The sequence below is a fragment of the Pinus tabuliformis genome, chromosome 3_2 (assembly GCF_031772625.1).
Source record: "Pinus tabuliformis cultivar Carrire ecotype Pingquan chromosome 3_2, CPIR1, whole genome shotgun sequence".
In the NCBI taxonomy this organism is placed as follows: domain Eukaryota; kingdom Viridiplantae; phylum Streptophyta; class Pinopsida; order Pinales; family Pinaceae; genus Pinus; species Pinus tabuliformis.
The window spans coordinates 197,558,218-197,702,396 of NC_142302.1; the positions used below are offsets into that span (position 1 = coordinate 197,558,218).

General features: G+C 40.0%; 1 protein-coding gene across 1 annotated transcript; it reads right to left on the reverse strand.

Annotated features, from left to right (window-relative positions):
• Positions 1-2,529: 2,529 nt before the first annotated feature.
• LOC149180443 (L-gulonolactone oxidase 5-like) lies at positions 2,530-5,487 on the reverse strand. The gene is made up of 2 exons (XM_089416125.1): positions 4,429-5,487; positions 2,530-4,328 (listed from the first exon to the last, which is right to left on the reverse strand). The coding sequence occupies exons 1-2, from the start codon at positions 5,378-5,380 to the stop codon at positions 3,469-3,471; spliced, it is 1,812 nt and encodes a 603-aa protein (XP_089272251.1). The 5' UTR covers positions 5,381-5,487; the 3' UTR covers positions 2,530-3,468.
• Positions 5,488-144,179: the final 138,692 nt, after the last annotated feature.

Below are 144,179 nucleotides of genomic sequence, written 5' to 3' on the forward strand. Positions count from 1 at the left end.
TGCAGCTCGCTGCGAGCACACCGCCCATTCGGGTCGCATTTTCCAGATCGTCGTGCTATAGTTCACCCATTGCATAGTCGTGTCGTGCCAAGTCGCCCGCCCGTTGCCTTGGCTCGTTCGCCCGCCCATCAGTCCTCCCGCGGTTCGTCTGCCCACCTGCCTTTCGCCTACGGCTCATTTGCTTGCCTGCCTGCCTGCGGCTCGTCTGCTTACTCGTCGACCTATGACTTGTCCACTTACCTGCCAACCTGCGGTGTGACTGTCAACTCGCCCTCGCTGCACTGTTCTACTCGACCAACGGGCGCATTCCTGCACCTTCGCTCGGGTAGTCCGCCCCTTGACTTAGGACTCCCTTACTCGATGTGTGGAATGACTTTTTTGCTTTCCAACACAAATCTGCCCTGCTTTTATATACTAGCTCGTCCATGGGTGGGGGCTTGCTTGCCACCAAGTCGACCCCTCCATTCGACACTTAGCCACTTTTTATGTGTCGGGCCAAGTGTAGGGCGCCCACCCATATGGTCGCCCGCCCATATAAACTCACCTACACTGCCCATCCATACTTGGTCGATTTTTCATCTCAACTCATAGGAGCACCCTTGACTTGCTCGGTTGGCCCAACTCATCGGTCGGGTGCGCCCTCCAACTCGTTGGTTTTGTGCGACTGACTCGTCTCGCTCACCGCGCATCCATGACAATTAGTGCCCAACTCGTTGGTTAAACACACCTGCCTGGCGTGCTTGACTCGCTAATGTGTGATGATGACCAAGGGGCCTTACACTTGTTCTCCCATACATACCCCATCTTCTACACATCTTTCATTCCGCACAGATTCATGAATCCATGCACATGTTCTCCAACACAATTGAATCTGTAAAGTTTAAAATGAGATAAAAAGTAAACACACTAGCGATCTCTATATTAGTGTTAATGTCAGAGAACTCACCAATGGAACCCCCCCTCCCCCTTAGAGAAATGTGTCAATGTCAATGTCAGAGTGGTCTCTAGTCTCTATATTAGTGTTAATGTCAGAAAACTTACCAATGGAACACACCACCCTCCCACACCTCCTCACCCCCTCAAAGCATTGTGTCAATGTTAATGCATGCGAGAGCACTCATTGACGAAACAAGCACTTACAAAATTAGCCTTTTATTTTATTTTAAAATGATTTGTCAAGCATTGTCAAATACCAAAAATAAATTTCCTTCCAGAAGGGAAATTATGTCACACCAAAGTTCAATCAGTCAGTGGAAAATTATAAATAAGATTTCCATAAATTAGAAATTTATTTTTGAATTACGAGAAAATAGATATATTCAACATAATATAAAGTCAAAAAACTTTGACCATGAGGTGAGTAATATAGTCCCTAAAAAACAGAGAGTAACAATTATAAATCTTCACTCATAACTACACCAATTGTTATATCTCAAATATAAATGGTGATAAATATCTAAATAAATAATTAGGTGCCTTACACTTGTTGTCTCGTACATACCCCATCTTCTGCACATCTTTCATTCCGCACAGGTTCACGAATCCATGCACATGTTCTCCAACACAATTGAATCTGTAAAAGTTTAAAATGAGATAAAGAGTAAACACACTAGCGATCTCTATATTAGTGTTTATGTCAGAGCACTCACCAATGGAACCGCCCGTCCCCCTTAGAGAAATGTGTCAATGTCAATGTCAGAGTGGTCTCTAGTCTCTATATTAGTGTTAATGTCAAAACACTTACCAAGGGAACACCCCACCCTCCAACCCCTCCTCACCCCCTCAGACATTGTGTCAATGTCAATTCATGCGAGAGCACTCATTGACGAAACAACCACTTACAAAATTAACCTTTTATTTTATTTTAAAATAATTTGTCAAACATTATCAAATACCAAGAATAAATTTCCTTCTAATAAGGAAATTATTTCACACCAAAGTTCAATCAGTAAATGAAAAATTATAAATAAGATTCCCATAAATTAGGAAATAGAAATATTGAACATAATATAAAGTCAAAAAACTTTGACCACAAAAAGAGTAATATAGTCCCAAAAAAACAAAGAGTAACCATTATAAATCTCCACTCATAACTACACCAATTGCGATATCTCAAATATAAATAATGATAAATATCTAATTAAATAATTAGATACCTATGAATTGTAACTTTCTCAAAAATATGTTAAAATACTATAATTTTCAAATTAAAATATACATATATGAATTACAACACAATATAAAAATTTAAAGTAAAACATATACATGTGAATTGCGATACAATGAATGATTTAGATACATAAATCCATTCAAAAGCATAAATTTTCGTGTGGGACATTTATATTTTTTCAATTTGAACCCATCAAATCATTTCCTGGTTTGACCAACGTAAAATCTAAATCTACCATATTCTCAAAAAACAATTTTTGAACATTTCATAGTATTTCTTTTCGTTAAATTATTAAAAAAACTTTTCATTTGATCAGACAAATCTTTTGATGATAAAATATTTTTTCCCTTCGCCCTCTTTCTAAATGAATGGTTTTTTTTGGCATAGACTGTCATTTTAAGTGAATATTTCCTATTTGGATCCCACTTTCATAACAATAACAATAATATAATGTTGTCATTCCTACTAGATCTCCACTTTCATAACAATAATGCAAACTTTCGAAGAAGGCGAAACGTCATCCTTCCACGAGTCATTTATTCTGCAAAGAAATTTGTTAGGGCCCCGCCCCCCACTTATTCACGATAAACATAGTCCTGTCACAAAAAGCAAGAGCAGTGAACATGTTCATTTAGTTTTTGACTAAACGCCAAAGTTCACATTTTCACAAAATGGACTCGACTCGCAGTGTGTTTGATTTGACAAAATCAATACATATTCCAGAAAGGCTATAAGCAAGAAGCAAAAAGCAGACGGTGTGGGATACCACTAAATCGGAGCGTTGGTGATGGACTTCAAAAAGGTTGAGAGATTTGAATGTATGCACGAAATTGTACAAGGCTCAGTCGAGAAACCCTATACAAGTAATCGGCCAGGTATACAATATTTTAGGGGCACTAATAACGTAAGTTGAACCTCCTGTGTTGGAACCTGAGAGATTGAACAAATATCACTGAGCAATGTTGAGATGATCAGCGAGATACAAATGACTCTAGCCTCTGTTGAGCCCTCTGATAGGATCAATTGTTGTAAACTCTAGTGAATACAGATCCCAACCAGTGGAAAGATTCAATCATGTATTTAAATAGTGGTTTGGAAGATGGAGGCAATGGGAAGAAAATTGAAGGGGCGTTTGTCAGATTTACTTCTACCAGTGAAAAGAATTAAGGAGTAGGTACTGCACTAAAGCTTATTAGCACACTGCTATACCTCCGCAACACGACAAACGACCTCATCAACAACATTATTGTCATTTTGAAAGCGACCTAAACGATGCCGGTCGCCACGGCGTGATGAATTTAGTAATTGCCTTTTCTGCAGACACGAGCGTTCTTCCATACTCTGCCTGGCCTGCACAAGTAACCCACCTGTGGAGCGCAATGGACATCCTCTCTACACTTGCACAGTTTCTCGATCGCACACCCATCTTTCAGGACCTCAACCTTTTGGCCCCCAATTCCGAGAAGGCCATCAGTCCATTCGTTAGAGAAGAGGCCATCGGGATCGAGCCTCTTTTTCACCGTCAAAAACTGCTGCAAATTCACGGTTTTCTCAGCCAATCCTTGGAACAAATGACCCCCAGACTTCCCCCAGTGCAGAGTCCCTCCATGATTTTCTATCAGCATCTGCTCTATCTCTTGATAGACGTCCATGTCCCATGTCGGAAGGTAGGCCTGCCGAGACCGAGAGTAAATTATCTCAAATGTCACAACGTCTTCCGCAGGGCCCAAATAGGCCGCCTCCGATTTCTTAATCGTTCGCATAATGATTCCCGACCCTTCGAGCCCACACACAGCCTTGAGATTCGATGCTCTGATCTTCTTCAGGTCCAGGATGGCCTCTCGAACTCGTGAAAGGGGGACTCTGATTTCCAGATCGAACGTCAATCTTCCAAGCGCACGCCTATCCCAAAAGCAGATGGACTGGTTTTTATCTAGGATCACAGTGGGCGTGCAGCTTGACTGCGTCTCGTGCTTCTGATGGTAGTCTTCGCATCCGCCCGAGGCGACCATTAAATGGTTGAATCCGAGCACGGGATAACCTGTGAAACGAATCCCGTCGTTCAGAAACCCACCACCACTGCTGACTCGGTTGTACATCGATGTCCCCGTCATGTTACACAACTTGTCTGCATTCTCGGTCGCTTCGATCTTCTCGTCTGCACTCTCAAACAATCAATATAAGAATATGAAGATTTACAATATTTAATCCATAATCTAACAACTCTCCAGATCTATACATATACACAGGGTACTCACAGTTCGCAGCGCTTTTCTCGACCTTGGACATTGGGGTGGGCTGGTAGGAGGCCCGGTTGAGCCCGTCGCCAGGCATATCTACTGGAGCTCTATCAATTTTTCCCATGATGGCCTTTCCTTGGGCAACATACCAGTAAACATCTGCAAACTCATGTCCCCTGAGGAAGCTCTCGACACGATCCTCTAATCCAGCGTCATCCTCCAAGCTTAGGGAAACAGAACGCTTGAACATGGGCTGCACGGCGAAGGTAATCTTGGAGATGGCCCCCACAGTTCCAAGGGCGAATCTGGCAGCCTTGAGATCTTCATCCTTCTCCGTCAATTCGATGACCTTAGCGTAACCCTCAGACGCAGGAGCAGGGACGACCAAGCGCATGGCCACCACGTATTCATTGATGGCGGAACCCTTGCCTACAAGGCCGCTGCCATGGGCACCGGTGCTCACAGATCCGGCTGCCGACACTCCCTCCCACGAGGTAGAGGTGGCGAATGTCAAGCCCGCCTTAGCGGCCTCGTCCAGCAGATCTCGCATAACGACGCCCGCCTCCACCGTGATGGTTTGCGCTGTTCTGTTAACGAGTGGAGTCGAAGCGTAGTCTCTGGTGCTGATGATGAACCCTCCCTCCCCGACGCAGACGAGCCTGGTGTGGCTGTGAGCGAGGCCGCTGACCACTTTAATCTTCTGCTTTCCCTTTACGGCCTGTGCGATGGCGGCCACGAGCTCTGCCTCGGTGGTGGGAAATACAGAAGCGGCGGCCCTGCAAGGACCCCGGTCTTCCCATAGGCCTTGGTTGTTGAAGATGTCGCATCCCCGTCCTCCTCCTCCTGAGCATACTACAGTTGGAGGAGAAACGCTGCAACACTCCACGCCCACTCTCCTCAAATAAACGACAGCTATAATGGAAACCAACAAGGCAATATGAGTGACTGGACTTTCAAGAGCATACGCCATTACTGTGTTTGATTGCTTTGCAGATGATCAGAGTATGCATATATATATAATAAAACGCCCATAGTTTTCGATGGAACAGAGTGGTTGGCTGACATGGTCCATCTGCTCATTGGAAATTTAAACATGATTTTTTCAGGTTTCCAAGAAAGGCAATATAAGATTTGACTGTACGCTGGTGGAAGTTCATTTCGCATGAATGGCCGTGTGAGAATGTTACAATAATAAATTATTATACCTGCGTTACTATCTAGTCAATTCGTTTTGACTTTTAATGGAGTGAGGGTAAATAAAAGAACTTATAAGTCATTGTTGAGATAGATTATTTTCATTACTTTGATCATTTTCATCACTATAGGTCTAAGGAAGTTATAGAGATTGAAAAGAGAAAATGTAATTTTTAAGGGGTGTGGTGTGAGAATGTTACAATAATTAATTATTATACTATAGAGATTGAAAAGAGACTATTTATTATTGATTTCTTTATTTAATTAATTATTATTTTTATTTTTATTGAAAAGTGTTTTTGCCAAAATCACGTCAAAATTTATTTGTCTACGAGTTCATTGTCAGGACCGGATGAAGAACCAGATCATGGCTACTAGTTAAATAGACAGAGCGGATCATTCAACGACTAAAAAGGAAAAACTACTTTTGACCAAGAAAACAACTACAATAGACTAGGCAACACTTATACATGACTTGACCAAGAAATAAGAAAAGAAAATTTAATAAATTAATTAATTAGTTATTTAGTTTGTTAAATCTATTTATTTCCATAAACTTAAACTAAGACTCAAACCTAATAAATTAATATACTCTTTATTCTTTTAAAAATATATAAACTATATAAAGATTTGTATTATTATAGGAATTATTTAAGATATATTAAGAAAATAAATGTTTATTAATTAAGTTATTTGTATTATTATACTCTTTATTCTTTTAAAAATATATAAACTATATAAAGATTTGTATTATTATAGGAATTATTTAAGATATATTAAGAAAATAAATGTTTATTAATTAAGTTATTTGTATTATTATAGGAATTATTTAAGATATATTAAGAAAATAAATGTTTATTAATTAGATAACTTAATTAGTTTGTTAGATATTTGCCCTATTTAATAAGTTTATATATTTAACTATATACGGAACTAAATATATAATATTTTCTTTTAACTTATAATTAAATAAAAATAAAATTATGTTAATTCTATTATATTATATGAAGAGTTATGCGAAAATCAAGGATAAAAATATAATTATTTATAATTAATTAGTTAATTCCATTATGAAATTTATTTATTATAATTTACTAAAGGCATAATGAGATAAATAGAGATTAAACATAAATGTTTATTAATCAATCAATTAATTAATTAGTTTATATGTTTATAATTTTTTTCCAGTTATGTTTATGTATAAAATTTATTTATTTATATATTATGTTTAATAAATCCAAGTAAAGCCTAAATTTTTAGAACTTAAACTAAGAAATATAACGTAATAACTAAAAACATCTTACTTTCAATAAAATATAAGAGAACTAATATGAATAAAATATTAATAATATATTGAATAAAAAATTAATCAAAAGCAAAGGGGAAAACAAATAATCCAGAAGACCAGGGGTAAAAAACCAGAGAAGAAAATAATAAAAAGAGTGAAACAAGGGGGAGCTAGGAGGAAACGACAGGGATCCAACAACTGCTAATCTTCCAGCCGTGATCTCTATTGAAATCGCTTGGCCTCCTTTCAATTTCTATGGCCTCCCTAAACTTCCGGTGATGAAAATGCGCAATCTTGGCAATCACCCGAGCCTCCTCAATACATATATGATGCTTCATCTTCTTCGTGTGTTATGCTAGCGCGAAGATCGGGTCCTCCCATGTTTGATGTCGATTGAGTGCTCATGAATCCTCTGATTAATAGAGCGCTCAGTTTCCCCCACATAGGGTGTAATGCCCTGCAGTTGACAAGCAACCGGGTGCACCCTTCATCCACCGTGCGAAGCGAATAAGTCATGAAGAACCGTGAGGAGTGACCAAGGGCGCGACATATATTATGTGGATGAGTTGGCATTCCGAACTTATAGGGCGAGTTGGGGAGCTCGTCACACCATAAGTCGATCGAAGGGCGTAAGGCAAACAGAGGGCGAGTTGGGGGGCGGTCCCGCGCCATGGGCAAGCTGACCCACATAAGGCGCTATAACGTTTGATGGACGCGGCGGTTGGAAGAAGTATGGAGGGTCGGCCAAGGGTGCGACCTCCCTGTTAGGAAGCATATATACAAGCGGACGGAGGATGCCATTTGAGCATCACACCATCGATCAACAAGCGTAGAGAAAGGTGCGAAGAAGGGAGGAAAGCCGCAGCGGAGGTGCAGGTCATGCGCCTGCCTGCTGGGCAAGCCTACACGAGAGTTCACACGGAAGACAGCGCTCGGTTGAGGTGTGGGTGGAGGGCGTTCTGAGGCGCCTGCCCACCGAACGACTTAACAGGTTTTGGTTGTATTTTGGGTGAGGGCTGTGCACGGGTGCGCCCGCCCATCTTGGCAAAGAAACTTGTGTTGTGTTTTGTTGTTGGGTTGTGGTGTGACCACCGTGCGGTCTTGCACGGGTGGGCGCCCAACTCGGGTGTAACACCGGTCGAGTTATACTCCCGGTGATTTGTAAAAATTCTCTCTCATATAATAAAAGATTATTTTACATGTGATGTTGTTCTCCTGTTGTTCTATGATGTTTTAATATTAATGGATTCCGCACATTAATATGTTAGTCATGTATACTGATGAATGTTAAGGCGTAGTTCGTAAAGTAAGCTAACAATGGAAGATGTTAATTACTTAGGCAGTGCCGCACCCAGCCAATTTAACGAAAAAAGAATTGGGGGCGTGACAGGTGGTATCGGAGCAGGTTCACGACGAGTGAAGCCGATGTATGATGAAGATGATACACACCTGCACTTCGTGACAGGTGGTATCAGAGCAGGTTCACAGGTGGTGAAGCCGTTGCTTGATGAACGCAGAGAACAAACATGTATGCAGGGAAAAGTTATGGAGAAATCATGGATTAATAGTCTGGGTTTCGTAGACTTGATGGTTCATGGCAAGACCATTCAAGCTCTGGTGGACACGGGGGCCACTCATAACTTCATGACAACACATTAGCAAAAGAGGTTGGACTGATGATCTTCCCATCGAATGTGGAAGTCAAGGCAGTGACCTCTAGAGCTAAAGCGGTGGGTTTGGCACACGAAGTGCCTGTGTGGATAAAAGACTGGAAGGGTCAGTTGGACTTCACTGTGATGGAGATGAACGACTTCGATATGATACTCGGACAAGATTTCTTGAAGGGAAACAAGGCAATTGTTGTACCCTTCTGTGATGAGGTGGTGCTGGTTGGACAGTCACAAACTTGGACTTTGCCCACTCATAGGCAAAGGAGGGAAGTCAAGGTGCAGCATGTTTCGACGCTGAGTTTGGAGAAGGCTATGAAGGAGTCAAATATGGAGACATAGGCAGTGATGTTCAAGGGAGTCGAAGGTGATGGAGTGGGGACACCTGTTCCAGCCGAGATTTCTGAGGTACTGGCCAAATATGCAGATTTGACGCCTGATGAGCTACCAAAGAAGCTTCCACCAAGGCGTGTAGTGGACCATAACATTGAGCTTGAGCCAGGAAAGCAACCCCTGGCTAAAGCACCTTATCGGTTGTCAGGACCTGAGTTGGAGGAATTGAAATGACAGCTAAAGGAGTTAGCTGATGCAGGTTTCATCAGACCTTCAAGGTCCCCCTATGGAGCTCCGGTATTGTTCCAGTGGAAGAAGGATTCGAATGAGCTACGGATGTGCTGTGATTATTGTGCATTGAACAAGTAGACGGTAAGGAACATGTATCCTTTGCCATTAGCTGCTGATTGCTTTGACAAGCTTGTGAAAGCTCGAGTGTTTTCCAAGCTGGACTTGAGGCATGGGTATTATCAGGTGCGGATAGCTGAAGGAGACGAGAAGAAGACCGCGATAGTAATAAGGTATGGCAGTTTTGAATTCCTTGTTATGCCATTCGGGTTGTGTAATGCTCCTGCTACGTTTTTCACTTTGATGAATGATGTCCTACGATCATACTTGGATTCGTTGGTAGTAGTATACTTGGATGATATAGTGGTGTTCAGTGACAACATGGAGGATCATAAGAAGCACTTGGCGATTGTGTTCGAGGCACTAAGGGAAAATCAGTTGTTCTTGAAGAAGTCTAAGTGTATGTTCACTCATACCGAGATTCCGTTCCTTGGACATATAGTGGGTCAAGGGTACATACGGATGGAGCTGAGCAGAGTGAAGGTGATCGAGGACTGGGTTGAACCGAAGAATGTCCATGAGATGAGGGTGTTTTTGGGCATGACCAACTACCAACGGAAGTTTGTAGAGGGGTACTCCAAGGTAACATCATCACTGACAGACCTATTGAAGAAAGACAAGAGATGGAGTTGGACGGATAAATGTCAGAAGGCATTTAATGACTTGAAGAAGAGGATGGTTACAACACCAATACTGAAGTTGCCGGACTTCGAGCGACCGTTTGAGGTACACACAGATGCTTCAGATTTTGCCATAGGAGGGGTTCTTATGCAGGATGGGCATCTGGTGGCGTACGAGAGTCAGAAGTTGCAGGATAGAGAATGGAGGTATCCGGTCCATGAGAAGGAGATGACTGCAATCATTCACTGTCTTCATGTATGGAGGCATTACCTGATTTGGAAGCCGTTTGTTGTAAAGACGGACAAAGTTGCAGCAAGTTATTTTGCATCACAACCGAAGATTTCTCCGAAGCAAGCTCATTGGTAGGACTTCTTGGCAGAGTTCGACATGACTATCAAGTATAGACCGGGAAGACACAATGTGGTAGCAGATGCCCTTCGTAGGAAGGGATAACTTGCAGCATTGGAAGGAGAAGACCGGGCAGCTAGGAGTAGGAGTCGAGTTTAGATGTCAGAAGAGATGCAGATTAAGATCAAGGAAAGTGTTGAAACCGATACTTTGGCGCAGAATATAGTGAAGCAGATAAAGGAGGGGAAGACATGAAATTTCTTTCTACGGGATGGATTCTTGTTCTTTGGAAACCGACTCTATGTTCCAAAGTCATCTAGGCTCAAGAGGCACCTTTTGAAAGAGTGCCATGACTCGCCATGGGCTGGGCACCCAGGGATGCATTGTTCTTTGGCATTGTTGGAGAGAGGATTATTTTGGGAGAAGATGCGAGAGGATGTAGAGAAGTATGTACATACGTGCATCATTTGTCAGCAGGACAAATCGGATAATTAGAGGCAAGGAGGACTGTTGTAGCCTTTACCGATTTCTGAGAGACCATGGATGAGTGTCTCGATGGACTTCATCACTCAGTTGCCACAGGTTCAGGGGTATAATGGGATAATGGTCGTGGTTGATCGTTTTTCCAAGTATGCTGTCTTTGTTCCAACAAAGATGCCTTGTGGAGCCGAGTGGACTGCGGAGTTGTTCTTTAAGAACATAGTAAAGTATTGGGGGATGCCATTAAGCATCGTGTCGGATAGAGATCCGCGTTTTACAGGCAGATTTTGGACCACATTGTTCAAGTTAGTTGGGACAGAGTTGTTGATGAGTTCGAGTTACCATCCGCGGATAGATGGACAGACCGACAGGATCAACGCATTGTTGGAGGATTACTTGAGACATTATGTGACGACTGATCAAAAGAATTAGCCTGAACTCTTGGATGTTGCTCAGTTCAGCTACAACATTCAAAAGAGTTTTGCGTCGGGGTACAATCCATTTGAGTTGGTGAATGGACAGATGCCAGTCACATCGCATACCGTAGTGACAGGAGGTTTCTTGAGGAGCCCTAATGCGAAGAAGTTCATGAAGGCTTGGGATGAGACCTTGGAGCTGGCACGGTTGCACTTGCACGAAGCTGCAAGGAGAATGAAGAAATGGGATTATCGAGGAAGATGGGATGTGCACTTCAGTGTGGGAGATATGGTGTTTCTCAGGATAACCGGAGAGCAGTTTCAGGTACCTAAGGGGACTACGAACAAGCTGACACAGAAGTATGAGGGACCATTCTGAGTAAAGAAGAGAGTGGGGGAAGTTGCTTATGAGCTGGAGCTTCCACACCATATGCACATGAAGCATCCGGTTTTTCACATGAGTCAGTTGAAGAGATGCAGACTTGATGATGATCATCCAGAGAGGGTTGAACCGCCAAGAGGACCAACCGGGATTGTGGACAAGCTAGGACTGGAGTTGGATAAGATTTTGAGCTACAGAACTACAAGGATTGGTTTCCACATGAAACGGGAGTATCTTGTCAGATGGAAGAATGCACCGGAGGAGGAAAGCTGGGAATCAGAGGACTCACTTTGGAGATGGAAGAAGAAGATTGAGAAGTATGATAGGAAGCTACTGAGACAGTCAGGATTGTCGAGGGCGACAATGATTTCCAGTGGGGGAGGATGTAACGCCCTGCGGTTGACAGGCAACCGGGCGTGCCCTCCATCCACCGTGCTAAGCGAATAAGCCATGAAGAACCGCGAGGAGCGACCAAGGGCGCGACATATATTATGTGGATGAGTTGGCGTTCTGAACTTATAAGGCGAGTTGGGGAGCTCGTCACACCATAAGCCGACCGAAGGGCATAAGGCAAATGGAGGGCAAGTTGGGGGGCGGTCCCGTGCCATGGGCGGGCCGACCCACATAAGGCGCTATAACGTTTGATGGATGCGGCGGTTGGAAGAAGTATGGAGGGTCGGCCAAGGGTGCGACCTCCATGTTAGGAAGCGTATATACAAGCGGACAGAGGATGCCATTTGAGCATCACCATCGATCAACGAGCGTAGAGAAAGGTGCGAAGAAGGGAGGAAAGCTGCAGCGGAGGCACAGGTCATGCGCCTGCCCGCCGGGCAAGGCTACACGAGAGTTCGCACGGAAGATAGCGCTCGGTTGAGGTGTGGGTGGAGGGCGTTCTAAGGTGCCCGCCCACCGAACGACTTAACAAGTTTTGGTTGCATTTTGGGTGAGGGCTGTGCACAAGTGCACCCGCCCATCTTGGCAAAGAAACTTGTGTTGTGTTTTGTTGTTGGGTTGTGGTGTGACCATCGTGTGGTCTTGCACGGGTGGGCTCCCAACTTGGGTGTAACACCGGTCGAGTTATACTCCCGGTCATTTGTAAAAATTATCTCTGATATAATAAAAGATTATTTTACATGTGATGTTGTTCTCCTGCTGTTCTATGATGTTTTAATATTAATGGATTCCGCACATTAATACGTTAGTCATGTATAATGATGAATGTTAAGGCGTAGTTCCCAAAGTAAGTTAACAATGGAAGATGTTAATTACTTAGGCGGTGTCGCACCTGGCCAATTTAACGAAAAAAGAATTGGGGGTGTGACATAGGGGGTCCCACATGAACAAGGAATAACATAAACACTGTTCATGTCCTTGGGGTCAACAGGGTCTTTTACAAATCTTAGGGAGCTACGAATGGTGTTAAGGGGTTGGTTGAATGATATGCTCTCTCTATTTAACTTGTAGCCATGATTTGGTTCTTCATCCTGTCTTGACGATACACTCGCTGATTCGAAACGCGTCGACAAGTGAATTTTGATGTGACGATACACTTGCTGGTTCGTGTAGACAAATGAATTTTGATGTGATTTTGGCCGAAAACACTTCTCAATAAACTTGATATGGATCACAGAAGCCTAAATTCAATAATTATTATTATTATTGTTATGTTTTAATTAAAAGTTTCACTATTTATTGTTTTTAAGGTTTTAGAATTAATTGTTTGGATTATTTAAGTTTAAACTAAATATTATTTTTATTTTAGTGTTTTGATTATTTAAGGTTGACCCAAATATTATTTTTATTTTATTATATTATTATATTAATTTTACTAATTATTTTATTGCTTTGATTATTTAGGTTTGATTTAAATATTATTTTTATTTTTATTTTTAAATATTCATTTCACTAATTTTTTTTGTTTAATTATTTTGCTTAATTCAATATTAACAATTATATTCTAACAATTATTTTTTTATATTAAAATATTATTTATTTAGTCAAATTAGAATCAATGGTTGGATTATTTAAGTTTGACCTTAATATTATTTTTATTTTAGTGATTTGATTATTTAAGTTTGACCTTGCGATTGACCCTGAATGGGTGCACTGTTAAGGCACTCCTTGCTATAGGTCACTGACACTCCTTGCTATAGGTCACTGGTTCAAATCCCCCTCCTTGCTATAGGTTACTGGTTCAAATCCCCCGTGGGTGCTTACCTACCAAAAAAAAAAATTATTTTAGTTTGACCCAGATATTATTTTTATTTTATTATATTAATGTTACTAATTATTTTATTGCTTTGATTTAAATATTATTTTTATTTTTAGATATTCATTTCCTTAAAATTTTCTTTTTGCTTAATTATTTTCTTTAATTCAATATTAACAATTATATTCTAACAATTATGTTTTTATATTAAAATATTAGTTATTTAGTCAAATCTAACTATTTTCTTTATATGAAAATATTAATTATTTAGTTATATTTTCTCTTCATTGGTTTAACTTGATGCCAATATCTTGTTCTTCATCTTGTCCTTCAACAAAGTGATAATATGATTTTTACTAAAAATTTTCTTACTTTTCAAAACCCTAAATTTACACCAGCCTAATTTACAGAAACCTAAATTCAATGATTTTCAAATATTTTTCAAATATAATTTGATTTGATTATTTTTATTTAATTATATTTTAAAAATAATTTCATAACTTTTAACTATATAAAATTTAAAACTAATTTCATAAAATTTCTAAATAAATATATTTATTATATATATATATATATATATATAAATTCATATTGTTTTTTGAGTTTTTTTTTTAATGATAGACGCTTCGAACGTTATGACCAAACAATTAAATATAGGATTAAACCCAAAAACGCTTTAAAAAATAAGTATTAATTATTTATAAAATTTATATTTATTATTATGTGCAACGGAGGCACATAATTCCATAGTGTTGAAACGGTTCATCTTAAGCTTCTATAGGTGTCGCATTTTCTGAATACCAACATGAGAATCACATCGTAGAATTCACACTCATATATATATATATATACCTTCTTTGCCACAGAAGTGGAAGGCAGTGTCGCTGGAAAACCTGATAACATACGTTCCTCTGACCATAATTTAATTACATAACACGAGGATACTTAATTTCATTACAACAGCATCGATACACTTGATTTTAGGACATTAATTTTGAGGAACTATGTACATTAATATCTTTATTTAATACAACTCCATTGGATAGAAACTTATTTACAATGTGATTTAGTCGAAAATTTTTCCACGCAAAACAAGTTATCATAACAAGGGCTTTTCTTTAGAGCTAAGACTTTGTGGATTTTTTTTTGCTTTATTCACTTAAGTAATATTTGGTTTATATATTTTTTTAAATATATAATGTTTTTGATTTATATATATAATTTAAATATTATATATATTTTAAATGTAAATATGGTATTTTTATAATTAATTATATTGTATTTGTTTATTCATCTTTACCATATTTTTAAATATTATATATGTTTTAAATGTAAATATATTTTCTTAATAAAAGTTTTTATAGTTAATATTTTTTAGATATAAATTATGTAAAAGATTGAAAAAGTCTTGCACAAGTTTTTACAGTTCAAAGTGTTTTTTAATTTTTAACTCGATTCATTTCCCGAGGTTGAAGCACATTGTGATTCACCATGAAAGCTTACACAAGAGGTTTTTAATCTTTTACATAATTCACATCTGAAAAACTCATACATTATAATGTGGCAATGGGTTTAATGAAAGACATTATTTGGAATTTCTCATCAATTTCCATCCATTAATTAGCAATAGGTGATCATGATAATTTAAGGTTTCAAATTCAATTTAATCCAAGTTTGGTTAATCAAAGGAGCCCATGCACAAAGATTTTGTACAACATTTAAATTGGCATATCATTGTTAATAAATAGATCTAGTTATAGAGTTGCGGTTAATTGAAAAGGATTGTGTGGAACAATGTCATTACTTGAATTTACTCCAACACATAGTGATGATTGATCTATACCACTAATCATACTAATAGACAATTATTAATACTCTACAATCCACATTGATAAATCTACATCGAACAAAAAAGAAGACATGCTCTTTCGTAAAATATTGTATATAATGTAATATAATCCTCCTAATGACACATCTTTGAATTACCTAGACTTAATGAATAGTGAGAAACAATTAAGGATGGGTTCAATTACTAGTGGAGGGAATATGTTTTAAGCTCAATACCCCTTTCCAGAACTTTAACCTCGCCACCATTGCTTGGTCATGCCCCTTTTCAAAGCTCCCTCTAGCTTTTCTCAATCTTGTATCTCTTTTGTAGTGCCATGGCTTGAGATTTTTGTACGATTTGTATAAGTGGGATTTAAAAACAATTATCTGTCTCATTTCCTCATTTATGCTTTTCTTAACAATTGCACTCAATAAATTCACCTTATATGTTGTATGGATTGATCCTTAAATTGGCTATGAATATGGCCTCATTGTGAGTTGGAAAGAAGCATACTTGGGAAACAATTGTTGGGATAGGGTCCCCTAGGGTAAATTTTGTAGAAGTTTTGTTAATATTGTAAAGTCTCCGCATTTTGAGGAGCGGAGTGCGTAGGTCGATAGGAGTCAAAGGGGCTTTAGGAAGGTCAAAACCCCTTAGTTTGTTAGGAGTTAAGTTGTTTTGTGACCCACCCATGGTTCATAGACCATGGTATTGTAACAAAGAAAGATATAACATGAGTCATAGAGAGTCATAGAAAAGTCAGCCAAGATAGCGAAGAGCATAGATAGGCAATTTTTGGGTCTGTATTGTCTATTCTGTGCTTACGTGAAGGGGAAGGCTCCTGCAGTTGTGTGTGCGGAGACCTTGGTAAGTCTGCAACTGAGTGTGCGGGCCCCTGCAACTGTGTGCACAGGGTTGGAAGAGTCTGTAATTGAAGATATAAGAATAATAAAGGATGTTTTAGAACATTATCTGTGTATTTGTGTGTTATTGTTTACTTCTGAAATTATTGTTTATTTGCTTTGTTACTGCAACTTATCACGAAAGTACTTAATAGATGCGTAAAAGGGATAGATCTGTTATTTTACATGATGTTATGAATGTTTAGCGCAATAGGCGTAGGGTTTGAATTAGTTAACTATTAGTTACTCTAATTTATGAGTTTTAAGGGTTAAGGTTCATGAAGTTCGGAATAAAGCCCTAAATCTAACAAAAAAACATCACATAGTCCTTTGGATATAGAAACCTGGTTCTAGCATCCCCCAATACTGCCTCGGGTGAGACAGCATCCTGCACTGCACGGGTTGTTGTCGAAAGGGTCAGTAGTATAAGGTTTTTTTGGTTAGCATAGCTAACCCTGAACCTAGGTCCAAGCCCCCTCAAGTCAACAAATGGTTTTGTTGTCGAGACTCAAATCTATCTGAGGAATGTGTGATGTGGCATAAGTGGATACTGACTAAGAAAGAGATTGAGAAGTGGATAGATCGGAAGCTGCATGAGTTTGCAGGCCAGGAAAACAGGAATCCGCATCTGTCGAAAGAAGAGTGGTTGGATAGATACATGCATATAGAAGAACACGATATTTTCTTCTGTTCTTTTCCGTGCGAGTTATACGAATGGTTGGCTAAATTGGCGGATGGTCAAGGTACATGGAAGTTGGATAACCCTATTGCGTGGACTCCAAAGTTAGTGAGGTACCTGGAAGGTTCAAAAAACAAGATCGTGATGGCTGTCAATTATTGGAATGATAGTATTTTGGGTGGATTCATTACTGATTTCACGATTGACACATCTGTCAGTTATAGAGAAGTTGAATGACGGTTTTTAAAAGGACTAAGAGGTAAGTATCTGAAGTCCTTGAAAACTTGGATTAAAATGCTATTGTGTGAGAAACGGGTTATGCCGTTGAATTGATGTTTAGACGAGACTTGACGGGAGCTACGCAAAGTGGGAAACCATTCAAAAAATATCTAGATTCAAGTGCTGAGTATAGTCCTTTGTAGGAAGCATTTGATAGTGATGAAGAAAGTAGTAGTTTTAAAACGCGTTAAGGTACACCACAGATGGTAAATCCGGGTATTGCAGGAATACCACATCCATCCACTCCACCTCACACACCTACACCTACACCATCCACTTCACTTCCACCTCCACTATTCAATATGGCGAATGTTATGAAGATGCTCTTAGGTTCTATAATACTAGTGATTCCCCCATTACTATTGTCATTGTAGCCCTTATTGTTATTGTTGTGCCCCTGTTGTCCATATTGCTATTATTGTGTCCCATAGAAGCCCACTATTGTTATTGTTGTGCCCTTATATTATTATTGTTATGTCAGCTTTGATTATATTGTGACCACTTAGACTCCTATATATAGAAAGAAGGTTTTTTCATTTGTATCATCCAAGAATTGTTCATTTGTGTAATGCAAAGGAGGTTTCCCCCTCGAAGAGGCTGATTTTAAAGGCATTGATCTATCTTTTATTCTATTTTGTGAGCTGGTTGCATAACATTTGGTATCATAGGTTTGGATTCTAGGGTTTCGCTGCTCCAAACAGGTCATCGTGGCATTTTCGCTATAATTTTTTTTGCGATGTTTCAGAAGCTCAAAAAAACCCATTTGAGCCGAAATCGCTATGAATCTTGGGTCCTAATTTCAGATATTCTCTCACTATCTTTTCGGAGATATGATCCAAGGAAGTTAGGGTTTTGGCAAGATCCCGAATTATATCTCAAACATGTGACATGGGGAAATCGTCATAACATTCTTTCTGAGCATCATATTGAAATTTCGTAAAATGTTACAGAAAGAGGACGGCCTGCAGTTTTTTGTGTATCAATTTCAGGTCCTAAGGTTTAAAAAATGACATGTGGCACTTCGTACAAGTTCTCTCTACTAAACTAGTCTATAATCAGGTCATCGTGGGAGATTTGGCATAACTTTCCCTTGGAGAATCCAATCTTGATCAAACTTACAGGGTTGGAAAGAGGACTCAAAGGACTATCAAAGGATGCAATTTCATATCTTGAAGATTCGAAATTACAGAGTGTTGGCTTGTTGGGGCCTGACCCAGGTTCGGAGATGATTTAGCCAAACAAATCCCGGTACTACTGGCCCTTTCGGCAACATTTCGCGGAGCGAAGTAGTATGGGAGGGTGCTAGAACCAGGCTTCCACACCCTGGGGATGTCTGATGGGTTCCAGTGGTTTGTGGTTTGACCCTGCGTGCACGTCGCTACGTGCACTTATCAGTACCTCGCAACTTGTGATGTTGTCTTCGCACAGTCCTACTCTGGGGCCGAACAATGTTATTACCCAAGGACTTATTAGTAACTTGATATTAGTTGATTAACTTAGCTTATCTGTATGCTTTCAGTTATATTTAAAAATATTCACCATTCATACAAATGCGCGCAGTAAATAAACAATATAATTGCAAATGATATCAAATAGGAATAACACAAGAACCGATACACGAAATTCAGATAAAACTTCTCTTTATTATTCTTCTTCTTGGTTACAGACTCGACTCCATCCTGTGCACTTAGCTATAGACTCTACTAGGCCTCTGCGCATTCAGCTGCAGAGCCTCTTCCTACTATTACGACCCAAGATACTTAGACTCTTGCTCTATGCTCACTATCTTATTCTATCTATCAGATTCCATCCCTTTCATTCCTTACTTTACAACTTAGATCCTCGCTCTATTTATAAAATCCCATGGTTCACAGACCATGGGTAGGCCGACAGTACATTCAAACTTAGGGCAGACATCCCTATGAATCTAACATACAATTCGTGCTTCGCGCCCACAATTTGCAGAGTCTTTACGACAATATTACTCAAAACTTGGGCTTTGAGCCACAAACCATGCTGTGGGGGGATTCCATGCCCAACAAGCCCCTAACACAAACATTGTGACTCACCCTCAAGTCACTCTGTCGGCGCAACGATTTTGGCGCAGAGTCACTCCAACTGTTCCCATACGGTGATGATGTCTGCAGCGCACTGAGCTGCTGCTTGCTGAACCTTCTGCATTCTCTCTCCTGAGACCTATGTTTCCAGCATGCTACCCTGTATCTCTGCATGCATCCCCTGAATCTATGTGAGCTTTCCTTCAATATCTATCATGATTGTAAAGGCTTCGTCAATCCATGGTTGGACGTGCGCTTTGAGAAATGCTTCCTTGTGGTGCGTCGTGTCCACCTACTCCTTTAACGCCTTGGCTTGCTGCATCCTTGCAAGCCTCTAACTGAGGAATACTATATGCACAGTCCCTCTGATATTGTCATACTGCTGTTGGAGTTAGCGAGGCTCTGTCTCCAACCATTGGATGTTGGGATCCTCTTGCAAAGTTGTGAGGACCTCCAGTGCCTGTTCCAACACATTCGTACAGTCGCGCACTGCACCTTCAATATCTTCCAACCTTGCTGTAATAGCACTGGCGCGCTGTTCTCTGATTTCCGGTGGAGTGGAAGGCTGCGCCTTCAACCGTAGCTCGGTGATCTGGAGATTCAGCTCCAGTTGCACCCTTGTTGTCTCTTCTCTCGTGTCACAGACTCCACTTGCCAAATTGTGGATCCGAACTTCTACCGTAGATTTGCCGCGATGGCTAGCTCCGGGATGCATCAGCAAGTGTCGTCTATCGTATTCACCAACTGTTGATTCTGCGACACCAACTCGTTTCGTTGCAAGCTGAGTTGTTCTATGTTAATTTTCTACTCACAGAGAACCTGGATCACGTGGCTCTCCCTGGCCCGCAACTCTGCTGTTATCCCATCCTGTAATTGATATAACGTTTCCCGGGGAAGGGCATCTAGGTTAAGGCCAATGTCTTTCATCAAGTTAAGCAACATTTGATCCATCACATTTAGCGACACGAGAGCTCCCTCTGGTAACACTATTGTGTTTTCCATCCTTGCATGCAACATCTGTTCTGCTGCTAAAGTGCCTACTGCGACGTGGGTAGATAAGGCACCTTCCTGAGGGGGCCGCACCTGTAACTCCTACAGCTGCGCCTTGAGGGCTCCCAACACAGTCTGGTGCTCTGTCATAAACTCTTGAAGTGCTTCACTGGTGACATTGCGAACCATCTCGCTGATGCCATGGAGATCACCTTTGGTTAAGGTGATCAGGTCAATGGCCAACTTCGAGGCCTTGACCTTCTTCCTTAGGCCCGATCTCTCAATGATGCACGACCGTTTAAGTAATGTGGATGTGGTCCCTGGGTTCACGCTCCCTTCTGCTATTTCTGTATCCTTTGCCTCCTGCCCCGAGGATGTTTCTTGGCCATCCTCTGCTTGTACCATTGCTACCTCTGCTGTCTGCGTTGCTGTTGCTGCTTCTGCGGCCTTCTTCTGCTCCACGACTTCCTGTGCCGCTTTGCGTACTACCCTTACCTCAGCTGTTGCTTTTTCATTTCGCCTTCTCATGGCTTGTTCGGTGACGCACACTTTAGCATCATCCTTCTTTTTCTGTGCTACTGATTTCTCCAGTTTCGCCAAATCTGGGGTGCACCACTTGGGAGGCCATGTCTCTAATAAAGTGAAGATTGCATCATCAGTGGCTACAAATGGTAGCTTTGTCCATTGCTTCGTTGGGCCCTTTCGCGCCTTGATATAAATGTTGTGCATATCTGCCTTGAAGTTTGCAAAACTCTGAAGACTATTATGCACCGTAGGTGACAGGCACGACCTCCTGTTGATCCACATTTAGATGCTTGCCTCCATGAGCACCCATAAAAATTTTGTATCGCGAATCCGTCTCGCGTCCTTGGTAGCCCAGAGCGAAGCATACTTCGCGACCTCTGGTAAGTCTCGGTTTGTATTGGGGAACTGACTGTCCTTCGACAGTTCTCCCGCTACCAGCAATATGGATAAGAGAAACCACACGTAGTGGAAGGTCTTACCCTGAGCTAGGTTTTGCAACAGTCTAACAAAAATTCCTCGTAGAGTAATTTGGCCCAGTTAAACTGGACCCCCTCCGCGCACTGCTCAGCCAACTCGACCACTGGCACTGGTACCTCATCGGCGCGACATTTTCTCATCACTTTACTGACCAGGAGTTGAGTTTCTACGTGCACCCCCTTGTCCTTGATGTTGGAGATGGCGTAGCCCCTCTTCTTTTTCTCCAGCTTATATTTCGCTTTCATGGCTTCTGCAAGAGCCAAATCGCTACTTTTTCCGGCTATAGTCGCGGGGTCCTTTCCCTTACAAGGAAGCCGAGAAATATAGTGGATGAGGTTTTCCGTGATGGGAATAGGCTCTTCCAGCCATAGAAACTCATCATGCACCAGGCAGAGCAACTGCTTGATGACGAAAATGGTGATGGGAGCGCGGTGGAAATGTGGAATCCATAACAAGTGCAACAACCCGACCTTTTCCACATCGCACAGCCATTTTCGTGGATCTAGCATTATTATCGCCCCCTCGGTGTTCTACTTCATCAGATTCGTTGTCTCTAGGTGTGGGAAATTTTCGCTGTCAGTGAGGTCCTAGTCTTCAAATTTCATGGTGGGCATGCGGCCCAGGTGCGTGCCCTCAAATACAATGCCATCGGGGAGGAGCGGGGTCTGGAGTGAACTCTTCATTGCATCCAAATCCTTTGGTACTTTGGTCTTCCCTTTCCGCGGAGGGACATATACGGGTCGTTTCGCTGTAGAGCGCAACAGTTGGATATCCTCCTCCACGTCTTCTTCTTCTTATGCGGCAGCAATCAGGGTTTGCAAGTCTTCTTCTTCCTCATCTGTTTCAATTGTGACTGCTTTCACCTTTTCTTCCATTGATAATTTTTTGTGCCATAGATTCCTCGGGGACATGCGTATTGGACCCATTGCTTGTTTATCCTTCTTTGTCCACGACGTGCGTGGTGATTTTGGGATTTTTGTGACCACCCCAGCGCCCTCGGGAGCATCCTGAACCATGGGGGTTTGTGTGGCTTCGCCGGTGGTTCCCTCTTCAATTCCAAACCCATCCTTAGTGGCCATCATCATCTCTACACTTTATTCTGTCTCTTGCGAACTTAGGGGCTCAATTATTGCTCGATTCTCAACACTCTGTGCTCTGCTCAAACGCTCAATTCTCAAATGACCAAGTGTTGTTTGCTGGCCAACCCTATGGGTTTTATAGCACCTTTTGAATTTGAATTCGACCGTTCCCCCCAATTTCAGGCCATTAATTCTTTCTTGGCCATAGATTTTCCCAAATCTTGCCCATAACTCACGTCTTAAATGCCCGCAGCCCGCTCCATTTGGTCTCAAATCAGACATCCCGTCATGAATAGTGACACCAATGGTCACTTCCCAGCCAACCTGCGTGGCAGCGCAACCCTCCATGTGCGGTCGTGAACCCTATGATGTCTTGCTCCTGCACACATCTCTCATATCGCGTAGCCCCCAAGCAGAATATTTTGTAGTCTCGCGCTCCCTTTCAACTGCCTGGAGCACTAAGCCTATCCTTCCTATGGCTATTCAGGTGGGCACACCACTCGTGCGGGGCTTCATCTCATCCTCCACCATGGTTCTCAGAGAATCCTCATCTTCGATTGTAATGATCAGCATTGCACACTCTACTATTTGCACTGCACTGCCCTGGTCACTACGTTTGGCAAGATGCGGTCTTAGCCATGACAATAGACTAACCAATTCACAATGATAGCTTTCCAATTTGTCAGTATGACTGTACACACCTTGCCTTTCCATCCTCAATTTTTCGACGAGAAATGCTTCCTTTATTTCATTTTCAAGCTTCTTGACCTCTTCGTCCATTAAAGTGCTTTTCTCCCTTAGCCGTACCCGGTCTTTTTCAAGTTCGCGAAGTCTAAAGTTTCCCCGCCGGATTTCTTCCTGAAGTATTATATGTTCTGTTTCACGCAACTATGTGATTTCTTTGTTCCGGTCTGCGTGGACCATCATATCTACGGGTGCTGTTATGCGTGGACTCGTCTTCACATGCTCCATAGGGACTATAGCCCCTGCTTCATACTTTAGCTTTGGAAGCGCTTGTGTGGTCAGAGTTTTGCACATGGTATTATAAGCCCATACAACTGCTGGTACGTGCAATTCCCAGTCGGTGTGTCTCACATGGTGGACCCTGTTCAACACTTCACACACCTTGTTAAAGGCTTCCCCATGTATGATTTTTGGTGCACTAGGTTTTATCATGCTTCGTCGTTCGCGCACTTGTCTTTCCTACTTTTGATTGTTATTCCTGTTTTCTATCGTGATAGTGGTGTGCATTCGTGTGGGCTACGTACCATATGCCTATACCCATCTGGAAGGGTGGGAACGCAAGCTGTTTCACCCCTCATAACCGACTCTCATCCTAGCTGAGGTTTTCCAAATCGTATAAGCATCCCCTTTTTGCGTTCACGCCAGCTCTTAATACTTCTCTAATGCGTACCCCACCACCTTGCAGGCGTCGCGCACAGTGCCCATTTGAGAGCATCGAACCACTGATGTTCTAGCACTACGCTTTCAAATTTGTTCAGGAATTCATCCACCGCTATCAACCTGTCATACATAGGCAGATCCCTTACCTCTGTTGTCACGCAGCGCAGTGATCTTACCATCATGTTGCAATTGAACATGGTTACCTTGTGTAACTGGTTCTGCCATTGTTCTATTTCCTCATCCGAATATGATGTGGAGGAGCTTTCGTGCTCCCACGAAATCTGGCCATCTGCTGTAGGATTCACCTAATCCTGTTCCCGAGCGGTTATCTTGTAGACACAGTCTAGCTCGTCGTCGCGCATTGGCTCTGTGTAGCATGCTCCTTCCGCAGGGTCTAAAGGCACCACTACGCATAGTTACTTTTTCTCAAATATCATTTTGCGCTTCTTTAGATTTATTACTCCGTTCATATCAGTGGCCTAGTCTATTCCTAGTAGCGCGAGATAGGGATTGTTGTCATCGAAAATATCTATCACCTCGAAATCTACAAGCGCGCTTGCACCTTCGATGTCTAGTGTTATCCCTTGCAATATTCTCATCAGTAGGATCTTCTGCTGGTTCGCCATCCATAATTGAATAGGGGACCATTGCAATGCGGGCCTACCCATCTGCTCCCATGTCTGTTTTGGTAGAACATTTGCGTTCGATCCTAGATCCAGAATTACTTGATCCATTTCAGACTCCCCGATTTGTGCAGTCAATATTATTTCCCTCCTTGTTCGTGATGTGTGCTTTCCGAGCTTCCGGACTAGGCGCGTTTTCCTGACCCAGTGCACCTAGTGATAAGTTCTTGTAGCCCTTTCATAGCCTCGCTGTCATGCAGAAGTTTCATACATGTCTCCAGAAAGGTAGTGATCATTGAAGGATCCATCTAAGACTATAGATGATCCTTACTACCTGAAGTGGAGGCCTCTGTGAAGCTCTTCTTAGCTTCCATGAATGTCTTCTTCACGCACTCCAAATCAAACTCAGGTTCCTTTGTAGGAGCCTTACAAACCCACACACTTTCTTCAGGCTGCTTACCTTTGTCATCTCCTATCGTGATATCACTTCTGAGCGCTATGTTTACATTCGGGTCCTCTTTGTGCAGCTCAGACCTCATCATTTGCAAATTTTGAGTCGGGGGAGGCTGGAGTATCCCATTATCACGCAACCTTGCTATAAGTGTAGGGCAGTCCTCTGTCTCATGATCAAACTGTGTAGAGTATAAACATGATGCTCTCATCAGATTTGTACAATCGTGGGCATAGTGCCCTGGTCCTCCAAAATTATAACAAATTAGTTTTCCGCGACCCCTTCCTGGTCCCATTCCACCTCAACCTCGTCCACGCCCCTGAAATCCTGCATGTGCCATTCCGTCATTTGGGTTGAGGGCTTGCGTTTCGGTTTGCACTCTATAGGTAGGAGTCTGATCCATCATCAACTCGTAACTTTTGCAGGTGCGCTCATCATGGCCTACCTACCTGCAGAAATTATAGAACAATCGCTGGGACGTTTGCGTATACTTCTGCAATATATGACAATTATCCGTAGCGTGTTTTCCTCCTATTTGAAAAATCGCGCACCATAATGCAGGCACCACACTTAGTCCTACTTGTGCCTCTGGTCTTAATGGCATCGACCCTCCTCTCACCAAGTAGTTCACGAATACTGGACAATGGTCCTTGCCATGCCCCCACCCTTTACATTTTATGCACCATACCTCCTTGCGTGCCTCTGGCTAAGTTGTCCAGTCCTGTTTCAAACTCTTCATTTCCAAACACAAATTTTGTAGTTGCGTGTGGATTTGTTGGACTCCCAGGCCAAGATCTTGTATTGGGGTCTCGTGCAGTCTCATTGCAATCTCCAAAGCTTCGACCTGGGTGGATAACTTTTGCTGTGACAACGCCATCCTTAGATGCAGTGTTAACGACGCTACAAACCATGCACGGTGCTGCCCATTTGTCAAGGTCATGTTGGCTTCACGAATCATACTCTTTAGTCTTTGATCCATATCCCATGGGGTCTCACTTGGAAGCATCGTGATATCCTTAAACCCGATAATCGATTGTGTCTCCGACTTTGGCTTGCTAAATTCCTTGTTCAGCGCGGCCTAGATATCTGCAATCCCCGCGTTCGGATGGTCATTAGAATGCTTAATGTACCATGTCAGTGCGTGATCCTGTAACGCGCTCACCAACGTTGCCTTCTTTATATTGTCATCCACGACTCCTTGTGCTTCCCATACGGCCCTTACAACGAACCAAAATTGGTCCAGATATTCATTCTCTACTCCCCTGAATACTGAAAATTTTATCGTGCTCACCATATTGAACTGTGGTGGTGGCAGAGGTGGTGTGGATGGAGATGGAGGTGAAGATGGTGAGACTGGTGGTGGTGTGGGTGGAGGTGGTAGGCGTGGAATTTGTTGCCTTATCAGATTGATCGTGCTTCTTGGAGAAACTTTCATGAGCTCTTCCTTGCTTTCTCGCCAAGGAAAAATAAAGGGGCTATTTTCTATCTCCGCGCTACCTTCGTTTCTATAGATCCTCCCACTTCACGTAGCCCCAAACATCAATTTATTCGCATAACCTGCTTTTCGTACAATAACATCTTAATCCATGTTTTCAAAGATTTGATGTACTTACCTCCTGGTCCTTTGAGGAAGCGTCATTCTGCCTTGTTGTATATGACTGTCATGTCTACCACGAATTCGGTGATAAACCCCCCTATAATTCGATCGAGCCAATGGTCCATAGTGCGCACAATCTTATCTTCTGATGCTTCTAGTCTACACACTAATTCTAGAGTCCACACAATTAGTTTGTCAAGCCTACACCTTCCCTGACTGTCTGCTAGCTTCACGATCCACTCATCCAACTCAGAGGGAAAGGATGCAAAGAAATTTTGTGGATTTCCATATATAAGTAACGCTCCAACCAATGTTCCTCTGATACTCGGGGATTCCTGTTTTCCTGTGCCGCGAACTCGTGAATATTTCTATCTAATGACCCTTCAATTTATTTCTTCATTGGATTCCAGTGACACGACATCAGACATCCCTTATGCAAATCTTGGTTTCGGCAATGGAACCATTTGTTGGATTTTTGGGGCCTAACCTAGGTTCAGAGATGATTTAGCCAAAAAAATCTCGGTACTACTAGCCCTTTCGACAATAGTCTGCGGAGCGCAGACTGAGGTCTCACCCGAAGTAGTATGGGAGGGTGCTAGAACCAGGTTTCCGCACCCTGGGGATGTCTAATGGGTTCCAGTGGTCTGTGGTTTGATCCTATGTGCACGTCGCTATGCGCACTTATCAGTACCTCATAGCCTGTGATGCTGTCTTCGTGCAATCCTACTCAGGGGCCGAACAGTGTTATTACCCAAGGCCTTATTAGTAACTCGATATTAGTTGATTAACTTAGCTTATCTGTATGATTTCAATTATACTTAACAATATTCACCATTCATACAAATGCGCGCAATAAATAAACAATATAATTTCAAATGATATCAAACAGGTAATAAAACAAGAATAGATACACGAAATTCAGATAAAACTTCTCTTTATTATTCTTCTTCCTTGGTTACAGACTCGACTCCACCCTGCACACTCAGCTGCAGGGGTCCGCGCACTCAGCTGTGGACTCTACTAGGCCTCTGCGCACTCAACTGCAGAGCCTCTTCCCACTACTACGACCCAAGATACTTAGATTCTTGCTCGTTCGCAGACCATGGATAGGCCGACACTACATTCAAACTTAAGGCGAACAACCCTATGACTCTAACATACAATTTGCGCTCCGTGCCCGCAATTCGCGAAGTCTTTACGACAATATTACTCAAAACTTGGGCTTTGAGCCCCAAACAATGCTATGGGAGGATTCCATGCCCAACACAGAGATACAAGAGATTCAATATTGAGTTTCTACAAAGTGAAAAAATGTGTGTAGTTTTTTTTTTTTTTTTAATTTTAATTTTGCATAAGTTTGGGATGAAAAATTAGTTTGAAGGAATTCAAAGGGCATAGTGAAGAATCATTATCATTGATTGAAACCCCGAAGAAAGAAAATGGAAACAACTAGTAAGTAACTTGAAAGCTCTAGCATGACTCATGAAGAAGAGGAAGAAATGCAACACGATATATCAAAATTACGAGACTAAGTGTGATAGAATTCACTCTCACAAAAAGTAACAGAAGCTAAGATGGATAGTTTAAAGAAAGGCATGGAAGCTAATATGGATGGCATGGAAGCTAAAATGGATGGCTTAAAGAAATGCATGGAAGTTAAGATGGAACCAAATCAGTTTGTATGATATTGATGGATTTGCTCTCATAAACAAATTGTCACTTGGGCAATTTTTACGGAAGCAATGATAGCACATTATGAGGATACAAAAAACAACACTTTTTTTAGCCAATTGATAAGTCTCAAACAAAAGGGTTCAATGATGAAGCACATTGAAGACTTTCAAAAATTGAATATAAGGGTAAAAGATATTATAGAGGAGCGTAGGATTGATGTATTCATAGGGAATTTAAAGGATAACATCCAACATGAAGTTAGACTTTGGGAACCTGATTCATTGGAGAAGGCATTCAGGTTGGTAAGAAAAATTGAAAGAAAAATTATAGCCACAAGGAAGCCTACCATTCACAACTATAAAGCTGCAAGTGTTGTTTCCCCTAGCCTTCCACAAACTACAAGGTTGACACCACAACAATTGGAAGAAAAAAGAGCAAAAGGTCTTTGTTACAGTTATGATAGAAAATATACTAAAGGTCATAAGTGTGATGAGAAGAAATTATTTTACATAGGTTGTGAAGAGTAGGAAGAAAAGGAACAAGAAACATCAAAATAAGAGGATATACACCAGGAACAAACCTTAGAGAAAGAAGAAATGAATCCGACCATATCTTGTAATGCATTGGCCGGAATTACCACTCCTCAAAATATCAAGATATAAGGACATATCAAGAAGAAAAAGGTAATAGTGTTGATTGATTTGGGAAGTACCCATAATTTTATTCATTGTAAGATAACCAAAGAATTGAATTGCTTCCTATATCCAACACCAAAGTGTCAAGTGATGGTTGCAAGTGGAGGAACCATAAATTGTTTGGGAAAGTGCCATAATATCAAGGTATCCATGGGAGAATATGTATTGAATAACCCAATTCTTTCCATTCCAGTGGGTGCTCCTCATGTTGTACTAGGAGTTCAATGGATGCAATCCTTGGGTACAATAGCATTTAATTTTCAAGAAATTTTCATGAAATTTTCATCAAAAGGAAAGCAAGTTGAATTAAGGGGTATCACATGGAAACTAGGAAAGTTAATCAGCTCTAACATAATGACAAAGTGTCTAAAGAAATAACAATGAGGCATAATTGCACAATTATGTTTGCTAGAGGTTCTCATATCGAAATCATTTATTTCTCCATATCTCCAAAAAGTCTTGGACAATCATTCCAAGGTATTTGAGACTCCCAAAGGCCTCCCACCTATTCGTGATCATGATCATGCTATTCATTTGATTCCAAGAAGTGTTCCTCCAAACATAAGGCCTTACATATATCCCTATGCCCAAAAGAGTGAAATTGAATGTATGGTTGCAGAAATGCTAGAGGCTGGTATAATTCAACCTAGTCAAAGTTCTTTCTCTACTCAAGTAGTATTGGTGCACAAGAAGGATGGGTCATGGTGCATGTGTCCGGATTATAGGGAGCTCAACAAACTCACCATTAAAGATAAATTTCCCATTCTTGTCATTGATGAATTATTGGATGAATTGCATGGATCAATTTACTTCACCAAGTTGGATCTTCATTCAGGATATCATAAAATATGAATGAATACTAAAGACATTCCAAAAACAACATTTAGAACTCATGAGGGTCATTATTAATTTTTGGTCATGCCTATTGGCCTTACCAATGCACCTTCTACATTTCAAGGTTTGATGAATTCCATTTTCAAACCCACCCTTAGAAAATTTGTGTTAGAATTTTTGATGATATACTAATCTATAGCAAGTCTTGGAAGGATCATGTTCAACATGTTGACAGGGTGCTCAAACTATTGGAGGAGAAACAATTATATGCAAAAAGATATAAATGTTTCTTTGGAGTACAAGAGGTGGAATATCTGTGTCATATTGTATCTCATGAAGGTGTGAAGGTAGACCCTAGAAAAATTAAAGCCATTAAGGAGTGTGTTGATGCCTCGAAAATTGCTGCATCAACATCAGGGAAAACCACTTGGTCTGGACCTTAAAGGCAACTCCTTTTCCGTTTGGTGTGGTGGCTTCGACTGGATATAATGGGACTAGTTTCCCAATGGTTTGTAAATAGGATGGATAAGTGGTTGATTATCTAATGATAATGGTGAATGATTTATTCTAAAATGCAAATAATAAACAACTAAACTATCCCGGGAAATTTCGACTTTAGTGTAACTTTTGATGATCTATATTTACAAATAGGCATATAGATGACTCCATTGGTAAACAAAGACATTCATTCATATGATAATTACTTTGTTCAAGTAGTTGAACAAAGTAATCATTAAAACATTATTACACTATTCTTCATATACCATTGACATAAATATGCTTGAAAGAATAACATTCCTTAAACATTCAATAGTGATAAGTATAAGGACTGCTGTTAAAACACATACATATATCCAATGATAGCAAGATTAAATAAATGCTGATTCATATAAAAGAATGGAGAAAAGACACAGATAATAGTACCATATGTAATTTGGATCCCTCCCGATATCAATCACATTCAGATTCTGCCTTCTAACTTAGAAATACTCTCACAAAAAGTAGTAGTGCATATCTCGTCAAAGCATCCTTCATTAAAATTCAGAATATAGGCCCAATCTTCATAAAAAATATATATCAGAAGCACAATAGTGTGACTTTCGATCCAATTTTGATACAAAAATTGAGGACCCCTTCTAAAGACATGAAAGGGTCTATAAATACTATCTATGCTAATTGACTATGAAATAAAAATGCTATTAGGTGGTATAACCAAATCATGAGAATCTCCTTGAAATAGGCCTGTTTGCAGTTGGTAGAATGATTCACTGTTTCGGCCGATCATCCTTTGGTTTGAGCTGGCAGATAGCAAGCATTGGTTGCAATTCTGGAGGGTGACTTAGACGAGAATGCAGTTGGGCTGAATACGTAGCATCATGAATTTCAGGAATCATATAACCGATCGCATCGGTTAAACATTTGAGTGCTACCCTTTGACTGTATGGTTTAACTAGGAAGAACCAAAAGGTATCCCAAGTTAAACTTTGGATGTCGACGATTAATCTTTCATTCTTTTCCAATTCTTGATTGCATGTCTGTTCCAATGCTTTGGCTGATGGTAATTTACCTGGAGTGCACTGTGAAATCAAATTAGACAGATAAAGAGTATCATTTATTAACTCGATCAAATTACTGGTTGCTGATCTGCATCTTGAAGTTTCCCTTTCTGCCTTCATCAATTGCGACTGCCATTCTAGGAAAAGGATCTCCTTGTGTGATTCTAGAATTTTAGGCAGATTTGTGGCTTTCCCTTCACTGGTTTCTTGCCAAGCAAGAAAGTTGGTTAAAGTCTCATCGGCCTATTCAAAATTCTGCCTGGCGTCAACTGATTTGTCGATCATTGATGAAGCAATCTCACAGAGGAGTTCAGCAAGGGAAATATTATGACATAGTAAATTTAGTTGCTTAATCAATGCTTTATTGATATGGAGAGCCTCAGACCTAAACTCTGCTGGTTGAGGAAGACTTTTGAACCTTTCTATCTGTTGTGATAATTGAGTGATTTGCTCATCTTTTGTTTTACTCATCTGTTCATTCATTGTCTTCAGCTTGGCCAATGGTATGGATAATTCCTTTTGTTTCTGCACTGCGCTTTGGTCTATCCTCTATTTATCCTTGAGCAATTGATCATTTAGTTGGTTGTTTACTTGCTGTGAGCTGCTAACTGCTGTTTCAATTGATCTACTCTTTGATTTTTTTCGGATACCTGTGCCTCCAATGAAACAATTGTTTGATCTTTTTCTTTTAATAAATTGTTAATCTCTGATGCTTTATCCATAATGGCTGTCGAATAGGCCCCAACATATTGAGAGAGTTTTGTGAGGTCTTAAGAGGGATTGAATTCTTCTTTCCATACCACATTAGCCATCTCTGTCTATACAGGTAAAAGGGAAGATTGATCAAGCCTTCTCCTTTTCCTTTGTCTTTTTACTACAACCCTATGTTTAGGACTGTAAAAGACATCTAATGGTGGTATGTCTTCTATCTGCAAAACAATTTCATCCGATGGATCCTTAGGAATTATTTCTACATCTTTGCTGGTGGGTAGGCCGCTGGTTCCTTCAATTGGAACCGTACTTGTTGCTGTCTTGTGACCAATTGTCACTTCAGGTGTACTGAAACCCTGTGAACTCTTAGGATTGCTTATAATGGAATCGAATTGTTGCCATTCTTTAAGGAGCTTGGGATCAATCTGAGTATCTATATCCATGTGTTCAGTGCCCTTTTCCTGTTCTTTCTCTTGTTCTGGCTCTTTTCCTTTCTCAGGAATTTTTTCTATAATAGGAGATTTGTCAATAGTTTGATGTTCAGGCTCGCTTGACTGGATTGCCGGGGTGGTGACTAATAAGTCTAGAGGCAGAGTTTGCAACCTCTGTTCTCTAAGCCTATTAAACACTTCCAGCCCTTCATCTTGATACCTGATCCTGGCCAATGTTTTTACCTGAAATAATGATTTTGCTGAGGAAAATAGGTCATCAAAGTCATCCTTCTCATGATCAAACTTTGCAAGTTTGGCCTGTTCCAGAACATTATAGACAACTTTTCTTAGATCATATTGTCTGTTGGGAATTGTTGCAAGATTGAGCATTTTTATTTTTTCTGTTTCCTTCTCTGCATGTTTGTAATCATGGAGAGTGTAAACACCACATCTCAAAGGAAATGAAGGCCATACCTGCTTCTTGGAATTTCTAAGGTTTTTGGATGTTCCTTCTGTTGTTGTTTGATAGGCCAATTCCTGAGCTAACAACTTATCGGGCACATATAAGGGAAGAACATGGGGTTTTGTAAGGCTACCAAAAAGCCTTATATAGGTGAATTTGTCTTCTCCGAACCAATTTCCTACAACAGTCAAGTCGATCCCTGCTTCCTTGGAAATCCTAGGGGCAAGTTTATCAAAAATGGCATAGTAGATAGGCAACATAAAACCATTATAGATTTTGTACAAATGATCTTTGTAGTGAGCTTTCCATAATATCTGATGATAAATGTGGATTGGCTTAGGGTCTTCGGGAGTCCATCTCCATTTGAGTATCAGATATTCAGAATTAAAACAGAGAGTATCCATAATATAAGCACTATAATAAAAAGGGGGAATGGTCCTCGTGGTTTTTCGTGAATTTGACCTGAATTCGAGAATTGCTGTGGCTAATTTATCGGACAAAATGTTTGCCCAATCCATCACACAACTGTTGATGGCTGCCTCCATCAGAGGGACCATTTCAATAGTAAACTTGGCAGAGTCATGTATCCCCCACATTCTACACATCATAGCCCCGACATAACAGTAAGGAAAAGCTAATGAGTCCACGGAGTACTTACCTGATGATTCATACTTGTGCTTCTCAGGATTATGTCTCCACTACTTAATCGGGGCCGATTCTGTCTCATTTTCATTTGCAAATTTTTCAAGGAAGGCTTTGTTGTACCGTTTTTCAGGCTCAGGTAAGTGATACATTTTCCTTAGATCTTCAGGTTGAAACAAGCCAAAAATCCTCCCGTCAATTGTACAAAATGTTCTGTTTGAGGTTGAAATTTCCTCTACCACCCATCTCACTACGTCAGTATATGGGAGGATTTTTTCTCGTGCTGCTATTCTATGCAAATATGAACATGCTAAATCCTTGAGGGACGCTTCCGATTTGCTAGTTGAGTCAGTCGTGGCTTCTTCTGATATTTCCTCGGGCTCCTCTGCTTCAATTAAATTGTAAATGCTCTCCCAACTAGTATTTCCAAGGCCGAGGCACGTAGTGTCTGAGATTAACCCTTTTTTGCTTGGCCCTGGATCCTTGGCTGGCTGCACTGTTGCTGTAGGAGCCGCTGCTGCTGCGGATTTCTTTGATCTCTTTCCCATTTGTTTCAAATTCCTTATTTCAGCGGAGTTCTGCACAAGCGATGAGAAAAACGTGATACAAAGAAATGCTGCTATAGACTAATATGAAAGAATTACGTCAATCAACAGGTGATAATGGATTATAGTGAAATTTCTACGGATAAAATCTAAAGGAAAATATTCCCTTAACTGCTTCATTGATTAGCCATTTAGTTTGTCAATTATGGTAAAGGAGGTTTAAAATTCCCATCACGTCGTTTATATGCCAAATGATTCATTGAAGCATGGCTTAGATTTCTTTGACGGATAATAAGAAGTAAATCACAATCGACGATTGGTAATGTGAAAGGAAAGGCTTTAATATTTGTCTTAAACATCTTCCGATCACCGAAAGGTGATACAATGCATGCAAGCCTTTTAAATATGTTCTCGAGACATGCACCTTATTAATGCATCGCAATCAGGGAATGGTTTCGGGCTTTATGGCCGTGCCACTGTGATTTCACCGATAACCGATTGTGATATGCCTTATCGCATCGAAGGATTTGAGGACCTTCAATCATGTGTTGACTTGTTATTATCGATTGCCGATGGTGATACGCTTTATCGCATCGGAGACATCAAGGGGGCTATTTCATTGTGCTTTGTGATTTGCTTTTCCCAATATCCGATTGCGATTACCTTTTCGGATCAGAGTGAATGAATGTGTTTTTATATATGTTTCCCTTGTTATTGCGATATGCGATCTTACGATCGCTTTATCACAATAACGAAGAATTTTATAATTTTTTAAAGACCCATTTTATTCTTCTTCAAAAGGCTTTTAAAGTAATTCATTTACATTAATCCTTTTGATAAGGGTTTTTCTTATGATGGGTTAATACCAATTTATTCACACATCTAAGTTTATTTTAAAAGTGACCCATTTCTTATGCTGATTTTGTATAAAAATTTTATGAAATGGGGGGTTTGTTGTATAGCACAACAATTGGCGATTCACTTGGAGAAACAGTTATCTCTGAGAAATTAATTAAAATACTTAATCTTTCTTAATCTCGAAATCTTATCTTAAAGAGAAAATCTAATATAACTAGGTAATCATAAATTTTGAATATAATGATAACTATTTTGCTATTTTCTTCTCTTTTCTAAAATTAAATACATTCTAAGTTTTAAATCCGCCTTAATTGGTTGATACTGATAAAACAAAAGACATTTCCAACTTAGCTTTATAATGACTCCTTTGTCATAGGTAGAGCCTCTGCTGCCAACAAACATCTATAGTCTCGACAGGGATACCTTTTAACCATTTGACTATTCATTATTCCATCCATTTCAGAGTATAATTAAAAACAATGAATCCAAAAGATATGTTTCCATATTTTTTGTATTATTTTTTTTTTCCCTTAATTTTGTAAGATAAAAAGCCATTGTCCTGGTTTGGTAGCCAGCTGTTGACAATGCCATTCACTGGTTGTAATTTAACTGAACAAGCTGGCTCGTGATGAGACCCCTTGTCTTATAATTATAAGCCATTACCCTATTTTTATATGCAGTATTGGTAATGTCAGTTGAACTATTCCCCCATGATCATGGTAAGCAGGTTTATAATAAGACCTCTTATTTTTTATATCAAACATATTTTAGAATTACACTCTGAGTAATTATAAACTTTGATGGATGGTATGAACAATTTTCTCCTTAAGAGAATATGGATGACAGGGTGAGAGTTGAAGATGCTAAGATTGAATCAGTCTCTATTTTGTATTGATAACCGTTTTTAGGCTTTTTGAAAACATTAAAATGATTTACAGTATTTCTAAGTTTTGAGAAGATTCACAAAAATAAAATGGGGTTTTCAGAATTTAAATATACCTAATTTCCTAGAAATTTCCTTTTCGTTTAAGGCTTCCATTTCTTAAAAGTAATGATCAAAACTATTTTCTTTTGAGTAACTTTTTCAATATAGCAAATACCAATGAGAGGCTTTTACAACTTTATTTTCCTAAGATTCTAAACAAAATAAGTTATGCGCACAAATTTTGCTGAAAATTGAATATTTACAAAGGGAGAAGGGGTTACCTCCTCGATTGAAGAATTTTTTGAAGATAAGGCAATTAACAGGAAGAGAATATCTCTTTCCTGATAGATCTTGTAATATGAATGTAGAAGGGCCTATCTTCTTGCTGAATTGGAATGGTCCAAGCCACGTTTTCTGGAACTTAGTGTGTTTTCCTTTATCCTCATGGGCTTTGTCCCACTTCAAAAATAGATCACCAACTTGTAAATGTTTTGAGCCGGTTGAAGTTGCATCGAAAGATGACTTAATAATTTGCTGATGTTTTGCATGTACAATTTGGGCTTTCTCTCTCTCTTCTTCTAATTTTAGAATTTGATCATGTCTTAATTGAATAGAACATGAGGGACTTTCTTCAATAAACTGCACTAAAGCTAGTGATGGGAGTACCAAGTTTGCTGGTATGACAACTTCTTTTCCATATATTAGGTTAAACGGAGAAGTGCCTATGGAGGCCTTCTGTATTATTTTGTCAGACCATAGTGCAAATATTAAATATTTATGCCAGTTTTTATGATTCTGCTCGATAGTTCTATAATGATTTTGATAAGATTTTTATTGGTGGATTCTGCTAAACCATTACCCCGAGGGTAGTAATTTTCAGAATACTTCAATTTAAATCCCCTTTTGATAGCAAACTCAAATATATAATTTCCAAAGAAGTAAGATGCATTATAAAAAATAAGAGCGTTTGGGACACCAAATCTGGTAATAATGAACTGATTTATGAATTCAATAATTGCCTCAGAGTTTGCTGCCTTCAAAGGAATTGCTTCAACCCACTTAGTGAAGTAATCAATGACTGTAAGGATATACCTATGCTGTTTGGATGAATGCGGAGTGATTTCTCCAATGATGTCTAATCCCCATTGTTCAAAAGGCTATTCAATGTTGACCGGTTGCAAAGGGAAAGTTGGATTTCTTTGTCTTCCACTAGTGGTTTGACAAATTTGGCATTTCCTTACGTATTCATGAGTATCTCTAAATAGGGTGGGCCAATAATATCTAGCATGAATGATTTTTTGAGCTGTTGTATCAGCTCCAAAATGTCCTTCTGCTGGTCCATCATGTAGCTCCTGCAAGACCTTTTGCGCTTCAGGTTTTTCTAAGCATCTTAACAGGATTGAATCATAGTTTCGTCTAAATAACACATCATCTACAATTATGAAGTTTTTTTTCTTTCAATCTTATGGGACGTTTGTTTTTATAGGAAAGCTTAGAAGGAGCATATCCATTTTTCAAATAGAAAATCAGATCTTCATATTGAGATTTAGGATTAGTGATACTTATCTGATTGATTTCTTCAATATCTTTTGTACCTTCAGGTTCCTGAATATTGGATGCTCCTGCTAACAACCTGCAAAAACCTTGGCCTTTGACAATTTTTGCTGGTCTGATTTCCAAGTTATATTCTTGTAATTCTGTGACCCAATTTGCTCTCTTTTCTCCTAATTCCCTTTGAACTAGTAACTGTCTTACTCCTGAAAAAGGAACTATAACTTTTGTGTGAGCTTTTAAGAGAAAGGGTTTGTAATGTTTAATGGATTTGTATATAGCAAAGGTTTGTTTTTCAACTTTGGAGTAATTAAGTTCAACACCTTGAAGGTTTGAGCTATAAAATGATATTGGTGCTTCCAAGTTTTGATCGTTAATTTGTGACAACACTGCTGCATAAGATGAATCAGATGTAAGGGTATATAGCACGAAATGATTTGAAAAATTAGGAGTTCTCAAAGTAGGGGCATTTATGATTGATTGTTTGATGGAATCAAATGCTTCTTTTTCTGTAGGCCCCCATTTAAACACCGATTTTTTTTTTTTTTTTTTTCCTTTTTTTATTTATTTATTTATTTATCTTGGTTTGTAATGGCAAGACAATTTGAGAGAAATCTGGAACAAATCTTTTTACAAAGTTGATTTGACCTAAAAATGATTGCATAGATTTTTTATTATGAGGGAGTGGAATATTAGAAATCTCTTTGATTCTATCTGGATCAATATAAATACCATCCTTTGAAACAATGAAGCCCAAGAGCTTTCCTTGATTAAGAGCAAAAAAGGATTTTTTTGGATTGAGTGAAATACCATACCTTCTACAGCGTTCAAAGATTTGTTTCAAATCATGTAAATGATTTGATCTCTTTTTGGAAAATACAGTAATATCATATAAATAGACGACTACTGATTTATTGATCAATCCTTTGAATTCTATGTCCATTGCTCTTTGGAATGTAGCTCCAACGTTAATTAATCCAAAAGACATTTTTTGGTAGGCATAAGTTCCCCACTTGGTTGTAAAGGTAGTCTTAAGTCTGTCATCAAGGTGGACCAATATTTGATTATACCTTGAAAAACCATCTAAGAAGGACATTAACTCAAAACCAGCTACTGAATGGAGTGTTTGCTCGATGGTAGGTAAAGGGAAGTTATCCTTTTGGCTTGCTTTGTTAAGATTTATGAAATCGATACAAATCCTAATGTCGCCATTTTTCTTCCTAACTGGCACCATATTGGACATCTAGTTTGAATGTCTAACAGGAAAAATTATCTTAGCCTTCAAGAGTTTGTTTAGTTCAAATTTTATTTGACTCTCTAAGTTAGGATGAATCTTCCTTAACTTCTGTTGCACTGGTTTTTGTTCAGAAAGCATTGGAATAGTATGCTGAATGATGGATGTATCATATGTTTTCAAATCATCATATTTCCAAGCGAATACATTTTTATATCTATGCAACAATTTAATGAATGCAATTCTTTCTTCTGAGGAAAGTCCTAATCCCAAATTGATGTTTTGAGGATTATGCTCAGTACTAAGGTTTATCAATTAAAATCTCAAAGTATAACTCTGGAGTTTTGAATTAGTAACCTGTTTAAACTTGTCTTTAATGTGATAAAGATATTCAAGCTTGACCACTGGTTTAGGTATTGAGTTTTCTTCTTGCTTTTCCTTCATTTGAAGGTTATGATCACTTTCATCAATAATTTGGTCATCCAAGGATTTGTCAGAAGTTAAGAAATTTAAAATGTCTTCATCGTGATGTAACAATCGCCAATTAGTGACATTATCAGGAATTGATGGTCTAAAAGTTAACTCTACTGAAAATATGTCTAGGCTGTAATATTCAGATGGAAGGAGCTTGGAAGCAACATTAGCTAGTAAATCTGCTACTGCATTCTGGGATCTAGGGATGGGAGAAATATTGAATGCTAAAAATTGAGATATAAGGTCCTGTACCAAAGACTAATAGTGTTTAAGGTGACTAGAAAGGCAATGAATTGTATATCGAACTTGTTTTATAGCAATTTCTAAATCACCGAACACTTTCAAATATTGAACTTTAACACCAATTTCTTTGTATAGTCCTTGAATTAAGGCCTCATATTCAGCTGTATTGTTTGTGCATTCAAATTCCAACCTACATGATAACATGATCTTTTCTCCCTTAGGACTAACTAAAATACATCCTGCTCCTGCACCTTCACTAGATTTAGACCCATCAAAGTACAATGACCAAAATAAAGAATTATCTACAATTTTATTTACAGTTTCCTCAGCAACATTAACACATCTTGATGTATCTGTTTGTGAAAAATTTTCAATTTGAGATGTGGAATTATTAAATGAGAAAGGGAATGGTTGAGCAGTAAAATTTCCAAAGAATGATTCAGATGAGTAATTCCCTAAAATATTGTTATCGAATGCTATTGGTTGATTTTCTTGTTTGAATTTAGTAACAGTATGGGTCATGTGTTTCTCTCGATCAATCTTAATCTGATTTGGCTTTCCTTTATAAGGTAGCCACATATGGGACCAACTAGTGGAAATATAACCGTGGAATTTCTCAGACCAGTGTCTACTCAAAATCAAACCATAGAATTCAGGTATATCAGCGATTAAAATATCGATTCTCTGAACCACTCTTGGATCAGATGATAACCTAATAGTAACTGAGTTAATTTCTCCTAAAACCTGAACCTTTGTTCTATCCAACTGTACAATATGAATTGCAGACTTTTGGGGTTCAATGTTTAGCTTGGAACAAACTGAAGCTGGCATTATATTAGAGGAAGCCCCTGAGTCAATCAAACAGTTGTGTAGATTTCTATTATAGATCTCGTAGGTTAAGAGGAAAGGAGGAGTATGGGAATTCGATCTATCCCCAATTAAAACAGCATCAATGGCTTATACTCTACCAGGAGGCAGTTTACCTGACTCATTAGTAGCTTTAGACAATACAGCATTGGGAAGAGGAGAAGAAGGTACAACATTTAACTCCTTAAGCAGGAGTTTTTGTTGATGCTTGAGTTTGCTAAGCTCAAACATAGTGATGTTTGCCTTTGTTTTCTTCATGTCTTCAATAATATTGTAGTCCATAGAATCAGTAACTACTAATGTCTTAGCTGTTGGAGGTGGATTTGAAGTTGATGGCTGATTTTGGGATGGTATCGCTGTAGATTTCTTTGTGGGAACCTTTTCTTTGGTGGCAGTAGTACCTGCATTCCTTTTCTTCTGAGTTATCTGAACAGGTTCAGGAGTACCCTTACTCCTGGTAGTTACAGGGAAAGCTTCCTGTTCATTTTCTGTATCAGAATTAGGCAAAATAAAGTCCCACATCCCATGACATTCTACAGTCTCTTCTTCTTCTGGTTCTTCGGATGACAAGACTGTTTCTTTTTCTTCTTCCTCTTCAGGATCAGAGTCTACATTGGATATAGCATTTGGGGGCTTTGATTCTGGTTTTTTGAAGTTTCTAAATGGCCTTTTTGTTGAAGTCTCAGCTACCTGTTTTTTGATTTCTACAATTTCATTTGACATAGTCTTGAGAACTTTTTGGAGACCCTCCATATCATATGGATCTTTAGGCATTTTCTTTTTTGAATCATCTTTGAAAGAAATTTTTTGGATTTTCTGTCTTCAAGAGTAGCTTTCTTTTCTAAAGCAATAATGTGTTTTTCTATAACAAGTGCCTCTTTCATGTTTTCAGCTAGAGTTGGTTTTGCAGCTCTATCTACAAAAATAGCTATATTTGAAAGTAAGGCTGTTATATACCATTCACTTGTGATTTTCTCACTTGGTTTAGAGGTGGTTGGAATCTTATTCAAGAGTTTATTGAACCGTGAATTGAACTCCTTTATAGGTTCTTTGGATTCTATACTAAGATTTGAGAGATCATTGATTAGAGTTGCTAGAGATCTGTCATCACCATACTTAGTCAGGAACTGCTCTTGAAAAATGTTCCAACTTGTAATGGATCTTGAGGGCAAGGAAAAATACCAAGACCCAGTTGATCTTTGTAAAGTATAAGGGAAAAGCCTAACAACAACATCTTCTTCTATCACTCCTTTTAAGTTAACTGCCAACATGAAGTTGTTAATATGCTCATCGGCTTGTATTCCTGCATCTGGATTAAATTTAGGCAACCATTTTTCAGGGTGTGCTGGCAATGGATGTAATGGTGTAGGCATCGTGACGGCACCAAGGTTATTCCATGGATTCTGAGCCATTGTAGAACCAATACTAGATGATATTGCCGATGAAATTCCAAATGTTTGGGAAGGAGATGATATTGAGGTTTGAGTAGGTTGGGATGTTGAAGTTCCTGATCCCTGTTGAACAACAATGTGTAATGGAGGAGTGGATGGCTGACTTCGCACTAGAGAAGATGAAATGGAGGATGATGATGAGAAAGTTTCACTATCAGATACTTCAGTTGTTTTTCTTGCCCTTTTCCTTTTCGGTGAAGGCAACTCAGTAGGTTCAATACCAAGCTTTGCACTCTGAAGTCTGGTGAGGTGATGAGGTGGAATGAATTGTGAAGTCTGACTGCCTTGAGATACCTCAGATTTCTGTGGTGATATCGAAAAACCTTGAAGTTTATGGATAAGAGACTGAACTTCAGGAGATTCAGAGCTTAATATGTTTGATATAGGTTGTGGTTGGCTCGCCATTCACAGTTCATGCCATCCTTCTAGCGCCAAAAATGTTGATGCCTCGAAAATCGCTACATCAACATCTGGGAAAACCACCCATTCGAACCTTAAAGGCAGCACCTTTTCCGTTTGGTGTGGTGGCTCCGACTAGATATAATGGGACCAGTTTCCCAATGGTTTGTAAATATGATGGATAAGTGGTTGATTATCTAATGATAATGGTGAATGATTTATTCTAAAATGCAAAATAATAAACAACTAAAATATCCCGGGAAATTTCGACTTTAATGTAACTTTTGATGATCTTTTTTTACAAATAGGCATATAGATGACTCCATTGATAAACAAAGACATTCATTCATATGCCATTGACATAAATATGCTAGAAATAATAACATTCCTTAAACATTCAATAGTGATAAGTGTAAGGACTACTGTTAAAACACATACATATCCAATGATAACAAGATTAAATAATGTTGATTCATATAAAAGAATGGAGCAAATATACAGATAATAGTACCATATGTAATTTGGATCCATCCCAATATCAATCACATTCAGATTCTGCCTTCTAACTTAGAAATACTTTCACAAAAAGTAGTAGTGTATATCTCGTCAAAGCATCCTTCATTAAAATTCAGAATATAGGCCAAATCTTCGTAAAAAATATATATCAGAAGCACAATAGTGTGACTTCCGATCCAAGTTTGATACAAAAATTGAGGACCCCTTCTAAAGACATGAAAGGGTCTATAAATACTATCTATGCTAACTGACTATGAAATAAAAATTCTATTAGGTGGTATAACCAAATCATGAGAATCTTCTTGAAATAGGCCTGTTTGCAGTTGGTAGAATGATTCACTGTTTCGGCCGATCATCCTTTGGTTTGAGTTGGCAGATACCAAGCATTGGTTGCAATTTTGGAGGGTGACTTAGATTTGGAGGGTGACTTAGACGAGAATGCAGTTGGGTTGAATACGTAGCATCATGAATTTCAGGAATCATATAACCGATCGCATCGGTTAAACATTTGAGTGCTACCCTTTGACTGTATGGTTTAACTAGGAAGAACCTAAAAGTATCCAAGTTAAACTTTGGATGTCGGCGATTAATCTTTCCTTCTTTTCCAATTCTTGATTGCTGGTCTGTTCCAATGCTTTGGCTGACGACAATTTACCTAGAGTACACTGTGAAATGAAATTAGACAGATAAATAATATCATTTATTAACTCGATCAAATTACTGGTTGTTGATCTGCATCTTGAAGTTTCCCTTTCTGCCTTCATCAATTGCGACTGCCATTCTAGGAAAATGATCTCCTTGTGTGATTCTAGAATTTTAGGCAGATTTGCGACTTGCCCTTCACTGGTTTCTTGCCAAGCAAGAAAGTTGGTTAAAGTCTCATCGGCTTGTTCCAAATCCTGCCTGGCGTCAACTGATTTGTCGATCATTGATGAAGCAATCTCACAGAGGGGCTCAACAAGGGAAATATAATGACATAGTAAATTTAGCTACTTAATCAATGCTTTATTGATCTGGAGAGCCTCAGACCTGAACTCTGCTAGTTGAGGAAGACTTTTGAACCTTTCTATCTGTTGTGATAATTGAGCGATTTGCTCATCTTTTGTTTTACTCATCTGTTCATTCATTGTCTTCAGCTTGGCCAATGCTGTGGATAATTCCTTTTGTTTCTGCACTACGCTTTGGTCTATCCTCTGTTTCTCCTTGAGAAATTTCTCATTTAGTTGGTTGTTTACTTGCTGCTGAGCTGCTAACTGTTGTTCCAATTGATCTACTCTCTGCTGTTTTTCGGATACCTGTGCCTCCAATGAAACAATTGTCTGATATTTTTCTTTTAATAAATTGCTAACCTCTGATGCTTTATCCATAGTGGCTGTCGAATAGGCCCCAGCATATTGAGAGAGTTTTGTGAGGTCTTCAGAGGGATTGAATTCTTCTTTCCATACCACATTAGCCATCTCTGTTTGTACAGGTAAAAGGGAAGATTGATCAAGCCTTCTCCTTTTCCTTTGTCTTTTTACTACAACCCTATGTTTAGGACTGTAAAAGACATCTAATGGTGGTATGTCTTCTATCTGCAAAACAATTTCATCCGATGGATCCTTAGGAATTATCTCTACTTCTTTGCTGGTGGGTAAGCCACTCGTTCCTTCAATTGGAACCGTACTTGTTGCTGTCTTGTGACCAATTGTCACTTCAGGTGTACGGAAACCCTGTGAACTCTTAGGATTTCTTATAATGGAATCGAATTTTTGCCATTCTTTAAGGAGCTTGGGATCAATTTGAGTATCTATATCCATGTGTTCAGTGCCCTTTTCCTGTTATTTCTCTTGTTCTGGCTCTTTTCCTTTCTCAGGAATTCTTTTTACAGCAGGAGATTTGTCAATAGTTTGATGTTCAGGCTCGCTTGACTGGATTGCCGGGGTGGTGACTAATAAGTATAGAGGCAAAGTTTGCAACCTCAGTTCTCTAAGCCTATTAAACAATTCCAGCCCTTCATCTTGATACCTGTTCCTGACCAATGTTTTTCCCTGAAATAATGATTCTGCTGAGGAAAATAGGTCATTAAATTCACCCTTCTCATGTTCAAACTTTGCAAGTTTGGCCTGTTCCAGAACATTATAGACAACTTTTCTTGGATCATATTGTTTGTTGGGAATTTTTGCAAGATTGAGAATTTTATTTTTTCTATTTCCTTCTCTGCATGTTTGTAATCATGGAGAGTGTAAACACCACATCTCAAAATAAATGAAAGCCATACCTACTTCTTGGAATTTTTAAGGGTTTTGGATGTCCCTTCTGTTGTTATCTGATAGGCCAATTCCCGAGCTAACACCTTATCAGGGACATATAAGGGAAGAACATGGGGTTTTGTAAGGCTACCAAAAAGCCTTATATAGGTGAATTTGTCTTCTCCGAACCAATTTCCTACAACAGTCAAGTCGATCCCTGCTTCCTCGGAAATCCTAGGGGCAGGTTTATCAAAAATGGCATAGTAGATAGGCAACATAAAACCATTACAGATTTTGTACAAATGATCTTTGTAGTGAGCTTTCCATAATATCTGATGATAAATGTGGATTGGCTTAGGGTCTTCGGGAGTCCATCTCCATTCGAGTATCGGATATTCAGAATTAAAACAGAGAGTATACATAATATAAGCACTATAATAAAAAGGGGGAATGGTCCTGGTGGTTTTTCGTGAATTTGACCTGAATTCGAGAATTGTTGTGGCTAATTTATTAGAAAAAATGTTTGCCCAATCCATCACATAACTGTTGATAACTGCCTCCATCAGAGGGACCATTTCAATAGTAAACTTGGCAGAGTCATGTATCCCCCACATTCTACACATCATAGCCCCGACATAACAGTAAGGAGAAGCTAATGAGTCCACGGAGTACTTACCTGATGATTCATGCTTGTGCTTCTCGAGATTATGTCTCCACTGCTTAATCGGGGCCGATTCTGTCTCATTTTCATTTGCAAATTTTTCAAGGAAGGCTTTGTTGTATGCTTTTCAGGCTTAGGTAAGTGATACATTTTCCTTAGATCTTTAGGTTGAAACGAGCCAAAAATCCTCCCGTAAATTGTGCAAAATGTTCTGTTTGAGACTGGAATTTCATCTACCACCCATCTCACTATGTCAGTATATGGGAGGATTTTTTCTCGTGCTGCTATTCTGTGCAAATATGAATATGCTAAATCCTTGAGGGATGCTTCCGCTTTGCTAGTTGAGTCATCCATGGCTTCTTCTGATATTTCCTCAGGCTCCTCTGCTTCAATTAAATTATAAATGCTCTCCCAACAAGTATTTCCAAGGCCGAGGCACATAGTGTTTGAGATTAACCCTTTTTTGCTTGGCCTTAGATACTTGGTTGGCTACACTGTTGCTATAGGAGTCGATGCTGCTGTGGATTTCTTTGATCTCCGTCCCATTTGTTTAAAATTCCTTATTTCAGCGGAGTTCTGCATAAGTGATGAGAAAAACGTGATACAGAGAAATGTTGCTATAGACTAATATGAAAGAATTACGTCGATCAGCAGGTGATAATGGATTATAGTGAAATTTCCGTGGATAAAATCTAAAGGAAAATCTTCCCTTAACTGCTTCATTGATTAGCCGTTTAACCTGTCAATCATGGTAAAGGAGGTTTTAAATGCCCATCATGTCATTTATATGCCAAATGATTCATTGAAGCGTGGCTTAGATTTCTTTGACGGATAATCAGAAGTAAATCGCAATCGACGATCGGTAACGTGAAAGGAAAGGCTTTAATATTTGTCTTAAACATCTTCCGATCACTGAAAGGTGATACAATGCATGCAAGCCTTTTAAATATGTTCTCGAGATATGCGCCTTATTAATGCATCGCAATCGGGGAATGGATTTGGGCTTTATTGCCGTGCCACTGTGATTTCGCTGATCGCCGATTGTGATATGCCTTATCGCATCGGAGGATTCGAGTGCCTTCAATCATGTGTTGACTTGTTATTGTTGATTGATGATGGCGATATGCTTTATCGCATCGGAGACATCAAGGGGGCTATTTCATTGTGCTTTTTGATTTTCTTTTCCCGATATCTGATTGCGATTACCTTTTTGGATCAGAGTGAATGAATGTGTCTTTATATATGTTTCGTTTGTTATTGTGATATGCAATCTTATGATCGCTTTATCGCAATAACGAAGAACTTTATAATTTTTTAAAGACCCATTTTATTCTCATTCAAAAGGCTTTTAAAGTACTTCATTTACATTAATCCTTTTGATAAGGGTTTTTCTTACGATGGGTTAATACCAATTTATTCACACATCTAAGTTTATTTTAAAAGGGACCCATTTCTTATTATGATTTTGTATAAAAATTTTATCAAATGGGGGGTTTGTTGGACAACAAAACAGAATGGAAAATCCCCACATCCATAAAGAATCTACGAGGATTTCTTGGGTTGACAGGGTATTATCACAAGTTTCTTAATATTTCTAGGCAAGTAGCAACACCTATAACAACATTATTGAATAAAGATGCATTTTCATCGACTCCAGAAGCAACGAAGGCCTTTGAACATCTTAAAGAGGCCATGTGCCAAGCACCGGCCTTAGCTACATTGGACTTCACAAAAACCTTTATTGTGGAATGTGATGCCTCAGGAAATGGAATTGGTGCTGTTTTATAGCAAGAAGAAAGACCCATTGCTTTCGAATGTTGTCCAATCAAAGGAAAGTATTTACACAAAGCTATTTATGAGAAGGAAATGTTGACAATACTACATGCACTTAAGAAATGGTGACCCTACCTAATGGGAAGACACGTCAAGGTAAAAACGGAACATGATAGTATTAAATACTTTTTAGAACAAAGATTATCTTCAAAATAGCAACAAAAATGGGTCACAAAGATGTTGGGTGTGGTGAAGGTAAATTCTCAGTGCAGACACAAACAATTCCTCTAGCTCGAGAGAGTGGGTCTAGCCATAAATAAATAATCTATGGAAAATATCCTTAAGCTAGAATCAATTAAGAGGGCCTACCTCTTAGAACATTATTCCACTTGGTGATGATCCTTCTTCCTCACTCCAACTATCTTCCGTTTCCTTCATTCAAATACCTGAAACAAGCAAACAACAACAACAACAAATGTGACAACATGCAATATTGTATTCAACCTACTTAATAGGTCAAGGAACATTAAGCCATAAATATGTAAAATGATACTTCATGTAGGAAATCAATCGATAGTTGCATTAATATAAATCAGAAAGAGATTACAATTGGTGCCTTGACGTTGTTGGTCTCCTCCTACGTATCTGGGTTCCCACACTTCTGCTAGCACTTCATGGATAGCCCCAACAATGGAAGTTTTAAGGCCTCTTTCCCTCTAGTCTCAAACCAAACCAAAATCACACTATTCTCCCTCAAACACACACTAAAAATATTAAAGCTATAAATGACTTGTTGGTTACTCAAACTTTCTCCAAAACTCCAACTAGCTTTTGCTTGGGAAAAAGAGAGGCTTATATAGTTTGGATGGATGGGAGATGGTTCCTCTAATCATGGGAGAAGGTCTTATCTCTTGAGGTTGTTCCATTCTAATAGGGGAAAGGACACCAAACTAATTTCCTCGGCTCTATCTGGCCCAACCATCTACTATACTTCCGTTATTAAGCTTCTAGACATGGAAGCTTCGACTCCTTATTTAAAAAAACTTCCAAAAGAGGATGAGTGCGACTGGAAAAGGGCGCAGTCGATTCGATCAACACAAGTGCTAGTTTTAACCTCTGTAAATCGGCGCGAGGAGAAAAAAGGTCAGTAGCGCTGATCTTGTAAACTGGGATTGAAGAAATATTCTTGGGAAATGATGTAAAGGGGAATCATTCTGCTCATGAAGAGGGACATACTGGGAGTTTCTTCATGATGGGAAAGCATGTCGGGTACATTGTAGAGGTCCTCCATGATCGTAGACGGGGAGTACAGGGTTAGTGACAAAATGTTTTGTAATAGATGCCCCCGTAAAGCATGAAGGTTGAACTAGAGTGAGGGGTGAAATGCTTTACAAGTGGAAGCGAGGAACAGGAGTCCATCATCAGAAAACCTGCAAGCAAGCATAGATACATATACATAATTGAAAACTCTGAATAATGATACATGAATCATGGTATGGACACAAACATCTAGAGAATGATCATGTAAATGGATCCAAGGTATGGGCGCAACCATCCAACAGAAAGGATCATAACAAAACCAAGGTATGGTCGTAGCCATCTAATAATGAGAAGGATCACATATAACAACTCATGGTATGGTCGCAACCATCCATTTGAAAGAGACATGTATATTAACATGACCATGTCACATCGCCTCGCAACCTGGACTTATGTAATCTTAGCCCAGGGTCTTGCACTGCTAACGACTCAATCAAAGTACAAATCCTAACATGTGAATGAATGTGTTCAAGTCGAACATGCTAGGAAGTCACTTGATTACCGGTCAATGATGTGAACCGTTAACAAGCGTGAGAGAAACCACCAATAATGATAATGGTTTTCAAGGTACTGGCAGCGCAGTTAACGGAATGTGAATAAAGGAATTGATGTCGAACACCCATGAAATCACCCAATCGAAAGCTAATGATGTGAACTTGTCGTCGGGTGTGAAGAACTTGCCATTAGGGAATGCAAGCTCTAAGGTACTGGAAGGGAGTCTCTCGGATGACTTCCTGGATGATGAGCTGAAATCGATAGGAGGCGACTGTGTTGAAGGAGGGCCATTATGTATCCCACATCATCGACATGAGACAAACAGATGCAAATGATTTTAGACGATACAGAGAATCAGGAGTAAGCCTAACTGCAGACTAATGAACATATCAGCGACACGATTCTAGAGTTTGGAAGCTATTGGATCCATAGGATCGGTGGTCATGATGACGTGGCAGATATCAAATGGAAGGCAAAAATGAGCGACCCAACCCAGGAAGGTCAAATGAAAAGGAGGATATCCCAAACTGACACGAAGCAGAAAGTGTTATGTTCAAGAGTGAGTTGTCGACATGATTGATAGAATTTCCAAATTTCCCCCCACCATTTCTGGCAGGTACCCCAATTATTTTTGATCGCGAGCTTGAAGGGGATAACATATGCTTGCACTGTAAGTTCATCCTTAGGATGAATCCGACCTAGTAAGTTTAATCAGGCTTAGGAAGGAGAAACTCACATTTGCCATGGTGACAAATCCAATGTCGTTTAATGTTTTAACGAGTCTGACAAAGGGGTAACTCGGTATCTTTTTCATGTTTAGAGAGTTTGAAAAATACACGGAAAAGAAAACTCCACATGGTCCCTTTTCATATATTTGTGTCTCTCGAGCTCGAAAAGGTAGAAAACGATACTTAAGAGAATCGCTTGACCATTTCAGTCAAGGAGTACCTTTTTCATAAATAGTGCATCCCAACGCGAAAAAAGGGTAAAATTGTACTGGGTGCATGACATTTCACAACCTTTTACGAGTTCAAAATGATAAGAGCTCGGCCATCTTTTTGTGTTTAAAGAGACGAAAAAGAGCTTGAAAGCAGACCCACCATTTTATTCTCTTTTACGAGTCAAAAATGGAAAAATACTCGGCGATATTTTCATTTGAGTTTTACGAGTCGAGAAAGGAGCTAAAACACGACTCTAGTACCATCATCGACAATCCGCCACCTATCGCTACACAAGAAAGGTAAATGCATTATTCAGTTTTGAGGAAAAATAGGTCAAAAAATACTCAAAAACCCTAATATTTTATGAAAAAATGAATAAAATGGGGAAAAAGTAATTATTTTTTACCATTTACCATTTTACCTTTGTGTGAAGAGCTTTTTACCCACTTTTGCCCTAATTTTTTCAGAGCAGATTGCGGGAGATCTGGGAGGTCATTCGCCAAGCCGTCAGTTGCAGGTAAGAGCCAAGACCTTAAGCTCCATTTTAATACTGATTTTACCTATTTTTATCCATTTTTTTGGTTTCATGGGGAGGTTTTGGCAAAAAATTTTCGCCCTCGGTCGGCGTGATTTCTGGGCACGGAATCGCGTGGATCGGTGGTTGCTAAAACTACCAACTGCGCTGTCGGTGCAACTGTTTTTAAAATACTCGTGCCAGCGCCATGAGAAAATAATTTTTATGTTTTTTGCTCAATTCGACTGTTTGAACCCAAAATTTTCCGGCCAAGGATGATCAATGAATTGATTATATGGTTTTTGCAGGAAGAAATCGTGAAAAATGGTGGATTGGAAAGAATGCGAGCATGAGGATATTAACACTCAAGCAATAGCTGACTCAAATTTCTTGGAGGCTTTGAGGAACTGTGGGCTCCTCAAATTATTTCTTACACCTGGTCTACGAGCCCAACCCAAGTTTTTACGGTAATTGATTAGTCTCTGGGACATGAATCGGGAAAGTTTCATATCAGTGACCAAGAGATGGAGTTGGAAACATCAGACATTTATTTCATCATAGGACTGTCTCGGAGAGGGGAACCAGTCAATCTATATGGGCCGAGGCCGATTGGGGCAAGTGTGACCATGCTACTTGCCGAACATTGTGCAGAATCTCTCAAATCCAAAAGTGGCAAGATCGAGATTATGATTGTTCGGGATCTAGTGTTGAGAGTGCTACTGTTGACCATCAACAGAGTTGTTGGGTCCTGTTAGCTCTGCTACATGCTGCTGAAGTTCGATGAGCAGAAGTGGGTTTGGTTCTTGGTTTTGCTCAATGGAGGCCCATATTGATTGCTGCCACCTTCCCCTCCACCTCGTCCATCCTCCTTCCGCCTCCATTTCCCGGGGCTTGATATCGAAAATCATATGAAAAACCTTTAATTTCAAGCCCCAAGCGCAAAGTTTTAAACCCCATAAGGCTTCTTCCACACGACCCCGCCCTTCCTCAACCCATCATCATCCTTTGGTCGCAGCCGTTGATGGTTCTAATCCAACAGTCCCCGCCGCAAATAACCTGCTCGCCTGTCTCCCGCCTTCTGATGATCTCCGCCGCGAGTGGACGACGATCGCTTCCCCTGCTGCCATAACTTAACCACGCGTTAACTTGCAATCAACGCAGTTTTTGCCATGTCCCATCTGCCACATGTCACCCGATAGTTATGATCGCGAGCCCGCGTATGATTACCACCCACCTCTGAAAAGCGGTGCGGGGAATACCGCTTACTGCCTATCTGCTCGTCCCCGCTAGTTAACCTTCGCACATCTTTCCCACCCAATGACCGTCGGATCCGCCACGTCCAGATCCAACGGTTCATGATTGTCTACTGTTGTTTCCCCCGATATCTCCCGCTTAGCCCTATCCACTGTCCATCTGTGCGATCCAGTGGCCGATATCTATCCTCCACCCGCTCGTACATCCTCCATGAAGTAACCACACCCTGGTCATGCCGTGCACCCAAAGGATGAAGGTGATCACCTACCAGTACCCAGAGCATTCCATCTTCAACAACTGCATTAAAGGAACAAAGTGGCCGAGAAGAAAGGGACCAGCCTCGAGCAGATAAAACATTTATCAGTTATGGAGCTTCATCCATATTACACTCCACCTTCTCGAGAAGGACAACAGAGTATCTGAAAAGATCAATTTTGTTCATTAAAGCACGCAGATTGTAGTAGGGACTCTTTCAGAGAGTTAAGGTGGTTGGTGGTCAGATATAACCCCTCCACGCATAGAACAACAGCATATCTTTGTAATCAAACTCTATATATACCCAGAACACAGATGTAATCAAGGTTGATGGTTGTTGTTTTGATGTAAGGTTCAAATTCTGGAGAGTGTAACTACTTTGATACTTGCAGCGTCTGGTCTTCATTTTCAGCTAATACAAGCTTCTTTTACTGTTAATTGCTCACTTTCCATTTCTACTATGTTCTAGGCTGTGCTTGTTATGCATTTATTCATGTGCTCTTGATATTTAGCGTTAGAGGGGCTGTCATCCCACATCTGTGTTGAATTCTAGTATGTATCATTGAATGTGTTATTCAGGTTTCTATTTACTTAATGCCAGAGAGCTGTCATCCTGTCTGTGCATTAGGAAAATAGATTTGCAGACCTCTTTACTGGTTGCAGCCAGCCATCACATGGTCTTGTGCATCTGCTGGTGTTGTCAGCATTCTCCATGTTCACCTAATCCTCAAACTATGAGTAATTGGTAGTCTAAAGCATTGTAGTCTGGGGGTGTTCACCCATGTCTGGAGTTAAGCATAGTAGAAGTAGTTATCTAGCTTGGACAAGCATCATTCCTTCCATTCATCCATCTCCAACATTTTGTTGAGTTTGTAATGTTCCCGAGCATCTCCGAGATACAACTTAGGAGAGTTTCTTGGGGTGATAACATTAATTGGCGCCGTTGCCGGGGACAGGAGATTGAAGCTCAGCTTCCCTGGGAGACGACACAGTTCTAGATTTTGATGATAGAAAAAGTCTGGGCATATTTCTGTTTATAATCATCTATCTGGCGCCTCCACTGGAGGAAGACCAACCTTTGGTGACTCCACATCATATTCCTGGCTCAGTTCGTGAGACACACTCGAAGAAATCCTCAGAAATCACCAGCTGTTCCAATGCCTGATCTTGACAGGATTGTTAAACCGAAGAAAACATCGCAGAAAGGAGTATCAGGATTAGGTAAGCCCAAAAAATCTTATCTATCTCTGCATGAGGAGTTTTTAGTTGAGAATACACAATTTGAAGCTATAGAGCCCTGTATTGCTAGTGAAGAAATACCATCAGAGATTCATAAGGCTCCTTATCCGTTTAGTTCCCCTTTGGATCTCAGTCCAAAGAAATCATCCCATACGACCCCTAACATCCCCGTGTCTTTGTCATCCATTGCATTTTCCTATACTACTCAATCCACCAGTGTCCTTCCACATACCCCAGTCATGGCAGGACAACAAGCACCTACGAAGATAGAAAGAATTATCGTTGCTAGGTATGGACCCCTAGTCTTTCGTGTTCATTTGAATGCCATGCCTGCAGGAGAATATCAGAAATACATGCCTAAGTTCACTGGTACAGAGGGAGTAACAACTAAAGAGCACCTTGAATCTTTTTATAGCTATGCTAATAACTTAGATATCAATGAAGATGATGTGTGGATGAGAGTTTTTGTTCAGAGCCTTGATGGAGAGGCTAGAAAGTGGTTCAGAGAATTGCCCCATGGGTCCATAACAGACATTGAGGCACTAGATGATGCATTCCTAAAACAATGGGGAGATAGAAAATACCTGCTCTATTACCATACAGAGTTTGGAAACCTAAAGAGGGAGAAAGGGGAGTCTTTGCCTGATTTTAACAAAAGATTTAACCGCATGTATAGCAAGATACCAGATGAAGTAAAGCCTACCCCCACCTCTGCCAAACTTGCCTATGCCAATGCCTTTGACTCTGATTTTTGTCTGTTGTTGAGAGAAAGAAGATGTGCTACTCTGGTTGACATGCAGGATGCAACACTAGAAGTAGAGTCTAATATTATGGTTGCAGAAAAGCTCAGGAGTCATGCTGATACAAGAAGGCAGAGAAGTGAGGCTTCTTCTTCCTCTGCTTCATCTTCAGAGCCTAAATTAGATAAATTGACTAGAATGATAGATTCATTGGCTACTGAGATAGCTAAGCTGAAGGTTGAATAGAACTCAGGAAAGACAAAGCTCCCAAATACATTTGCTCCAAGAAATCCAAATCCATTTAGAAGAGCAAATGAATAGTTACAAATAATTCAGAGGGGTAAAGAAGCTAACGAAGATCAGAAGGTTAAAGCTCCTTTTCAAAATGTGGTCATGGAGGAGGAGCAGATTGAAGATGAGGATGAAATTCGTTGTATGGAAGATAAAGGCAGTGCTGCCTTTTTGACATTGGTTGCATTCGAAGAATCTTTACTGCAGGGACAAGACAGTCAGGAGTGGGACAGAGAGGCTATTTTTCAGACTGGTGAGTAGCAAAGATATAATCTGAGGTCAAATGAAAAAATGTCAAGGAGAATCCTGCCCAAAGAACTGCTGTCCAAACAGAGTCACAGAATATTAGACAAAGAAGACCAGCAGCTGATCCAGTCATCCTCAAAGCTCCAGTTCAAGAGGTAAGAGGTTCTGACAAGTTACCTCCCTCTTTCAGCTTTGAATCAGAAGTCCAGAAGTTAAAAATATTTGTGCCTCTAGTAGAGTTGGTAAAGAGTGAAGTGTTTAAAAAGCCTATCCTTGAAGTTCTTGAGCTGGAAACCACACAAACCTGCACTGACTGTGTCAATTTGAAAGATGACAAGCCTGTAGTTGTGCTTAGCCCTATGATCAAACCTGCTGATAATAATTCTCCATCATTTTATGTCTCTTTGACCATTCATGACAAAATCCTCCACAACTTCCTGCTAGATACCAGGGCCAGCCACAATCAGATGCCTAAAGTTGTCATGGAAGAATTAGGCCTTGACATCACCAGACCATATCATGATTTATTCTCATTTGACTCAAGAAAGGTGAAATGTCTAGGGTTGATTAAAGATTTAGCCATTACCCTAACTCAGCTGCCCATGAAGAGTATGATGATGAATATTGTGGTAGCAGATGTCCCTACCAAATTTGGCATGCTGTTGTCTAGAGGATGGATTAAGAGACTAGGTGGGACATTACAGAATGATTTATCTTATGCCACTGTCCTCGTTTTTGGAGGGGAAAGCAGGAGATTATACAGAGAAGCACAGTTGGCATGTATCATCAGTGACGAGAAGAATCCTTCTAATCATCCTATTTATGCTGTAGACACTGATTTTGGAGCATGTATCCTCCAAATTGAAGAATCTCAGAAGGCCTCGTTGCAGCTCAAGTCCTCGCCTGATAACGTCCACGATTGGAAAGTTTTTGAGGATGATGTTGAAATGAACATATTCTTGCTAGTCATTGATGAATTTTCTGACATGCAAATTGACCCAGAGAATGAAGCCTTGCAAGAAAGCCCCCAATTCCAACTTAGAGATAAGATTGGCAAAGATAGTATTGTCCAACTTCCCAGAAATCATATTCCTAAGGGTCTAATTCCTCTGGAAACACTGTTTGACCAGAATGACGTGATTTATAAAGCTTCCCAAAATGAAGATTAGTCTGCAGTTTGTAAGCATAACGTAGGGAGTCTAGGCCAGCCAAAATACGTAAATCTGTCCACTCATCTGTCTGCTGACCAAAGTTCAGAATACTGGAATTTAATGAGGAAGTTTGATGATGTCTTTGCCTGGGAATATAGTGACCTGAAAATGTATGATAAGAAAATCATCCCGCATAAGATTCCTTTAGAGAAAGACACCATACCTTTTAAGCAGAAGGTGAGACCAATAAACCCTTTGCTCCTTCCTCCGATTGAAAAAGAACATAATGTGGAAGAAGACATGGTAAAAGGGATCACTGACATAGCAGAGGTTCATCAGATAAGAGAATAGCTGATTGAAAGGTTTGCAGCACATCAGAAGAAGATCAAGGAAGCTTTTGACAAAGGGACAAAAACATATAATTTTCAGGTTGGAGACTTGGTTCTGAAGTGGGATGCACGAAAGGAAAAGAAAGGCAATCATGGGAAGTTTGATGCTTTCTAGATAGGGCCTTTTACCATTTCTCAGATTCATGGGAACAATACATTCATACTGCAAAGTATGGGAGGAGAAGTAGTTTCTGATGGCCCAGTTAATGGGCTTTTTCTGAAAATTTATGTGATTTAAGATCTTTGGGCCTTAAATTTGTAAATAGTTTATTTTATCAATTTTAGTGTAGGATTAGTCAGACTCCATGCCCAATGGAACATTAGGAATTTTTCTAATTTGTTTTCAGCCAAAAGACATTGATTTGCAGGTTCTTGAGACCTCACAAGGAGGATCGCATCCCCAGAAGGAGCCAGTGTTAGCTCTGCTACATGTTGCTGATGTTCGATGAGCAGAAGTGGGTTTGGTTCTTGGTTTTGCTCAATGGAGGCTCATATTGATCACTGTCACCTTCCCCTCCACCTCGTCCATCCTCCTTGCGCCTCCATTTCCTGGGGCTTGCTATCGAAAATCATATGAAAAACCTTTACTCTCAAGCCCCAAGCGCAAAGTTTTAGACCCCATAAGATTTCTTCCACACGACCCCGTGCTTCCGCAACCCATCATCATCCTTTGGTTGCAGCTGTTGATGGTTATGATCCAATGGTCCCCGCCGCAAATAACCTGCCCACCTGGCTCCCGCCTTCCTATGATCTCCTCCACAATCGGACGACGTTCGCTTCCCCCGCTGCCATAACTTAACCACGCGTTAACTTGCAATAAACGTGGTTTTCACCATGTCCCATCCACCACGCGTCACCCGATAATTATGATCGTGAGCTAGCGTACGATTACCACCCACCTCTGAAAAGCGGTGCGGGGAATATCGCTTACTGCCTGTCCGCTCATCCCCACCAGTTAACCTCCGCACATCTTTCCCACCGATGACCGTCGGATCCGTAATGTCCAGATCCAACGGTTCATGATCGTCTGCTGTCGTTTCCCCCGATATCTCCCGCTTAGCCCTATCCACCGTCCATCTGTGCGATCCAATGGCCGATATCTATCCTCCACCCGCTCGTACATCCTCCATGAAGTCAACACACCCTGGTCATGCCATGCACCCAAAGGATGAAGGCGATCACCTACCAGTACCCGGAGAATTCCATCTTCAACAACTGCATTCAAGGAAAAAAGTGGCCGAGAAGAAAGGGACCAGCCTCGAGCAAATAAAACATTTATCATTTATGGAGATTCATCCATATTACACTCCACCTTCTCGAGAAGGACAACAGAGTATCTGAAAATATCATTTTGTTCATTAAAGCACGCAGATTGTAGCAGGGACTCTTTTAGAGAGTTAAGGTGGTTGGTGGTAAATTATAACCCCTCCATGCATAGAACAACAACATATCTTTGTAATCAAACTCTATATATACCCAGAACACAAATGTAATCAAGGTTGATGGTTTTTGTTTTGATGTAAGGTTCAACTTCTGGAGAATGTAACTACTTTGATACTTGCAGCGTCAGGTCTTCATTTTCAACTAATACAAGCTTCTTTTGCTATTAATTGCTCACTTTCGATTTCTACTCTATTCTAGGCTGTGCCTGTTATGCATTTATTCATGTGCTCTTGATATTTAGCATTAGAGGGGCTATCATCCCACCTCTGCGTTGAAGTCTAGTATGTATCATTGAATGTGTTATGTAGGTTTCTGTTTACTTAATGCCTAAGAGCTGTCATCCTGTCTGTGCATTAGGAAATAGATTTGCAGACCTCTTTACTGGTTGCAACTGGCCATCACATGGTCTTGTGCATCCGCTGGTGTGGTCAGTATTCTCCATGTTCACCTAATCCTCAAACTGTGAGTAATTGGTGGTCTAAAGCCTTGTAGTTTGGGGGTGTTCACCCATGTATGGAGTTAAGCATAGTAGAAGTGGTTATCTAGCTTGGACAAGCATCATTCCTTCCATTCATCCATCTCCAACATTTTGTTGAGTTTGTAATGTTCCCGAGCATCTCCGAGATATAACCTAGGAGAGTTTCTTGGGGTGATAACATTAATTGGTGCCGTTGCCAGGGAGAGGAGATTAAAGCTCAGCTTCCCTGGGAGACGACACAGTCCCAGATTTTGATTGTAGACAAAGTCTGGGCACATTTCTGGTTGTAATCATCTATCTGGCAACTCCTCTGGAGGAAGACCAACCTTTGGCGACTCCACATCATAGTCGTGGCTCAGTTCGTGAGACACACTCGAAGAAATCCTCAGAAATCACCAGCTGTTCCAGTGCCTGACCTTGAGAAGATTATTAAACCGAAGAAAACATCGCAGAAAGGAGTATCAGGATTAGGTAAGCCCAAGAAATCTTATCTATCTGTGCATGAGGAGTTTTTAGTTGAGAAAACACAATTTGAAGATATAGAGCCCTGTATTGCTAGTGAAGAAATACCTGCAAAGATTCATAAGGCTCCTTATCCGTTTAGTTCCCCTTTGGATATCAGTCCAAAGAAAGCATCCCATACGGTCCCTAACATCCTCGTGTCTTTGTCATCCATTGCATTTTCCTATACTACTCAATTCGCCAGTGTCCTTCCACATACCCCAGTCATGGCAGGACAACAAGCACCTACGAAGATGGAAAGAATTATCGTTGCTAGGTATGGACCCCTGGTCTTTCCTGTTCCTTTGAATGCCATGCTTGCAGGAGAATATCAAAAATACATGCCTAAGTTCACTGGTACAGAGGGAGTAACAACTGAAGAGCACCTTGAATATTTTTATAGCTATGCTGATAAATTAGATATCAATGAAGATGATGTGTGCATGAGAGTTTTTGTTCAGAGCCTTGATGGAGAGGCTAGAAAGTGGTTCAGAGAATTTCCCCATGGGTTCATAACAGACATTGAGGCACTGGATGATGCATTCCTAAAACAATGGGGAGATAGAAAAAACCTGCTCTATTACCATATAGAGTTTGGAAACCTAAAGAGGGAGAAAGGGGAGTCTTTGCCTAATTTTAACAAAATATTTAACCACATGTATAGTAAGATACTAGCTGAAGTAAAACCTACCCCCACCTCTTCCAATCTTTCCTATGCCAATGCCTTTGACTCTAGTTTATGTCTGTTGTTGAGAGAAAGAAGATGTGCTACTCTGGCTGACATGCAGGATGCAGCACTAGAAGTAGAGTCTAATATTATGGCTGCAGAAAAGCTCAGGAGTCATGCTGATAGAAGAAGGTAGAGAAGTGAGGCTTCTTCTTCCTCTGCTTCATCTTCAGAGCCTAAATTAGATAAAATGACTAGAATGATAGAGTCATTGGCTGTTGAGATAGCTAAGCTGAAGGTTGAACAGAACTTAGGAAAGACAAAGCTCCCAAATACATTTGCTCCAAGAAATCCAAATCCATTCAGAAGAGCAAATGAACAATTACAAATAATTCAGAGGGGTAAAGAAGCTAATGAAGATCAAAAGGTTAAAGCTCCTTTTCAAAATGTGGTCATGGAGGAGGAGCAGATTGAAGATGAGGATGAAATTCGTTGTATGGAAGATAAAGGCAGTGCTGCCTTTTTGACATTGGCTGCATTCGAATAATCTTTGATGTAGGGACAAGACAGTTAGGAGTGGGACAGAGAGGCTATTTTGCAGACTGGCGAGCAGCAAAGATATAATCTGAGGTCAAATGCAAAAAATGTGAAGGAGAATCCTGTCCAAAGAGCTGTTGTCCAAACAGAGTCACAGAATATCAGACAGAGAAGACCAGTAACCGATCCAGTCATCCTCAAAGCTCTAGTTCAAGAGGTAAGAGGTTCTGACAAGTTACCTCCCTCTTTCAGCTTTGAATTGGAAGTCCAAAAGTTAAAAATATATGTGCCTCTGGTAGAGTTGGTAAAGAGTGAAGTGTTTAGAAGGCCTATCCTTGAAGTTCTTGAGCTGAAAACCGCACAAACCTCCACTGACTCTGTCAATTTGCAAGATGACAAGCCTACAGTTGTGCTTAGCCCTATGATCGAACCTGCTGATAATAATTCTCCGTCATTTTATGTCTCTTTGACCATTCATGACAAAATCCTCCACAACTACCTGCTAGATACCAGGGCCAGCCACAATCTGATGCCTAAAGCTGTCATGGAAGAGTCAGGCCTTGACATCACCAGACCATATCATGATTTATTCTCATTTGACTCAAGAAAGGTGAAATGTTTAGGGTTGATTAAAGATTTAGCCAATACCCTAACTCAGCTACCCATGAAGAGTATGATGATGAATATTGTGGTAGCAGATGTCCCTCCCAAATTTGGCATGCTGTTGTCTAGAGGATGGATTAAGAGACTAGGTGGGACATTACAGAATGATTTATCTTATGCCATTGTCCCCATTTTTGGTGGACAAAGCAGGAGATTATACAGAGAAGCACAGTTGGCATGTATCATCAGTGATGAGAAGAATCCTTCTAATCATCCTATTTATGCTGTGGACACTGATTTTGGAGCATGTATCCTCCAAATTGAAGAATCTCAGAAGGCCTCATTGCAGCTCAAGTCCTTGCATGATAACGTCCACCATTGGAAAGTTTTTGAGGATGATGATGAAGTGAATAGATTCTTGCCAGTCATTGATTAATTTTCTGACATGCAAATTGACCCAGAGAATGAAGCCTTGCAAGAAAGCCCCCAATTCCAGCTTAGAAATAAGATTGGAAAAGATAGTATTGTCCAGCTTCCCAGCAATCATATTCATAAGGGTCTAATTCGTCTAGAAAGACTGTTTGACCAGAATGATGTGCCTTATAAAGCTTCCCAAAATGAAGATCAGTCTGTAGTCTGTAAGCATAACATAGGGAGTCTAGGCTAGCCAAAATATGTAAATCTGTCCACTCATTTGTATACTGACCAAAGTTCAGAACACTGCAATTTAATGAGGCAGTTTGATGATGTCTTTGCCTGGGAATATAGTGACCTGAAAATGTATGATAAGAAAATCATCCCGCATAAGATTCCTTTGGAGAAAGACACCATACCTTTCAAGCAGAAGCTGAGACCAATAAACCTTTTGCTCCCTCCTCTGATTGAAAAAGATCATAATGAGGAAGTAGACATGGCAAAAGGGATCACTGACTTAGCAGAGGTTCATCAGATCAGAGAACAACTAATTGAAAGGTCTGCAGCACATCAGAAGAAGATCAAGGAAGCTTTTGACAAAGGGACAAAAATAGATAATTTTCAGGTTGGAGACTTGGTTCTAAAGTGAGATGCACTAAAGGAAAAGAAAGGCAATCATGGGAAGTTTGATGCTTTCTGGACAGGGCCTTTTATCATTTCTCAGATTCAAGGGAACAATACCTTCATACTGCAGAGTATGGGAGGAGAAGCAGTTTCTGATGGCCCAATTAATGGGCGTTTTCTGAAAATTTATGTGATTTATGGTCTTTGGGCCTTAAATTTGTAAATAGTTTATTTTATTAGTTTTAATGTAGGATCAGTCAGACTCCATGCCCAATGGAACATTAGGAATTTTTCTAATTTGTTTTCAGCGGAAATACATTGATCTGCAAGTTCTTGAGACCTCACAGGGAGGATCTCATCCCCAGAAGGAGCCAGTGTTAGCTCTACTACATGTTGCTAATGTTCGATGAGTAGAAGTGGCTTTGGTTCTTGGTTTTGCTCAATGGAAGCCCATATTGATCGCTGTCACCTTCCCCTCCACCTCGTCCATCCCCCTTTCGCCTCCATTTATTGGGGCTTGCTATCGAAAATCATATGAAAAACCTTTACTCTCAAGCCCCAAGCGCAAAGTTTTAAACCCCATAAGATTGCTTCCACACGACCCCGCGCTTCCGCAACCCATTATTGTCCTTTGGTCACAGCCATTGATCGTTCTGATCCAATGGTCCCCGCCACAAATAACCTGCCCGCCTGTCTCCTGCCATCCGATCATCTCTGCCACGATCGGATGGTGATCGCTTCCCCCGCTGCCATAACTTAACCACGCGTTAACTCGCGATCAACGCAGTTTTTGCCACGTCCCATCCGCCACAGGTCACCCGATGATTATGATCGCGAGCTCACGTACGATTACCACCCATCTTCGAAAAGCAGTGCGGGGAACACTGCTTACCGCCCATCTGCTCGTCCCTGTCGGTTAACCTCCGCACATCTTTCCTGCCCGATGACCGTCGGATCCGCCGCATCCAGATCCAATGGTTCACAATCGTCTGCTCTCGTTTCCCCCGATATCTCCCATTGAGCCCTATCTTCCATCCATCTGTGCGATCCAATGGCCGATATATATCCTCTGCCTGCTCGTACATCCTCCATGAAGTCAACATACCCTGGTCATGCCGTGCACCCAAAGGAAAAAGGCGATCACTTTCCAGTACCCTGAGCATTCCATCTTCAACAACTACATTCAAGGAATAGAGTGGCCAAGAAGAAAGGGACCAGCCTCGAGCAAATAAAATATTTATCAGTTATGGAGCTTCATCCATATTAGACTCCATCTGCTCGAGAAGGACAACAGAGTATCTGAAAAGATCAATTTTTTTCATTAAAGCACGCAGATTGTAGCAGGGACTCTTTCAAAGAGTTAAGGTGGTTGGTGGTCAATTATAACCCCTCCACGCATAGAACAACAACATATCTTTGTAATCAAACTCTATATATATCCTAAACACAGATGTAATCAAGGTTGATGGTTGTTGTTCTGATGTAAGGTTCAACTTTTGGAGACTGTAACTACTTTGATTCTTGCAGCGTATGGTCTTCATTTTCAGCTAATACAAGCTTCTTTTGCTATTAATTGCTCACTTTCCATTTCTACTCTGTTTTAGGCTGTGCCTGTTATGGGTTTATTCATGTGCTCTTGATATTTAGCATTAGAGGGGCTGTCATCCCACCTCTATGTTGAAGTCTAGTATGTATCATTGAATGTGTTATGCAGGTTTTTGTTTACTTAATGCCAGAGAGCTGTCATCCTGTCTGTGCATTAGGAAATAGATTTGCAGACCTCTTTACTGGTTGCAGCTGGCCATCACATAGTCTTGTGCATCCGTTGGTGTGGTCAGTATTCTCCATGTTCACCTAATCCTCAAACTGTGAGTAATTGGTGGTCTAAAGCCTTGTAGTTTGGGGGTGTTCACCCATGTCTGGAGTTAAGCATAGTAGAAGTGGTTATCTGGCTTGGACAAGCATCATTCCTTCCATTCATCCATCTCCAACATTTTGTTGAGTTTGTAATGTTCCTGAGAATCTCCGAGATACAACCTAGGAGAGTTTCTTGGGGTGATAACATTAATTGGCGCCATTGCCGGGGGGAGGAGATTGAAGCTCAGCTTCCCTGGGAGACGACACAGTTCCAGATTTTGATGATAGACAATGTCTAGGCACATTTCTGGTTGTAATCATCTATCTGGCGACTCCAATGGATGAAGACCAACCTTTGGCGACTCCACATCATAGTCTTGGCTCAGTTCGTGAGACACACTCGAAGAAATCCTCAGAAATCACCAGCTGTTCCAATGCCTGACCCTAAGAGGATTGTTAAACTGAAGAAAACATTGTAGAAAGGAGTACCAGGATCAGGTAAGCCCAAGAAATATTATCTATCTCTGCATGAGGAGTTTTAGTTGAGAAAACACAATTTGAAGATGTAGAGCCCTGTATTGCTAGTGAAGAAATACCATCAGAGATTCATAAGGCTCCTTATCCGTTTAGTTCCGCTTTGGATATCAGTCCAAAGAAAGCATCCCATACGGTGTCATCCATTGCATTTTCCTATACTACTCAATTCGCCAGTGTCCTTCCACATGCCCCAGTCATGGCAGGACAACAAGCACTTACGAAGATGGAAAGAATTATCGTTGCTAGGTATGGACCCCTGGTATTTCTTGTTCCTTTGAATGCCATGCTTGCAGTAGAATATCAGAAATACATGCCTAAGTTCACTGGTATAGAGGGAGTAACAACTGAAGAGCACCTTGAATCTTTTTATAGCTATGCTGATAACTTAGATATCAGTGAAGATGATGTGTGGATGAGAGTTTTTGTTCAGAGCCTTGATGGAGAGGCTAGAAAGTGGTTCAAAGAATTGCCCCATGGCTCCATAACAGACATTGAGGCACTGGATGATGCATTCCTAAAACAATGGGTAGATAGAAAATACCTGCTCTATTACCGTATAGAGTTTGGAAACCTAAAGAGGGAGAAAGGGGAGGCTTTGCCTGATTTTAACAAAAGATTTAACCGCATGTATAGTAAGATACTAGCTAAAGTAAAGCCTACCCCCACCTCTGCCAAACCTACCTATGCTAATGCCTTTGACTCTGATTTCTGTCTGTTGTTGAGAGAAGGAAGGTGTGCTACTCTGGCTGACATGTAGGATGTGGCACTAGAAGTAGAGTCTAATATTATGGCTGCAGAAAAGCTCAGGAGTCATGCTGATAGAAGAAGGCAGAGAAGTGAGGCTTCTTCTTCCTCTGCTTCATCTTCAGAGCCTAAATTAGATAAAATGACTAGAATGATAGAGTCATTGGCTGTTGAGATAACTAAGCTGAAGGTTGAACAAAACTCAGGAAAGACAAAGCTCCCAAATACATTTGCTCCAAGAAATCCAAATCCATTCAGAAGAGAAAATGAACATTTACAAGTAATTTAGAGGGGTAAAGAAGCTAATGAAGATGAATGTTAAAGCTCCTTTTCAAAATGTCGTCATGGAGGAGGAGCAGATTGAAGGTGAGGATGAAATTCATTGTATGGAAGATAAAGGCAGTGCTGCCTTTTTAACATTGGCTGCATACGAAGAATCTTTGCTGCAGGGACAAGACAGTCAGGAGTGGGACAGAGAGGCTATTTTGCAGACTGGCGAGCATCAAATATATAATCTGAGGTCAAATGCAAAAAATGTGAAGGAGAATCTTGCCCAAAGAGTTGCTATCCAAACAGAGTCACAGAATATCAGACAGAGAAGACCAGCAACTGATCCAGTCATCCTCAAAGCTCCAGTTTAAGAGGTAAGAGGTTATGACAAGTTACCTCCCTCTTTCAGCTTTGAATCAGAAGTCCAGAAGTTAAAAATATATGTGCCTCTGGTAGATTTGGCAAAGAGTGAAGTGTTTAGAAAGCCTATCCTTGAATTTCTTGAGCTAGAAACCACACAAACCTCCACTGACTCTGTTAATTTGCAAGATGACAAGCCTGCAATTATGCTTAGCCCTATGATCAAACATGCTGATAATAATTCTAGATCATTTTATGTCTCTTTGACCATTCATGACAAAATCCTCCACAACTGCCTGCTAGATACCAGGGCCAACCACAATCTGATGCCTAAAGCTGTCGTGGAAGAGTTAGGCCTTGACATCACCAGACCATATTATCATGATTTATTCTCATTTGACTCAAGAAAGGTGAAATGTCTAGGGTTGATTAAATATTTAGCTATTACCCTAACTCAGCTACCCATGAAGAGTATGATGATGAATATTGTGGTAGAAGATGTCCCTCCCAAATTTGGCATGCCGTTGTCAAGAGGATGGATTAAGTGATTAGGTGGGACATTACATAATGATTTATCTTATGCCACTGTCCCCGTTTTTGGAGGAGAAAGCAGGAGATTATACAGAGAAGCACAGTTGGCATGTATCATCAATGATGAGAAGAATCCTTCTAATCATCCTATTTATGCTGTGGACACTGATTTTGGAGCATGTATCATCCAAATTGAAGAATCTCAAAAGGCCTCGTTGCAGCTCAAGTCCTTGCCTGATAACATCAACCATTGGAAAGCTTTTTAGGATGATGATGAAGTGAACAGATTCTTGCCAGTCATTGATGAATTTTCTGACATGCAAATTGACCCAGAGAATGAAACCTTGCAAGAAAGCCCCCAATTCCAGCTTAGAAATAAGATTGGCAAAGATAGTATTGTCAAGATTCCCAGCAATCATATTCCTAAGGGTCTAATTCCTCTAGAAAGACTGTTTGACCAGAATGATGTGCCTTATAAAGCTTCCCAAAATGAAGATCAGTCTGCAGTCTGTAAGCATAACATAGGGAGTCCAGGCCAGCCAAAATATGTAAATCTTTCCACTCATCTATCTGCTGACCAAAGTTCAGAATACTGCAATTTAACGAGGTAGTTTGATGATGTCTTTGCCTGGGAATATAGTGACCTGAAAATGTATGATAAGAAAATCATCCTACATAAGATTCCTTTAGAGAAAGACACCATACCTTTCAAGCAGAAGCTGAGACCAATAAACACTTTGCTCCTTCCTATGATTGAAAAAGAACATAATGAGGAAGAAGACATGGCAAAATGGATCACTGATTTAGCAGAGGTTCATCAGATCAGAGAACAGCTGATTGAAAGGTATGCAGCACATCAGAAGAAGATCAAGGAAGCTTTTGACAAAGGGACAAAAATAGATAATTTTTAGGTTGGAGACTTGGTTTTGAAGTGAGATGCACTAAAGGAAAAGAAAGGCAATCATGGGAAGTTTGATGCTTTCTGGACATGGCCTTTTATCATTTCTCGGATTCAAGGGAACAATACCTACATACTGTAAAGTATGGGAGAAGAAGCAGTTTCGGATGGCCCAGTTAATGGGCGTTTTCTGAAAATTTATGTGATTTATGGTCATTGGGCCTTAAATTTGAAAATAGTTTATTTTATCAGTTTTAATGTAGGATCAGTCAGACTCCATGCCCAATGGAACATTAGGAATTTTGCTAATTTGTTTTCAGTGGAAATACATTGATCTACAGGTTCTTGAGACCTCACAGGGAGGATCGCATCCCCAGAAGGAGCCAGTGTTAGCTCTGCTACATGTTTCTGATGGTCGATGAGCAGTAGTGGGTTTGGTTCTTGGTTTTGCTCAATGGAGGCCCATGTTGATCGCTGTCACCTTCCCCTCCACCTCGTCCATCCTCCTTTTGCCTCCATTTCCTGGGGCTTGCTATCAAAAATCATATTAAAAACCTTTACTCTCAAGCCCCAAGCGCAAAGTTTTAAATCCCATAAGACCGCTTCCACACAACCCCATTCTTCCGCAACCCATCATCGTCCTTTGGTCGCAGCCGTTGATCGTTCCGATCCAACGTTCCCCGCCGCAAATAACTTGCTCGCCTGTCTCCCGCCGTCCGATCATCTCTGCCGCGATCGGACGACAATCACTTCCCCCACTTCCATAACTTAACCACGCGTTAACTCGCGATCAACGTTGTTTTTGCCACGTCCCATTCGTCATGCGTCACCCAATGATTATGATCGCGAGCCTTCTTACGATTACCACCCACCTCCGAAAAGCGGTGCGGGGAATACTGCTTACCGCCCATCTGCTCCTGCCACTTAACCTCCACACATCTTTCCTGCCTGATGACCGTCGGATCCGCCACGTCCAAATCCAACGGTTCACGATCGTCTGCTCTCGTTTCCCCCGATATCTCCCACTGAGCTCTATCTGCCGTCCATCTGTGCGATCCAATGGCTGATATCTATCCTCCGCCCGCTCGTGCATCCTCCATGAAGTCAACACACCCTGGTCATGCCGGGCACCCAAAGGACGAAGGCGATCACCTACTAGTACCCGAAGCATTCCTCGAGCAGATAAAACGTTTATCAGTTATGGAGCTTCATCCATATTACACTCCACTTGCTTGAGAAGGACAACAGAGTATCTGAAAAGATCAATTTTGTTCATTAAAGCACGCAGATTGTAGCAGGGACTCTTTCAGAGAGTTAAGGTGGCTGGTGGTCAATTATAACCCCTCCACACATAGAACAACATCATATCTTTGTAATCAAACTCTATATATACCCAGAACACAAATGTAATCAAGGTTGATGGTTGTTGTTTTGATGTAAGGTTCAACTTCTGGAGACTGTAACTACTTTGATACTTGCAGTGTCTGGTTTTCATTTTTAGCTAATACAAGCTTCTTTTGTTGTTAATTGCTCACTTTCCATTTCTACTCTGTTCTAGGCTATGCCTGTTATGCATTTATTCATGTGCTCTTGATATTTAGCATTAGAGGGGTTGTCATCCCACCTCTGTGTTGAAGTCTAGTATGTATCATTGAATGCGTTATGCAGGTTTCTGTTTACTTAATGCCAGAGAGCTGTCATCCTGTCTGTGCATTAGGAAATAGATTTGCAGACCTCTTTACTGGTTGCAACTGGCCATCACATGGTCTTGTGCATCTGCTGGTGTGGTCAGTATTCTCCATGTTCACCTAATCCTCAAACTATGAGTAATTGGTGGTCTAAAGCCTTGTAGTCTGGGGGTGTTCACCCATGTCTAGAGTTAAGCATAGTACAAGTGGTTATCTAGCTTGGACAAGCATTATTCCTTCCATTCATCCATCTCCAACATTTTGTTGAGTTTGTAATGTTCCCGAGCATCTCTGTGATACAACCTAGGAGAGTTTCTTTGGGTGATAACAGGTCCCAAGCGCCGCATGAGACCAACAAGTCAAAGTTTTAGTATGCTATCAACTGCACGACACCCACCATCTTTAAATGGGTGGAAGCTATGAAAATCAACATGAAGCACTAACTATCAAAATCTAAGGCAGGAAATCTGACCCAGTTTTGCTTTGGGTCTGTGCAAGTGACCTTCTTCTTGGAATATGTTTCGTTGTTCCAATACTAGCTGACTGAGGTAGATCCATCGATGCTACGAGACCCACAGATGGTCCATTGGATCGAGTTGATGCCTAGGGTTATGGGGGCCAACAGATGTCCTATAACCCCACATTTTTCTCATGGCTACAACGATAGCTGATTGTAGTGGAGAATTGGCCTTACAATGGTATCGACTTTTGCGGAGATCCGGATATGCCGCTACCAGAGGGAGAGGATTTTGATGATGGAGGTAAAAGACAAACAATTTTTAATTTTTTGATGCTTTTTATTGTTTTTGAGATATATGTGTTCATGAAATTTTGATTTTATGAATGCAGATGTTGGACTAGAACGCCCTGTCGGGATGCCTCTGATCGCTAGGCTTGTCACTCAGCAGTTTGATGTCGCCCATTATCAGGAGGGAAGCGAAAACGAGGAGGAGATTGCACATAATCTTGAGGGTTTGACCCATGGGATCTTAGAGTAGGCCCGGATGGGTGATGTCCCACACCAGTACTAGAGGCATACGGTGGGGGTGTCAGTTCGGATCCGTCGATCAGTTACAAGCTATCATGAGCATCATGCTGTTTAGTACATAGGTCTAGCATTCCGCATTTTTTAGGCCTACGAGCCATCGATGTATGTTGAACACATATATTATTTTTTGAGGTTTTGATGTATGAAAAACATTACCAACACACACACACACACACACACACACACACACACACACACACACACACACACATATATATATATATATATATATATATATATATATATATATATATATATATATGTTGTACTTCCTTGCTTACTATGGTACAAATGTTTTTGGTTTTTTGAGTTTTTACATATTTCATAAATGTTTATCCAACACATAATTAGCTAATGCATCGGTTAATGTATTCATGTGTCTAGGAATATGATGATATGTAATGTAATCAAAATTTATCTCTAGCAGACAAATACATAGATATATTCTCAATATCTGAGGGTTTCTGACAGAATATTCCCCGTTAAGTTGAAGAACAACAAGTTGTGAATCAAGGTTGACAACCAATTCCCTGATGCCAAGAGCGATAGCTTCTAACAACAATTCGATAACCGAACTATACTCAGTGATGTTATTAATTGTTCAGCCTAGACATATACCTTGAAGATCAATCAACTCATTATGGGGGTCATAAATGGCCCATGCTACAGATGATGGATTCCGGGTACTACAGCAAGCCCTATTAGTGAAACCGATGTGAGGAGACATCGACATCTGTAACGCAGGAAAAAACATAATAAGCAAGAAAGCTACTTGAAAAATAACACACCAAACCACACTGTGCAAAAATGAATAAAACACTGTTGTGCAAAAGTAACCATGCAAGATGACCTAAGCATAGTACTTTTTGAGATAAAGCCCATTTCGGGGCTTGTCTAAGGGATTGCCCTCGTAGTCAATGAGCTCATAGGCCCCTTTTTGTAACACACATTTAACAATGTAGGGCCCATGCCACATGGGTTCGAACTTTCTTGCCCCTAGCTTATCATTATCCTGATCATACAGAAGAACCAAATCGCCCTTTGAAAAAAGTCAAGGGGAGATAGACTGATCAAAATGGGACTTGACCCACTTTTTCTGTGCTTCAATGACCAAAGCAGCAAGACAGAAAGTCTCATCAAGTCGTTCTAGGTACAAGAGACACTCTTCCTGGGGTGAGGTCTCGGGGAGAAGTTCGATAGCCAGCTTGAGGGATGGAATTTCGCACTCAATCGGTAAAGTTGCTTCCAGAACGTAGACTAGCTGGAAAGGTGTGAATCTAGTTGTGTCTTTTGGTCAAGGTTCGGTAAGCCCACAGAGCTAAAAAGAGTATGAGATGCCAATTTGACCTGTGCATCCCAATGGTGCACTGAAGCATCATGACCAGAACTTTGTTCACAACTTCAACTTGGCCATTGGCTTGAGGGTAGTAAGGGGTTGAGCCATTATGGCACAAGCCCAATGTAGAAGTCAACTGAGCCATCATGTAATCTTGACAATGGGAGTCATGGTCGGTGACAATAGCCTGAGGCACTCCAAACCTGGAAATAATGTGATTGAATAGAAATTGAATTGATATTTTACCGTCCACAGAGTATGTAGGCATTGCTTGGGCTTATTTTGTGAAATAGTCCATAGCAACGATAATATACCCATGCCCCTCAGCCGAACGAGGGTTACAGGTCGTATAGTCAATGCCACATTTGGAAAAAGGACCGATGGTAATAACATGGTGGAGGTGAGCGGGTGGGGCACGCATCTTATGCTGATAAATCTGGCACTCATGGCACTTGCGAACGACAAGGATGTAATCCTTGAAGATAGAGGGCCAAAAATAACCAGTGCAAAGGAGTTTTTGAGTAGTAGCATATCCAGACAGGTGACCACCACATGCGCCAGAACAACAGTCATTCAAGGCTCTCTCAGCCTCCTCAAGAGTGAGACAATGGTGAAGAATTAAATTGACACCGTTGCGGTATAAGGTATCTCTAATGATACGGTAAGGTTGAGATTGATGCCGAATGCGTCGACGATCATCCTTAGTCAACACAGACTAGAAGGTTGATGTCTGCAGATATACGATGATATCACTATACTAGGGGTCAAGAGTGCTAACTAAGAATAGAGTCTCGTCCGGGAGCTGCTCTTCGGCACCAGCAGGGAGAGAAGCGGAGGGAAGGGAGAAAATCAACTCAACAAAGATTAGTGATTTCTTAGATTTGGCAATAGTAAACACCAAATCAAATTCTTGGAAGATAAAAATCCACTTTGAATACTTGCCCCCCAACAATTGACGAGTTAGGATGTAGGTCATGGGGTTGCATTTCGAAATCATAGTGGTAGTACCAAGTAAAATGTAATTCTGAAAGTGCTGAACAACCTATATGACAACCAAAGCCAACTTCTCGACATGAGCATAACATGTTTCAATTTTGAGGAGATTGCAACAGAGGTATTAAATAACATGTTCATTGCCTTTGTCATCATCCTGCACCAGCACCATAGCGATGGTACTAGAGGCTCCAACTATATAAAGGAAGTAATCACAATGATAGTTTGGGGGGTGTAGCAAAGGAGCATTGATGAGGACAGTCTTTAGGTCATTGAAAGACTTTTTAGCAACCTCATCCCAAACAAACAGGGTTCCTTGCTTGAGAAACTGGGTGAACCCTGAAGCTAGCTCAGCATAGTTCGGTATGAAACGACGGAGGAAATTTTCTTTTCCTTGTAGACTCTACAGTTGATGCAATGAAGATGGAGGGGGTAAATTAACTATGGCCTCAAATTTAAGAGGATCAAGTTGAGTGCCTTCCTTTGAAACAATAAAGCCAAGGAGTCATCCGGATTCGATGCAGAAGACACATTTATGTGGATTCAGCTGGATGTTGTAGTGTCTGCAACGAAGAAAAATTTGCCGGAGATGATCAGGGTGATCATGGTGGTTATGAGAATTAGTGGGGAGATCATCCAAGTTGGGTTGAACGATGTTTCGAATGTCGTGGAATGCATAAGATACCACTCTCTGAAATGTGGCCCCAATATTCTTAAGGCCAAAAGGGAGATTTTTATACGCAAAGGTCCCCCACAGATAGATGAAGGTTGTCTTATCTTGATCAACCGGTGCAATGTTTATCTAGTTGTAGCTAGAAAAACCGTCCATAAAAGAAAATAATTCACTCCCGACACATTCGTCAATGATCTGGTTAATGAAGGGAGTGGGGTAATTATCTTTAGGATAGGCACGATTGAGATCACAGTAATCGATGCAAATGTGAATAGTGCCTTGTTTATTTGTCACTGCTACTATATTCAACACCTAAACCGTGAGAGGGATCGGATAAATAAATCTAGCTTTCAGAAGTTTTTCAACTTCACCCTTAATGGTGGCCACTTTTCTAGGGTACACCAGATGAAGCCGTCGGCGTACGGGCTTCACATGAGGATAAGTTGGATTCTCATGCACGACTATACTTGGGTCAATGTTGTGCATTCCTTCATATGACCATGCAAAAACATCTCAGAATTCTTGGAACAGACGAGTATAGATCTTGATCTCTTCTGAAGAACACGTTACCCCGATATGTACATTTTCAATGACACCAGGTTTGACAAAAATATCAATTGGCATCATTTGGGTAATGTTACCCATGTTCCCTTCTGACCAAACTTCATGAGCCATGATCGGTGTTTGAAGGGGTAGGGATGGGAACTAAGAAGAGAACTCCTTGAGACAAGTAGACATGACCGTCGGGCTTGGAAAGAATGAGGAACGATGATGCGTGTCGTTCCAAGGTACTTCCTCCAGAGACATTACTTCCATGATAATCTCATCATAAATAAAAGTCTCGGCTAAGGAATCAGGGGATTCCGCAGAACCAAGCCATGGGGATTGAGAATACACATCAAGAGATGTTCTCGAAATAGGATGATCAGAGGATACCGAAGGTGAAGCCGAAATAATTTCCACGTAATCAATTTCGGTGGGACTTAATGGCATAAACTCACCCCATGTATCAACAAGATCCGGTGAAGGAATGAACCAAGGATCAGACTTGATCGAAATCATGTTGATAGAGGAAACATGAGGAGGTGGGAGAGGAAATATGCCCATTAAGGTAGGATATTTTAAAAGTCTATCACCCACACTCTCATAAGGAGCACCGGTGTGCTTGACATACGAACATTTCCATCTGAGGAGGAAGAGTCAAAGAAGTAAAATTGGTCAACTGTGACTATCTTCCCTTGATGGGAAAAACGAATCATGTGGAAGAGGGAGGAGGCCATGGCATGCATGGCATGGGTCCAACTCCGTTCCAGTAGAAGATTGTAGTTAAGATTAGTGTCAACGATCTCTACTTCGACATGTATCGTCTTGCCCTCCAATGTAATGGAAAGGTTGGGAAGGACACCAAATGGTCGTGAATCACGCTCGTCAAAAGCATCCAGAGTGTTAGGGGACCGGTTCAGAGCAGCAGAACTAATTTCCTTCCAACAAGCGACATACATGATGTAGGTAGAAGCACCTTCATTGATGACGGTCATATGAATGGTTTTCTCATTTATGATTGCTTGAATGAGAAAGGAAATTTGATGAGGTAAACACAGAACATGGTTTCCAGGTCAAAACAGATGATATTAGAGTCAACTGGATCAATACCCCCAATAGATGACATTAACGAATTCTGTTGAGAAGGACAAATTTGAAGGACCTCGAGAGTAGACATAGGTGATGGCGCTTGAGCCAAATCTTCAACAATGTTATAATGTTGAGTGGCTTGAGCATTGGGATTTTACGAGGACTTTCGAAGCACACCTTGAGAAGGTGGTCGAATGGCGGAATCAGGATTAGGTCTCTTTATATGGAAAGGACCAAAACTGGACGGGGTGGAAGAAGAAGGGGTACCTTCTTTCTCTTTCCCTGCTAATGAGGTAGGAATTTGATAATCTTTTGACCCGGTAGCCATGTTGATTGGGGTACTCATAATGAACACTGTGAACTCGAGGAAGCAGATGATTGAGGTTGGTCTACCATTTGAGTCTGCTGGGATAGAAAGGGCGCTTTCAGGACCACAGGGGTCCCTTTGAGCAGACGACTAACTTCAGACCGTCTGGGACAATCCTTAGTATAGTGATCCTCCTCACAGATGAGGCATGGATACTTAGGCTCCTGTTGGGAAGCATCACAATTAGATGATTTAGGAGGACCTTGTTTTGGGACATCGGCTTTACCCTTGTATTTGCCTTTCTTCTTATCTTTAGAGAATTTATCCACTGCGGTAGACTGGAACTGTGAACTCCAAGGTTTTACGAGGGCTGGATGCGTTGCGAGAGGAATCATTGGGGGCAGTGTTGGAAACTGACCTCTGTCTGAAAGAATATTTTGCAGGGTTATAAGTCACTGAACTAATTACTCCATCAACAGGAGGGGTAGCGGGAGAGTCAGATGTCGTTAGATCAGACGATGGTCTGGGCGCATCAGGTAACACATCATATAACATGACAAACTGTGAATAGACAAGGTCTAGATAGTGGGAACGCGCGATGGCTTGTTCCTCGATGATGGATCCACCCATAGCAATGTCCTCAACAATTTTGATGACAAATGATTTGGTAAACCACTCGATCAACAAATGATCAGCAATTTCAAACTTAATTAGACGACGCCTACGTCTCCATTCATGGATGTGATCGAGGACATGAGTCGCAGTGTCTTTCTTGAGCGACATTAATAGATGGGTGCCAGTTTCGTAGCGAATTGGTAGCTGGAAATGTGTGAGGAAGGCCATGGTGAGAGTGTTAAATTCATGATAGCTATTCCGAGGTAGCTCTATATGCCATTTGGCTGCAATCCCTGTAAGAGTTTGTTGGAAAAGACAAAGATGAATGGAATCATCAACTTAGGAATTTGAGGAGCACTAGAGGTGATATGTCATCATGTGGGCTTGAGGGTCCTCTTTTTCTTTTCCTTCAAACTTTGGACAATCGCTCAGAATCTTGGATGGAACCGAAGGTTAGTATGGCGAATGAAGAATCGGGTCATCATGAGTCTAGACACATTTGGCAATTCTAGCATAGCCAAGAATGGTAGTTGGGTATTGAAAGGAATTTGAGGTTGATAAGGGGGCCCAACTGGTGGGGCCCATCCCTGATGGTAAGGATTTTGTCCATAAGGCATTTGATTTTTCCCCCATTGTAGGTTAGCTAGTTCGTAGGGAGGATTCTAACCCTAAAAGCCTTGAAACTGTCTGGCCAGAGGCTATTGATAAGAAACATACTGGTTAAAAGGCTATTGAGCCTACTGGCCTTGGACATATGGATTTTGCACCTGATGTCCCTGAGCATAAGGGTTTTGCATCTGTTTCCCTTGGACGAATGGATTTGGACCTGCTGCCCTTGGACGTAAGGATTTTTCACTTGTTATCCTTGGACATAAGGATTTTGGACTTGCTGTCCTTGGACAAAAGGAGGCTGAACCTATTGCCCTTGGATGTAAGTATTCTATGCCTACTACTGCAGGACTTGACCCTGGCCCTGCCTTTGCAAAGGTTGACCCTGTTGATATGAGTATAAGGGTTGTTGCTTCCCGGGTTGACCTTGTGGCTGCAAGGGTTGACCTTACGGCTGTAAAGGCTGTCCTTGTGGCTGTAGAGGTTGACCTTGTGAAGGCATAGGCTGGGAGGATTGCAGTGCATACTGCATTTGCAGTTGCATGGTTTTCTGCAAGTGTTGTGAGGGTTTCCCCTGCGGCTGTTACAGTTGTCCTTTCTGCGATATGATCTATACTTTCTACTGCATGGATGGCCCTTGCTACAATGAAGGGAAAATGGATGGTCCTTGCTGCAACGAAGGCTACCCTTACTACTGTAGGAGTTGTCCTTGTTGCTACAAAGGTACTTGAACAGTTCCTGGAATGACAACTTGAAAGTTCCCGAACTATATCTGGCCATACCCACCGGGCACGGCGGATGGACCAGGCTAGACATAAGGTCTAGGTTGAGGGATGTATGATGGATTAGCCATTTCTTGTGAACCATATGGAACATAATGAGGTTGGTATTGATCTTGAGCCATATTGGGCTGCTGGTACTAGACTTGACTTAACCCAGACGAACCAACATTGGGCTGTTGGTACTGGACATGACTTGACCCAGACGGACCAACATTGGGTTGTTGGTATTGGAAATTACTTGATATAGCAGGACCAATAGGATTTGAAATGGTACTCGAAGAGAGTTGGTTCATCACAACCATGTGAGGTTGTTAGCCAATCACATTGGTTGCGCTAGACATCATAGAAACATTCAGATTTTCCCCCCAGGCGGTGTAATTGCCTATCCACTTACTGGAGGGATCGAAGAACTGACAACAAAATGACTTGAGATTGCCGGTTGAACCAGACGTGTCACTTGGACTGATGAAACAAGAGGATTGGGAATGGTGGGTTGCACCGGGACTGAAGTAACTATAGAAATCATTGTTTGTTGGAAGGTTGGGTTCTGAATGAACGGACCTATGGTAGGCATAGCGCCAGATGCCCAAATAGGGTTGTGATACAATGATGAGGTAGTAGGCATGCCTAAAACCAACTGAGCTAAAGTCACATAATTACGTGGTAACTTAGGATGAACACTAGTCGGAATGCTTCTCGTGTAAGGGAAACCTTCAAGAGGGAAAGTATATTCCTGCTCCTCGACTATGCGCAGAGTGGAAACCTCTGAGTGACCTGAAGAGGAGACTAGGATTTCTCCTTCTGATTCCATGGGTGAAAACATACGACGATGGATTACTGAAGATGTTCAAGGGGATAATTCCAAAGGAATACTAGGCTAATCGTACAGACTGTAAGAACGCTACGGTGATATCACAACAGGATCGAACAAAGGGTTTAGAGGATAAATAACCAGTCCAAGCTAACCTTCAGAAGTCGGCAGACTCTTGAGAGTCTAGATGGTTATCCAGAGATTTTGGGCAAATGTCAGAAAGTGACCTAGTACCTGAAGGGGGAGGATGAGATGACAGAGGTTGAATACTCAGAAAAATTCCAAGCTCAACACCTTGGTCCTCAATCAACTGTGGAAATTTAGGAAAAGGCTCCTCCGATAATCTTTTAGACACAGGAGAGGAAGAGGAACTAGGTGAACTGGTTGGTTCAGCCTCGATGATCTTGTCTCAAATAACCAAAAGAGAGATTGATTTCAAGGGCTGTAAAATGTAATTAAAGGTATACTCACAATGTGGTCTAAAAAATTCCAATAGGGACGTTATAAGATCGTGGGATTTTTTTTTTAAGACGCAAAGACAAAATGGTGCTCTTTCATGTTTTAAGAGTCGAGAAATAAGCAAAGGTGACTTTATCACTTTCGGTTTGAAATGAGTTCGAAAGGACAAGCGCTTGGGTGATATTTTATATTTATGGAGTCAAAAAGATCAAAATGACTACTCAGGATGATCTAGGTAAAAAGGATTACCAGGTAACCAAGAACTGCAGAATACTTCCCAGTGAACCGAGAAGTACAGGAAGACAATCTCCCCAAATGTTGTGTGCAGTGTATCATGTTTACAAGGTGACAAACTCAACTTCCTATGGACAAAGGATTGAAACCTAGTGTGGTCTCCCTTTATATACTCGATGGTATGAGGAGCACAAGTCCATACTAGCAGTATCTAGTGCCTAAGCGAATGACAACTACTAGGTTTTAAGACGCCATAACACGTCTATAGCCTAGACCTTCTAAGTTGTGATTGTTAGATTTCAAATGCGCCTTAGGTTAGTTGAGTACATTTTAGAGTTTATCTTGAAATTATGTCTCGGTTTTCAAGCCTTATCGATATGACTCAAAAACACCTATATGTAGCTTAATGAGACAGGACCCTTTCAATTCAATGGACTGTCTACACTAATGAGAGTAGAAAAACACACTCAAATGAAACAAAACAAGCAATTGAAAGCAAAATGATTTTTCACTATTTCACCTTTTGAAAACAAAAATGATGAAAAGCTCTTTCCAATTCCTAACTTTCCTGCCAAATGCACTTCAAGTAGCCCTTTGACTAGTAAAGATAATTCATTTCTTTTCCAATGCAATTGATGATGCAACTCTAGCCTTCAATGATGCTATCTAATGTAACATATTGATTCAGAAAACTAGAATTATGTATTTTTTAATGAAATGACGGAATGAATCTTTCACAAACACTTCAATGAAATATTCACAATAAAATCAATCACAGGCAAACACCAAGCACAAAAAAGAACTCCTTTCAAAACTAATGAAGAAAAGATTGAACCAAAAACAAGACGAGCAATGTGATCTATGCCTGAAAATAGACACTCAAACACTAAACGAAACTTTTCAAACTTGTTAAGTGGAAATCAAAGCAACAAAAGGACTAATCAAACTAAATGCAAGGAGAAAATTTGACAATCGGCTTGACTTTCTGAGTAGGAAAACAAGTGAATGGATGACGACCTAGATGCCCTAGGGTTATACACCATCTAATAACTCAAGAAACCAAGTGAAGGAAATGCAAATCAACGAATCATAAAAACCAATCTAAAAGAGCTTTCTAGCCAGGGAGAACACAGTCAAAACAAGTTGAGAGATGGAAATCATAAGGGCAAGACACACTGGCTATGATCTAGGGTAAACCCTGATCTTCACCTACAAGAATTGGTGTGACTACCTAACTAACAACACGTGCCACAAGGGGGTTGGCATGACTATTTTTGAGAAACTTGCGCTGATCGACGCGACTGTCTGAAAAATAAATGCGCTAACCAAGGATTCAAGGAAAAAAAATAAAAATTTTCAAAGGCTAAGACCAGAATTGCTACTGTAAATTTCAGGCTCAGAGCAGTAAACCAAGAAAAGAAGAGAACACTGAAGGGAATGGTGATACTAGAAAAGTTCACACAAAACCATAAAATTAAAACCAATTAAACAGAAGGATTGGCTCCCTAGTATGGTTGCCAATTTGTGGTTCAAGTAAATTCTCAGTGCGGACACAAAAAATTCCTCTAGCCGAGAGAGTAGGTCTAGCCACAAACAAACAATCTATAGAAAATATCCTTAATCTAGAATCAATTAAGAGGGCCTAAACTCTTAGAACATTATTCCGCTTGGTGATGGTCATGATTCCTCACTCCAACTATCTTCCGTTTCCTTCCCTCGAATACTTGAAACAAGCAAAAAAAAATAAAAACAAATGTGACAACATGCAATATTGTATTCAACCTACTTAATAGGTCAAGGAAAATTAAGCCATAAAGATGTAAAATGAAACTTCATGTAGGAAATCAATCTATAGTTGCATTAATATAAATCAAAAAGATATTACAACCGGTGCCTTAACATTGCTGGTCTCCTTCGATGTATCTGGGTTCCCAAACTTATGCTAGCACTTCATGGATAGCCCCAACAATGGAAGTTTTAAGGCCTCTTTCCCTCTAGTCTCAAACCAAACTAAAATCACACTATTCTCCCAGAAACACACACTAGAAAGTTTCAAGCTATAAATGACTTGTTGGTTATTCAAACTTGCTCCAAAACTCCAACTAGCTTTTGATTGGGAAAAAGAGAGGCTTATATAGCTTGGATGGATGGGAGATGGTTCCTCTAATCATGGGAGAAGGTCTTATCTCTTGAATTTGTTCCATCCTAATAGGGGAAAGGAGCCCAAACTGATTTCCTCAGCTCTATCTGGCCCAACCATCTACTAGACTTTTGTTACGAAGCTTCTAGACATGGAAGCTTTGACTCCTTATTTAAAAACCTTTCAAAAGAGGATCAACATGACTAGAAAAGTGCTCAATCAATCTGATCCACGCGAGGGATAGTTTTAACCTCTGTAAATCAGCATGAGGAGAAAACTGGTTAGAAGCATCAGTCTTGTAAACTGGGATAGAAGAAATATTCTTGGGAAATGGTGTAAAGGGGAATCATTCTGCTCATGAAGAGGGACATATTGGGAGTTTCTTCATGATGGGAAAGCATGTCAGGTACACTGTAGAGGTCCTCCAGGATTGTAGATGGGGAGTATAGGGACAGTGACAAAATGTTGTGTAACATGGGTTATGACTTTGAAATCATCTACAAAAAAGGGAAGCAAAATGTTGTGGCAGATGCATTCTCAAGAAAGGATGAGGATTTGGAAGCATTTCTTTGCTCCATTTCTATTATCCAACAAGATTAGATAAACGAAGCAAGGGATGAATGGAAGAATGATGAAGAAGTGTTAGCACTCATTAAGAAGTTACAACAAGATCCCAGTGCATCTGATACATTTAGCTGGAAAACCGATTCGTTATGGTACAAAGATCGCTTATACCTATGTAAGAATTACCTACTCAAACAAAATATTCTTATGGAATTGCACACCTCTCCCTTAGAAGGGCACTCAGGATTTTTACAAACTTACCATAGGGTTGAGAAGGAATTTGTTTGGGATGGCCTTAAATCAGATATTCAAAAGTTTGTGGCAGAATGTTTGGTTTGCCAAAAAAATAAAGTTGAAGCAATTAAGACCTCAGGTCTATTACAACCTTTATCCATTCCAAGCCAATGTTGGGAGGAGGTTTCAATGAATTTTATCACAGGCTTACTCAAGTCCAAAGGAAACAATGTCATCATGGTGGTAGTTGACAGACTTGCCAAGTATGCACACTTTCGTTCACTATCACATCCATTTAAAGTGAGTACAATTTCTATTTCATTTATGGAAAAAAATTCAAAAGCTACATGAAAACCAAAAGATTATTGTAAGTGACAGAGATCACATTTTCATGGGAATTTTTTGGACATAATTATTGTCTTTCCTTGGTACTCAGTTAGCTCATAGCTCATCTTATCATCCTCAATCTAATGGGAAAATTGAGATAGTAAACAAATGTTTGGAAGGATATCTTCGTTGCTTTGTATCTGATAAATAGACACAATAGGTCAAATGGTTGCCTCTAGCTGAATGGTGGTATAATAGTTCCTTCCATACTGTAGTAAAAATGACCCCATTTATGGCACTTTATGGATATCATCCACCGTCCATCACATCATATTTAAGAGAAAATTCGAAGGTTTAAGCAGTGGAAGATCACATCTAGCATCAACAACAAGTTCTCCAACTCTTAAAGGATAACCTCACTTTGGCACGGAATAGAATGAAACAATAGGCAGATCAACATCACAATGAAAGAAGTTTTGATGTAGGTGACTGGGTATTCCTACGACTACAACCATATAAAAAAATGTCCGTCAAGCAAGCTAATAAGGATAATAATTAATTACCAAAGTATTATGGTCTGTACAAGGTGTTGCAAAAGATGGTACTATGGCATAAAATTGGAGCTTCCTACAGTGTCCCGAGTGCACCCAGTTTTCCATGTTTCATGCTTAAAGAAGGTTATAGATGAAAAAAATCCTAGTTCAAATAATACTACTAGAACTTGATGAGGAAGGAAAAATCATATTGGAACCTGAAGCAATAAAAAACAAGAACTCGGTAGCTACGAAATCGATCAATTTCAGAGTATCTCACAGGTGGAAGAACTTACCCGCTGAGGATTCCACATGGGAGGGTGAGAATTTTATATAGAAGCATCCATAACTACTCAAGCATTGAGGAAAACACTTTTTTGAAGGAGAGGGGCATGTTTGGTCCCTATAATACTATTGATTCCCCCATTACTATTGTCATTGTAGCCCTTATTGTTATTGTTGTGCCCTTATTGTCCCCATATTGTTATTATTGTGCCCCATAAAAGCCCACTATTGTTATTGTTGTGCCCTTATATTATTATTGCTATGTTGGCTTTGATTATATTGTGACCCCTTAGAATCTTATATATAGAAAGGAGGTTTTGTCATTTGTATCATCTAAGACTTGTTCATTTTTGTAATGTAAAGGAGGTTGCCACCTCGAAGAGGCTGATTTCGAAGGCATTGATCTATCTTTCCTTCTATTTTGTGAGTTGGTTACATAACAGATGCCCATATACAAGGGTATGGGGACAGAAGACCCTGAACATTTTTGGTTCGTAGCAGATGCTGTGTGGAAGTCACAGCAGATAACAAATGTTTATTTGAAGAAATCACAACTATTCACAACATTGCAAGATAGGGCGCTAAGCTGGTATATTAAGTATAATACGTCTCATCCAACTGCAATGTTGAAAGATATGAAATATGTGTTGAATAGTGAATTCAAGAAGGCTAAGTTGCAAGCCTAGTTGGTAACAGAGGTCAAAGAGATCAAGCAGAAGGTGAATGAGTCTACGTGGGATTTTGATCAAAGGTTGAAATGCCTACTACAACAGGCTAGTTTGCAGATCATGAATGAACGCCACAAGGATCGGTATATTTCTTCTCTATTACCTCATTTGAGATTTATATTGTCGCAGCAGAGGATTGGAACATAGGTTGAAGCATTGGAGATTGCTATGAAGTTGGAAGCCTCACCTATTCAGAATACAAATTTGGGAGTGTAACAGATTCAGTCACAGTTGGCTATCCTTCATATCGAGTTGCAGTGTCTCAAAAAGGGAGAATAAGTCCAGAATGAGACCTGTGCGGAAGTATGGTGTTTAAAATGTAAATTCTATGGTCACGACAAGGATCATTTCTCGGTGTATTAGAATTATCTAGTTGGAGGAGGTCATGTCCCCTTGAAGCCAAAAAATACCGTTGGGATGAGTACAGGTGTGGTACCATGGTGCATTATCTGTCAGATCACAGGAAAACATACGACAGACAATTGTCATTTGTTATAGAGGTTTGTGCAGACTCCCCATCAATAGTTTTGCAATTTCTGTAAGTTTGTAGGTCATGATGAGTGTAATTGCCAAAGTTATGAATTAATGATGGACAAGACCCCAACATATAGAGTGAAAATGGAGACACGTCCTCAGTATGATCAAGGCACAACTACAACACATAGAGGATTCCAGGGATGAGGAAAAGGATGAGGGGGAGGCGCTGGAAGAGGTCAAGGACATATCATTTGCTACAATTGTGGAGAACTAGGTCACTTTACGCGATATTGTCAGAATCCAACATGCCCCTCTTGTCAATATTGTCAACAGTTTGATTATGTCATAGAATATTGTCTCATTCTCTTCGAAAAAATGCAAGAAAAGAAGAACTAGACTCAGCAACATATTCAGAACATCTAGATGATGAGATCAGAACCGCACGAAGATGTACCTAGTGTTAATATTGTTACTTGAAGCGGTATAGCTATCGGGGAGAATAAAGGGAAACAAGTACAGGAAAATGTATGGGTATGTAAGGATGCTGACAAAGATGTTGGGTTCGACTTGAATAAAGCGAAGGAAGTGTTTACAGAGGAAAAGAGGAGCTTTGTGGACGCTGAAGCTTCTACATCTAAGGCTCGGATTACACACACAAAGAAGCCTGAGGAAGTTAGTACTACACAAGAAACATATCCTTCATTGTTAACATCTTCCTTACAGACCTACATGAAGCTCCTAAGGGATCAAAAAGCAGTAGAGGGACTGCAAGAGTTGGTAGATAATTGCGCTGGCAAGGGTAAGCCACTACCTGAACAATGCGCAGTGCATATGGTGGACAAAGGTAACAAAAGGACTGGTCAGGTGATGACATTGATTGCCCAGATTGGAGAATTTGTAATGGACCAGACGATCCTTGATTTTGGGTCTGATGCAAATGTTTTACCAAAAAAAACCTAGGAAGGAATGGGAAAACCAACACTATAATGGTCCTTGATCCAGCGAATAATGGAGAATTAGCAAAATATTATTCCTATGGAGTGCCTACATGGAGTAGCTGTGGATATTGAAGGGGCGCACACCATAACCAATTTTTAAGTAATTGAAATAGTGGATGACAGTAATCCATACCCAATGCTGCGTGGCATTGATTCAACATTTGATATGAACGTAGTCATCAACCTCGAGAAGCGCAACATGACATTTGAGAAGAAGGAATTAAGGGTTATTGTTCCATTGGATCTGGCTGAGGGTGCGCGATATACTGAACCAGTATGAGATTATTATGAGGAAGACGACATTGAGAAGATCTATAAGCTTACTGCGCAGGATGAGGATTGGTTCAACCCTACGACGGATGGGTGAATTACTTGGGAGAAGGAAAATTCCTACAATTCAGTTTTAGATGAGGAGCTTGAGCACTAGTAGAACATATTGCATGAGGTATGCACGCTGCGATCCAACAGGCTTACTAAGTCACTCCGATGTATATCCACTTAGGTACGCAACTTACTATATTATGATGGTTTAGAAGATGTAAATTTATTTCTAGATAAATTTGAAAGGGATGTACCAGAGGAACATCGGTTCTAGTAATTATACATTGCGCTGAGAGCTATGCCTACCATATGGTGGGGCACACATAAGAACAACTTTACAGATGGGAAGGAATATCGACAGATGATGAAGCTGTGGTTTGGGTATGTCAATACCCGCATTGTAGAGAAATACACAGGAAAGGATGATCTGCGTGAGCATATGGCTCGATGGATGAAAGCATGGGGAGAGGAACCACAACTAGAATGTTTCTATTGATAGTGTTGGACTTGCCAACTTGTCAGGGGATATCCTCGGTAAGAATTCCCAATTAGACTTGAGACGGTTTCGTGTAGGAGTCCCAACAGTGGGTCGTACGGTATCTCCTTGACTGCGGTTTCACATAGAGGCAAGTAAGATGCCCCTGTTGGTAGCAAGGGTGTTACAACTGCAGCAAGACAAGGAAGGTGCATGAATGAATCTAACACACGAAGAGTGGGGTGAGTGCACCCCTTGGAAACTTGTGATAACAAATGGCTTGGAAGGGAACACACGAGCAAAGATGCATCACAAACTCGAAAGCAAGTTAGCTAACAATCCAAAGTGATGGTTAAACCAACAACACATTTCAGTAAGATTCATACATACTTATACAAAATAGTCCATACATGCATGCGTAAGAAAACATATACATATATCATTTAGAGAAAAAAAGATAGCTGAAATACAATACAACATATGCATGAAACGTGTTGTCTCTTGTATATTAAGAAGTGTAAGTTCTAGTCATACAATACAACCATGACCAACCACTAGTTCCAATAGTGGAACATTACAGTCACTGCTGCCTACTCCTCCAAAGAGATATACGAGCTCTACACAGTGGAGAAGCCAAGGCTTGTTACAATATTGTCCAAGCTTTCTCTAAGATACTCCTATTGGAAGCTTGACTGACCAAAAGCCTATACAATGAGTTATGAGGGACTATTTATAGCAAAGGGTGGGGTGAGCCTTGGCATCCCCCTTTGTGACCGTTCATCTACCCTCATGACCCTTCAACTACTCTATGACTGTTACATTCAACTATTGACACTTGAACTTCCACTTGACAAGACATTACATATAATATGCATATGTACCCATGTGAGACAAAATGGCTTGAGCAAGCCATGCAAGATATCATTAACACTTAGACCATTGTGGTGAGACCAACTCTTTGACATCCTTGTGATGGTCGAAGGTGGTGAGGTGATGCCAAGCTTGGTCGTCTGTGATGGTGTCTGTGCACTCAATGGTGACATATCGCCGAAGCGAACTCTTGCCTTCGTTGCATCTGGGTGCACTAATATGGCTCCTCCGTGCAACTCATCTGATAGAATGTGCATGGTCATCCTGGGTGTGACTGGACCGACAACATGTTGATGCATAGTGTCTACAATGATCTCCAAGCATGTGCTGGTGGTCATGGACATCAACTCGTCAACATACATGTAAAGCTCCAGTCAAACTTGATTCTTGTCTTCGCCTCGATTAGTGTGCCAAATGGGTGGGATCACATACGTGCAAACAATGACATACATGCTGCAGAATTCCCTCGCATGTGATCAACAACACTGCTCACCTTGTCTGCTCCGTGGCAGTTGCTGGGATGGATATGTAACTTGAGTGGGCGTAGTTTCATCTGTCTGTGCATGTTGCGCCCCCTACTGTACCTGTTCCTACTACAACTAATTCTCTTGTCTGTGCAGCTCCTGTTCTTATTTGAGTTGCTACTTCAACACATGAAAATCCTTCTCTGTTTATCTCTCTGCCTTCATTTGATCTTCGTGTCACACCATCACCTCATAGCCTTAATCTCCAAAGTTTCTTTTGTCATGAGTGGATCTGCTTTGAACTTGCAGCTTTGCTCTGCCTCTATGCTATCAACAACCCTCCTCTTGCATTTGTTGCGTGCAGGTGTGTTTCCTTCTGCTGCTGCTGATGGTGCTGCTCATTGTGATGCTTCTACCATCTTATCTTGATGTCCTTGTCTACGAACAACTTGATGTCTTCATAGGTAGGCAAGCTCATAGACACTTGCTTGGCTGCAAACCCCGTTGTGCTCTCAATGGTGTCCTTTGACTCTGCTCTCCTGAAGGCCATTGTACTTGTGCTGCTGAGAGACAAAAAAACAACTTTGATGCTTGGAGACATAGAAACACTCATGGCAATAAATCTGTCAGTCGAAAACCAAAACAAACTTGAGGATTGAATTGCAACATACCTATGTGATTGATCATGAAGGTTATGCAATTTCCGCCAGGAGGTCAGGAGACTGACTACCAAAACTGTTCAAGGCATAGTCCAGGCTATTAGGATGCTGACTGACTGTTGGAATTGCATAATGCATAGTACAACTTGGCCCGCTGAGGAGTGAAACTGTGCAATGCATAATTTCAGACAACAGTGACATGCAACCATCAAATTTCATTGTGCAGTTTCTGGGGCCAGCAGGTTACTACGGTACTACCTCCAAGAATTGCGCAATGTTAGCCTAGAGGTCAGTGCTGGGCTAGACTTGTGCAATTTCTGGAGGGAAGGAAGAGCCTTCGCTTCCGGAAATGCGCAGTGCTAGCACATGGTCCGGGCAAAGGTAGCCCAGACTAGCCGACGGGTGATTGAAAACATGAGAAGTATGAATGCATGATGATATGAGTGCAAACAAAAGTGAATGATTATGCATGCAATAGTAAGTGCAGGATTCAGAAAATAGGACAACATGCATGTGAGTGAAACGGGTCACCGCAATGACGACCGTCCTTGCAAAAATAATGTCATGCATGCGACAATAGTGAGATGCAAACGAAACTGAAACAATGCTTCTACAATCTAACATACATCAAAACAACAACAAGCATTCACTGAAATCAAGTAGAAAACACTCACACGAAATGGAACACAAAAGTGATAGAAACGCAACGTAAGACATGAAAAGTGAGCTTACCCTGAAACAACTGAGTTGAATGTTCTGACGACTCCTAGATGCAATGTGGGATGTAAGAATTGTAAGTTCGATGTGAGGAATGAGATCTATTGCATCCGATTGATGAGTTTTGGTAAAATCGAGGTTGTGACGTGCATGCCACAGATCTAGGAAAAGCAACACTTGGCGGGAGGTTTTTGAAATGATCCTTGCATGTAACCTCCAGTTGCTAAAAATAGATCCCTGAATCAAGGGATACCTTTGCATGTTGCCTTGGGAGAAGCAGTCCATGCATGAAAATTAGTTTTTCTTGGTCCCGGAGGGGACCGTCAACCTGAAGGAACATGCATCGGTCTGCAAGCCTGGGATGAAAATCTGTGCAGTTTCTGGGCTGAGCAGAGATGGTTGTCCCAGAGGGATTGCACAATTTCTGGGAGGAACAGGTGACTGTCTCCTAGGATTGCACAATTTTTGGGCTAAGAAGTTGCTGCACAATTTTCTCAAGGAAGCATGTCTGACAATATTGCACAATTTCTAAGCCCAGCAGGCTGCCTGGATGGATTTTTGTAATTTATGTTAGATGTTAGGCTAGTTTTCCTAGAGGGATTGCATAATCTCTAGGCTGAGCATTCCTGCTGCGCTGGATTGTGCATTTTTTCCAGTGTAGGTTGATAGGTAGGGATTGCACAGTTCTGGAGCCCAGTAGGCTGCCAGATAGGATTACAAAATTTCTGGAGGGAAGGTTGGTTCCCCTCCAGAATTACATAATTTCTTGAGTGAGATACTTAGCCTATAGCTAGACCAAGTCCAGAGAAACAACTTGTGAGGGGGATGCAACAATCTATCATACACAGGCTCGCAATCTGCTAGAAAATCACTAAAGTTGGTGTACTTGACAAGGCAAGACATGTTGCTGAGGAAGGATGGTAGGGAGGCTCCAAAACGAATCTAAGGCAAAATTTTGCAAGGTGGTTGTAGCTGCTACAATAGGTTCACATATTCTGCCACACTACGAATACTATTCCGATGAACTAGTATCAAGAAACAGAGCTGCGATTCGAAACCATAGAGTGGGATGTTTTGAAGGAAAGTTTTTTGTTAACTTTCAGTTTTGAGGATGGATTTGAGTGTATTGATGAATCATTATAGGAGATCAAAGCTACAATATTATGAATTCTTGAAGAACTTGTCACGTGGGTACAACTAGACTGGAGTATGCAGCTGCGCCATGCTCTGGAATACTACAATGTGACCAGAGAGGAAGGTGAGGAAGATCCTAGGAACATCAATATTCACGAGTCAGAAGGACAACACAAAGTTTTGGGGCCTAAGGTGGAAGTCCCTGACATCTCAAAGCCCTTGAAAACTAAACCGGTGAACATTGGGTCAGAAGAGCAATCAAAGTTCGAAAATATAGGTGAATACTGGGATGAGGACACAGTGGAAAAAGTTGCAAAGTTATTGCGGGAGTATCAAGATTTGTTTCCCACAAAGTTCTCTGATCTAAAGGAAATAGTAGGTGATTTGGGCATCTTGAAGATCAATTTGAAGCCAGATACGAAGCCAGTGAAGCAACAACCATACCAGTTGAATCATAAATACTAGGAAAAAGTGCGTGAAGAATTAGATAGGATGCTTGCAGTAGTAATTATCAAGCCTGTCGAAGAATCAGATTGGGTTGGTCCTATGGTGGTTTAGGAAAAGAAGACGAAGGGTAAAATTTAGATCTGTGTAGATTCAAGAAAATTGAATGATGCTTGTGTCCATGATCCATTCCCTACGCCATTCACAGATGAAGTATTGGAGAATTTTGGATGTCAGGAAGCCTATTCATTTACTGATGGGTTCTTAGGGTATCATCAGATCAAAACCACACTGGAGGATCAAAATAAGCCTACCTTTGCTACAGAATGGGGTTGTTTTGAGTATACAGTTATGCCCTTTGGACTTAAGAATGTCCCTACAATCATTTCTAGGGTGGTAGTCGCAGCTTTCAAAGAATTTATTCATGAGTTTTTGGAGGTTTAATTTGATGATTGGACAGTGTTTGGGTTACTAAAGAAGCATGTTTCCAATCTTCGCCTCATGCTGGATACTTTTCGAAAGTATAAGATATCCCTTAATATGAAGAAATGCATATTCTCTGTACCATATGGGATACTCTTGGGCTATGTTGTCTGTAAGAAGGGGTCGATGGTAGACTCTACCAAAATTGTAGTAATTATCATTTTGTAGCCTCCGAGGAATGTTAAATAGCTGCCCGTGACATTAGGTAACATAGGATATTATAGGAAGTTCATCAAAGCATATGTGCAGATCACTGCGCCCATAGAGAGATTACTGAAGAAGGATGGGATGTTTTGCTGGGATGACAAAAGAGTTTGGATGTGTTAAAGGAAAAAATGGTCACAGAGCCTATTCTAGTGTTCCCCAACTAGAAGGAAGAATTCCACGTACATGTAGATGCATCCTGCATAGCATTACGAGTTGTGCTAACCCAACTAGGTGCAGGTGATATTAACCACCCGATAGCATTGGCGAGTACGAAGTTGTCGAAGACAGAAGAGAATTATTCAGCTACGGAGCGTGAAGAATTGACAATGGTGTATGCGCTCCAAAAGTTTAGGCACTATTTGTTGGGTGCACATTTCAAAATGTACATAGACCATTCTTATTTGAAGTACCTGGTCAATAAGCCTGTGTTGGGGGGGAATTTGTAGATGGTTGCTGCTCTTTCAAGAATATGATTTTGAGGTAGTTGTGAAGCCAGGGCATTTAAATGCTGGAACAAATCACCTCTCGTGGATTGAGAATGGTGACAATCCTACAAATCTGGATGAAGGATTGCCTGATGCACAACTTTTTGCTGTGCACGTCGCATATGAACACTTTGCAGACATAATCCAATTTTTGTCTATGAGTACAACTCCTGAAGGGTATATGACACAACAAAAGAAAGAATTGGTGGTCCAGGTTGCAAATTTTTCTGTTATTTGAGGGCACTTATATAAAATGGGATCAGATAAAGTGTTGCGTAGGTATGTCCCAAATTATGAAAGACAAAGTATCATCGCCTAAGCACATGGAGGATTTGCAGGAGGAAATTATGTGGGAAGAGCAACTGCATAGAAGATCCTACGAGCAAGACTATAGTGGCCAACTGTGCATAAGGATTCTGAGGAACATTGTCGAGCCTGCGATGTCCGTTAGAGAATGAGGAGGTCGTTGTGAAGGGATGAATTGCCTCTGAACCCACAAGTGTCATTACAGGAATTCGATAAGTGGGAAATAGACTTCGTGGGAGCGATTCAGCCACTAGTAAAGAAGACAGGAGCAAGATACATCATTACGACAACTGAATACTTGGGCAGGTGGGCTGAGGCACAACCCGTAAAGGATTTTAGCACAACCACAACTGCGAAGTTAATTTTTGAATACATTTTATCTCAGTTTGGCTGCCCTAAAATTTTGGTGAGTGATAGGGGTTCAAACTTCTTGAATGAAACAATTGCTGCCTTGCTTGAAGAATTTCAAATGTATCATAAAAAAAACATGTTGTATCATCCTCAAGCAAATGAAACAATGCAAGCCTTTAATAAAATCCTAGATAATGCTTTAATGAATATTTGTAATGCAAAGCCAAATGGTTGGGATGTCCGCATACCAGCTGTTCTATGGGCATATAAAACTACCTTTAAAAAGTTGACTAGACAGACACGTTTAGACTGGTTTATGGACAAGAAGTCGTAATGTCAATGCAGTACATCGTGCCAAGTTTGTGAATTTCTACAATTACAGAGATGGCCGATCGAGATACCATGGAAGAACGCCTCGGGTAGATAGTTAAATTGGAAGAAGATCGATTCTTGGCTAGTTTTCATCAGCAGGTGCAGAAGGCTCACGAAAATGCATGGCATGATTGCCACATTAAGCATCACACCTTTAAAATTGAGGATTTAGTGCTACTATATGGAAACAAGTTTACGAAGTTTCGAGGAAAGTTCCAGTTTCCACGAAAGTTCCAGATGCATTGGCTGGGGCCATATATCGTCAAGGAGATTACAGATGGAGGTGTAGTTCAACTTTCCAAGCTGAACATGGAACCATTTCTAGGAAAGGTCAATGGGAGCCAGTTAAAGTTGCACAGGGGTGATCGTGCCCATGCGCAATAAATATATGAATGCAAGATAGTCTTAGTACTCCTCGTAGTTGCGAGGAAGTAATGGGCTATAAACTATGGTACTAGAAGTGTTGGGTTGTGTTATATTCTTTCCACGACTAGCTGACGTAGTTAAACCGGGGGGGGGGGGGGTTTAGAGGGGGGGCAGAGCAACCCCTTCATTGCGTCGATTATGTAGCAAGGGGAGGTCACTGGAGGTTTGAGGTGTACCCGTAACCCCACTTTATGGGGTCCGGGGTAGCGCCTCGGAAAATTTTGGTTTTGGATCCTATGTTAGGTTAGGCGGACATACCTATGGTTTTGTGCATGATTTTCACACATGTTTTTTGGACGCGATGGTTTTCGGTCCATGGTATTGGACGTGATGGTTTTCAGTCCATGGTATTGGATGCTTCGGCATGTATAAATATGTATTGTAACATTGAAAGGAACATAATGAAAAATCAAGCTAGTAGTCCCGGTTTTGGGATCTAGGGGAAAATATCTGTGTATATGTGTTTTATGTGTTTTTCTCTCGCATTATTTATTTTCTGTGTTTTAGAATTCATATGTAGGTAATTTCTGTATGGGGTTAAAACCTACATTTGGTATCGGAGCCAGGTTTGGCTTCAAGGGGATGCCTTTGTTGCTGAGGGGTTTCTCTCGGGCCTATGGTAGACCCTGTTCAGTGGGAGATCTGCGAGATTGATTCTGGTGGTGAAAGAAGATGGCGAGCAGTGGAAAGATAGAGATTGAGAAATTTAATGGTCAGAGTTTTGAGTTGTGAAACTCAAGATGGAGGATCTATTGGTGGATAAAGATTAGTGGATCGCCATAGATTTGGGTACTAAATCAATGGGAGTTTCCGATGAAGAATGGAAGAAGTTGGATCTGAAGGCAAAGAGCACAATACAATTGTGTGTCTCAGATTCAGTATTGCTGAATGTATCAGGGGAAGCTACAACAAAGGCTTTGTGGGACAAGTTAGGGACTTTGTACCAATCTAAGTCTCTGGTGAATAAACTGTTCCTATGGAAAAAGTTGTATAACTTGTGGATGAAAGACGGAGACTCGGTGACAGAGCATCTGAATGCATTTAATACTGTGGTAAGTTAGTTAGCATCTGTTGATATTAAAATTTCAGATGAAGATAAGTGCATCAGTTTGTTGTGTTCTCTACTAGATTCGTGGGATAGTTTGGTTATTGTAATAGGTAGCAATGCAACTGCCTTTCAGTTTGATGAAATAATCTTAGCCTTGCTGACGGAGGAGATGAGATGGAAAAATATGGAGAGAAAAAATGGTGATGCCTTGTCTGTACGAGGACGGTCCCAGAACAGAAACAAAAATAAGTCATCGAGTGGGAGATCTAAATCTAGAGGGAGATCTAAATCTCCAGGAAGACCTGTAAAGGTGGTGTGCTGGAAATGCGGAAAGGAAGGCCACTTCAAAAGGGAATGTAAATCTAAAGCTCCTGACAAAGGAAAGGGATCTGATGAGGCTCCTTCTGCAGAGGTGAAAACCACCTCAGATGAAGGTGGGGATGTGTACTTGGCTTCTTCAACTACACATGTAGATCATGAGGCATGGTTGATTGACTCAGGTGCATCCTTTCACTTCACTCCCCATAGAGAGTGGTTCTATGAGTATGAGAAATATGATGGTGGTGATGTCTTCTTGGGGGATGATAGGAAGGTTAGAATCATTGGTTGTGGAAAAGTAAAGTTGAAGCTGCAAGGTGGAAGGGTTAGAACACTTCTGGGTGTTTTGCATATGTCTTCATTAGCCAAAAATCTGATTTCTGTTAGTAAGCTGGATGATGCAAGTGTAAAAACAGTGTTCGAGAAGGATACCTGCAAAATGGTTCGGGGAGCACTGGTATTGATGCGGGGAGTTCGGATTGGAACTCTGTACAATCTGCAAGGTAGCACTGTTATTGATGGGTGCAATAGTTCTATGGTTCCTGAAAGTGGAGCAGAAAATCTAGTGGTCTCTGGAGAGAAGACCATGCTGTGGCATCAAAGGCTTAGACATATTGGAGAGAAGGGCCTTCGAATATTTCATGGTAAAGGTATGGTAGAAGGTATGAGTAATAACTCTCTAGATTTTGATTTCTATGAAAATTGTGTATATGGGAAGCAAAATCGGGTGAGTTTCCCCTATGGTGGTAAGAGGGCAAAAAATATATTAGAGCTAGTGCACAGTGATGTGTTTGGACCTGTGAAGGTTCCATCACTGGGTAAGTCTGTGTACTATGTATCATTTATAGATGAATTCTCAAGGAATACATGGATATATTTCCTTAAGAAGAAATCTAAAGTCTTTGAAAGGTTTAAAGAATTTAAGGCTCTAGTGGAAAACTAGATAGAGAAGAAGATAAAGGCGCCGAGGACAGATAATGGTGGAGAGTTTTGCAGTAAGGAATTTGAAGAATTCTGCAAGAAGTGTGGTATAGCACGGCATAAGACTACTCCATATACACCTCCGCAAAATGGAGTTGCAGAAAAAATGAACAAGACGTTGATGGAAAGGGCAAGAAGCATACTCAGTGGTGTTGGGTTAGGATAGGAATTCTGGGTAGAGGCAGTGGATACTGCATGTTACCTGGTCAACAGGTCACCTTCATCAATGTTGGAGGATAAGACTCCACAAGAGGTATGGACTGGTGAGAAATCCTCTCTTTCACATCTGAGGGTATTTGGATGTGATGCATATGTATATGTTCCAAAGGAGAAACGAATCAAGTTGGATAGTAAATTTGAAAAGTGCATCTTTATTGGGTATAAGGATGGTTTAAAGGGTTATAAGCTTTGGAACCCAGTCACACAGAAGGTTGTGTACAAATGAGATGTGGTGTTCAGAGAGGTAAAAGATGTTATTAAACATGAAGTCCAACCAAAGGAACTTGAGAAGATAGAGTTTGAGCTAAAGGAGGAAGAATCAAACTCTACAACAGAGGAGGAATTAGAAGATAAAGAGCCACAAACTTCGGCTGTGAGAAGATCAATTCGAGAAAGAAGGTAGCCAGAAAGGTATAGTCCATCTGCTTTTTGTTCAAATTTTGCTTTGTCTATTACTGATGATGATCCTAGAACTCTGAAGGAAGCAGTGGATTCAGAGGATGGAAAACTCTGGAAAGAGGCCATGGCATCTTTGCACAAAAATGAGGCTTGGGATCTAGTGGAGTTGCCGGCTGGAAGGAAACCCATTGGTAGCAAATGGGTGTTCAAAAAGAAGACAAATGTAGAAGGAAAAGTGGAGAAATTCAAATCTCGGTTGGTGGCAAAAGGTTATTCCCAGGTGTCGGGAATTGCTTTTGGTGATATTTTTTCCCTTGTTGCCAAGGTAACTTCTATTAGATTACTTTTGTTTGTTGCTGCTACTTTTGATTTTGAGGTAGAACAGATGGATGTGAAGACATCATTTCTTCATGGGGATCTAGAAGAGGAGATCTACATGAAGCAACCTGAAGGCTTTGCGGTGAAGGGTAAGAAAGAACTGGTGTGTAAGTTAAAGAAGTCTCTGTATGGGTTAAAACAGTCACCAAGGATGTGGTATCAGAAATTTGATACATTTATACGGGTACTTGGCTTCACCAGAAGCAAAGCAGATCACTGTGTGTATTTTAAATCAGAAATTTGATACATTTATACGGGGACTTGGCTTCACCAGAAGCAAAGCAGATCACTGTGTGTATTTTAAATTAATTGGTGACCATGTTATTTATCTGGTCTTGTATGTGGATGATATGTTGCTGGTTGGAAATGACAAAGAAATTATCCAGGATTTGAACACCCAATTATCCTCCAAATTCAACATGAAAGATCTTGGTGTTGCAAACTATAATTTGGGCATGGAAATTAAAAGAGATCACACAAAGAGGAAGCTCTAGTTAAACCAGAGGAAGTATGTCGAGACAATACTGCAGAGGTTTATTATGCAGGATAGTAAACCGGTGAAGGTTCCTATTCCTATAGGTGTGAGGTTATCTGCTGAACAGTGTCCCAAGACACAAGAAGAGGAAGAGGACATGTCTCATGTTCCATATGCAAGTGCAATCGATAGCCTGATGTATGCAATGGTTTGTACTAGACCAGACATTGCACATGTAGTGGGAGTATTGAGCAGGTTTATGTCACAACCAGGGAAGGAGCACTGGACAACAATGAAGCAGGTTTTCAGGTATTTGCGTGGCACTAGTGATTATGGTTTGTGCTACAAAGGAAGACCAAGATTGGACAGAGTGTTGGATATTCATGGCTTTGTTGATGCAGACTGGGCTGGATATCTGGATCAGAGAAGATCTACAAGTGGGTATGTGTTTAACTGATTTGGAGGTGCAGTCAGTTGGATGATTAAGAAACAATCTGTAGTGGCACTATCAACTACAGAGGTAGAATACATGGCAGCCACTCATGCAAGCAAGGAAGCAGTTTGGTTGTAGAGATTGTGTTCAAGTATGGGGTTAATACAAGAAGCTATAAGGATAGATTGTGACAGCCAAAGTGCAATTTTCTTGGCAAAGAACCCCGCATATCATTCAAAGATAATGCACATTGATGTTCAGTATCACTTTGTGAGGGATATGATAGAAGACAAAAGGGTGTTGCTGGTAAAGGTGGACACTTTGAAGAATACTGCAGATGCATTGACAAAATCTGTGAGCTTTGAGAAGTTCTCTTGGTGTAGAGAGACAATGGGCATTTTAGGGCTAGAAAAATGACTAAGCTCTCTTATGGCCCCCTGTGGAAAGAAAGCAACAAGTGGGACCATGTTGGGTTGTGTTATATTCTTTCCATGACTAGCTCACGTAGTTAAATGGGGGGCGTAGAGGGGGGGTGGAGCAACCCCTTCGTTGCGCCGATTGTGTAGCAAGGGGGGGTCACTGGGGGTTTGAGGTGTACCTGTAATGCCACTTTATGGGGTCCGGGGCAGCGCCCCGGAAAATTTTGGTTTTGGACCCTATGTTACGTTGGGCGGACCCACCTATGGTTTTGTGCATGATTTTCGCACATGTTTTTTGGACACGATGGTTTTCGGTCCATGGTATTGGATGCTTCAGCATGTATAAATATGTATTGTAACATTGAAAGGAACATAATGAAAAATCAAGCTGGTAGTCCCGGTTTTGGGATCCAGGGGAAAATCTCTGTGTATATGTGTTTTTGTGTTTTTCTCTTGCATTTTTAATTTTCTGCGTTTTAGAATTCGTATGCAGGTAATTTCTGTACTAGGTTAAAAACTACAAGAAGGATGGTTTGGCTAAGTGAATGGGATGCGCGACAAATCGAGGAAAGACATAGAGGAGAGATGTGATGAAGGAGATTCTCTAGTATGGTGGGTCCCATGTAGTTTGGCCAAAAGTGACCGTTGGAAGTAGTGTAGATGGTTGGATGTCAGATTTTCCGTTGAAAGGAGCAGGGGGAGAGAATTTAAGGACCATATCTTTGGAAATTTTCCACCAAAAGTGCATTAATTATAGAGATCTTGAGGGAATGGATGGATTTGAATTCAAATTGGGCTATAAATACAAAATCCCGCTCCACATTCGAACACTTTTCCTCCTGATAATTTTCCTTGAGATTTTGCACTTTAGTTTGCAATAAGATAATTGCAGCATGTCTGGAGGGGCATGGAAAGAACTTCAAGAGAAGCTTTTGCAGAAAGGATTTGGGAATTTACTTGAGTGGCAGTTCAAAATATTATTCAAGAGAATGACTACAATCCGACCCGATCCGACCCAACCCATGCCTACAACCTTGCCTACCACAATGCCTAGGTCACCGATGCCTAAAACATCTGCTTGTGTTGCGGGAGGAAAGAAGCAGAAGAAGCCCCAGCAAGCACCGGTGCGGCAATTGCCACACAAAAAACCAACAGAGGTCAGAAAAAAGGGTAATATGGTTAGAACCAAGCAGCCAATGGAACCCTTGAACTTAAATGAATAAGAGCTAACTATGGGGATTGAAGAGATTGAGTCAGATGAAGACATGCCGATTACTCAGCTACTGCCTTATATACCACCTAGGAAATCCACAACCAAAGTTCCTAAAGACATGGATTTAACGAAGTTCCAGGTCTCCACACCATTACTGCTAGAGAACATACCTTTTGAGGGCAATCTTCTGGACTGGATATCGTACTTGTAGGGGCTGGGACTTGAGGGATCATGCGAAGTTCCTACAATTGGAACCGAGCAAATATCTCAAAAAGGTCTACTACGAGGAGTCAAATGTTAACCGACTGGATCTAATGAAGTGGGCGACTGGAGGTTTACGGGTGCCACATTTTAGCCACAACACCATTGACATTGTCTGTGTGTGTCAATTATTGACGCTGGTTCACGATGGGTGCCTTTGTATGGGAGGGACCATTTCCATTACTGATATGTTGATCCATCAAATAACATAGTTTCCTTATCAAGGCATGAACCTTGCCGATGTTTTTGTGGTGAAATCGCAGGAGAAGAATATGGTCGTCCAGATGAAAAGCGACTTCAGACTAGTGAAAAAGTCGCACGACTATGAAATTCACTCCATCTAAGATGGTGCTGTGTAGTTTTCTGCACAAATATTGGCCGGGAAGATCATGAGGAATTGTCGCGCTAAAGAAGTGTTGGCGCCAACAATATATCTAGCTACGCAGTGCACCAAAGGAGTCCAATATAATTGGGCTCAGTATCTATGCCATGAGTTCCTGGAGGATTGCCGAGAGGCCCAAGATGATGGCAAGGCATTCCACTACGTGTGGCTACTTTTGTTGATTGTGTTGGTGGCATGGAGGACACCCAAGGAAAGTCAGTTTCCATAGCATGATCTAGAACTATGCGAAGCCGCGAAATTTGCCTAGTTGTGGGCAATGAAGGACCCTGAGCGCATCATGGAGACAAAGATATTTTGGGTCCTGTTTGAATCTAAGTTGAGGATGGTGATTAACCAACGGCCATGATTATCACCAAGATTGCATGCATAGTATGCTAACGTTGTTGAGTTCAAGGCAGATTTTCATAATCTGTCTATCCATGCAAAGAAAGATGCCATGGCCACATGGAATAAGTTTCCATACTTATTCATCGAAGATGATATTATGAGGGTCATCAGTAAATGGCCGAGCGACTGGCTCACCCCATCTGATGTAGGCACGAGAACCAGTAAGGTTACCGAAGGTGAACCGGAGAAAACCACAACTACGACAATAGCAACAGAAGATAAGAAGGAACCACATAAGGCTTCTATGAAAGAAAAAGCCACAGCAAAAGAAAAGGCCATGCAGTAGAAAGAGGCTTCTACAAAGGAGAGAGAAGCACCGAAAGAAAAGGTCTCTGCCAAAGAGATAGAAACGCAAAAGGAGAAAGTTGCCACCATGTCGCAGGCCACTATTGACCTCGGTGAATCTGAAAAGGAACACACCAATATAGAGGTAGAGATAGAGGGTGAATAGGAAGAGGGAACAAACTTGGAGTCCCCCTTTATTTTTAGAAAGAGGCATAAGCAAAGTTCTACGGGACCGCAGAAGAAGCAGAAGTCCGACAAGTATGTGAGTGCGACACAAATGGTCCTCATGGAGGGGGGCCTGGACGAGATTGGTAATGTGGTTTACAGTGCCATGGAAGTAATTTGGGGCCACATTGAAGACTAGTAGCATCAAACACTAGAAAAGGTGCAGCAGGGCCTGAGGGAATGGCAGGTCCAGACAGGGGTTATTGAAGTGAGCATTGGACAAGTGAACCTGAAGCAAGCGAGTGGGTCAGCCTTAGCAACATTGATCACCACAGATCTCCTTGTAGTGAAGTTAACAGAGGGATCACTACAAATTGAGACTTTAGAAGACAAGGCACGCCTATTTCATTTGAAGAATATGAGTCTGAACATTGTGGCGCTCCCTATTCAGACACTGCATGAGCCGCATCAAGCGTTATCAAATGAGCTCAGAGTTTAGGAACAACAAGAATTAGTGGTTATCAATGAAGTAAAGACCAACAAACAATAGATGTTCGAGGAAAAGACACAAGCACTCAAGGAACGGGAATAAGTCATTGCATGTAGTTAGCAGCAACATTGTAGACCTACATTGAGCTTCCCGAGTTCCAGATCCCAGCAGAAGTAGCCTCCATAAAGAAGATCCAAAAATTAGCTGCTGCATGAAAGAATCAAAGGAGGAAATTAGCAAGGTCTGATTTGAGCTGCAACTATAGATATCCGAGCTTCAACTTAAGTTGCATCCAACCACTCCTCTAGAAGTCAGAGAGCAGCGCGAGGCTGCTATTAATGAAGACAAGACTACACTTGAAGAAATAGTCAAGGATTGCAACCAGTTGTTTGAATAAACCATGGAACTATGGATCTCGCTATAGGAGGATCCACACTTGGAGAATATTGAAACTGACATTTGGGAAAAGCAAAGGAAATTCTATGAGATCAAGGAAAAAACACGGACCTTAACACCAGTGCAAAGGTTCACCCGAATGCAGGAGGGGAAGTTCATCCAAATCGAGTTTGACAAGTTGCGTTAGAAGACATCCATCATATCCTCAAGGATGTAGCCCTGGGCTAATGAGGCAAGCCAATTGACACAGATGGTGTAGAGCACGCTGAAGTCTATGCAATAGACACAGAGAACCATGGGCCCTGTAGTTGAAGGTCCAACTACTAAAAATATGGTTGAAGAAGTTTTTCAAGCCGCTGTGCAGGGAACAATGGATCTTCAAGCATTAAAGACTGAATTCAGTGGTTTGTAGGCAAAGAACGAGGCGACACCAGTAGAGTGACTCGGGACAAGTCACGACTTTGTGTTGGGGGCCTGTTGGGATAGGGACCCTTGGGGTAAATTTTGTAGAAGTTTTGTTAATATTGTAAAGTATCCTCATTTTGAAGAGCAGAGCATGCGGGTCAATAGGAGTCAAAGGGGCTTTAGGAAGGTCAAAGCCCCTTAGTTTTTTAGGAGTTAAGTTGTTTTGTGACCCACCCATGGTTCGCGAAACGTGGAATTGTAAAAAAGAAAGAAATAAAAGGATTCATAGAGGATCATACAAAAGTTAGTTAAGATAGGGAAGCGCATAGATAGGCACGTTTTGGGTCTGTATTTTCTATGCTATGCTTTGGCGAAAGGGAAGGCTCCTGCAACTATGTGCGCGAAGACCTTGGTAAGTCCAGAGCTAAGTGCGTGCCCCCCTGCATCTGTGTGTGCAGGGTTGGAAGAGTTTGTAATTGGATATCTAAGCATAATAAAAGTTGTTTTGGAACATTATCTATGTATTTGTGTGTTATTTTTTACTTATGAAATTATTGTATGTTCACTCTGTTACTGCAACTTATCATTAAAAGTGCTTAATAGATGTGTGAAAGGGATAGATATGTTATTTTACATGATGTTATGAATGTTTAACGCAATCGGCGCAGGGTTTGAATTAGTTAACTGTTAGTTACTGTAATTTCAGGGTTTTAAGGGTTAAGGTTCATAAAGGTTGGAATAAATCCCTAAATCTAACATAAACACATCACATAGTCCTTTGGATACAGAAACCTGGTTCTAGCATCCCCCAATACTACCTCGGGTGAGACTGCAACCTGCACTATGCAGGTTGTTGCCTAAAGGGGCAGTAGTGTAGGGTTTTGTTGGTTAGAACAACTAACTCTGAACCTAGGTCCAAGCCCCCTCAAGCCAACAAAAATTACTATATGAGTTTGAAAAGTAGTGAACTGTAGGCACCACATAGAGAAAGAGAACCAATATTTGTGGACTAAATGGAATGAACTTATATATATATATATATATATATATATATATATATATATATATATATATCATTCTTATATCCGACATGTGTAGGGTCACATAACTAATCCACTCTTTATATTGAAAGCCAATTGATTTATTTAACAAAGTAAAAGAAATAAAGTAATGAACGCCTAAACTTGTAGATTATTAAAATAATTAAAGGTTTAAAGATAACCTACCTTTGATGTCTTAATAGTATAATAAATTGGTTGTATTTAAGTTGGCATAATTTCAAATTGGATGGAACATACGGATCTCAAAGATAACTTTTTTTTCCTTTTTTTTTTAAAGAAAAATATATAATTTTATTATGCTAATAAAATTAAATTATGTATGTGTAAGTCGCACACATAGCATGCATAGTTGCCATTGAACTAAAAACCATATGTCTGGTTGTTTGAGAGACAGACCAGAAACCATCAACACAAATACAAAGGCATGTTGAATATCATAGAACATAAACAAAATCAACAACCTCTAAGGCTTAAAATAGTCATAAAAAATAGATACTGGTGTGACTGCAATAAGCCTTGCATATACTAAGGTAGTCCATAAAGAATCAAGTAAAGACTAAACTAGGGATATCTAATTGTAGTCCTTCAATAAAGGGTTTGTGAAATTCTTTTGTGGTGACACCATTCAACTACTCGTAGATTTTTAATGCTTCCAAAGCCTATGTAGCACCCACCTTAGAGAGTCTGTCTGCTTCATGGTTCCGCTCCCTATAAATATGTCGACAATAAATATGATTAAAAGACTATTTGAGATGTAAAACCTACTTCAGAATGGGGCTTAGTGTGTGAATGTGACATCACTAAAAGATAACTTTTAATGTCTAAGTGACATAATATAATTTCAAATTTGTGTAATGCTCCCTCCAATCCCCTAGCTCCTTCTAAGCCGAATGGGAGGTGTTACTTTGCATTAACCAAACTCCCATGGTCTCATCATGGAAATGGGGTTACAATATTCGTACCCCCCCAAAGTTAGTGAATTAACTTTGGACAACACCATCATATTTAGCTTGTTGAGAGCTTTCTGACGATACAAACTTTATCCTGATCCAATACTCGAATAAGAAAATATGCCCATTTAAAGGTTCACCATTTAAAATCTGCAACATAGGTAAGAACCTACCACATGACTCCCACATGGTGCCTACATATTAATCTCACCTCACTCAGGTGGTTCCATGTCACTTTAGTGCCAACACGGATATGACTCAACCCTAGTGGAATTTGCCACACCTCCTTGCTCATGGGCCCACAATTCCATGCCCATCGCATGAAATACAATAATTTTCCATTAAGTCTAACCCTTCGAGCATTCAACTCTTCCATGAACCTAACCTTGTAGAAAATTTTGCATCCCTGGACCTCTACACTAGCTCTTGTCGACATGCACCTTTGACCTCGGTCACTTTCATGCCTTATTTCCTCTTCCTCTCACACTTGTCTTGGATGTATTGGAACTTTGTATTAATCCAATTTAAATTTGGCCCACACCACCTTCAACAACAAGGGCTCCACCCTGGACTTCTATCCAATTTGGATTATAATGAATTCCAACCTGAACTCCACATAGCAATAACCCCGAAGGACCCTATGTCAGATATGCCTTATCCAATCCAATAAAACACGTACTAACTAAGACTGACCCATCTAGAGTCTGGTTTCACAAGTGACGTAACATTCGATTTTCCTTCCAAATGTCTAGACTCCTGAATCTGTCTGGACTAGCTTGAGTTCAGATCTCATAATACACACATTTTTCACCTTAACAACTCAGAATGACTTCTAGGTTTCTTCGAATGTTTTAGGAGTTTGACCAAGTTTCCCTTGAGAGCTTAGTTCTACATGAAACATGCAGAGAGTCATAGAAATACATACTTAAGTTGAGCACAAGAACTTAAGCGCTCACCTTTAATAAAATACACTCACAAATGTGCATATCCAACTATTAATAGACTTTATACCCAACCAATCCATGACTATAATGCTCCGTGAATTTAACCACAGCCACACCAGATTCCACTGTCGTCTACACACACACACACGCATACATACATATATCTCAGTTCCTGTTATCACTCCATTAATAAGGAAGAAAATAACAGTCAAACATAACATAAATCTATGTTAATTCATGACAAGCCATTTACAACCTTTTCAACTCTAAAAGCTATTTAACTCTCAAACACAAAGATCCTCTAATAGTTATAATAGTTAAACCACAGAATTTTATGTACACGCAATAACAGTTCAACTAAGTCCTTCAACAATCATAAAAAATCATGCAATTAGCCAAGAATATATCAATAGTTATAGGGATATACAAGGCCTCATATCATGAGTGCAACGATGCAACACATCTCATTACAAACACATACATGAATACTCATCTTTATTTAACGGTGTTGATGCGCTTATCATTTGTCATTCAAGTGAAACAAAATACATAAAGGTACAAGTAATCAAATTATATCTTTAGTTAAATGAATGGAAACTGAAAGAAAAGACATTAACTCTCCTCCCAACAGTAGGCTAACTGCACTCTTGTTTTTTCTTGCAGTTAACCACTGCCAAGCTAGATTCAAAGTCTGAGGAGTGAAGTTATCAAGGGTATTTCAAACCAGTCATTCACAACACATGGGAATCTAGAACACACTATGGCTCCACCTACAACCGTGAAGGAGTCCAAATATAACAACATCTCAACCAAAACAATCATTTTTGAGAGTTTAGAGCCTATAGTGACTCCACCTGCAATACGATGGGAGTCTAGAGATCGCAGTGTCTCCACACAACAATCAATTACAGGAATCCAAAGCCCATGATGTCTCCACCCAATTCACGCTACAAGAATCCAGAGCCCATACTTCCCTCACCTGTAATTTGAAAGGAATGTATAGCACACCATGCCTCCACCTAATAACTTTTACGGGAATCTAGAGTCCACCTTCTTGGTCTCCACCTGTGAAAACACTAAGAGAATTTCTAGAGTACCCAGTGTCTCCACTTTCCTAGTAGGAAGCTAGAGTCCACTATCACTCAAGATTATTAATACCACAACTTTAGCATGAGCTTCCATTGAGCTCTTCTAGTGTTGCACACACATTACTACCAATGCAGTCTTCTTGTAGTTTTGTTACCACTATGCCTTGATATCTCATGCATTTCTCAATGTGCTTTTTAATAATTCCCTTGTAGCTCTTCATGTCTGAGTGTTCTTCACGCAAGAATGTTTCTCTCATCCCCTATTACTTTTTGTCTTTTAGGCTCCTCTCGTTTCTTCCACCCAACATACCTTTATATGCCATTTTAGGTAATGTGTTGACTAATCCAACACATCCCACAAGGGAGGGAATGTGTCGTCCTCTTTCCTATACACATTTTAATATATGTACCGATTTTACATTCAATTAATTAGAAAGATAAGTGGCTAATTAAATGTCACTTCTGAGATTGGTTATTTCCCAAGCAATTCCCAAGTAGCTTCTCCTCTTAGAACTCCAAATTTGTGTCCTCTCTCTCAGTCCAATAATTTTTTATATTCACAATTATTTACCATTATATATAAAAATATTTACAAGAGGGTTAACCAAAAAGGGTTGTCATAGACCAAAAAGGGTTGTGATAGACTAATCATAGAGGTAATGAGTGGAATCGAAACATAGTCTCTAGTGCTGATGATGAACCCTCCCTCCCCAACACATACAAGTCTGGTGTGGTAATGAGTGAGGCCGCTAACCACGTTAATCTTTTGATTTTTCCTTACAAATTGGGTGACAATGGCCACAAGTGATGGTGGGAAAGATAGAGGTGACTGCCCTGCAAGGACCCCAATCCTCCCATGTGCCTTAATTTTTGAAGACATCACACCCTCATCCTCCTCTTGAGCATACCAACATTGGAGGAGAAATTTTGCGACACTCCACACTTACTCTCTTCAAATGAATGACAACTATAATGGAAATCCATAAGGTGATATGAGTGGCTGGACTTTCAAGAGCATACACCATTCTTGTGTTTGATTACTTTGCAGATGATCAGAGTATAGATACACACACACACAATCATTTTTTTACAGATGGTCGAACTTAGGGGCTCTCAATTGAGAGTAATGCCCATTGTTTTCAATGGAAGGGTGTGGTTGGTTGACATGTCCCATCTACGCATTGGAAAGTTAAACATGATTTTTTTAGGCTCCCAAGAAAGGAAATATAAGATGTGATTCTATGCAGGCTTGCATGATTCTTAAATAATTGTGTCAAAACAATGAGATGTTTATAGGGTTCCTATCAGAATGTTAGAATAATTAATTATTATACTTGTCATAGGTAGTGTGTATTCTAATTACCTTCTAGGAATTTTGTTTTGATTTTTAATTAGTTAGTGTAAATAAAATATTTTTATTCTGGTTTTTTTGTTTTTTGAAATATATATTAAATTTATTTGATTTTAAAAATATTTTAAAATTTTTATTCTACTTTTTTATTTGACATGAATAATGATTTATTCATTTTTTATTTAATTTAAAATATATTTATTAGAAAAATATTTCGAATATATAAAATTTAAAATTATTTCATGGCTCCTAATGTTATTGATAAATAAATATATTATGCACTTATTATTTAAAAAATTAATATTACCAACTTGTACTTTAATAAAATTTATAATTGAGTTAAATGCATACTTATGTAGTATGAAGCATCTCTATTAAATCTATTTTTTCTTCCGGTCTCGACTTGACAGATAACATCATTTCATTTCACAAAAGGTAGGAAACAACTATCTCAAACCAACCATTTTGTACGGGACTAAATTCGAAAATTAAAGACCCAATAACTAGAGATGCGTAAATATTGTTCCAAGGGAGGTTTTCATTCAATGCCATTAGCACATGATTCTATCTCTTCTATATTTTTGAAGGCTTAATGGTTTATTGGTCTAGAATTTGGCAGGAGATTTTTTGGAATCACAAGTTTAAGTTGTAAACTCTTCACAATTGAGTGTCCAAAGGTTTTTAGGATGTTGAATCCAATTATGTAATAAAAAACACATTTTAAACAACATAGAATAATATTTGGCCAAAAATATTTTGCTCGACCAAAAATTCCATAACATAACATGTTTAGACAACAACTTATAACTCAAGCTTGTACAGGTCCCTTATCCTATGAATACCAAAATTAAAATCACATCTACGAAATTAAAGTCATATACCTTCTTCGTAAGAGAAGTTGAAGGTAGTGTGGCTGGAAAACCTGTTAACATGCATTCTTCAGCCCATACTTATTTAATTACATCACACTATTGTGTGAATAAAATCAATATGTGAAACCATGGAGTTGGGTTACACCTTTTGGCAAGAGAGGATGCGTTTGAGTGGAAAAATTAATGGCTCGATCGAGCCCTTTTTAAGCACTCAATCGAGCTCCTTGGGCACTAAAAAATTAACTCGATTGAGGGTTAAAAACATACACTCGATTGAGTTATAACACTTGATCAAGATTTAAATATTGATCGAGCAATTTTTTTATTAAATACCATTACTGCGGTCTGTGCATGCCATTTTCATAGACTGCGAGTAATTTCAGAGCTCGATCGAGAGTGTCATAGTAGCTTGATTGAGCAATTGAAGCATGGAGCATTCAAATCAATTTCGCCAATGACCCCGCTAACATCCCAGGGGCTCAAACGAAGGTAGGTATTCTATTTCTTTTGTATTTCTTGTTTAATTTTTTTTACAAAAAAAAACCAAACCACCATATACAAAAACCATTAAAACCAATTAATTAAAAAAAAACCATAAAAAAACCATGAAACCACAAAAAAACCTTTGAAAAGAACTTAGAAAATCATAATATCAACCAAGAAATCCACAAAAAACCATAAAAGAAAAAATCTTCAAAACAACATAGAAAACCACAAAACCAACCTAGAAAACCGTCAAAAAAATCCTTCAAAAAACCTAGAAAACACTGTTAGAAAATTATATATTATAGAGGATGGAGCACATCATATATATTGCAAAAATATAAACACAGAAAACACATAAAACAAGAGAGACATAGATATACGTGGTTCACCCAATTTGGGCTATTTCCACAGAGAAACAATCAATCCTTCCTTTTATATTATCCAGCAAATTGAAGAGATACAACCTACGACAGATCCGCTATAATTCTCTCTTCTCTCTCGCTCAATCTCTTCTCTCTTTCTCGCTTAGAATACAGATCTACATAGACGCAATACAATTCCCTCATATATAGTGAGGGGTTTCCTTCTAGGGTAGAAAACCCTAAATTAAACATAACTTGTACCATCAGATCTCCACCTAATGAACGACCTAGATTGACTACGAAATTACAACATTTTACAAAGCAATTTTACATCTATTTTTAGCTTCAGGGGCGCTTCCCTTGATCCCTTGCCAAGGGGGTTCTTAAAGATCATTGCCACCCCCTCTGGACCCCCCTTGCAGCGCAAATATTACGGGCGGACGAACTAGGGTCCAATGTGGTGATACCTCTGAATAAAGAAGATAATCAAGCTCCACACCCAACAATCTCCCACTTGGACACTGATTTTAGCGACTCCACCACTGCTTCATTTGATGGAAAATGACTCCACTTTGGACCTGGATTTTTCTCATCTTCTTCATCATACTTAAAGACCAATTGAAACTGAGCAAAATCTCATTTTATCCCTGGTTACAATTTTTTTAACGTATCTCCAGGATTTCGGCTAGTGTGTATCTTTTTCAGCTTCAACTGTCCATCTTCCAACACTGACCATATGAAATGATACATGAGATGTATATGTTTTGTCTTGGAATGAAATGTAGAGTTATTTGTAAGATGTATGGCACTCTGGCTGTCACTGTATAACCTGCCCAACTCCTGCTTCTTACCCAATTCATTTAGAAATCTTTGTAACCAAATCATTTCTTTACTAGCCTCTGTAGTAGCAACATACTTCGCTTCTATTGTTGAGAGTGAAACAACACTTTGCAGTTTTGAAACCCAACTGATAGATGTTCCACCTACAGTAAACACATACCTTGTTGTGCTCCTCATGTTATCTCTATCACCTGCCATATCTGCATCAACATATCCCTATAGAGCAATGTTTGAACCACCAAAGCATAATGCTTGATTTGTGGTACCTCTCAAATACCCGAGAATCCACTTCACCACCATCTAATGTTCTTTTCCTGGATTGTTCATGTACCTGCTTACAACTCCCAGTGCATGTGCAATATCAAGCCTTGTGTAGACCATTGCATACATTAAGCTTCCAACTGCTGATGTATATGGAAATTTATACATATAAGCCATTTCTTCCTGAGTCTTGGGAAACACCTCCTTACTTAGTTTGAAATGGCTAGGCAAAGGTATACTAACTAGTTTTGCATTTTTCATATTAAATCTTTTCAATACCTTTTCTATGTACTCACTCTGAGATAATGTTAATTTTCGATTCTTCCTGTCTCTAGTTATTCTCATACCAAAGATTTTTTTTGCAACACCCAAATCCTTCATTGCAAATGAGTTCGCCAATTTTATTTTGAGCACATTTATTTCCTGCATGTTAGAACCTGCAACAAGCATGTCATCTACATACAATAACAATATAATATAGTGCCATCATTTTGTCTTTTAAGACAAACACAATGATCATAGTGACATCTAGTATAACCTTGTTCAGACATAAACTTGTCAAATTTTAGATACCACTACCTTGGAGCCCATTTTAAGCCATACAAGCTCTTCTTCAGCCTGCACACTAGTTTCTCCTTCCCTGTCACCTCATATCCTTGTGGTTGCTGCATATATATCTCTTCCTCCAAATCCCCATGGAGAAAGATTGTATTTACATCTAACTGCTCAAGATGCAAAGATTCAGCTGCTACTAGACTTAAAATAGTTCCGATTGAAGTCATTTTAACAATAGGAGAAAATATCTCATCAAAATCTATACCCTTTTTCTGTGCAAATCCCTTCACCAAAAGTCTAGCTTTATACCTTTTTCTACCTCCATCTTCTTCCTTCAACCTGTAAAACCATTTATTCTACAATGTTGTTTTACCTGCAGGTAACCTGACTAAGTCCCAAGTCTGGTTATGTGCTAAGGAGTCCATCTCTTCTTTCATGGTTCGCTCCCACTTCTTCCTGGTTTCTACCTGCACCACTTCTTCATAACATTCTGGTTGACCAGAATTAGTCAACAATACATAATATAATGAAGGAGAGTATCGTTCAGGGGGTCTACTTATCCTGGTAGATCTTCTAACACCAATTTCAGGTGTTTGAGGTGCTTGTTGTTGTTGTTGTTGTTCTGGTTGTTGATCATTATAATTTTAATGGACCATCACTTTTTCTGTGATCTCATCAAGCACTGTGTATTCTTTGTTTTCTTTTTCCTGTTTCTTTTCCTATAGCTGATCCTTATACAAAACCATTTCATTGAATATGACATCTCTGCTTCCAATGATTTTTTTCTTTTCATAAGCATAAAATCGATAACCAAAATCTTTAACAACATATCCAATAAAGGTACATTTCTTTGATTTTTCCTCAAGCTTTGTTCTATTTTCTCTATTAATGTGGACAAAGGCTTCACAAGCAAAAGTCTTTAAAAATGAGTAGTTTACCTTTTTACCTGTCCATGCCTCCTTTGGAATAACACCATCTAAGGAACTTGAAGGCCCTCTATTTATTATATAAACAACAATATCTACAAGATTTACCCAAGATTGTAAAGGCAATCCTCCATGCAATCTCATGCACCTTGCACGCTCCATGATTGTCCTGTTCATCCTTTCCGACACACCATTTTCTTGTGGTGTTCTAGGAACTGTCTTCTCTCTGCGAATTCCATTCTATGAACAATACTTATCAAACTCTTTGTTGCAATATTCACCTCCATTATCTGATCTGAGACACTTCAACCTTTTTGAAGGATTACCGATTTATTGGTCTAGAATTTGGCAGGAGATTTTTTGGAATCACAAGTTTAAGTTGTAAACCCTTCACAATCGAGTGTCCCAGAGGTTTTTAGGATGTTGAATCCAATTATGTAATAAAAAACACATTTTAAACAAGATAAAATAATATTTGGCCAAAAAAATTTTGCTCGACCAAAAATTCCAGAACATAACATGTTTAGACAATAACTTATAACTCAAGCTTGTACAGGTCCCTTATCCTTTGAATACCAAAATTAAAATCTCATCTACGAAATTAAAGTCATATACCTTCTTCATAAGAGAAGTTGAAGGTAGTGTGGCTGGAAAACCTATTAACATGCATTCTTTAGCCCATACTTATTTAATTACATCACACTATTGTGTGATAATAAAATCAATATGTGAAATCATGGAGTTGGGTTACACCTTTTGGCAAGAGAGGGCGCGTTTGAGTGGAAAAATTAATGGCTCGATCGAGCCTTTTTTAAGCACTCAATCGAGCTCCTTGGGCACTAAAAAAGTAACTTATTGAGTTATAACATTCGATCAAGCTTTAAATATTGATCGAGCATTTTTTTTTTATTAAATACCATTACTGCAGTTTGCGCACGCCATTTTCATAGACTGTGAGTAATTTTAGAGCTCGATCGAGAGTGTCATAGTAGCTTGATTGAGTAATTGAAGCATGGAGCGTTCAAATCAATCTCGCCAATGACCCCGCTAACATCCCAAGGGCTCAAACAAAGGTAGGTATTCTATTTCTTTTGTATTTCTTGTTTAATTAAAAAAAAAAAAAAAAACCAAACCACCATATACAAAAACCATGAAAGCCAATTAATAAAAAGAAAAAAACCATAAAACAAACATGAAACCACAAAAAAACCCTTCAAAAGAACTTAGAAAATCATAATATCAACTAAGAAATCATCAAAAAATCATAAAAAAAATATATTCAAAACAACATAGAAAACCACAAAACCAACCTAGAAAACCGTCAAAAAAATCCTTCAAAAAACCTAGAAAACACTGTTAGAAAATTATATATTACAGAGCATGGAACACATCATATATATTGCAGAAATATAAACACAGAAAACACATAAAACAAGAGAGACATAGATATACGTGGTTCACCCAATTTGGGCTATGTCCACGGAGAAACAATCAATCCTTCCTTTTATATTATCCAACAAACTGAAGAGATACAACCTACGACAGATCCGCTATAATTCCCTCTTCTCTCTCACTCAATCTCTTCTCTCTTTCTCGCTTAGAATACATATCTACATAGATGCAATACAATCCCTCATATATAGTGAGGGGTTTCCTTCTAGGGCAGGAAACCCTAAATTAAACATAACTTATACCATCAGATCTCCACCTAATGAACGACCTAGATTGACTACGAAATTACAACATTTTACAAAGCAATTTTACATCTATTTTTTGCTTCAGGGACGCTTCCCTCGATCCCTCGCCAATGGGGCTATTAAAGATCGTTGCCACCCCCTCTGGACCCCCCTTGCAGCACAAATATTACGGGCGGCGTTGCTGCCACATTAGGAACTAGTGTCCAATGCGGTGATACCTCTGAATAAAGAAGATAATCAAGCTCCACACCCAACAATCTCCCACTTGGACACTGATTTTAGCGACTCCACCACTGTTTCATTTGCTGGAAAATGACTCCACTTTGGACCTGGATGTTTCTCATCTTCTTCATCATACTTGAAGACCAATTGAAACTGAGCAACATCTCATTTTATCCCTAGTTACAATTTTTTTAACGTATCTCCAGGATTCTAGCTAGTGTGTATATTTTTCAGCTTCAACTGTCCATCTTCCAACACTGACCATATGAAATGATACATGAGTTGTATATGTTTTGTCTTGGAATGAAATGTAGAGTTATTTGTAAGATGTATGGCACTCTGGCTGTCACTGTATAACCTGCCCAACTCCTGCTTCTTAACCAATTCATATAGAAACCTTTGTAACCAAATCATTTCTTTACTAGCCTCTGTAGTAGCAACATACTTTGCTTCTGTTGTTGAGAGTGAAACAACACTTTGCAGTTTTGAAACCCAACTGATAGATGTTCCACCTACAGTAAACACATACCCTGTTGTGCTCCTCCTGTTATTCTATCACCCGCCATATCTGCATCAACATATCCCTATAGAGTAATGTTTGAACCACCAAAGCATAATGTTTGATTTGTGGTACCTCTCAAATACCCGAGAATCCACTTCACCACCATCTGATGTTCTTTTCCTGGATTGTTCATCTACCTGCTTACAACTCCCAGTGCATGTGCAATATCAGGCCTTGTGTAGACCATTGCATACATTAAGCTTCCAACTGCTGATGTATATGGAAATTTATACATATAAGCCATTTCTTCCCGAGTCTTGGGAAACACCTCCTTAGTTTGAAATGGCTAGGCAAAGGTATACTAACTAGTTTTTCATTTTGCATATTAAATATTTTCAATACCTTTTCTATGTACTCACTCTGATATAATGTTAATTTTCGATTCTTCTTGTCTCTAGTTATTCTCATACCAAAGATTTGTTTTGCAACACCCAAATCCTTCATTGCAAATGAGTTTGCCAATTTTATTTTGAGCACATTTATTTCTTGCATGTTAGAACCTGCAACAAGCATGTCATCTACATACAATAACAATATAATATAGTGCCATCATTTTGTCTTTTAAGACAAACACAATGATCAGAGTGACATCTAGTATAACCTTGTTCAGAAATAAACCTGTCAAATTTTAGATACCACTACCTTGGAGCCCATTTTAAGCCATACAAGCTCTTCTTCAACCTGCACACTAATTTCTCCTTCCCTGTCACCTCATATCCTTGTGGTTGCTACATATATATCTCTTCCTCCAAATCCCTAGGGAGAAAGATTGTATTTACATCTAACTGCTCAAGATGCAAATATTCCGCTGCTACTAGACTTAAAATAGTTATGATTGAAGTCATTTTAACAATAGGAGAAAATATCTCATCAAAATCTATACCCTTTTTCTGTGCAAATCCCTTCACCAAAATTCTAGCTTTATACCTTTTTCTACCTCCATCTTCTTCCTTCAACCTGTAAAACCATTTATTCTGCAATGTTGTTTTACCTGCAGGTAACTTGATTAAGTCCCAAGTCTGGTTATGTGCTAAGGAGTCCATCTCTTCTTTCATGGTTCGCTCCCACTTCTTCCTGGTTTCTACCTGCACTGCTTCTTCATAACATTCTGGTTGACCAGAATTAGTCAACAATACATAATATAATGAAGGAGAGTATCGTTCAGGGGGTCTACTTATCCTGGTAGATCTTCTAACACCAATTTCAGGTGTTTGAGGTGCTTGTTGTTTTTGTTGTTTTTATGGTTGTTGATCATTATAATTTTCATGGACCATCACTTTTTCTGTGATCTCATCAAGCACTGTGTATTCTTTTTTTTCTTTTTCATGTTTCTTTTCCTATAGCTGATCCTTATACAAAACCATTTCATTGAATATGACATCTCTGCTTCTAATGATTTTTTGCTTTTCATAATTGTAAAAGCGATAACCAAAATCATTAAAAACATATCCAATAAAGGTACGTTTCTTTGATTTTGCCTCAAGCTTTGTTCTATTTTCTCTATTAATGTGGACAAAGGCTTCACAAGCAAAAGTCTTTAAAAATGAGTAGTTTACCTTTTTACCTGTCCATGCCTCCTTTGAAATAGCACCATCTAAGGAACTTGAAGGCCCTATGTTTATTATATAAACAACAATATCTACAAGATCTACCCAAGATTGTAAAGGCAATCCTGCATGCAATCGCATGCACCTTGCACGCTCCATGATTGTCCTGTTCATCCTTTCTGACACACCATTTTCTTGTGGTGTTCCAGGAACTATCTTCTCTCTGCGAATTCCATTGTCTGATCTGAGACACTTCAACCTTTTCCATGTCTCATTTTCAACCAAATCTTTCCATTTCTTGAAAGTATCAAATAAATTAGATTTATTTCGAACACAATAAATCCAGGTTTTTTCTGGTTGCATCATAAATAAAAGTAACATAATAATGAGAGCCACCAAGAGATGATACCTGAGCAGGTCCCCATACAATGTAAAGAGAACTTCCACCTTATGAATGGTTGAGCGAATCCAACAAACTTCCCTTACAAATTCTTGAGTGAATCCAAAGAACCCAATGCTGATGGAGTGAGTAAGTACATTAAGTGATTGAGTTAAGATTAACTGTATTTTGTATACATATACATTTATTCTTTGTTTCGTTCTAGTCGACATTGTTTCTTCTTATATATATATATATATATATATATATATATATATATATATATATAGATATATATATATATATATATATATATATATATATATATATCGACACGTCAAATCCATGATGAGAATGGACAAAATCACACATTACCATCATATTGGTTTGCAGAATGCACCTCTCGGCACAACTAGCCATTTAATTTATATTGATGCACCAATTATAGTTTATGTAAAAGCCTTGGTGAAAATTCCATGTAATAAAGTTAATAAAGGAAAAATAATCACCATGGTCATGGGACACGTATTCCAAGCTGAATGTTGGGAAAAAAGTAGAGATGGGGATCACTTGTGATTAATTAATGGCTAAGGAAATTGAAAACAATAATGAAAAAGGCTTGGAAAGGCATGAGGCATTAATTAGCATTTTATTTATGAAAATAATGGAAATTAGGAGAGAAATAAAGTGAAAGGTTACAGGTTGCATGTGAGGAGAAAAATGAAGGAAAATAATGGAAAATTGAAGAAAATAGAGGCCTCATTAATAAAAAAATTATGAGGATCAGTTGACAGACTTTTTTCATTTTATTTTTGGAGCTCTCTCTTTATTCTCTCTCTCTCATACTCTTGGACACTTGGATATTTATTGGAGCCCTCTTGTAGGAGTGTGGCATACTTGGAGTTTTGGATCAATAAGTCATATGAAGAGAAGGAAAGCACAAAAGGACATTGGGATCAACAAATACAACATGTTTTTCTTGCAGGTATTGAGTTGCATCTATGATTTCCTTGCTAGTTTTGGCATGCATGGCATATGCATGTGGTTTCTTGGTTATGATATGTCATTGGCATGGAGGAATGCCTTGATTGACAGTGGATTCACTTAGCCCTACCATTTCTAGGATAACCATGGTGTTGTGAGTTTCTTTCCTTTTGTTTTTGGTTGTTTCTTATGTTCTTTGGTTGTGGGTTGAGTTAATATTTACTGGAAGCCTTGGTTGGACAAATGCTTTGGAAGCCCCGTAACAACTTGGGTTGAGTTACTAGTCCTGGAAGCCTTGGTTGGACAAACATTCTTGAAGCCCTTAATGGGTTGAGTTACTAGTCCTGGAAGCCCTGGTTGGACAAATGCTCTAAAAGCCTAGTGACAGTTATGGGTTGCGTTACTAGTCCTGGAAGTCCTGGTTAGAACAAAAACTCTAGAGCCCTGGTTGAACAAACGTTCTAAAATCTCGACGATAGCTATGGATTTAGTTACTAGTCCTTGAGCCTTTTTTGGAACAAATTCTTTGGAGCCTTGGACAACTTGGGTAGAGACTAATATGGTGATGGTTAGTGATGTCTGACCATGAGGTGGAATCAATGGTTGAGGGTTGAGGTGGTTTTAGTTATAGAAGACTTGGTTTGTTTTTTTGGATGTGTTCCATGAGATCCCACATTCATGCTTGGAATATGGCACAGGGGTGACTGGATGGAAGAGAGATTTGGTTAAGCCTAGTTTATGGTTGGGTGTTTCATGGAAGTCCCAGGCCTGGTTGTATTTTTCAGATGTTAATAATAGATTATTTCCTCTTGTATTTGATGGGTTAATATATTTGTTTATGTGTGGTGTTTATGGCTATTATATCCTTGCTATTTATGTTGGTTATGATCATGTTTTATGATAGTGATGATGCGTAGCTCTCGTCATGTTTTGATTTATAAATAAATGAAGAATAATCATATGACCTAATAGATGATAATGAAACTAATGTGATAAGGCATCAATTCTTCTTAGCTATTCTCAGATAAGTATGAGACCCCCATGCTCATATATGTTTTTATGACCTATAGAATACATATTTATGACATGTTTGATGAAATATTTGTCATGACTAATAGGGATCCAGTCAATTTCTTGTTCAATTATTTTCATTTGTATCATTATTTTGATGTTACATTTCATTTCTAGAAGTTCCATGAAGTTTTGGGTAGTAAACTAAGTCCCAACCCTAAAAAAGTGGCATAGAATATGGGGTCGTTGGCTCTAAACTAGCTAGAAAAGTCCCCAGTCGCTTGCATGGCCTTGTCATGAGAGTGATTGGAGGGTCCTTGTCACATGCATGCCAATGTCATGGGAGAGACTGAGGCCCTAGGTTAGTAAAATATTAAGTTGCTCAGGGGTTGATCACCTTGAAGGGTTGGTTGGCTCCTATAGGTTCTGTGACATGTGCAGAAGGTTAGATTGGTTGTGTTGTGTCAGTTCTACTTCCTTAACTGTACATGGCGAGTTGAATCATGTCGTAGTAGCCTCTCATCAAATGTTTACCCCAACAAACTGGTTAACTTGGGTAAATGTGGGAGGAGGGTGTTACATAGTGGGATCAGAGCATGGTTCACCCCTTGGATTGGATGGGCGGTATTGTGGCCATGCATTCATGTCGATTTCATATATGTGTTTATTATGCTTGTGGTCTATGTGCTTGTTGCATATCCATGGTGGTGGTCATAGTTTCAGTGATGTCGACATATGGAAGTTGATGGTGTTGTTGTTGTATGTGGTCATCATGAATGTATTTTATTTATGTATTGGTTATGCATGTCACTACTTATATAGTGTTATGCATACATTGATATGGTTTTAGTTTTCATGCATGAGGTGGTGGTATGTGGTTGGTATGGTCATGCATTGATGACTGTATAGTGATTGAAATTCTGATTAAATGTTGATATATATATATATATATATATATATATATATCTATATCTAGAATGCTATGATAATGATTATACATGTATTGATCTAATCTGTTTGGTCTTGTAGATGAGATATCCTTCACTGAACTAACCATCAAAGATGACTAGAAATATGGTAGAATATAGTTCCTGAGACTCTCCCTATGCATCAGATCATCGATGTAGTGTTGGGAATTCTTCTGACTTATTAGACACATTGAGAAATTTGAAGGTAGAAATAAGAAGTTGGAAAGAAGATAATGATATAATCATGCAGGCACATGAGAAACAAGTAGAAGTTAATTTAGTAATCCTTCATAGTTTGTCAGAATTGCGGAGACAGGGACCACTTCGGATCATCCATGAGCAGGAGGACAAAAATAATGGGGCATATGGTAGTGGATCTCATGGTTGGCACAAGTCGGATAGAGATGACATGATTAGAGATGGCGGGTTCTTGGATACTCTAGATAGGAGAGGTATAGGAGAGGAGAGGTACTATTGTAGTTCTGGTTCTGGTAGGTATCATGATCGTCATATATATCGTCCTTACAGGAAGAGTGATAGGGGATATTTTACAGATGAGTTCAAGAAAGAAAAACCACCTACATTCGATGGGGAAATGAAGAAGTCACATGATGCAAAAGCATGGTTGTTTTGTATGAATAAGTTCTTGAGGTTGCATGATTACTCAGAAAACATGAATTCCATAATAATGACATTCAATCTTAAAGGTAAAGTGGATATCTGGTGGGAAGATGTAAATAATTTTAAAGGTATTTATGAAGAGGATTTGACTTGGAGTGAGTTCGAGAGGCTATTAAGGAAGAAGTATCTATCACAAAGATACTATGATGACAGGGAAAAATAATCTTATGAGATGAAAATGGGAGCTATGATTGATGAGGAGTACACTAGTAGATTCTTGAAGTTATTGAGGTATGTGCCTTACCTCGAGGAGCAGAAGGCCAAGATTCAGAGATTTATTAGTGGGTTGTCGGTAGCATTCAAAGACATGATTGAGTTTGATGAGCCTAGATAATTGGAGGAGGCCATCCAGAAGCTAAAGAATTGTTTTGGGCAATCAAAGTGTAGATTTGAGACTAAGCAGCATTGTAAAGGTAATGATAAGAATAAAGGAAAATGGGACAAGAAGTGAGCTAGACCTTAGGACATAAGTAACAAAGAGAATGTAGCCCTGCATAACAATTTTAATGCGTCTGATAGAGGACAGATATTTTGGTCTGAGGAGCGGGAACAAGGGTGATGGTTGGAAGCCCTTGAAATGTTGGACTTGTGGAGGAGAACATCACAGGAGATATTTTCCACAACATTACGGTGGTAGGCCTCATATTTACAATGAAAAGGATGTGTAGAAAGCTGGGGATGTTGGGCAGAGCATTCCACAAATTTATGCATCATTGGAGAACATATAGGCAGATCAGCAAGAGTCCATTATTGAGATGGATGGTAAGATTTGTGATCAAGTTGTTTCTATTTTGATTGACCTTGGATCTAATTATAGCTATGTTAGTACTGACCTCATGGATAAGTGTGGTTTGAATAAATAAGTGCATGCAGAATCTTGGTTAGTGCAGTTGGCTAAAAGTACAAAGAAAAGAGTTCACCACTGGGTAAGAGCTTGTGCATTTGAGTTGAATGGTATGCCTATGTCAACACATTTGAATGTACTTCCATTAGGATCATTTAGTACGTTGTTGGGTATGGAATGGATGTATCTTCAGAGAACTAAAGTGGATTTTTATGACAAAGCCATTGAGTGCTTGGATGCCAATGGAGAACAAAGAGTCTTACAGGGTAAGAAGAAGGAAGCATCAGTTAGAATGGTTATATCTATGCATGCGAAGCATAGTCATAGGAAAGGGCGTGTGTTATTCCCAGTGCATATTTATAGTGAAAAAGGTAAGGAATTTGAGGATGCTGATGTCTTGAGTAGGTACCCAGATCTACAACAGTTTGAGGATGTGTTTTTGGTAGATAATTTAGAGTTTCCACCTCACAGGGAAGTGGATTTTTCTATTGAGTTGGTACTAGGGGTAGAACCAACATCGAAGGAACCATACAGGATGAGCACATTGGAGTTGGTACAATGTAAGTTGAAATTAAAGGAAATTCTTAACAAGGGATACATTAGGCCAAGTGTATCACTTTGGGGTGCACAGGTATTTTTTGTGAAGAAGAAGGATGTTAGTCCTAGGTTATGCATTGATTACATGCAGTTGAAAAAAGTGACCATCAAGAATAGGTATCCATTACCAAGGATTGATGATTTGTTTGACCAGTTGAAGGGAGTCGCAGTGTTCTAAAAGATTGATATGAGATCATGATATCATCAGGTATGCATCAAAGAAGATGATATCTACAAGACTAATTTTCAGACTAGGTATATACATTATGATTTTGTTGCAGTTCCTTTTGGTTTGAATAATGATCCAGCTAATTTTATGTGCTTGATGAATAGTGTGTTGCATCCTTACATAGAAAAGTTTTTTATTGTGTTCATTGATGATATATTTATATATTCTAAAAATGAGGAAGTGCATGTCGAGCATTTAGCAGAAGTTTTGAGATTTCTAGGAGAGCTTCAGTTTTATGCCAAGCGTAGAAAATGGAGTTTCTTTCAGACAAAGGTACATTACTTGGGGAATGTGGTTTCTAAGGAAGGCATATCAATGAATCTAGAGAAGATAAGGGCTAACATGGAATGGGAAGCTCCTAGGAATGTGGATGAGGTAAGATCGTTCATGGGATAAGCAGGTTATTATAGGAGGTTCATTAAGAACTTCTCTTGAATTGATTATCTGATTACATCATTGCAAAGGAACGGTAAGAAGTTTGAATGGACAGAGGAATGTGCAACAAGTTTTGAGTAGTTGAAGCAATTTTTGAAAAATTCTCTAGTGTTAAAGATTGCAGATCCAGACAAATAATTTGTGGTATGTATAGATGCTTACAAGAGAGCACTTGTTGGAGTTATTATGCAGGAAGGATAGGTAGTATGCTATGAATTAGAAAAACTTATTGAGCACGAGAAGAATTATCTCACACATGATCTTGAGTTGGAAGTGATCATCCATGCTTTGAATATGCAGAGGCACTATCTTCTTGGAAGGTTGTTCATATTGATGAATGATCACAATGGATTGAGGTATATATTTGACCAACCAAATTTGAATGTCAGAAAAGATAAATGGTTGGCCACAATTAGTGAGTTTGAATTATAGATTAGGTACATTAAAGGTAAAGAGATTAGGGTTGCATATTCTCCTAGTAAATGGATACAGTTAAATCACATAACAACTATGATTGCTTACGGGACATATTTACAGGATCAGATCATGTAGGCAAGACAATAGGATGACATGTACATGGAGCTTATGCACAAGTTTCAGTAGAGTACAAGTACAGGTACAAGTACAAGTATAGGTACAATTGTAGGTACTAGTATACAGGATGTAGACTATTGTCTTACAGAAGATGGTTTGATCAGATTTAGGGACCAGATATATGTGCCAGACAACAGCACGCTCAAGAATCTTATCTTAAGGGAATTTCATGCTAAGCCATATTTAGGTCACTCGAGATATAAAAAGACATTGACAACGACGAATAAGTCCTACTATTGGCCGAACTTGAAGAAAGAGGTGGCATAGCTTGTGGCTAGATGCTTGGATTGTCAACATGTAAAAGGAGAGTGTAAGCATATAAGTGGATTACTTCAGCCTATTCTAATTCTAGAGTGAAAGTGGGAAGTCATTTCAATGGACATCATTACAAGTTTTTTGAGGACATCTCGACAACATGATTTTATCATGGTTGTTGTGGACAGGTTGACTAAGGTAGTGCACTTCCTTCCAATGAATTCTAAACATTCAACTAATGATGTAGCACAGGTATTCATCAGATATATAGTGAGGTTGCATGAGGTACCAAAGAATATCGTATCAGACAGGGATGCCAAGTTCACTTCTAGGTTCTGGAAAGCGTTATTTTCATGTTTGAGTACAAAGTTGGCCTTTAACACATCTTATCGTCTGTAGATTGATGGACAAACAAATATTGGCAATAGGATATTGGAGTACATGTTGAGGATTTATGTCATGCATCAACAATGCAAGTAGGAAGAGTATCTTGCACTGGTTGAGTTTTCTTACAACAATGGGTATCAATAATCTTTTAGGGTGAGTCCATTTGAGGCATTGTATGGGCGGAGTTGTAATACTCCCATCAATTAGATTGATCTAGTGAATAGGGTGTTGATTGGACGGGACATGTTGGTAGAAATGGAACAGGAAATGTAGGTAATCAAGAATAATCTAAAGGTAGAAAAAGATAGATAGAAGAGTTATGCAGATCAGAACATGTTGCTTAAGGACTTTCAGGTTGGGGAACAAGTGTACTTGCACATCAAGCCCAAGAAGAGTCACTTGAGGATTGGATCATGTGCCAAGTTGGCACCTCGGTTTTGTGGACTTTTCAGGATTCTTGAGAGGATTGGATTGTTATCCTATCGACTTGTACTGCCTCTGAAAATGAAAGTCCATGATGTTTTCCACATGTCATTGCTTAAGAAGAATGTTAAAGATTTTGATCATGTGATTGATTGGTATTTATTGCAGGTGGAACTAGAAGGAGATTTCCAGTCGGAACCCCCGTGAATTTTTCATAGAAATATTCTCATGCTCTGGAACCAAGCCATTGAGAAGGTTAAAATGAAGTGGAAGCACTTCGGGCCCAATTAAACTACATGGGATATAGAATATCATATGCGGGCTATGTATCTTTCTTTATTCGTTGGTTGGGAAAATGTTTTTGGTATATTCTTGGTATGATGTTTTGGTATATGTATATATGTATATGGATGTAAATAATGCCATGAGTTGTGTTATAAAGCTCCAATAAGAGGTATGGGTGTCATGTCATTATGGTTGTCATGATTATGTTGGTTTATTTTCAGCAAGTTTATCATTGTAAATACTGCAATGAGCTAAGTTATAAAGCTCCATGGGAAGTATGTTTTTCTTACAACAGTTTTGTTGGTTGTAGTTTTCATTGAACACTAAGGACGATGTTCCCCCAGGGGGATATTTATGTAACAACCCTGGTGAAAATTCTATCTAATAAAGTTAATAAAGGAAAACTAATCAACATGGTCATGGGACATGTATTCCAAGCTGAATGTTAGGCAAAAACATAATGATGGGGATCGCTTGTGATTAAATAATGGCTAAGGAAATTGGCAAAGGAAATGACAAAGGCTTGGAAAGGCACGAGACATTAATTGGCATTTTATTTATGAAAATAATAGAAATTAGGAGAGAAGGAATGTGAAAGGTCACAGGTTGCATGTGAGGAGTAGAATGTAGGAAAATAATTGAAAATTGAAGAAAATAGAGTCCTTATTAACAAAAATTCTTCTAAGGATCAGTTGACATACTTTTTTCAGTTCTGTTTTGGAGCTCTCTCTCTATTCTTTGTCTCTCATGCTTTTGGACACTTAGAGTTTTCTTGGAGCACTCTTGGAGGAGTGTGGCATACTTGGAGTTTTGGAGCAAGAAGGAAAATGCAAGAGGACATTGAGATCAATAGCTACAACGAGTTTTTCTTGCAGGTACTGAGTTGCATGTATGATTTCCTTGCTAATTTTGGGATGGATAGCATATGAATGTGGTTTCTTGGTTATGATCTATCATTGGCATGGAGGAATGTTTGGATTGATGGTGGATTTTCATAGCCTTTCCATTTCCTAAATATCCATGTTGTTTCAGGTTTCTTTCCTTTTTTTTTTCTAGTTGGTTCTCATGTTCCATTGGCTGTGGGTTGGGTTACTAGTTCTTGGAAGCCTTGGTTAGACAAATGCTTTAGAAGCCCTGTAATAGCTTGGCTTGAGTTACTAGTACTGTAAGCCTTGGTTGGAAAAACACTCTGGAATCCCTTAGTGGATTGAGTTACTAGTCTTGGAATCCATGGTTGGATAAACACTCTAGAAGCCTGGTGATAGTTATGGGTTGAGTTACTAGTCCTAGAAGCCCTGGATGGAACAAATGCTCTACTGCCCTGGATAGCTCAGGTAGAGACCAATCTAGTGATGGTTAGTGATTTCCGATCATGAGGTGGAATCAATGGTTGAGGGTTGAGGTGGTTTGGCCTCTAGAATCCCTGGTTTGGTTTTGTTGGATGTGTTCCACAATATCCGTTAATGCTTAGAATATGGCACCGGGGTGACTGGCTCAAAGAGAGATTTGGTTTAGCCTAGTCTATGGTCAGGTGGTTCATGGAAGTCCCATACGTGGTTGCATTTTTCATATGTTAATAAGAGATTCTTTCATCTTGTATTTGATGGATAAATATACTTATTTATATGTGGTATTTACGGATTTTATATCCTTTCTATTTTTGTTGGTTATATGTTGGTTATGAGCATGTTTTATGACAGTGATGATGTATGGCTCTCATCATGTTTTCATTTATAGATAAAATAACAATGAATATATGACCTAATAGATGATAATGTAGCTAATGTGATAAGGCATAAATGCTTCTTAGTGATTCTCATATAAGTATGGGATCCCTATGCTTAGATCTGTTGTTATGACTCGTAAAATGCATATTTGTGAAATGTTGGACAAAATACTTGTCATGGCTAGTAGGGGTCCAATCAAGTCGTTTTTCACGTATTTGCATTTGTATCATTGTTTCAATCTTACTTTTCATTTTTGGAAGTTCCATGCGACAGTGGCCTGAGTCTTGGCCCTAAAAAAGTGGCACAGAATTCGAGGTCATTGATGAGCCTCATAAATGGATAATTATATGGGCTCATTTTACCTCCTAACCTAGTCAAATCGCCATTATCTTAGCTTATTTTATGATTTTCTAATTATATTTATGCTTATAGAGTGAGTTGAGTTAGTTATGATGCCATGTAGTCTAATATGTGTTTAATGCAGATTATTGATGAATTTTGTGGTAAAATTCGAGGATCCAGTGGAAAAATGGTAGCAATAAATCGAAGTGGACAAAGGAGAGGACTTATAGGAGGGAATCCCCCTCATTTATTACTCCACACTTCGAATTCCCCTTCATTCAGCTCGAAGTACAAGCAACCAAGTCATGCATTAGCAAGCAGCTGAGCAAGTGGAGGATGACTAATGATTATCTCGAGCTTTGGGAGCCCAGCCTCCCTGATTTTAAGGAAGCTGTTGGTAGCTTCATTTCTATAAGCAGAGAGGCTTAGGGCCTCACTAGGGTCAGATTTTTGTTGGATTTTTGCTGCAGTTTTGCTTATAAAACTCTTCTGAACTTCGAGCTTATTATTTTGACATTTCATGTAATCTTGTTATTATTTTGAGAATAAAGATGGAATCCTTTTTAAGTTAGCACTTACTTACCTTAGAGGGTTGAAGCTCTTGGGTTAGTGCCCAAACCAAGAAGCCAAGCTCCTATTTACTTCTATTTGTATGTTTCATTTCAGTTTGTAGATTAGGTTGCTGTTAGATGCATTTCTTTTATGGTTAAGAATAGGTTTCTTTTGATGATTCAGTAGTGTGTTTCCATTTGTGCTTTCTATAGCAGATTAAGCAGTGATAAAGAAAAGATTCAAAAGGCTAGCAACAATTCCTTGGCCTCTCTTCCTCCATTTGAGGATAATGATTTGAGGCAAAGACCCTCTTGCTGCCCCAAAAACACAGATTTTCCTCATTCATAGGACTTCTAGTGTTTGTTGCTTCTTAGTTGGTTAATAGTCTAGTTTGCTTTGCTTTAGAACTTCTTCAACATGCTCATTTCCTTATTTGCAACAGTCTTCTTTCATGCTTTTCTTTCATGCAATGGTTATTAGCATCTCCTTTCATAGATCATAGTTTACTTTGATGCAAAAACTTTGTTTTTTAGGTGAGCTTATTTTATTGCTTTCATGGTCTCATTGGTTGACTGTCAGTTGTTTATGCAGAAAATATCTTCTAGTAGTAGGCCAGCCTATCATCCATTCCATCCTCCATTTGATCCATTCCCTATAGGTCTCCCAAGTCTCCCCTCAATTCCGCCTTCTTTTCCTGCATTTTCCATAGAATTTCTTTCTCTCTCCTTGAGAAAATCTAATAATATTTCTCTCCTAATGATTCTTGGTAGACCCTAGGTGCCCTAACACTTCATTCCAACCTTCATCTACCTTATCCACCCACTCTCACACCTTCAAAATAGTGAAAACTGCCCTCGGCCTCCTCTTGTAGGCCTCCTGTAGAACGCTATTTTTCCTCCTGTAGATTTCCTGTGTCCTCTTGTAGATTTACCTATACGCTTTCTTTTGAAGGCTGAGTTTGGGAAAATCCTCCAGAAATCCACCTAAGACCTCCTAGGGCCCATCCACACCATCCTACATCCTCTCAAGTCCCAAAACCGCCCTCCATCGCTGCCTATTCACTGCCACATTCACAAACAAATAAATTACATGCATGACAAATTCACATAAAAATACATAAAAATAAAAAAAGATGTTTTTTTTGCTCATTTTCTTCCATAAATAGTTTAGTTAGATGTTGTTTACTTCCTTGAATAGGTCATGACATTCTTTCCATGTTTTTCATAGTGCTTTCTGCAAAATTAGGATTAGATGGTTAAGTAGGATCTCCTTGGTTTGCTTTACATTTCAGTCTTCCTTTCTGCAAGTGGAATAACATCTGTAGAGTAATCTCTCCATTTCCTTTCATCACATATAGAGCTTCTTCTTGAATCCATAGAAGTTGGCTTGAGCTCCTAGTGATCTTGCACTGGCTGACCAAGTGACAACTTGCAGTAAGAACTAGTACTTGTGCATACAACACCGTCGCTTCAAAGTTTCTTACGAACTACCAGGTTGATAAGAGTAAAGTAGGCAGCCCAGGAGTTGCAACATTATTTTTGCAATACTAGTGCTCACCACTTTTTCGGGTCGTTTTCGGGGAAGCATCAGAGTATTTTGTGATTACAGCTTTCTTCTATTTCTTCTTGCAACATTCTGCTAATAGTTTATTTCAGCAAAAGTAGAATAGTCATTTCCTTTCTTTCAGTCCTGCATTTCTTTTGCTTTCCTTTTCAATTCTACAATTTCCATTTCAAAAAAAGTAGATTAGTCATTTCCTTTATTTCAGTTCTGCATTTCTTTGCTTTCCTCTTCAATTATGCAAATTTCATTTCAGCAAGTTCATTTCAGTTAGTTGCAAATTGTCTTGTTCAATCAATTTCATTTTGTAGGTGCTATCAGTGTGGGGAAAAAAGAAACAAAAACCAACCAAAAATATTTTCTTTCATACCTTGTAGGAATAGAGATAATTTAGGAAATTTTTTTCCCAACACCCCCACTGCTTCATATAGCCAACCTTCTCTCTTCTTCGGTGGTTGCTATCAAGAATAACCCTTAGGAGAATAGCCAGACATATTTGAAGAACCTATAGGAGAAGAAAAAGAAGAAGACATTTCTTTAGAGCCAATGGCTGAACACAGAAATGATAGGGGGAATGGAGAAAGAATAGAGGGTACCTTTCCCATTCGAGAGAACAATGGGAACACCAAAATGAAGAATATAAGCCCTTCCGCCCTACCTAATTTCCATGGTCTGGATACAAAAAATCCTGACACCTTCTTATTTGAGTTTGTTGTTATCTGTAGAAAACCTATGATTATGAAGAAGATGAGAAAAAGTTGAAACTTCTCCCTTCTACTCTCAAGGATGTAGCATTGCGTTGGTTCGTGGGATTATCTGGAAATAGTATCACAAATTGGGCTCAGATGAAGTAAGCCTTTAACAACAAGTATCGAGACTATTATAGGTCAAAAGATACTAAAGAAGAAATTTTCCAAATGACTATAGGAAGTGATGAGTCCCTAGAAGACTACGAGGAGAGGTTCCAGCTCAGTTACAAAAGGGCCAAGTGTACACTTGACCCTGAGTCTCTGAAGATTGTCCTGCTCAGGGGAATTCGGGAAGACCTTTTAGATACCCTCCATCTACTGGCTGGGGGAGACATCTATCAACTATCTTATGAAGACATAAACATTGTTTTTAGAAACCATTCTAGAGCAGCTAGAAAGAAAGGTAGGGGGAGTCAACCCATAGCTAGTACCTCTTCCTCTAACTCATCCATTAAAGGGGAAATTGGAACCATGCTGGAAGACTTCAAGAGTGAGATGCTGCAGACCCTTTCCATGCAAATGGATACCTTGCATATCAAAAGGAAACAAGAGGAAGCAGAGAGGGCCCTGGCCATCTTTTGCCCTAGATGCACCAGGAGGCATCCTAGGAATGAATGCCCATTAAACTCTATAGAGGTTTGTTTAGTTTGTGAGGCGAATCATTCTACAGATAGGTGCCCTTCCTTGCCTGAACTTAAAGCTGTATATCAAGGGAATGAGGGAGCCACTGAACAAATCTATTACATAAACCAAAGAAGGCTGCATGGACCTAGACCATACCAGCAGGGGATGCAAGGGACATCCCAAACATACTACAACCCCAACCAAGTCACTTCCATACCTTCTTGTGGTCCCCCTGCTCATCCTTCTTGGTCCACGCCTCCTCCTTGGTCCTTCACATCTCAATATCATGCCCAAACAACCAACCATTCATCTTCATCCTATGCTCAGCCACCACCTCAGTGGAATGCACCTCATCAGGGGTGGAGGCCCCAATACAACTCTCTTCCGGCTCTTTTGCCTCCACCACCTACCCAACCACAACGGTTACCTCCTGCTCCTCCAAAGAAATCCCAAATTCCTGCCCAGCCGAACCTGAACCCGAACAATAGGTACGCTTAGCAAGTGTATAGTGGGGAACCATCATGCCCAACTTATGCTGTGGAGATTCAGGAAATTAACTTATGATATGGGAAATTTCTCCTGGATATTCAACCTTCACCTAGGGAGGTTGAGGAAGATAAAGAAGAAAATTGAACCTAAAGTAATTCCACCCTTTCCTGAAAGACTATCCGTGACAGTTCAGCCCACCCCAAAAGAAACCGAGCTTCTGAGGGAATTGGAACATCTATGTGTGAAGATACCACTTCTCCAAGCCATAAAGGATGTGCCTATCTACAATAGGTTGATTAAACAAAAGTGCTTTAGGCATCTAGGAAGGCACAAGAGAGATGCCCCAACCATCAATGTCATAGGGCAACTAACCAACCTGATGCTGGGGCAGGTAATCTGTCTAAAATATCTAGACCCTAGAAGCCCAGTAGTTGATGTCCACATCAATGGCACCATGATCCCACACACTTTGATTGACCTGGGAGCTGCCATTAATGTGATGAAAAAGGACACAATGCTCAAACTCAACCTCGAGGGCTACTTGAGGAAGACCACAACCATGCTACAGTTAGCACACCACTCCACCGTGACCCCTGAGGAGATTGTGGAAGATGTGATGGTGTCCATTGATTCTTGGGAGTACCCTGCTAATTTCTTAGTTCTCCAGCCAAAGGCAAAGCTCACAGGGTATCCTCTCATTCTGGTAAGATCCTAGTTGGCTACTGCCGATGCCTACATCAGCTGCCGACTTGGGAACATGACCATAAAGAATGGGCATATGTCCAAGAATTTAATCCTAAATCCTCCTGCCCAACCCTTGTTAGAGCATGATCTACCTCTCTAGTTGGAGGAGTGATGAGCCTCATAAATGGGTAATTATATGGGCTCATTTTACCTCCTAACCTAGTCAAATCAACCATTCTCTTAGCTTATTGTATGATTTTCTAATTATATTTATGCTTATAGAGTGAGTTGAGTTAGTTATAATGCCATGTGTTCTAATATGTGTTTAATGTAGATGTTTGATGAATTTTGTGGTCGAAGTAAAGGATCCAGTGGACAAATGGCAGTAATAAGTCGAAGTGGACAAAGGAGAGGACTTATAGGAGGGAATCCCCCGCATTTATTACTCCCCACTTTGAATTCCCCTTCATTAAGCTTGGAGTACAGGCAACCAAGTCATGCATTAGCAGGTAGTCGAGCAAGTGGAGGATAACTAATGTTTATCTCGAGTTTTGGGAGACAAGCTCCCTGATTTTGAGGAAGCTATTGGGAGCTTCATTTGTATAAGTAGAGAGGCCTAGGGCCTCACTAGGGTCAGATTTTTATTGGATTTTTGCTGCATTTTTGCTTATGTAAACTCTACTCAACTTCGAGCTTATTATCTTGACAGTTCATGTAATCTTGTTATTATTTTGAGAATAAATATGGAATCCTTTTTGAGTTAGCACTGAGTTATCTCAGAGGGCTGAAGCTCTTGGGTTAGGGCCCAATCCAAGTAGCCAAGCTCCTCTTTACTTGTATTTTTATGTTCCATTTCAGTTTTTAGATTAGGTTGCCGTTAGATGCATTTCTTTTATGGTTAAGAATAGGTTGCTTTTGATGATTCAGTAATTTGTTTCCATTTGTGCTTTCTCTATCAAGTTAAGCAGTGATAAAGAAAAGATCCAAAAGGCTAGCAATAGTGCCTTGGCCTCTCTTCCTCCCTTTGGGACAATGATTTGAGGCAAAGACCCTCTTGCTGCCCCAAAAACACATATTTTCCTCCTTCATAGGACTTCTAGGGTTTTTAGATTTCTAGTTGGTTCCTAGTCTAGTTTGCTTTGCTTAAGAACTTCTTCATCATGCTCATTTCCTTATTTTCAACATTATTCTTTCATGCTTTCCTTTCATGCAATGGTTATCGGAATTTCCTTTCATAGATCATAGTTTACTTTGATGCAAAACTCCGTTTTTTGATGCACTTATTTCCTTGCTTGCTTAATCCCATTGGTTGACTGTCAATTGTTTATGCAATAGATATCTTCTAGCAGTAGGCCAGCCTATCAGCCACTCCATCCTCCATCTCATCCATTCCCTACAGGTCTCCCAAGTCTCCCCTCAATTCTGCCTTAGTTTCCTGCATTTTCCATAGACTTTCCTCTCTCTCCTTGAGCAAATCCAATCATCTTTCTCTCTCCTAATGATTCTTGGTAGACCCTAGTTCCCTAACACTTCATCTCAACCTTCATCTACCTTCTCCATCCACTCTCACACCTTAAAAACAGTGAAAACTGCTCTCGGCCTCCTCTTGTAGGCCTCCTGTAGAACGCTGTTTTTCCTCCTTTAGATTTCCTGTGTCCCTCTATAGATTTTCCTGTAGGCTTTCTTTTGAAGGCCGAGTTTGGGAAAAGCCTCCAGAAGGCCACCTGAGACCTCCTAGGACCCATCCACACCATCCTACTGTGTTGGCCACCAACAACCCCCCTCTTTGTTTGGTATTAGCAATAACACCAAGCAAATGGGGACCCTTAATAAAAAATCCAAAAAACATTTTATGAAAATTTTTGTATTCGACTCCTTAAAACTGTATCACATCGTGAGAAGAGAATAAAACATTTTATTATGAGCATAATAAACTGCAAAGAAGCGACGCGAAATTCATCGCATCGCATACATTATGAAGCGCTCTTAAATGAAAAATCTTAAGAAATCTCCGACGGCCGATATGCGATAAATGCGATCATGAATTTCTGCGATGACACATCTTGACGACGCGATCCGCGATGCTGCGATGCGAGTCGCAGAAATCGCCCATCGCAAATTTTCCTCGGCACATTATTCAAGGAAAGCTGTCCGTAAACCAAAATTGGGCACGCGCCTTAAAAGAAATTAATGAATGTACGCCAAAGTATTCAAGAAGGACAGTTTTGTGTTTTTCGAAGAGTCAGTTCGCTATGGGTGTCATGATTTCATACATTCATAAGAGCTTAAAGCTTTCATGTCAATCTTTATTATCATTACTCTTTTCCTTTGCGTAAACTGTAAGACAGGAAATAACATGAAGCAATGTGCAGGAAAGATCTAAGGAAAAGGTGAAAGCGTCAATGCTCGGAGAACAGAGAAGAGATGCCTTCATAAACGGATGCCGCATGCAACAGGACCACAGATTCCAGAGTAGCACTCAACAGATGCTGATGTCAATAGGCCATCCAACGCTCAGAGTCAAAAGCGCACAAAAGCAACATGTTTACAAAAGATCCTGAAGCTTATGCCTAGTAAAGGAAAAAAAGGCGCTAAAGAAGGAAAATGCACCAGAAAAGCCCGGAACAAAGAACGGAGGCAGCATCGCTAAGAAAATTATTTAGAGAGCAAGGTCCCTATCTTGTTCAGTCATTCGCAAGGCCGGAAACCAAAATAGCAAAAGCATAATAAGTTTGAGAGAGATTTGGGTTATTACCAAGTATACACGCAGTGAATACACCCAGCCAGAGGAAGATTCTCGAAAATATCTTCTAGTTTACCAGAAAGTGGTGCCAGCGCGTGTTATTTCTATTTTCATAGCTCAAACGAAAGCAGAAGGCGACCAGCCTACTCTTCCCAGGCGAATGTTGCATGCTTGCAGCACTAAGGAGCAAATACAGAAATGGTTAGGAGTTAGATTCAATTTTTAGAAATAGTTTTGCTTTAGCAGAAGGGCGGTCATTTAAAAACTGTATCCTAAATTTATGTAATTAAGTTAATTAGTTAGCAGTATTTAAACCCTTCTCAGGCATTTGGAGAAGGGTTCAGAAATTTGTCAAAAAACTTGTCCTCAGAACATGCACTTTTGCACCCTCGGAGGGGGTTTTGATGAATGGATGGATCAAGGTTTATTAATGTTTGCATTTGATATCTGCTACTGATGTTGCACTTCTGTACTCTTAGTAGATGTTAGAGCAAGGAGAGATAAATCATTGTTGCTTGAAGCTTATGAGTGGAACCAGTCATAAATGGTACTTTTATCTCTTGATCGTTTTTGTTTATATTCTTAAAGTGATATACAGTTTTTAGTTGTTTATATGTTACTGCATGAATGTGTGAGTTACCATTTGGCACTTTTGTACGGTGGAGTCATTTATTTATGTTTGATATATGAATAACTTATTATGCGATATGCTGTTCACAACTGTTTTGCCTAACTTTTTATGCAAAGTGGTTTATCTTAATTGATTTCTATTCTTATGATAGCTGAATGATCTTTATTACCAGTTATTGTTTGAAATCTCTTTAGATCGCATAATAGAATAAATACACCCCGGGTTAGCGTAGATTAGATGTGTTGTTTCTCATTAGATTACAATAGCATAGAGCTAGTTTAAAAGTTTGAATTAAATTAGCTTTAAGTACTCTTAGATCAGCATCATCCAACTCTGCACACACACACACCCTTAAATTGGGAAACTGGTCCCATTATCCCCAGTCGGACCCGCTATACCAAACGGATAAGGAGCTGCCAACCAAGGTTCGGACCGGGTGGGTATCCCCCTTGTTGTCGACCCAATTTTCAGGGCTTCAACACCTACATCCTCTCAAGTCTCAAAACCGCCCTCCATTTCCACCTATTCGCTGCCACATTCACAAACAAATATATTACATGCATGACAAATTCACATAAAACTATATAAAAATCCAAAAAGATGTTTTCTGCTCATTTACTTCGAGAAACAGCTTAGGTAGATGTTGTTTACTTCCTTGAGTAGGTAATGGCATTCTTTTCATGATTTTCATAGTGCTTTATGCAAAAGTAGGATTAGTGGTTAACTAGGATTTCCTTGGGTTGCTTTACATTTCAGTCTTCCTTTCTGCAAGTAGAATAGCATCAATAGAGTAATCTCTCTTTTTTTTCTTTCTCATCACATATAGAGCTTCTTCTGGAATCCATAGAAGTTGGCTTGAGCTCCTAGTGATCTTGCGCTGGCTGACCAAGTGACAACCTGCAGTAAGAACTAGTACTTGTGCATATAGCACCATCGCTTCCAAGTTTGTTACGAACTACTAAGTTGATAAGAGTAAAGTAGGCAGCCCAGGAGTTGCAGCATTATTGCTGCAATACTGGTGCTCACCACTTTTTGGCATCATTGCCGGGGAAGCGTCAGAGTATTCTGTGATTACTACTTTCTTCTATTTTCTATTGCCACATTCTACTAATAGTTTATTTCAACAGAAGTAGATTAGTCATTTCCTTGCTTTCAGTACATTTTTTTTGCTTTCCTCTTCAATTCTGTAATTTCATTTTAGCGAGTTCATTTCAGTTAGTTGCATTTTGTTTGTTCAATCAATTTAAGTTTTGTAGGTACTATCAGTGTGGGGAAAAAGAAACAAAACCAACCAAAAAGATTTCCTTTCATGCCTCGTACGAATAGAGATAATTCAGGTAAATTTTTGCCAAACACTCCCACTGCTTCACACAATCAATCTTCTCTCTTCTTCAGTGGCTGCGATCAAGAAGAATGCTTAGGTGAACAACCTGACATATTTGAGGAACCTATATGGGAAGAAGAAGAAGAGAACATTCCTTTGGAGCCAATGGCTGAACACAGAAATGCTAGGGGGAATGGAGAAAGAATAGAGGGTACCTTTCCCATTCGGGAGACCAATGGGGACACGAAAATGAATATTATAAGCCCTTCCGCCCTACCTCATTTCCAAGGTCCGACTACGGAAGATTTGACACCTTCTTGTTTGAGTTTTCTATTATCTGTCGAACCTATGACTATGCAGAGGATGAGAAAAAGTAGAAACTTTTCCTTTCTACTCTCAAGGATGCAGCATTGCATTGGTTCATGGGATTACCTGACAATAGTATCACAACTTGGGCTCAGATGCAGCAAGCCTTTAACAACAAGTATCGAGACTATTGTAGGTCAAAAGATACTAAAGAAATTTTTTTCTGAATGACTATAGGAAGTGATGACTTCCTTGAAGACTCTGAGGAAAGGTTCCAGCTCAATTGCAAAAGGGTCGGGTGTACACTTGACCCTGAGTCTCTGAAGATGGTCCTACTTAGGGGAATTCAGGAAGATATTTTAAACACCCTCCATCTACTGGCCGAGGGAGACATCTACCAACTCTCCTATGAAGACATAAAGACTGCTTTTTGAAACCATTCTAAAGCATCTAGAAAGAAAGGTAGGGGGAGTCAACCCATAGCCAATACCTCTTCCTATAACTCATCCGTTAAGGGGGAAATTGGAACCATGCTGGAAGACTTCAAGAGTGAGATGCTGTAGACTCTTGCCATGCAAATGGATACCTTTTATATCAAAAGGAAACAAGAGGAAGCAAAGAGGAATTTGGCCATTTTTTGCCCTAGATTCACCAGGAGGCATCCTAGAAATGAATGCCCATTGAACTCTATAGAGGTTTGTTCAGTTTGTGAGGAGAATCATTCTACAGATAAGTGCCCTTCCTTGCCCGGACTTAAAGCTATATATTAAGGGGCTGAGGGAATCACTGAACAACTCTATTACCTAAACCAAAGAAGGTCACATGGACCTAGACCATACGAGTAGGGGATGCAAGGGACATCCCAGGCTTACTACAACCCCAACACAATCACTTCCATACCTTCTTTGGGTCCCCCTGCTCATCCTTCCTAGTCCACGCCTCCTCCTTGGTCCTTCTCATCTCAATATCATGCCCAACTAGCCAACCATTCATTTCAATCTTATGCTCAGCCATCACCTCCATGGAATGCACCTCATTAGGGGTGGAGGCCTCAATACAACTCTCTTCTTACTCTTTTGCCTCCACCACCTGCCCAGCCGAATACAAACCCGAACAACAGACAGGCTCAGTAAGTGTATAGTGGGGAACCATCATGCCCAACTTATGCTATGGAGATACAGGAAATTAACTTGTGATCTGGGAAAGTTTTCGCAGATAGTCTGCCTCCACCTAGGGAGGTTGAGGAAGATAAAGAGGAAAGTGAACCGAAAGCAATTCCACCCTTTCCTGAGAGACTATCCGTGACTATTTAGCCTACCCCAGAAGAAACTGAACTCATGGGGGAATTGAAACGTCTATGTGTAAAGATACCACTTCTCCAAGCCATAAAGGAAGTGGCTATCTACAATAGGTTGATTAAAGAGAAGTGCTTTAGGCATCTAGGGGGGCGGAAGAGAGATTCCCCAACCATCAATGTCATAGGGCAGCTGTCCGACTTGATGTTGGGGCAGGTAATCTGTCCAAAATATCTAGACCCTGGAAGCCCAGTAGTTGATGTCCACATCAATGGCACCATGATTCCACATACCTTGATTAATCTGGGAGTTGCCATTAATGTGATGAAAAAGGACACAATGCTCAAACTCAAACTCCAGGGCTCCTTGAGGAAGACCAAAACTGTGCTACAGTTAGCAGACCACTCCACCATGACCCCTGAGGGGATTGTGGAAGATGTGATGGTCTCCATTGATTCTTGGGAGTACCCTACTGATTTCTTAGTTCTCCAGCCCAAGGCAAAGCTCACTGGGTATCCTCTCATTCTGGGAAGACCTTTTCTTGAGAGACTATCCGTGATTGTTTAGCCTACCCCAGAAGAAACTGAACTCCTGGGGGAATTGAAACGTCTATGTGTAAAGATACCACTTCTCCAAGCCATAAAGGAAGTGGCTATCTACAATAGGTTGATTAAAGAGAAGTGCTTTAGGCATCTAGAGGGGCAGAAGAGAGATTCCCCAACCATCAATGTCATAGGGCAGCTGTCCGACTTGATGGTGGGGCAGGTAATCTGTCCAAAATATCTAGACCTTGGAAGCCCAGTAGTTGATGTCCACATCAATGGCACCATGATTCCACATACCTTGATTAATCTGGGAGTTGCCATTAATGTGATGACAAAGGACACAATGCTTAAACTCAAACTCCAGGGCTCCTTGAGGAAGACCAAAACTGTGCTACAGTTAGCAGACCACTCCACCGTGACCCCTGAGGGGATTGTGGAAGTTGTGATGGTCTCCGTTGATTCTTGGGAGTACCCTGCTGATTTCTTAGTTCTCCAGCCCAAGGCAAAGCTCACTAGGTATCCTCTCATTCTGGGAAGACCCTGGTTGGCTACCGTCGATGCCTACATTAGCTGTTGAGTTGGGAACATGACCATAAAGAATAGTCATATGTACAAACAGTTAGTCTTATATCCTCTTTCCCAACCTTCGTTAGAACATGATCTACCTCTCTGGTTGGAGGAGGAAGATGAGGATGAAGTTTATTCTGCACCGCTTTGTACATTAGAAATCACCATGAGAGGAAAACAACAAGATGAGGATGATATGAATGAAAAATTGACTCAAAATCCACCTCCTAGTGTATCTCCTTTAGAGGACATAGTAAGAGAAACCCAAAAAAACCCCTCAACTGATCTATGTGCAGCTAACTCCACTTCTCTCCATGTTAAGAATATAGAGTTCGGTCCAGAAAGAACCTTTAAAATCAATCCATCCCTATCCACTTCCCAGGAGAAGGAACTGTGTAGCCTGCTGAGAAATCACTTAAATGCCTTCGCCTGGAGTTATAAGGAGATGAAGGGAGTGCACCCTTCAGTTTGTACACATCATATATAAATCAAGTAGGGTTGCAAGCCATTTAGGAAGCCTCAAAGGAGGATGAACCCAACACTTAAAGATATTGTTAAGGAAGAACTGCAGAAATTGCTTGATGCAGGGTTCATCTATCCCATCTCTGACAGTGAATGGGTCTCTCCTTTGGTGCTCATGCCAAAGAAAAATGGTAAGTGGAGAATTTGTGTTGACTATTAGGAATTGAACAAAGCCACTAACAAAGACCATTTTCCTTTACCTTTCATAGATCAAGTGTTAGATGGTCTGGCAGGGAAGAAGTTTTTCTCTTTCCTAGATGGGTTCAGTGGGTACAATCAGATTCAGTTTAGCCCGGAAGACCAAGATAAGACTACTTTCACTTGTCCTTGAGGTACCTTTGCATACTGGGTCCTTCCTTTTAGTTTGTGTAACGCTCCAACCACTTTCCAAAGAGAGGTACTGATTATATTCTCTGAATTAGTTCATGATGCAATAGAGATATATATGGATGACTTTACTCCTTATGGCTCTAATTTTCAAGAAGCTTTATATAACCTAGGAAAAGTTCTAGACAAGTGTATTGAGATGAACCTGTCCCTCAATCCAAAAAAATGTGAATTTTTGATGACTAAAAGGACTATGCTAGGTTATGCAATATCTCAACAAGGATTGTAGGTGGACCCCAACAAAATTGCCATCATCCAAGGGGTCCCACCTCCTCAAAATGTGAGAGATGTCAGAAGTTTCCTAGGCTTAGCTGGGTATTACAGGAGATTCATTAAAGATTTCAGCAAGTTAGCCTCTCTGTTGTTTGGTCTTTTAGGAAAATATGTCGAGTTTATATGGTCGGAAACTGTCAAGAAGCCCTAGATACCTTGAAAAGCAAACTCGTAACCGCCCCAATTTTGAGAGGCCCAAACTGGGCCCTACCTTTCCACATTCACACAGATGCCTCGAACAAAGCAATAGGAGCAACCTTGGGACAAATCGATGAAAAGTTACCTTATGCCATATACTTTATAAGAAAAAACTTGTCAAAGGCAGAGTTAAATTATAGAGTCACCAAAAAGGAACTCCTAGCTATCATGCATTCCTTAAACAAATTCAGACATTATATCACAGGCTATCAAACCTTTGTGCACATTGATCATGTTGCAATTAGATATTTAATGAGAAAACCGGATGTAAATGCTCGCATTATTAGATTGTTGCTTTTACTATACCAGTTTGACTTGACCATTGTTCATAAGCCTGGTAAAGAAAATGTTGTTGCTGACTTTTGTCTAGAGTAAGTTTGCTTGTAGGTGAAGAAAGAATGATGGATGATCAAATGCTAGATGAACACTTGTTTGTTATCTCGGTACTCTCTCCATGTTTTTCTGATATAGAAAATTACTTGGTTTTAGCATAGTTCCCACCACACTTATCCTCAAAAGAGAAGAGCAAGATTGTAAGGAAAAGTGCCCCTTTCACCTCGATTGGGGCAATCTCTTCAAACTTGGCCCAGATCAGATCTTGAGATGATGTATCAGGGAGGAGGAAGTTTTTGACATCCTCTTGACCTGTCATGATGGGCCTTGTGGAGGTCATTTTTCAGCAAAAAGAGCTACCTTCAAGATATTGCAAGCAGGCTACTATTGGCCCACTCTTCATTAGGATGTGTGGAGATATGTCATCCAGTGCGATTGGTGTCAAAGGATGGGGAAACCTACTCTAAAGGATGAAATTCTCCTGCAGCCTCAAGTGACCTTCGAGCCATTTGAGAAGTGGGGCATGGAATTTGTGGGGCCTATTAGCCCTCCTTCAAAGCAGAAGAAATACATCATTGTGTGCACCGATTACTTGACCAAGTGGGTAGAGAAAAAAGCAATTAAAGCAGTGATAGAGGAAAAAGTAGCTGGATTTTTAAGAGAGAATATATTCTACAAGTTTGGGTATCCAAGAGAGTTGGTCACGGATCAAGGCAGCGAGTTCACTTCTAATCTGATTGAAGACCTACTCACACATCATAAAATCAAGCATAGGACTTCCACCCCTTACCATCCACAAGCCAATGGGTAGGTGGAGTTCACTAATAGAGCATTGGAAGGGATCTTGACAAAGGTAGTAAGCAACAGTAGAAAAGACTGGGCGGACAGATTAGTTGAGGCCACTTGGGCCTACAACACAACATGGAAGACCACTACAGGGTTCACACCCTATGAGCTGGTCTATGGGAAGAAGGATTTGCTGTGAATAGAAATTGAATTCAATAACCTGAGGATGTCAGCTCAGTTGGACCTAGACTTCAGCCATGTATAGAAAGAAAGATCACTCCAACTCAATGGTTTGGATGAACACAGAATGCAGGTCCTTCTCCACACAGAGGTAGTTCAACTTCAGAGGAAGATATGGCATGAAAAAAACATCAAGGAGAAGCAATTCCAAGAGGGAGATTGGGCACTACTCTATGATTCAAGATACAAAGATTTCAAGGGCAAGCTTAGGACAAGATGGTTGGGACCCTACACTGTGGAGAAATGCAATGAAAATGGTTCAGTTTTGATCAGAACCATTGACGATGAAGCCATCGCCATACTTGTCAATGGGCACTGGTTGAAAGTCTACAAAAAACCCTCTCAAAGCGAGAGTTCATTGAAGGATTGAATAAGTCAGTGATGGTAGTGGAGCATGTCTTAGCCTCCACTTCACCCATTCACTGAAGAAAAAGAAAAAAACAAAAAAATAAGGACTCAAGTGTAAACCTCCATGAGGTGCTTGAGTCCCATCATTGGGTTGAAAACCTATCCTGAGGCGGCCCAGTGATGTAAAAAAAAACAGAGAAGAAAGAAAATAAGATCCCTGGATGAAAACATCCCTTGGAGGCACCCAGGGTAGGAAAATAGGGTGAAAACGTCTCCGAGGCCCCCTGGTTGTTTTCAAAAAAAAAAAGGAAAAAAAAAAGAAAAAGAAAAAGAAAAATGAATTTCCAGTTGTATCGTAGGTTTGCAAGAGGACTACAGGAAGCAGCAGAAGGTGCTAAGGGAGCTCTAAAACCAATACCAGCACCTATCCTACCTTCCTACACCTTTCTCCATCATTCTTGGCATTATGTTCACCTCACTGTGCTTCTTTTTCAAAAACTATGTTTTCTCAGGAGGCCCCTGTAGAAATTACAGAGAGCCAGAAATGGATTTTAAAGGCAGTTTGAGGAACAAGAAAGCTTCATAAAAGATTTATAAATCCTCTTACAATCTTCAAACCTATTTTCCATCATTTATAGACCTGCATCACATCCCAAGCATCATTCTTCTTCCTGCCCAAGAAAAAACACAGAAAAAAACAGTTTTTTAGAAAAAGAAAAAAAACAAAAAAATAAGAAAAGGAACAGCACCATCCACCTCATTTGAAGCATAACTATTACCTCTCCATCTCTAACTACATTTTTTGCATCATCCTCACAGCTCCAAGCACAGAAAAAGCTAAAATTTCAAAGGGAGAAGCAGCTACAGGAGCTCTTGTAGGAATTCCTGTAGCAGCTGATCCCATTAAAATCTAGCATCAACAGCATGAGGGTGCAAATCTGAAGGTTGAAGCAGACACCTGAAGATCAGATCCAACTAGAAAGGAACCTGCACAAAGCACAACCACACCTTAACAAGCAGACAAGCATGCATCAAAAGAAATAAAGGCATGCAGCAGAATGAAGGGCCATAGCACCTCACAACAAACGCATTCGAATCTCAGGTAAGTATCTAACCCGCTCCTCTGTTTGCATTTGTATAATTAGAGAGAATACAAAAAGAACGAGATGGTTGAGGCTAGTTGGGGTTGAGGTGGCCAATTAACTTGGCCATCTTCATCCAATTGACTTCACTCATCCGAGGATGTCACCACACATGTGCTTAGTTAAACTCAAGAGAGATGTCAAGGACAGGTAGTGGAGGCAGTGGGAACTCAGATGCAATCATGAGGGATGATTATGAGGAAAGGGAAATGATGACCAGGTAGGTGGGGACCAATGGTCTGAATGGGGCCAATGTACACTTGGCCAACTCACCCTCCATCACCTGAAATATCCATAAAAAGCAATAAGTACTCCTCCCCGAAGCACACTCACCATATTTTTCCTTCATTCTCTCCTCGAAACTCCACTTCTGCTGCCTTCTCGTGCCCCCACAAGCCTCGTAACCATCGTTCTCCACCAATGTCTCCCATATCCCTGCTCTCAGTGTTTTCTATAGGAGCACTTACAGGTTCTACAGGAGAACCTACAAGAATCCTACGGGAGGGCTGACAGTGTTCTACAGGAGGGCCAGTGAGCTGTTTTGGAGAGGGAAAAGACGGTTTTTAGCACAATTCTCGAACTAAAGAGGTAGGTTCTTGGCATACCTCCATTGAATATCAAAATATGCAAGCAATGGTTTAATTTTGAGGATAAAATAGAACTTTTGGGTGGAGGAAATTCATAAAAAGAAATTGCTTCTTATTTCTTAAAAAACACAATCTCTTTGTCTCTTTGTTTTATTCAAAAATTGTTCTCTCCATTTCCATAGTTGGTTTTCCAAGGAAGCATAGACACAATGACAGGAGGTTTTATGAGGAAGGTGCTCACCAACTCCTCCAGGCTCCATGCACACCCCCAAGTAGTGGACATATTCACAAGAGAAAATTGGATGAGCTTTTTTGAGAAATTCCGAGGGTTTAATGAGGAGATTGCTTAGGAATTTGCCCACTCTTTGGTCTCTCACTCCAGAACACATGACATTGTCACCTTTAGAGGCCTTTCCATGGAGATAACCTTTAGGGTCACTACCCTTCCTCTTGGGTTGCATTGGAGTAAGGATGAAAAACCAATTGGCTAGGCTGCCAAGAAAAACTTCTTCCAAAACAATGAAACCCCTGTAGAAGATAAGAATGGCATAAGAAGGGCTAGCATACCATACCCTTGGGATGAGGTTAGCTATTAGATAATCAAGTATATTTCCTGTGAGGGGAGGTACAACATTGTCTATGGTTACCACTTTAGAATCATGCATGAATTAAGGTATGGCATGGACACTCCAGCCCCTCAGAAGCTCAACATCCCCTACTTCCTCCTGTAGTCCCTCATTGACTCCAGTACTAAAGTAAAAGCAGGAAATCTACACCAGCTAGCTCACCATGGGTTAATAAAAATTTTAGTTGAAGAAGCCCTCCATACATTTAGAATCCCCATAGCATGGGAAATTTTCTGAAACATGACTGCTGAAGATGACATAAAGGCCCTGACCTATGATATTAGCCCTACTGGTAGTGAGGAGGAAGAGCAGCAAGGGGGAGAAGGTGAAGAAACTGGTGATTTAGAGGGACAAGAAGGGAAGAAGGAAGAAACCAAAACAGAGGAGGATAAAGCCAAAGAAATAGAGCAAGGAGAAACAGAGACAGAGAAAGAGATAGAAGGAGGAGAAAAATGGGCATAAAAGACAGAAGTGTCTCCTGAGACCCTAGAAAGAGAGGCAACAACTGTTCTCACTACCCTCAACACACCAATTAAACCAAAACAAAAGAGGAAGAGGTAGACCTCAATGCATTTCAGGGCTAGGAAGAGCACAAGTATCAAAATAGGGAAACCCCAGCCTTCTTCTAAAGTGCCAATTATTATTGAAGATTCACACTCTACCCAAGGAATAGATCAGCTTCCAAGGCACCTATCACTTATGAAAGGGGGACTCCTAGATGTCCCACATGGAAAGAAAAAGTAGAACTACAGGACTAAAAAACAATCCTACAGGAGGCACAAACTGTTCTAAAGGAGACGTTGTCAAAATTACAGGAGACCCAAAAACTTGAAAAAAGGGTAGAAAGATAGCCACAGGGAAAGGAGGAAGCAACAAAGGCACAAGAACCTGATCCCCAACCTAGTCTTGGCTCTTACTACAATCTTCTTGAGGGGGGAAGAATCATTCCACAAAAATCTACAATTCCAGTATTCTTTGAATTGGAGAAAGAAAGAATAAGGACCCATAGGTGGATGCAAATAGCCAAATCTAAAGGAGTTGAGGATACTGGCCATATGGAGAACAAACTCAAAGAAATGGGCAGAGAGTTAAGTGCTATTAGACATAGAGAAGAAATCACAAGAAGTCACTTTGAAACTGAAAATGAATTGCTAAGAAGATAGCTGCAAGAAAAAGAGACCCCACTGGCATGCATGGCTAGCTGGTCCATGGAGGCATTGCAATGTAGGACACCAACAAAGTCCTATGGCCTGTATCTCAAGGACCAATGGATGCAATTTCAAATAAAGACTTTGACACAAAGAGGCACAATGCCTTTCCAAGATTACAGGCAGTTTATGGACCTGTGTGACCAAAGCACATCAAAAGATAAGGCAAAGATGGCATAATTTTATCTGCATAACATGGCCCTCACAGAAATGAATGTGTGGGACCCCAATTCTAGGCTAGGGGACCTGCAACGTATGGCCATGGCCTCATGGATGAAGCATGAAGAGTTAAGGACAACATAAATAAGAAGGTTGATGATAAAAGAACATAATGAGCCCTTAATTATCAGAGTTGAGCCATCAGACCCCATGGCACTCTTTAGCACATATAACCTACTTGCACATAATCCTCATATTGCCCCTAGATATATCAGTGATCAAGCTCAAGCCATTTCACATTTTTAGGATATGGAAAGGTTACTTGGGGATGACAGTGTGCATGCATGTATGAGGAGATGGAACACCTTACCACACAGTCTGCAGATCAAGGAGTATCATTCCCAAATGAGGATGAAAGAGGCATTAAGGAGAGTGCCAATGTACAAACACTCCATGCAGAGGTTGAAGGTCAATTGGATTGGCCTCATATTGAGTCCCCCACTACTGCTAGGCATTCTAGAAGGAAGAAAAGAAGAAGAAGAGCAACAACAATGGGAAGAGGTATATAGGAAGGCAGGGTTCTATGACAAAAAATAGGAGACCACATCAGAAGCATGGGATGCTAGGGAGGCCACCAGGGCCATAAAAGATGAGGATATGGACTAAGTTGCTCAGAGGATGAGCAACACTTTCAATAGGGGGTGATGATGAGCCTCATAAATGGGTAATTATATGTGCTCATTTTACCTCCTAACCTAGTCAAATCAACCATTATCTTAGCTTATTGTATGATTTTCTAATTATATTTATGATTATAGAGTGAGTTGAGTTAGTTATGATTCCATGTGGTCTAATATGTGTTTAATGCAGATTTTTGATGAATTTTGTGGTCGAAGTAAAGGATCCAGTGGACAAATGGCAGCAATAACTCGAAGTGGACAAAGGAGAGGACTT

Excerpts from the sequence above, each read along its gene's own strand:
- LOC149180443 (XM_089416125.1), bottom strand. The coding sequence starts at position 5,380 with ATGGCGTATGCTCTTGAAAGTCCAGTCACTCATATTGCCTTGTTGGTT. Across the intron at positions 4,329-4,428 it reads CGAGAAAAGCGCTGCGAACT|ACGAGAAGATCGAAGCGACC; the intron begins GTGAGTACCCTG and ends TTGAGAGTGCAG.